This window comes from Poromitra crassiceps, assembly GCF_964638095.1.
Source record: "Poromitra crassiceps genome assembly, chromosome: 10".
NCBI lineage: Eukaryota > Metazoa > Chordata > Actinopteri > Beryciformes > Melamphaidae > Poromitra > Poromitra crassiceps.
Window position 1 is genome coordinate 7,675,425 of NC_139631.1, and position 111,547 is coordinate 7,786,971.

General features: G+C 45.8%; 2 protein-coding genes across 2 annotated transcripts; one reads left to right on the top strand and one right to left on the bottom strand.

Moving 5' to 3' along the window:
- The first annotated feature begins 20,513 nt into the window (after positions 1-20,513).
- paqr3a (progestin and adipoQ receptor family member IIIa) lies at positions 20,514-28,777 on the top strand. The gene is made up of 7 exons (XM_083643974.1): positions 20,514-20,643; positions 21,259-21,490; positions 22,797-22,959; positions 23,402-23,557; positions 26,425-26,622; positions 26,938-27,028; positions 28,331-28,777. Exons 1-7 carry the CDS (start codon positions 20,583-20,585, stop codon positions 28,471-28,473), a joined length of 1,044 nt encoding a protein of 347 aa, XP_083500100.1. The 5' UTR covers positions 20,514-20,582; the 3' UTR covers positions 28,474-28,777.
- A 3,503-nt stretch (positions 28,778-32,280) lies between these two features.
- Positions 32,281-107,026, bottom strand: bmp2k (BMP2 inducible kinase). Its single transcript, XM_083644858.1, has 16 exons — positions 105,739-107,026; positions 78,189-78,307; positions 76,780-76,885; positions 75,313-75,455; positions 67,107-67,228; positions 62,472-62,553; positions 56,970-57,102; positions 55,148-55,251; positions 54,889-54,968; positions 53,350-53,498; positions 52,986-53,164; positions 52,684-52,824; positions 50,580-50,872; positions 49,302-49,510; positions 48,313-48,525; positions 32,281-35,653 (listed from the first exon to the last, which is right to left on the bottom strand). The coding sequence occupies exons 1-16, from the start codon at positions 105,887-105,889 to the stop codon at positions 34,161-34,163; spliced, it is 3,717 nt and encodes a 1,238-aa protein (XP_083500984.1). The 5' UTR covers positions 105,890-107,026; the 3' UTR covers positions 32,281-34,160.
- Positions 107,027-111,547: the final 4,521 nt, after the last annotated feature.

Here is a 111,547-nt window from a genome sequence, read left to right on the forward strand (position 1 = left end):
GCCGATCAGATCGCAATCCGTCTCCAATCCGCTGTCGCGCCCTGACGCCGCGACAAGGCCAGGCCTCTCCCATAAAGCATCCAAAAGCCTCGGCTGCAATGACAACACGAGTGAGGGCGGGCGTGTCCGTCTCTACAGCCTGACTCCAAGTGACTACAGCACCACCTCCTCCTCTTCCTCCTCCTCTTCCTCCTCCTCCTCCTCCTCCCGCTGCAGAGAGCATCCAACACATTCATTCATTTTTCATGCCGCGCGCTCGGCTCGCCCATCCAAAACATGCAAGACGTAACGGACCGGCCATTTTGTAGCTGACACGTCCAAATGTTTGAGTTACCGTGTGACGCCGTACAGAGCGCCGCTGTCTGTGAAAAGTTTTATGGTATGGAAATATGTTAAAGAGCCTCAGCACCGTGTGTGCGAGGAGACGTTTTCTGTGCCGGTAATAACACTTAAACAAGCTCTGTTTCTTTGCAGGCAGTGTTTTATAGGGGGAGTAACGGGGTGTGCTGGGCGCTCAAAGCCTTTTTCGGGTGAGACTAATATATTAACGCGACATTCTTTCATGTGTCCATACTGTACCTGAAATGCATCTAAAGTTACTATGTCATAGATTTAACTTCCTTGCATTCTTAAAAAAAACGACTTACAGTCTTTCGCCAGGTGTTAGGACATTTATGACTGTATTCACCTTATTGAGAAGGGGAGCGTACCTATATTCCCCGGGTCCTATGTTCCCCGTTTTTGTGGGACCGGGGAACATAAAACCCTTCCTAACCTCCCCCAGACCCTAACCCAAAACCTAACCTCTCCCACCCCTCACGCCTAAACCTAAGGTCGGCATTGCGGGTGGTCGGCATAGCGGATAGACACCCCAAATGTTACGGAGAGTGTTAAAAACGGGGAACATAGGACCCGGGGAACATAGGACCCGGGGAACATAGGGATGACCCCATTGAGAAGAGACCGTCTGGAATGAGAGACTAACAGGAAGTGTAAATACAATCGGGAGTTCTGATTGTATTTACACTTCCTGTGACTCATAAACCTAGTCTGACTCATAATGTGAGTCAAACTAGGTTTGACCAGGTGAGTCAAACTAGTTTGAGCAGGTAAAACAGTCGGCGTTTTGAACAGGAAGTTGCGATGCAATGGGTCAAGTGGGCGGGGCTGCATGAGGTGAATAGGACATCTATGTCCTAATACAAAAGTTTGCGATAGCATCAAAACCGCGCAAGATGCAGTCATGAAACTTTACAGGTGTGTCGTTGACATCAGAATGAAGGCCCAGTTCAAAGATGGGCGTGTCCGAACAAGGCCCCCCCCCCCCCCCCCCCCCCCCCCCCCCCACTTTACGGCCCTGGCCCACATTCATTTTAAGTTGCGGGCATCGTGGGCTGGTGTGATCCCCTCGCAAGATGGTCTCTAGTTATTATATTATTATTAACTGTTTCACGGTGTTTGTTGATGGAAACTTTGTTGCATTTTCCAACCAAAGTTTTAGATTTGTCTATTCTTCTTCCAGATTCATTTGTGGGTGAATAAGATCATCAAACACACACACACACACACACACACGCACACACACACCACCCCCACAGGGATGATTCCTGCATTATGTCCAGACTGACATGTCAAGAGGACCTAGAGAGATTAACTGCCCCCCTCCCCTCCCCAACTTCCCCTTCTCCCCCTCCGCTCCTCCGGGGGGCGACGCTCATTTACATAAACAGATAATCCTTGATAAGAATTTCCATTAGACAAAAGGTGAAATGGATCAATTTCTGCTGCCAAGATAAATCTCGCTTTTTACAGCGACAGGGTCATTACACACGGCACATTTCAGGAATAATGTATTGGAAAAGTCCGCCGATAGCGGCCATTTTCCCGCTTTCCAATTACCTTTAAGAAAAGCTTATTCTGTGGACAATAAAGCACATTATGGCACAATATGATACAGTCCATAAAGATCACGCTGTTTGATGAGAGGTTAGCGGAAAGCTCAGCACATTTCGGTGAGGGGGGATGTCACAACCCCGTGGTTACCGCTGACACCTCGCTGTGCGCGCCATGCTAATGTGCCATTATGCCCAGTCCAAAGAGATTAAGAAGTCTGCTCGGAAATAAACACGTTCCTCTCTCTCTCTCTCTGGTGTGTGTGTGTGTGTGTGTGTGTGTGTGTGTGTGGTGTGTGTGTGTGTGTGGTGTGTGTGTGGGTGTGTGTGTGTGTGTGTGTGTTGGGGGTATAGGCAGATTGACAGGACAGTGAGGTGATGCCACCGGGCCGGGGCAGGGGGAGAATGGAAAAACTCATTAGTTGGATTCCACCCCAATTCGCCGCTCTGCCTCTGACCTTGAGACCCCCCGAGCCCCCCCCCCCCCCCCCCCTCCCTGAGTCCCCCACCCGTGAGCCTATTTTAGGTGAATCTGACTGCAGGGTGTGTGGGTGGGTGGGTGGGGGGGTGGGTGGGGGTGTAGGTGGGTGGCACCCGTTCAGCGGAAGGTGTCAAGCGCAACCCACTTATACCAGAATAAAAAAAAAATGAAGTCTGCAAACCAGGGGTTTGAAACAAAACAGCAGTTAATTTGAAAACCTCGCTGCCGCCTTTCCAATGTTAAATGCAAATAAAAGGATTTTAAAACGTTGGTTATGTTTAGGCGAGAAAAACAGCTTGGTTAAAGTTAGGATGGTTTTGGTTATAGGCTTAAATAAGCAAAGCATTAAATGTGACTTACAGTTGAAATGTAGTGTTTGAACAGCCTGCGATGCAAACTGAAGCTCAAACAGCTCCTGCAGAGAAGGTGGAGGCTGGATATGGATGCGGGGGGGAACAGAATTAGATTGTTTATTTTTGATTAATCCAATATGGACGATCTTGACATAAACACACAACATGCAGGTTCCTGCTGCAGGCATGAGCAGGAAGGCCTGCTGTGTGTCAGATCCAGCCTGGCCTCTCCTGAGGTGACGGGTTCAGGGATAACCACACCTCTCTCCCTCTCTCTCTGTGTCTCTGTCTGTGTCTCTCTGTCTGTCTGTGTCTCTCTGTGACTGTCTGTCTCTCTGGCTGTCTTGTCTGTTTATCTCTCTCTGTCTGTCTCTCTGGTGTAAGTACCGTAAATTCCGGACTATAAGCCGCGGCTTTTTTCCTGTTTTTTGGCCTTTTTTGGCCCCTGCGGCTTATATAACGGTGCGTCTTATCTATGGATTTTTTCCAAAAAAAAAAAAAATCTCTCTTTTTTAGCACTCTTTCTAACTATAAATCCACTTCTGTTTTAATTTCCTCTCTTGCCCTCTTTTAACAACATAACATAACATAACATAACACAACACAGGTAAGCAGAAAGAAAAAGACGAAGCAATCACGCCATGAATGAGGAAATGACTCACCTGCTGGAGGCTGGAGATACACGCTTGGGCTAAACTTTTACTCCGTTAAACACTATCGATTAAGTCCGACATCGCTCAGAGGTTTTGAGCAGCTTGAAAACAAGTTTGAAAACGTGCAGAAGTCCATCCACTCACTCACTAAAGAAACTAAGGCAACCGTGAACAGAGTTTATAATGCGGAAAAGCGCATCCGCGCACTGGAGGACAAAAACAACACAGTGAGTCCGAAAATGGATAAAATGCAAAATCGAAACCCTGCACACGCAGGTTGATGACTTAATCAGCAGGAGTAAAAGAAATAACATTCGCCTGATCAATGTAAAAGAGGGAGCTGAGATTGGTGACATGGACGCTTTCGTGGCAAAATCCTGTGTTACATCCTGGACCTGAAGGAAGGCGAGAAACCACCAGAGGTGGACAGGGCACACCGGGCGCCTCGGCCACGTCCAGACCCCGGCCTGCCACCGAGGGCCATCTTCATCTGCCTGCTCCGCTGGCCCGACCGTCAACTCATCCTCCAGGCTGCGGGGAAGAAGCCCCTCACCTGGGAGGGTACGCGCTTTTTCGTCCGGCAGGACCTCTCCGCGTTGGTGCAACAGAAACGCGCAACATACAACAGCATCATCGAGTCAATGGATATCGCTTTGGCGTACTGTACCCAGCGAGACTCGTCATAACCATTGATGGACAGCGGCGGAACAAGAGCTCAAAGTGAAACTGCCGAATATCTTTTGAGTTGGACTGGTCAATAGTACTGTGAGTAACTAAAATAAAAAAATAAAAAACGGAATTCTCTCTTCTTTAGCACTCTTTCTAACTATAAATCCACTTCTGTTTTAATTTCCTCTCTTGCCCTCTTTTCACCACACCGCGGACACTGTGTGCACTGTAAAAATAAACAACGGTGGTGTTGTGTTATGTTGTTTTGTTGAAATGTTACGGTAATACGGTAAATGGGAGCTTCCTCAAACAGCCATCTCTTTCCCGACAATCCCCTCTGTGCGTGACCACTTACATATGGTAATTACGGTAAGCAAACGGCCACTCGGCCAACAACTCCCTCCCCCGACTACCAGGAGAAAATCACAAACTTCGGCGAATTCACACAAAGGAAGATCACGGAATATTATAGGAGTGTGAAAACATCCACAATCACCAACGGGTTCCAAAACGCTGGACTGCTGCGGGATGAAGAGGATGACGCCGCCACAGCTGGCGCTGAGGGCCGTCAGAGGCTTCAGAGGCTGTTCGATGCCGACAGTGACGAAGAGGAGTTCGTTGGTTTTGAGTGACAATGAAGGAGAGAGGAGAGTGGTTGACGAAGCCACCCTGAACCTGTTCGTTTCCGACACTGAAGATGAGGACTTTGGTGGTTTCAGTACGCAGGAAGAAGAGGAAGACGAGGGTTAGTGACTTGACTTCTCTGGTTACAGCCGTTTGCTGCACATATAGCCTATTGTTGTGTGATTTTGTCTGGGGATTAGTGACCTGACTTTTGTTTTGTTTTGTTGAAATGTTAATAAATGGGAGCTTCCCCAAACAGCCATCTCTTTCCCGACATTCCTCTCTGTGCACGAACCCTTTCATATGGTAATTAAACATCAAAACACCCGCGGCTTATAGACCGGTGCGGCTTATAGAAGAAAAAAATAGTCACCTTTGAAGGTGCGGCTTATAGACCGGTGCGTCTTATAGTCCGGAATTTACGGTATGTATGTCTGTCTTTCCCTGGTAAAGACAGGACATCCAAGAAGTGCCTGGGTTTGTACTAGCAGGCTCCAAACCAACTCTCTCTCGCTCTTCTCTGCCTCCACCCTGAGGAGCATCCCAGCTTCTGACATGTACATTTTTGCAGCAGGTTGAGCAATGATTTCTCAAGGGCGGAATGTCCATAGGGACAGGGGGGGACATGCCCCCCTGCTTTCAAAATCCAGATTTTGTTGTCCGTCTAGTTTTGGGGAGGGAAACACTGGCAAGGACATTTCAAAGGGGTCCCTTGACCTCTCACCTCCAGATGGGTTGCATGGGTACCCACGAGTTTTCAATTTACAGACATCCCCACTTTATGCTAACCCCATGTCGTTTTTGGCTAAAAGCATGCATTTTTGCATGCAGTATAAATGTGTTATTTTCGTGTATCCTATTTGAATATTTCTGCATCCTGGGGTTCCTTAACAGTCTTGGAATTGTATAATTTGGGTACGACTGGAAAGCTGAGACTCTTGTGGATTCAATGAGCCCAACTGTCTTCATGTGTGATGATGTTAGTCCTCATAGTCGCCATTTAATTGTAGTGAGACCATTTTCCGAAATGACCTCACTGTATAAAATGACCTATTGTGACTTATAGGAGAATGGCAGCCTCATGAAACTATAACCAACAAACTAGAGTACCATAGGTTATTCAGGGGATGTATGGCCTTCCTAGGTATATTGATGACAAGGGGCCATTTTTTTTGCGGGGGGGGGGGGGGGGGACAATCTTCGTCAAATCCCGAGTGGTCAAAAATGGTTAAAATCCCCCCGCCCCCCCCCCCCTTCCCACGCACACACTCTTTTTCCCACTTCTCAAACAAAAGTTACGTCCTTGCCTGGCATGTGCAGTGGAGACACAGCATGTGCAGTGGAGACCAAGCATGTGCAGTGGAGACCAGGCATGTGCAGTGGAGACCAAGCATGTGCAGTGGAGACCAGGCATGTGCAGTGGAGAGACAGCATGTGCAGTGGAGACCAAGCATGTGCAGTGGAGACCAGGCATGTGCAGTGGAGACCAGGCATGTGCAGTGGAGACCAGGCATGTGCAGTGGAGACCAGGCATGTGCAGTGGAGACCAGGCATGTGCAGTGGAGACACGCAGGGTCGAACCCACAGAGAGGCAACAAAATAGATCAGTGGCTCTTTTGCCCCCCACACCTCCACCTCCTCCACCTCCACCCGCAGGAGATGTGAAAGCCATTATCTTGATGGGATCAGGCAGCATCCATCTTAATACTGGATATTGCTGATGATGAGGATGATGATTCTCTGAGCAACATTCCATCGGCCTCCTGTGGGAAAAAAATCCACTCACAAAGGGTCAGCTTGTATCTCAATCTGGTTTACTCCGAGGGTGAATTATTTATCAAATGAGATCTATCTGCCTATCTGTCCATCCATCCATTTTTCATCAGCCGTTGGGTCCCAAAGACTCCCGATCCTGTCATTTCCTTAATCACAACTTCAATTATTTTCCTGTTTTAATGTCCTCACTTTGAATAAATCATACACCAGTTGAAGCAGCACCCAATCGGTGTGTGCCATTTGTTACTGGCCTCACAGGGGGAAGGTGCCCCCGGTTTTGGGGTCTCCTGCTCTCATGCTGGTGCAGGGAGCTTGATGTCTTTATGGATGAGGGGGATGGAGAATCCATAGCGCCACCTGCTGCCCTCAGAGCGATCCTCCATCCTCCACACCGCAGGCTCACTGCTCTACAGCTGAACTGGGAGGCTTTTTGGTTTCACGTTCTGAGGCAGCAAATAACCACAGACCCGTTCAGCCCGCAGAGATTGATGGGATTCTGCACATTGTTGTTCGTTCAGATGCCCGGAAGCTGCTGCAAACACATTTATCCTTCCTGAGGTTCATGTTGGGTGTTTGGTGGGTTTAGTGCGATTTTATTTTATTTATTGTGATAAAAAGCACATTGATGAAGAGGGGGAAATCAAATGAAAAATGGGAAATTGGGGAAAAACATGATAAATTAAAATCATGGTACAAATTAGATACAGATAGACTTGATGTTAAAGTCCTGAAGATGTAAATTGGATATTAAGAAGTTGACTCTTATCACTCAATGGTGAGTGCTGAATTGAGACAAAGTTGAGAATTTTCCCAGTTTTTGCAAGTTTTGCAACCTTTTGCATTTCACTCTCTTTCTTCATTGTATTTTAGCACCCGCAGTTTCTATTTGAAAAGCCTGCAAAAAATATCTATATGAAATAAATTACATTTTCTCATCAAATACACATGTCCAACAGGAGACAATGCTACGAAACCATGCATGAATGCATGTTTATGACAGAGAAACACAAATTATTATTTTAATTTAAATTGTGGGATTCATTGAACAGCAAGAAATTATTTTTCTTTACCCATTTTTTTGCCAGCTATTTTATACTGAAGTGGTGCAGAATAACATTAATACATGTTCCATTTATAATCTCAATATTAATAACATGGCCAGATGAGTGTCTCATTTTCTATGACAAATTCATCCGTTAAGTGTTCCTTTCATATTCAGTGGGGGGCCTTCACTGCTCCACTACAGTAACACCCAGCGTAGATACAGAGTGACATCTACAGGAAGCCATGTGAACTGCAGCCTGTATTTAGAAACAAGAGAGACCACATAACATTTCACTCTGACCAAAATTTCACAACTTTGGATTTGGATTTAAAGGGAAAAAAAATTATATTGAGTTTTTTTAAGTTTTGGTCCCAGTGAAATGTTCTATGGTCTCTCCCGATTCTAAATATAGCTGAACCCACAACCTCCATGTGAGAGAGGCCAGTGTTTTCCTGACAGAAGAGCACCTCCTACCCTATCAGACACTTTGTGTCCTGCACACGTGTCCTCCCCCCCCCCCGTCCTTTTCTGTCCTCCATTCTTCTGTCAGACGTAATGCAGAGAGATGTGCCTCGGTGTCAGTGTGCACTTAGGCAGCGTGTAATGGAACATGAAATGAAAGTGCTCCTCCTTACTCTGGATGGGCACAGCGATGGAAAAACATGAGGTGATTTGTGTATCGGGGGTTTTATCAGTGTCAGAATATCACATTTGTGATGCTTATGGGTCAACTAGCGCAGAGATCCTAACACTGCTGTGATCCATCCAATCGAGACTATATTCTGTCATGCACGCTAACTACGCATGCACATGACTATAACTACGCACGCACATGACTATAACTACGCACGCACATGACTATAACTACGCACGCACATGACTAACTACTCACGCACATGACTATAACTACGCACGCACATGACTAACTACTCACGCACATGACTATAACTACGCACGCACATGACTATAACTACGCACGCACATGACTATAACTACGCACGCACATGACTAACTACTCACGCACATGACTATAACTACGCACGCACATGACTAACTACTCACGCACATGACTATAACTACGCACGCACATGACTATAACTACGCACGCACATGACTATAACTACGCACGCACATGACTATAACTACGCACGCACATGACTATAACTACGCACGCACATGACTATAACTACGCACGCACATGACTATAACTACGCACGCACATGACTAACTACTCACGCACATGACTATAACTACGCACGCACATGACTATAACTACGCACGCACATGACTATAACTACGCACGCACATGACTATAACTACGCACGCACATGACTATAACTACGCACGCACATGACTATAACTACGCACGCACATGACTATAACTACGCACGCACATGACTATAACTACGCACGCACATGACTATAACTACGCACGCACATGACTATAACTACGCACGCACATGACTATAACTACGCACGCACATGACTATAACTACGCACGCACATGACTATAACTACGCACGCACATGACTATAACTACGCACGCACATGACTATAACTACGCACGCACATGACTATAACTACGCACGCACATGACTATAACTATGCACACACATGACTATAACTACACACGCACATGACTATAACTATGCACGCACATGACTATAACTACGCACACACATGACTATAACTACGCACACACATGACTATAACTACGCACACACATGACTATGAAATGTGCACTAAAGTGGCACTGCATTATATCTTAATTCAGCCTTCCTATGCTGTCTTGGCAAGGGAGAGTGCCTCCTTTCCCAGCGCGGCCTGTTAGCTGGTGTAAATGGAGGCAGACAGACAGGCCCTCCGGGCTACCAGAGTCCTTTGGGACTGTCAGGGTCATCCAGTCTGCTCCGCTGAACCTCTCCGCATCACTCCCACTGTAAATACTCAGCTGAACCTCTCTGCATCACTCCCACGTTACAGTAAATACTCCGCTGAACCTCTCCGCATCACTCGCATGTTATGTTACAGTAAATACTCCGCTGAACCTCTCCGCATCACTCCCACTGTAAATACTCAGCTGAACCTCTCTGCATCACTCGCACATTACGTTACGGTAAATACTCCGCTGAACCTCTCCGCATCACTCGCACGTTATGTTACGGTAAATACTCTGCTGAACCTCTCCGCATCACTCGCACGTTGTTACAGTAAATACTCTGCTGAACCTCTCCGCATCACTCGCACGTTGCGTTACGGTAAATACTCTGCTGAACCTCTCCGCATCACTCGCACGTTACGTTACGGTAAATACTCTGCTGAACCTCTCCGCATCACTCGCACGTTACGTTACGGTAAATACTCTGCTGAACCTCTCTGCATCACTCGCACGTTACGGTAAATACTCCGCTGAACCTCTCCGCATCACTCGCACGTTATGTTATGGTAAATACTCCGCTGAACCTCTCCTCATCCCTTGCATGTTACGTTACGGTAAATACTCTGCTGAACCTCTCCGCATCCCTTGCTTGTTACGTTACGGTAAATACTCCGCTGAACCTCTCTGCAACACTCACACGTTACTTTACGGTAAATACTCTGCTGAACCTCTCCGCATCACTCGCACGTTACGTTACGGTAAATACTCCGCTGAACCTCTCCACATCACTTGCACATTATGTTACGGTAAATACTCCGCTGAACCTCTCCACATCACTTGCACATTATGTTACGGTAAATACTCTGCTGAACCTCTCCGCATCACTCGCACGTTACTTTACGGTAAATACTCTGCTGAACCTCTCCGCATCACTCGCACGTTACGTTACGGTAAATACTCCGCTGAACCTCTCCACATCACTTGCACATTATGTTACGGTAAATACTCCGCTGAACCTCTCCACATCACTTGCACATTATGTTACGGTAAATACTCTCCTGAACCTCTCCGCATCACTCGCACGTTATGTTACGGTAAATACTCCGCTGAACCTCTCCGCATCACTCGCACGTTATGTTACGGTAAATACTCCGCTGAACCTCTCCACATCACTTGCACATTATGTTACGGTAAATACTCAGCTGAACCTCTCCGCATCACTTGCACATTATGTTACGGTAAATACTCTGCTGAACCTCTCCGCATCACTTGCACATTATGTTACGGTAAATACTCCGCTGAACCTCTCCGCATCACTTGCACATTATGTTACGGTAAATACTCTGCTGAACCTCTCCGCATCACTTGCACATTATGTTACGGTAAATACTCTGCTGAACCTCTCCGCATCACTTGCACATTATGTTACGGTAAATACTCCGCTGAACCTCTCCGCATCACTCGCACATTATGTTACGGTAAATACTCTGCTGAACCTCTCCGCATCACTCGCACGTTATGTTATGGTAAATACTCCGCTGAACCTCTCTGCATCACTCGCACGTTATGTTATGGTAAATACTCCGCTGAACCTCTCCACATCACTTGCATGTTATGTTACGGTAAATACTCTGCTGAACCTCTCCGCATCACTTGCACGTTATGTTACGGCAAATACTCCGCTGAACCTCTCCGCATCACTCGCACGTTACGTTAGGGTAAATACTCCACTGAACCTCTCCGCATCCCTTGCATGTTATGTTACGGTAAATACTCCGCTGATCCTCTCCGCATCCCTTGCATGTTACATCACGGTAAATACAGACGATGTTGCTCTGCTGAACCTCTCCGCATCACTCGCACGTTACGGGAAATACAGATGATGTTACACTAGCTCTAGCTGATGTTAACCCATTGATACCTGATGCAGCATTTGTGTGTGTATCCCTTTAAGACCGCGAACCGCGTGACTTAAAGGTATACACACACAAATGAGGGATGTACACGCAAATGCTGCAGGACAGATTTAATACAGGACGACATGTTTTCCACTACATCCAATGGGATGTTTTTTTCTAGAATTCTCTCCTTCAAGCTCTCTCGTCTTCGGTGTTCCACTCTTTTAGTGAACCCCAGTTTATCCCCACTTCCCTCCCACCTGCTTCTACATCAACACTTTGCTCAAACCGGGGTGCCCAGGTGGTGTAGTGGTCTATTCCCTCACCTGCCCTGAGGGCCGCAGGTTTGTGTTGTTACCACCGGCTTGGTCAGACTAGTGTCCTCTAGTAAGAGAGTGGCGTCAGCGGAGGACCAAAATGCATGACTCATTAGCCAATGAACAGCCAGGAATGGGTCTCGCGCTACTTTTGCATGCTAAAATAAAGCTGATAATGTACAATTTGATTCAAGGGATGAAAAACCCTTTCAAAGTACAACACAAACGGTCTATTTTGCTGCAACTCGACAGTGCTGCTTTTTTTACTCAAGAATTCCACTTTCTACTTCCTGGAAAAAAAACTGGTCCATTGGAGTGAATGGAGATGTCGGAACTCTTCTATTATACGGCTCTGGGTCAGACATCCCTACAGGCACAATTGGCCATGGCTGCAGGTGGGAAGCCCGACAAGGGTCTTAGTCGCTGTGCTAGTAGTGCCTCCTCTGGTCAGTAGGGGGGCGCCTGTTCGGGCGGAGGGGAACTGGGGGGGAATAACATGTTCCTCCGCCCGCACTACATTATCCCCGATGAAACTCCTCACTGTCAGGTAGAAGCAGCTGGTGACTCCACATGCATTGGAGGAGGCATGTGAGAGTCTACACCCTCCTCACATTGGCAGAGGGGTGGAACGACCGGACCCGTTAGACAGAGGAAATTGGCTCCACGGGCGACAGGGTGGCTCAGTGGTTAGCAGCACTGTCGCCTCACATAACAGCAAGAAGGTTGCTGGTTCAAATCTCCACCCCGGTCCTTTCTGTGTGGCGTGTGCATGTCCTCCCCGTGTTTGCGTGGGTTTCCTCCCACAGTCTAAAGACATGCTGTATGTGTGGACTATCGTAACGTAATCTAGTCAAATGTGTAGTATGTGTATGATGTATGTAACCTATGTTGTGTGTAGATATATATGATGTGATGATGCTATGTAAAACCCTTTGAGACATGCCTGTGTGATATGGCGCTATAACTGAACTGAACTGGCTATTACAATTTGGGATTTTTATTTTTTATTTTTTAATCAAACCTAAACAGTCAGAGGGCAGAATCTTTCATTTCTACACAAAGCTCACGAGCGTCACTGGCTCTGTGGGGCGAGCCAAATGTTAGCCCGCCTGGCGTGCCAAGACCATCCAGGCCCTAACGCGGCCTGGTGGCGGCTAGCTCCAGCTCGTCAGCGGCCGGCTGGTCTCATTGGCTTTATTTATAGCCGGCGCTACGAGACATCTGCTGGAGACGAGACTCTGTCCTCTGCTTGTCAACGCTTTTCTCCAAGGCAACGTGTTTCTGTGAGGAGAGAGAGAGCGGTCAGAGAGCCTCCTCTGATCTGACGGGGTGTCTTCTCCCATCGCTTTCTCCACAGCTCTGATGAACCAGACCAGAAGACAGCAGGAGGCTTCTGTTTGTCTCGTCTCACAGCTCTGATGAACGAGACCAGAAGACAGCAGGAGGCTTCTGTTTGTCTCGTCTCGCGTGTTTGCTGATGTTTACTCGACCTGAGAGCTGTTGTTTGTTTGGTGTCTGGTGGGTGGAGCTAGACGACACTGACACTTGGATGCAGAGCGGCCATCATCTGATGTGATCCTTTTCTCTCTCTCTCCTCCTCCCTCTCCGTGTCACAGACCTCTCTCTCTCCTCCTCCCTCTCCGTGTCACAGACCTCTCTCTCCTCCTCCCTCTCCGTGTCACAGACCTCTCTCTCTCCTCCCTCTCCATGTCACAGACCTCTCTCTCTCCTCCTCCCTCTCCGTGTCACAGACCTCTCTCTCTCTCCTCCCTCTCCGTGTCACAGACCTCTCTCTCTCCTCCCTCTCCATGTCACAGACCTCTCTCTCTCCTCCTCCCTCTCCGTGTCACAGACCTCTCTCTCCTCCCTCTCCGTGTCACAGACCTCTCTCTCCTCCTCCCTCTCCGTGTCACAGACCATCTCTCTCTCCCCCTCCCTCTCCGTGTCACAGACCATCTCTCTCTCCTCCTCCCTCTCCGTGTCACAGACCATCTCTCTCTCCTCCTCCCTCTCCGTGTCACAGACCTCTCTCTCTCCTCCTCCCTCTCTGTGTCACAGACCTCTCTCTCCTCCTCCCTCTCTGTGTCACAGACCATCTCTCTCTCTCTCCTCCCTCTCCGTGTCACAGACCTCTCTCTCTCCTCCTCCCTCTCCGTGTCACAGACCTCTCTCTCTCCTCCCTCTCCGTGTCACAGACCTCTCTCTCCTCCTCCCTCTCCGTGTCACAGACCTCTCTCTCTCCTCCTCCCTCTCCGTGTCACAGACCTCTCTCCGTGTCACAGACCTCTCTCTCCTCCTCCCTCTCCGTGTCACAGACCTCTCTCTCCTCCTCCCTCTCCGTGTCACAGACCATCTCTCTCTCCTCCTCCCTCTCCGTGTCACAGACCTCTCTCTCTCTCCTCCCTCTCCGTGTCACAGACCATCTCTCTCTCCTCCCTCTCTGTGTCACAGACCTCTCTCTCTCCTCCCTCTCCGTGTCACAGACCATCTCTCTCTCCTCCTCCCTCTCTGTGTCACAGACCTCTCTCTCTCCTCCTCCCTCTCCATGTCACAGACCTCTCTCTCTCCTCCTCCCTCTCTGTGTCACAGACCTCTCTCTCTCCTCCTCCCTCTCCGTGTCACAGACCATCTCTCTCTCCTCCTCCCTCTCCGTGTCACAGACCTCTCTCTCCTCCTCCCTCTCCGTGTCACAGACCATCTCTCTCTCCTCCTCCCTCTCCGTGTCACAGACCTCTCTCTCCTCCTCCCTCTCCGTGTCACAGACCTCTCTCTCTCTCCTCCCTCTCCGTGTCACAGACCTCTCTCTCTCCTCCTCCCTCTCCATGTCACAGACCTCTCTCCTCCTCCCTCTCCGTGTCACAGACCATCTCTCTCTCCTCCTCCCTCTCCGTGTCACAGACCATCTCTCTCTCCTCCTCCCTCTCCGTGTCACAGACCTCTCTCTCTCCTCCTCCCTCTCTGTGTCACAGACCTCTCTCTCCTCCTCCCTCTCCGTGTCACAGACCTCTCTCTCCTCCTCCCTCTCCGTGTCACAGACCTCTCTCTCTCCTCCCTCTCCGTGTCACAGACCTCTCTCTCTCTCCTCCTCCCTCTCCGTGTCACAGACCTCTCTCTCTCCTCCTCCCTCTCCGTGTCACAGACCTCTCTCTCTCTCCTCCTCCCTCTCCGTGTCACAGACCTCTCTCTCTCTCCTCCCTCTCCGTGTCACAGACCTCTCTCTCTCCTCCTCCCTCTCCATGTCACAGACCTCTCTCTCTCCTCCTCCCTCTCCGTGTCACAGACCATCTCTCTCTCCTCCTCCCTCTCCGTGTCACAGACCATCTCTCTCTCCTCCTCCCTCTCCGTGTCACAGACCTCTCTCTCTCTCCTCCCTCTCCGTGTCACAGACCTCTCTCTCTCCTCCTCCCTCTCCATGTCACAGACCTCTCTCTCTCTCCTCCCTCTCCGTGTCACAGACCTCTCTCTCTCTCCTCCCTCTCCATGTCACAGACCTCTCTCTCTCCTCCTCCCTCTCCATGTCACAGACCTCTCTCTCTCTCCTCCCTCTCCATGTCACAGACCTCTCTCTCTCCTCCTCCCTCTCCGTGTCACAGACCTCTCTCTCTCCTCCTCCCTCTCCGTGTCACAGACCTCTCTCTCTCTCCTCCTCCCTCTCCGTGTCACAGACCTCTCTCTCTCCTCCTCCCTCTCCGTGTCACAGACCATCTCTCTCTCCTCCTCCCTCTCCGTGTCACAGACCTCTCTCTCCTCCTCCCTCTCTGTGTCACAGACCTCTCTCTTTCCTCCTCCCTCTCCGTGTCACAGACCTCTCTCTCCTCCTCCCTCTCCGTGTCACAGACCTCTCTCCTCCTCCCTCTCCGTGTCACAGACCATCTCTCTCTCCTCCTCCCTCTCCGTGTCACAGACCATCTCTCTCCTCCTCCCTCTCCGTGTCACAGACCATCTCTCCTCCTCCCTCTCTGTGTCACAGACCTCTCTCTCTCCTCCTCCCTCTCCGTGTCACAGACCATCTCTCTCTCCTCCTCCCTCTCCGTGTCACAGACCATCTCTCCTCCTCCCTCTCCGTGTCACAGACCATCTCTCTCTCCTCCTCCCTCTCCGTGTCACAGACCATCTCTCCTCCTCCCTCTCCGTGTCACAGACCATCTCTCTCTCCTCCTCCCTCTCCGTGTCACAGACCTCTCTCTCTCCTCCTCCCTCTCCGTGTCACAGACCTCTCTCTCTCCTCCTCCCTCTCCGTGTCACAGACCATCTCTCTCTCCTCCTCCCTCTCCGTGTCACAGACCTCTCTCTCTCTCTCCTCCCTCTCCGTGTCACAGACCTCTCTCTCTCCTCCTCCCTCTCCGTGTCACAGACCATCTCTCTCTCCTCCTCCCTCTCCGTGTCACAGACCTCTCTCTCTCCTCCTCCCTCTCCGTGTCACAGACCATCTCTCTCTCCTCCTCCCTCTCCGTGTCACAGACCATCTCTCCTCCTCCCTCTCCGTGTCACAGACCTCTCTCTCTCCTCCTTCCTCTCCGTGTCACAGACCATCTCTCTCTCCTCCTCCCTCTCCGTGTCACAGACCTCTCTCTCTCCTCCTCCCTCTCCGTGTCACAGACCTCTCTCTCTCCTCCTCCCTCTCTGTGTCACAGACCTCTCTCTCCTCCTCCCTCTCCGTGTCACAGACCTCTCTCTCTCCTCCTCCCTCTCCGTGTCACAGACCTCTCTCTCTCCTCCTCCCTCTCCGTGTCACAGACCTCTCTCTCCTCCTCCCTCTCTGTGTCACAGACCTCTCTCTCCTCCCTCTCCGTGTCACAGACCTCTCTCTCTCCTCCTCCCTCTCCGTGTCACAGACCATCTCTCCTCCCTCTCCGTGTCACAGACCTCTCTCTCTCCTCCTCCCTCTCCGTGTCACAGACCTCTCTCTCCTCCTCCCTCTCCGTGTCACAGACCTCTCTCTCTCCTCCTCCCTCTCCGTGTCACAGACCTCTCTCTCCTCCTCCCTCTCCGTGTCACAGACCTCTCTCTCTCCTCCTCCCTCTCCGTGTCACAGACCTCTCTCTCCTCCTCCCTCTCTGTGTCACAGACATCTCTCTCTCCTCCTCCCTCTCCGTGTCACAGACCTCTCTCTCTCCTCCCTCTCCGTGTCACAGACCTCTCTCTCCTCCTCCCTCTCTGTGTCACAGACCTCTCTCTCTCTCCTCCTCCCTCTCCGTGTCACAGACCTCTCTCTCTCTGTGTCACAGACCTCTCTCTCTCTCCTCCTCCCTCTCTGTGTCACAGACCTCTCTCTCTCTCCTCCTCCCTCTCCGTGTCACAGACCTCTCTCTCTCTCCTCCCTCTCTGTGTCACAGACCTCTCTCTCTCCTCCTCCCTCTCCGTGTCACAGACCTCTCTCTCCTCCTCCCTCTCTGTGTCACAGACCTCTCTCTCTCCTCCTCCCTCTCTGTGTCACAGACCTCTCTCTCTCTCTCCTCCCTCTCCGTGTCACAGACCTCTCTCCTCCTCCCTCTCCGTGTCACAGACCTCTCTCTCCTCCTCCCTCTCTGTGTCACAGACCTCTCTCTCTCCTCCTCCCTCTCTGTGTCACAGACCTCTCTCTCTCCTCCTCCCTCTCCGTGTCACAGACCTCTCTCTCTCCTCCCTCTCCGTGTCACAGACCTCTCTCTCTCTCCTCCTCCCTCTCCGTGTCACAGACCTCTCTCTCTCTCCTCCCTCTCCGTGTCACAGACCTCTCTCTCTCTCCTCCTCCCTCTCTGTGTCACAGACCTCTCTCTCCTCCTCCCTCTCTGTGTCACAGACCTCTCTCCTCCTCCCTCTCTGTGTCACAGACCTCTCTCTCCTCCTCCTCCCTCTCCGTGTCACAGACCTCTCTCTCTCCTCCTCCCTCTCCGTGTCACAGACCTCTCTCTCTCCTCCTCCCTCTCTGTGTCACAGACCTCTCTCTCTCCTCCTCCCTCTCTGTGTCACAGACCTCTCTCTCCTCCTCCCTCTCTGTGTCACAGACCTCTCTCTCTCTCCTCCTCCCTCTCTGTGTCACAGACCTCTCTCTCTCTCCTCCCTCTCTGTGTCACAGACCTCTCTCTCTCATAATGGTTGTGTGGGTCTCTCACATGGAGGATGTGTGGGTCTCTCTGAGGAAATTATACATTTTTATTATTATAAATCCACTAATATTGTAGGTCCAACTTTGATAAGACAAAATTGTGTTTTTTGCAACAAAATGACAGGACAGGCACACAGACCAACAATCACTTTGCTCTGCATTCAATAGTTTTCTTTCACTTATTGCAGCATCATTTGGGAAAATCCTACCACAGGAAGCAGACATGGACTGTTTTGTCATGGAGGAAGAGGTGATGCTGTTATTGGTGCTAGCACTTCTTCTTCTGTGGTGTTTTCTGGCACTTGGCATGCTTTATTATGTTGCATTACCGCCTCCTTCTGGATTCATCCATCCACTGTTTCTCTACATGGTCCTCTTCCCTCTGCCGGCACTTCTTCTTCTTCTTATGGCTTTCCGGCAGACTGGATGCACATTGCTGCCTCTCACAGGGAATATTCGTCCTCTTCTTACCCAGACACAATTGTCTGAGTTTGCTTAAATGCATCCCACAGTATACACCCTTTTCACGGGGGCCATTTTGTGTCGAAAAGGCAGGGTAAACACAGGTGCAAGCAAAACACTAATGAGGGTGTCCAAATTCCAATCATGGAAGTTGGACACCCTCATTAGTGTTTTGCTTGCACCTGTGTGTTTACCCTGCCTTTTCGACACAAAATGGCCCCCGCGAGAAGAGTCTATTTCATCCATCTTTGCTTCAGATACAATCTCTTAACAGCGTCAAGCCCGATCCCATTCCCCGTAGTCTTCCCACTCAAACCAGCAGCACACTTAAAGGGGGACTTACCCCCCAGATATGTAACAAAACGGCATGCTGCTTGATTTGAAAAAACCTATGGGAAAAACCAAGAAATGACGTCTCCTCTTGTCTCACTATACTCTTTGACTGTGCTCAGCTCAGGAATTTTTTTCCGGAAATCGACGCCATTACAGTTTTCTCACCGCCTCGAAAATAAGTTATTTGAGAGCTACAATATCTTTATAAATATCAACAACTAGCCAACGCTGGTGGCCTGTATGGAAACAGCGTTGCTCAAAATGGTTGAAAGTTATATCAATTTGGTCATTCAGCGGCGAACTAGAAATTGACTTATTTTTCTCCCATGTGTATGTATGTGGCGTCTGTAACTATCGTTAAAAGAGCCTAGTGACGCGAGCCTGGTTACCCCAGCACAGCACAATAGGACAATAGGACGCTCTCAACACGCTCATGTAATCACAATGCGAGATTTCTCCACGTTATGCCCTTGTCCAACTTGCCATATTCCCCGCCATGAAATCTCTTTTTAATTTTCGTTTCTCCCTTTTTCGTGATTCTTGTCAAAAGTTACAGTAGTGCACCTCTGATTTTTCCTCTCGAGCGCAGGGCAGCTCCCTCCTCCTCCTCCTCATACTGCTCAATCCATTCCAGTCTGTCCAAACTTAATACCGATCTAATCTCAGTATGAGATGCAGGGAAATATATTATAGTAGCCGATGTGTTTAGAGCAGCTTTGTCATGTTGTCACGTCATAGTATAGCGTTATATTTTACATGTGTGCTAAACTGCAATGAGATTTGTTTGCGGAAATGACGGCGGGGATGAAAGTCGCTGCCACACAGCAGAGGAGGAGGAGGGGAGGCTCACTTTGGTGCTGGCTCGGAGCTTCTGCAAACACACATTCTCACCCCTCCCTCCTCTCTCTCTCGGCACAATCAAGTGGTTGAGTAGTTCTCAATGTGGGGCCAGGGGACCACCAGTGGTCCTTGAGAGGATTCCAGGATTCTCTGTTATCTCTCAATCTAATATGGAATTCTGGACAAAATCATATCTAGGCTACATAAAAAAAAAAATTATGGCAATTAAGGTCATGATTTGCTTCTTGTCCACGCAGATCACGTCACTCCAACTAGTTCCTTCTCCTCCATGCATTCCCATCCTGTCTTCATTTCTTTCCCATCCCCACTTCTGAACAGCCTCAGCATAATATGATGATAACCTCTGTTCTTCTCTGATCTTGTTCACTTCCCTTTCCTTCTTCCTTCGTGGACATTGTGCTGCAGACCCTGTATCATGATTTCCATCACAGTGTAGGCACTTCTGTTCCTCCTTCTTCTTTGCAACGCACACAGTCCATCAGTCCCCTCAACTCCCGTACAGTCAGCCTTCCCCCTCCCACATCTCCTACATATCTTGCTTCTAGTACACAGCAGCCACATGCCTGTACTCCAGTCCTGACAGCAGAAGCACCTGAGAGGAGCTCTCTCTCTCTTATGTCTACACACTGGGGTGCCTAACATTCTTGGAATTGGATAAATGGGTATGACTTGGAAAGCGGAGACTCCTGTGGATTCAATGAGCCCAATTGTATTCATGTGTGAAGATGTTTAGTCCCCAGTAGCCATTTCATTTTGAAACCATTTTTCAAAACTTGGACTCACTGTATACATAATGACCTCATTCACCATTTTAAAATGTATATCTAGGAGGGGGGGAATGTGCGTCACGGAAGGGGGTGGGGGAGGTGCGTCACGACCCCATGGTCACAACAACTTAAATGTGGGTCCTGAGGCTACTACCAGTTGAGAACCAAGTGCACTTAGTGTGTTTTCATAATGCTACATATAGATCAAGAGAAAACTTGTGCAGTGCCATGTAATATTGCAATATTAAAATGCAACGCTTTTGAAACTGCCTATATAACATTATGCAAAGATTATACCGTTTTCCCGACAAGGTTTGCCCCACGTGACTGACCAGGACTTTTTTTGGTCAGGCACTTATCGGGCGCACTGATGGGGTCCAGGGGTCCATCAGCACGAATGACGTCTCTGATGATTTGGAGAGAGATCATGAAACTCGCTAAAGATTGTGTTGTTTTGTAAATTATTGTTGAAGTATTTATACAAATGTATAATAAGTATTATAAGCCCCAAAATGGCACCAACTGCACATACACCAAATTAAAGGGTAAGTCTGTTATTGATTCCTTGGCTCTAAAAGCGGCATCTGAGCTGGGCTGTGTAGCTAGCGTTAGCTAACGTGGCTAGCATGAGATTCTACAGTATTTGGGACCAGTTTGCGCTAGCTAGCTATTTGTAACTAACTTGCTAGCTACATGTACAGTAATGTTACTGTAACTGTAACGTTAGCTCATTCATTTTCTTTTGGACGTTACATTTGGGGAACAGTAAGTTTGTAGTGTTACCAAGTTGGCCTACACTTTTTGCTCAGCTGTTGACATTCTCTATAGACAGTTGACTTGAATTCAGCATATCACGACCAAATTGTCTAATATTACTGCTGGACGGGGAAGAAAAGTTTATTCCACAGTGGCTCTGGTAACGTAACATCACATTCCACATTTACTTATTTAAGAATAGGACTACCACACGAAGATTGGTTATTTTCTACAGTAGCTTACAGTGGCTAACATTTAAGTTACAAGCCACAGCCAAAATGTAACATTATTCAGGTAGTGTTAATTTCTCATATCATGGTGCTATGGTTACATGGACTCTTGAGGTAACTGCCCTGATTAGCTACATCTGATGTGAATGACTGAATCTAACTTTGTCTTTCCAGCTTCAGTTCAGACGAAGGTGAGCCCAGCTGCCTCCGCCATGCCTCAGAAGCTGCAGAAGAGCGGCCAGACGGCAAACTACATTGAGCTGGGCAGTTACCAGTACTGGCCGGTGCTGGTGCCCCGCGGGATTCGGCTGTACACGTACGAGCAGGTCCCAGTGTTTCTGAGAGACAACCCCTACATCACAGACGGCTACAGGGCCTACCTGCCCTCCAGACTCTGCATCAAGAGGTGACGATGGCTCCCATTCATCTGCTTGATATTGTGGTCATGGTTATCAGTCAGCCTCAGTGATTTTGGCAACAAAACCATTAATATTTCTAATTTGTGTGACACTTTATTATTCCCCAAAGGATAAATTGGCTTTTCTCCTTTGCCCCCTGTCAGTCAGTTCAGCAGGATAACTTCTTTGCCCCCTGTCAGTCAGTTCAGCAGGATAACTTCTTTGCTCCCTGTCAGTCAGTTCAGCAGGATAATCTTCACAAACATATAACTTTTATGCCTTTTGAAGCGTTAAAATTGTTCAAATGTTCAAAGATTTGGTTTTGTCAAGCACCAAAAGTGTATTGGTGAACTACGACAACCATAACTGGTTTTGTCTGTGATGCAGCGAATGTTGTTGTCTACATGATATGTTGGGGAGATAATTAATACCGTATGTTGGCTGTATGTTAAATTTACTTATTGGGAGTATAACAGCTGAGTGAAAGATCCATTAAAAACACAGGTAAAATATGGTCAGAGTATATTTGTATGTGTACTGTATAGATGTACACACAACTGAAAAACAACAACATTGAGCAATAAAGACATTGTAAAGACAGTGCAGCAATAAAGACCAGAGCTTGCTTTTACTTTATTTGTTTATTTGGTCAGGACAGTACACATTGATGAACAGTTACCTATACAGAGTCATCTATATCAGGGGTTCCCAACCTTTTTTGTGCCAAGTCCGGTTGTCAATTTTAATGGTTTTAGTTACATATATATTTACTCACCAGGGGGCGACAAAGGGTAAAAACAGCCTTTTGTCTTGTACTGTATGTAGCCTACAGTATTTATCTTTTTGTTTCAACTACAAACATAAATAAACATCAACTTGAAACTATGTTTTAACTACCACACACAGTCTATAATATTATAGCCTATGTTTATTTATTTTTTAAATGGACCGGGCTCGCGGCCCACTACCAAATGCGTTGCGGGCCGGTACCAGTCCGCGGCCCGGTGGTTGGGGACCACTGATCTATATGATAACAGTAAATATGTCCGATTTAGCTAAAAGCTCATTTGTATCCGTAGTCCTCAGGACATAAACACATACAAGATAAAGACAACATCAAAACAGAATACAGTAGAAAAAATGCTACTAGAAACAACAACAATGTGGCCAAATGGACATAAAACCACCACCAAAATAAACTGCCAAACTGTGTGTATAACAAGGAGTAGGTAAAGAGGTAGTTTTGGCTTTGGCTGTCATAAAGTTCAATAGTCTTTATGTTGATGTGTCCCCTCCCCCTCCCCTCCCCTCCAGCCTCTTCATCCTGTCCAATGAGACGGTGAATATCTGGAGCCATCTGCTGGGCTTCCTGCTCTTCTTCTGTCTGGGCGTGTACAACATGGCCGCCGTGCTGCCAGCCACCGGCGCCTCCAGAGAGGACTACGTCATCTACTCCATAGGCCTCTTCTGCTTCCAGGTACAGTCTCTTTCCCACAGGGTTCCCCACAGCTCGGCAGGTTACTGAAGCTGCAGCCAGGGGGCGCTGAGAAACGGCAGGTTTAGATGCCAGCTTAATGCATCGCGGCCCCTGAAATCAATTTAAAAGAGAAATCTACACGGGCGGCTGCCAAATTACCTGGGCCAATATTGAGGTTCTGTGAAACACTGACTGCAGCAGGTCTGACAGAGTTTAAACCCTTGTTCACCTGCACACATCATTTTGACCACCGACCAAAGTCCTCAAATCAAAATTTTAGAAATTCTAGATTGGAAAAAAGTCTGGAATTTTTAAATATGTTGGAATCCTCATCTTTGATCTGTAATATTTTCTGTTTGTTGTATTGCTATCTATATCACATCCCATTGAAGATCAATGATTGTGTTTACATGCACACTAATATTCTGATTGTGGTCCTCAGCTGTGCATGCTGTGCTCGGTGGGCTACCACCTGTTCTGCTGCCACCGCTCGGAGAAGACTAGCCGCCGCTGGATGGCGCTGGACTACGCCGGCGTCGCCATCGGCATCCTGGGCTGCTACGTCCCCGGGGTCTTCTACGCTTTCTACTGCAATAACGTAAGTTTCACGTCAGTTTCTCTCAGGCCTGTGGAGTGTCAACTCTGACCTTTCACTCAGGTTCTTTTTCCGCACCAATTAAGGGATTTTGATCTCTTAATTGTGTATTCCAAGCAGGAGACAAAACTAACGCGTTTACAGGCCACAGTAGCTGGTGAATCTGAAAATGTACCAGCTTCTTGCAGTGTTTTATTACTCAACTAGGTTTCTAGACAGGAACAGGCTTACTGTACATAGCACCTCAAAACGTTGCTGGGTTAACTGCCAAAGGGGCCGGGGCCAAAGCCAAAATGTGGCAGCATTTGGCTCTGGTTCACCGCCGTGATGCTCGTTATAAACCAGCGTTTGTGTTCAGGACCAAATCTGAGCTGAGGGGAAAGAGCCTGTCTGTTATAAACCAGCGTTTGTGTTCAGCACCAAACCTGAGCTGAGGGGAAAGAGCCTGTCTTTGCTTTGATCATGTGTGCTGCTGTTTGTCAGACAGTATACAGGGATTAAAGTTCACAGTCGCTATGATGGATTCAATTGGAGTCAGATATGAAATGTGAAAAGTAGACAAATTAAAGCCCCTATGTATATTATTTTATTTTAATTAGTATTGAGTTTGAATGAAAGCTTTTATTTTGAAAAATTCTGTTTGACTTTATAAAAACAACAACATTAATTGTGATTTATTATAGCCACTAATTTGCATATGTCTATGTTGGAACCTATAACATACGGATTCAGCCTGGAACACAATTCATGCAACATTACTGGGTGTTTAGGAACTTTAGAGTGAAATGAGTGTGATATGTATGTATATACATATAAGACAAATTTCCACTAAGGTGGACAATAAAGTAAATCAAATCAAATCAAATACATTGTTTTTTTTTGTACATGAAACCTATGGGAAGCGACCACATGGCGGGCGCGAAAAATGTGGAGACTTTAAAAAGCCAGAAATAGCTTTAAAAAAGGCCTGGGAAAAATATTTATTTCTTTAATCCCTGAGTATAACAGTCTGCTGCTGTTAGCCAGTATAACAGGAGCCAAGACATTTGGCAAAAATGAACAAATTCACCCAGTTAGGGAGTCGACAGAAAAAGCTTTGGTCAAATAAGTGTGTACTCTCCGGTCAGATTGCTTTGTAGTATTGCCTCTACTCACCCTAATATGCTCAATGTGCCTCTCTTCAGCTGTGTAAAAACTACTCACATTACATGAGTCAAAGTAGCAGTAGACCCTTTTCACGGGGGCCGTTTTGTGTCGAAAAGGCAGGGTAAACACAGGTGCAAGCAAGACACTAATGAGGGTTTCCAACTTCCAATCGGGTGTATACCATAATTGAAAAAAGCTTGGAAAAATCAAAGTACGGTAATAAAAGAAGTCTAAAAGTATTGGCAAAATGTAAAAAGTAAGACAGTGTTAAATGATTGAAGTATTAGAAGTATGTTAATGTTGTCAGTCTAACTGCTCCATATGCTGCATAAACTCTAACAATGCAACATATTTTATGGGCTCATCGTGTTTTGAATGTAAAATTGTATTCTGCAAAAACAAACTAGTAACTCAGCCGGCAGCTTATTTGACTGTTTGCACTCATTGAATTTCATTCTGCATAACACACTGTCAGCTAGATGCATATGACCTCTTAATATACGGTAAATGAAATCTAAAGTCAAACAGCTCGCTCACTACAGACAAAGTAGATTGGAGTTAAACAGTAATTGAATCAAAGTGAACTCCAGCAGCCCACAGTCTGGCCTTCATCACGGAGTCATTGTTCCCGGTGAATAAGCGCTACGACACCCTCGCTTGCACTCGCTGGTTTGGAACGCAGCCTTCCGTGACACAAGCGCCAGTTTCACTTCCTCATTCCAGTCGCCCACCCATTTTTTTTCCCCCTGTCCCTTTTTTCCCCTCCTTCTTTCCTAAAGTGTTTGGCGCCCCCCCCCCCCCCCCCCCGCCGCATATTGGAAGCGGTGGGTTATTTTGCCCCCAGAACGCAGCTGAAATCTGCTCCGGCCCAAACCAGATGGCTGCGTTCACGGAGCGGTCCGTCACTCCTGGTGCCCACCATATGACGCTCGCAAGTCTGGGAGCCGTATCTCGGCGAAAGCCCCCCCCCCCCCCCCCCTTCGCCTTGCCAAGACTGGGGCTCCGCGTTTAGGTGGCTACTACTACTGCTGCAGCAAGCCAAGTCCCTAAAGCAAAGCCGTTTTTATATTTAGCCAGGAAAAGTCTTGTCTTGTCAGAGTTGTTTGAGAATGCAGATTGGGAGGAGAGAACCCGCTGTCTGTCTGTTCTCTATACGGGAGGAGAGGAGAGGAGAGAGCGACAAAAACCTGGCCAATTCCAAGCCGGGCCCCTCGTTCCCGGTGCAAATTTATTCACTGTGAAATTGAGCAGGACTCGTCACAGGAGGACGTGTGACTGGACGTAGGCCTACACACACACACTGCCACTGATGCCCAGAAGGGACAAGGCTGTGTGTGGAGGCTGCTGCAACAACACAGTCGCTTATAGAAGCTGAGACATTTAACTCGTTAGGAGTGGGAACGCCCACACACTTTAGGCTTTTATTCATCATAAATGTGACCAACTGAACAAAATCTAATGTGGCTTTCCTAAGAAGCATTGACGGGTGTGATCACAGTTTCAGGGGTTTTTTTTTTGTCTGAACCACAGTGAAAAAGTAGACTTTGTGACATTTGGGTATTTGGACAGAGTTTGGCAATTTGGCAGTTAGCAAAGAATCTGTCCAATAAACAAGTTTTATGTCGAGTTTTATGTTGTGTGTTCATTCATAGACTGTAATGTTAAACTGGAAACTTTGTGTTGACTCGTGTGTGTGTGTGTGTGTGTGTGTGTGTGTCCCACAGTACTGGCGTCAGGTGTACCTGGTGACGGTTCTGGCCATGATCCTGGCCGTGTTCTTCGCTCAGATCCACCCTCACTACCTCAGCAAGCAGTGGCTTCGTCTTCGCTCGCTCATCTTCTGCTCGCTGGCCGGCCTGGGCCTCATCCCCACCCTCCACTGGGTCTGGATCACCGGGGGCATCTCCAACCAGCTGGTTCAGGTGAACCGCCTCAGAGGCTCAGAGGCCGCTCTTACCAGGGACGAGACCATATGTCCAAATTCAATATATCACGATAGAAAAATGTGACAAGACATTATGTGGGGCCAGAAAAAAATATTTGTGCTCTTGGCTCCATTTTATTCTGCTGTAGTAATCACAAATGAGACGTGTGACATCACAATTTCACACGCTCGCCATGCAAATTATATTATTTGCACTTTGTGGTGACATATTAAATTGTAATCAATTGTATTTGAATTCTAGCAAGTCATTGTCATTTCATCTCATCTGTACCATTGATGTTTGCTCCTTCAGGCGTTTGTTCCTCGGGTCCTGGGGATGTACTTCCTGGCTGCGTTAGCGTTCGTGTTCTACGTTTCAAAAGTCCCCGAGCGCTATTTCCCAGGTAAGCTCCTTTTCTTTTTGCTTCCGCTGTTGTACACTGTCAGTAGTTGGGTTTCCATCCAAAGGTATGGCAAATTTTAATCAGATTTCCAGAAAGTCGGCAAAAGAAAATGCAAGATATCGCGTGTATCCATCCACTGCTATTATGCGAATTATAGAGCTGTCAATCACTGCTCTGCTGCTAGACCCGGTAGGCTATGACCAACCTCTATTAAACACATCTACATTATTAATTTAAAGTTTCTTGATGATCTACAAAGGTACATAGACCATAAGATGCAATTTCTGGATTACCAGGTACCACTCTTCCAATGCAAGCATAACGTTATAATCCACGGAGCAATTCTAGAAGAGAGGCACATTAACACACAATGGCGAAGAAGGTCTATTTAGTGTATCTATTTAGTGTATCTATTTAGTGTATCTATTTAGTGTATCTATTTAGTGTATCTATTTAGTGTAGCTGCACCGACATGTCAACATGAAACTGCGTGTTTCTGAATGGAGAGACGACGGACGATTTGCTTCATCTGTTTCCACTGCATTTATTGCATTTTCCTTTTATCGATAAACCCAACTTTCCACCTTCCTCAAGTGTGAAAACTTTTTTTGCAATATTTGGAGGGTTTTTGCAGCATTTCCACTCAGGTTTTTTATGCGCAAATTGAAAATTCACATAAAAACAGGTGGATGGAAACCCAACTTGTGACACACTTGTTGTATTGGGAAAGGTGTTTCCCATCTTTCTAAATGTATTTTGAGGATTTCTTTCATTTAATCCAAACAGCAAATTCTAGTCAATATTTCAAGCATTTTCAGCTGGAAAAAGTGTGGGAAATTATTCAGAATAAATGTGGTAATTTCCAGGTCTTGAATATTTTTGGGAATTGCACAAAAAGTCTTGGGAAAAGTACCAAAAAAAAAGGTTTCTTCATACATATCAGACTCAAAAGTCCATGAGGTTGTAGACTAGTGTTGTAGTACATATTGCAATATGATCTGTTGTGAAGAATGATCCTGGCCTGACTGGCAGCCATGTTGCCCAGCTGCTGTCAGCAGACGACTTACGACTGAACGTTATTATAAAATGTTACCAAGATACTGAGTTCATATTAATACCGCTCATGTCTTATGTGAAGACAACTATATTGACATAGAAATATATGTTCAGTGCATTATTTAGCTTAATGACCTCAGTGGCATAACTGCTTAGGTTTCATGTCACGGTAATGGTGGGACAGTATGCAGCTGAAGTGCCTCTTGTTTGTGTCAACATTACAAGAAATGTTTTGTGTCTCTGCAGGCCAGCTGAACTATCTGGGCTCCAGCCACCAGGTGTGGCACGTGCTGCTGGTGCTCATGTTCTACTGGTGGCACCAGTCATCTGTCTTCATCATGGCCTACAGGCACAACACGCCCTGCTCCGACGTCCCCCCACACGCCTAGGACTGTTCCTGCCCTGACGTCCCCCACACGCCTAGGACTGTCCCAGCCCTGACTCCCCGCGCACGCTTAGGACTATCCCTGCTGACGTCCCCCCACACGCCTAGGACTGTCCCAGGCCTGACTCCCCCCAAACGCTTAGGACTGTCCCAGGCCTGACTCCCCCGACACGCTTAGGACTGTCCCTGCTCCAATGTCCCCCCACACGCCTAGGACTGTCCTAGTCTGGACTGTTCCAGCCCCGGCCTGCCAGCTGGTGACGGACCTGGACTGTTAGTTTTGGTCCCCAGGCCAAACCTCTCTGCTGCTGGAGTCGCTCAGCATAACATTCATCTGACATGATGACAGCTGCTGATGGATTTCAGAATTTTTAAAAGTGTTTTAAATAATACTTTTTTTTTTTAAGAATAATTGTGATTTCTGCATTTTGCCTCTATTTGGTTAGGGCGGTATGTAGACAAGAAAGGTAGAAAGAGAGAGGGGGGGGGGGATCACATGCCACAAAGGACCATGGGTCAGATTCAGAACCCGGGCCGGCCACGGGAAGGACTAAGCCTGGTGGCTCTACCAGGTGAGCCACCATACATTTTCTGTTCCTATGGTTACAGGGAGCTACAGGGTATCCCAGCATGCACTAGGTCTGGGTGGAAGGCAGGGACAGGTGTCATTCACACCTGCGAGCGGTTCAGAGTCTCCGTTCCACCTGACTGGTCCGGCATGTGTTTTGGATGTGGGAGGAAACCGGGCCGGGAATCAAACCTGTGAGGTGACGGTGTCAAGTCTCCCCACTGTTTTAACCAGGCAAGTATCATATTTTAGAATAGAACTGGACGTGTTCAGAATGTACTGGCCTGTGATTGGTGGTCACAGTTGATCACCGCCAACAAACCACTGAGGCTCTGCAGACCAAATTTAGAATGACATCAAAATATTTCAAGGCAACATTTCTGTTCATCTGTGTCCAAATCACAGCTGAGAGCTCCTCAACAAAATCCCTCAAATCATCAGTGTTGTCAGGTGCAGTGAAGTAGCAGTCCAATCCTTCATGAGAGATCCTATGTTTTTTTTTTATAAGTGCCTGTGTTTTGCACATCATGTAGCAGGTTTTAATGTAATGCCGATTTTATTAAACTCTTATCAGTAATTCTTTTATGGTTTAGAAACCAGTGGTTCTCAACCTGATCATGAAAAAAAATCTATTTGAATATACAAATGTATTCTGTTTTTAATCTTTGTAAAAAAAAATGAAAATAATGTCTTGTTCTTTGAAGACAAATTACAGCCTCGAGAATTCTTCTAATAATGAGTCAAGTAAAATGTCCTGAAAAGGGAAAAAACAAACAAACATTAGCTGTTAAAATTCACCGTTCTGCACAGTAACACACCTCGGGGGTTGTGAGCAATCAAGTTTGTTTTTGAGATGTTGCAAATTAAAGTGGTTGAGAGCCACTGTTCGACATTTTAGTCATTATATTGAAAATGTCATTAAAAGCCACTCATGGCTGCCCCATGGTAAGACTATAGGGTTATTCCAGTTTTTTCTCAAATAAGCTAAACAACATTGGACATAATTAAGGTTTCAATACAAACCAAAAATATAGATCCATAAAACTCAGAACTTTTTCTAATCACTTTTTTTTATGCCACATGTACGGTTTCTCTGTTGTTTTTGTTCTTAAGTTATTGTGTGATGTTGCTCAGAAGTCGAGCTAAGTTTAGAGTGAGATGAACTGTAACTCGACATAATCGTGTGTTTCTTTCTGTTGAGGACGTTAACATAGGTACTGCAAAGAGTCCTGAGCTGCAGTATGTGAGTACCTGGACTAACCAGACATTTATTTACGCTACTATGACGCCCTGTTTTCAGAGGACAATTGTTTTTTGGAGCCGGTCCCGTGTTTCCACCGGAACACCGTGGTGTGTTTGCACCAGAAAACGGTGGTGCTACGCTTTTTTGCCCCAGACTAACCTGGACTCTGTCTGATCCTCTTCTCTCCAGTCAGCCTGGACTCACCTTCTGTCTGTGTACAAATACTGTGCTCAGATTCATAATGCTGACTACTAGTATTTAAGAGATTCAGATTTTTCAGAGATTATTTAAAAAGGGTTCCCTCGTATTTTCATGGATACAATTTCAAACGTTTCCATGACTTTTCAAGGATCCTTAGAATGTCCATGTAATGTGAGGTGGTGACTCTGAATCAATACCAGAAATGATTACTACACTGGACAAACAGGACACCTCTTTATATTGGATTTTAGTGCTTTACAATCACTGTCACATTACATGGAAGCTATTGAAATAAAACATGAATTTTCCACACAGATATTAACATAAAATACAAGAAGCACTATAATCCAATATAAGAAGGTGTGTCTTATTTGTCCAATTACACACACAACAAGACACACAACACTCAACAAAATTCCATGACTTTTCCATAACTAAAGATTTTGCTAATTCTATGACTTTTCCAGGCCTGGAAAACGAGACGTTCGAATTCCTTGACTTTTCCAGGTTTTCAAAGACACTGGAAACCTGAATAACTGTCCTTGGCCTGAAAATTGGGTCTGTAATTTTTTGTATTTTTCAAGTCCCCCCCTTTTTTTAAATACTGCAAAAATGAAGCAGAAAAGCTGCCTCCTCATGCACTGCAGTTCATATCGCGATGGCAATATGAATTTTTCTCAGTATTGTGTGCAGTCTTATGATCTATTGTCGATTTAAAAACTGCTTTTGCTGCCTTGCCTAAGAGCATCCACAGTAACTTCTTCAGCCCGTTTAGGGTGATCATGTGCAATGGTAAAGTAATGCCAACTGTATTTTAATGGTTTCATTCCATAACGCTATGCATCCATCTTGGAAAGGGAGAGGAAGCCTGGCATATATACAGTATATATGTGTACAGTATATATATGTGTGTGTATGAGGCTGCATTCTCTTATGTCACTAATTTGTAATGGTCTTAACATGGCTAAGGACTTAAATAATGTCCCAACCTGCTTTACTGTATTCTAGCCAGCACTCCTGTCATTCGTTTAGGTGTTGATCTCATTTTGGAATGAAAGTAATTTGTGTAGTGTGCTATTTAAAGCTTGTAAGTTTTAGATGAATGAAAGTCATTTGTGTAGTGTGCTATTTAAAGCTTGCAAGTTTTAGATGAATGAAAGTCATTTGTGTAGTGTGCTATTTAAAGCTTGTAAGTTTTAGATGGAGACAAATGTTATCTGGTGTTATTATGACTTAAGATGGACTCTACTTCTTGTTGTTCTGTATTTATACTCTTCCTCGTGGAGCTGGTGTGTGTGTGAGTTATGCTTTCTAGAAACACTGTTTTTCCAATGAGCTTTGAGAGAAATGTCAGTCAAGTGGCCCAACAAGTCTCATTTTGTAGCAGCTCCGTTTCTGACAAATTTTGTATGTTGACTTTTATGACATGAGTGTTGAACTTTTAATAAAATCAACCATGTATTGTTAAAACAAGGCTAGATCTAATTTCAAAATGCTCTGAGAAGGAGCTGCGTTTCTTGCATATCCTTGTTCCAGTCACATTGCTGCATGTCGTCGTTCCTGTCCTCATTTCTGATTGGCTATACCGCACCGCCGCGTCCCACCCAAAGGCTGAAAGGCTTCCTTGGATTGGCATGCAGCAGACGTCACTCAACAGGAGTGGAACCTAAATTGGTGACCAGATCGGCATGTAAATCGGGGTGGACATAGCCAGATGTAGGCCCACGCTGTTCAGTGCCGGCTTTGGTTTTTAAATGATACTTGAGACGTTTAAAAACTGCATTGAGATGAATCTTTTTTTATTGCATCAAACAGCAGAATAGAATGATAATACAATAAAAGATTTACCCTTTTGGGGGGGGGGGGGGGTATGATGGAAAATGGTTGTATCAAATGGTTCCATTGGTGAAAACACAGCGACCTGCAGTTTTACTCCAAATGAATGTGCCAGTGGTTTGTAAATGCAGTGCTTAAGGCCATCTAGTATAGAACACAAAGAACTAGACCGAGTCTGAACATCTGACTCGGAGACAAGACAGTGGAAGAATTCAATGCTGGAAAGTGCGTTCATCCAGACACGTAACCCGATTTCAAATCACACTGATTTCTCAGAGGGTTCATCCAGACACGTGACCCGATTTCAAAACGCACTGATTTCTCAGAGGGTACTGAACAGTTTCCTTTTGAGTCCAATACTTCCCTTCCCCCTGAGAGGAAAGATTGCTGTTTTTAACAAATGCTGCAAATCTCATTCATCCATTTTGGAAATGAATGAAATCGCATGTTGAGAGACTGGAGTGCACTTAAGTTAAGTTAAGTGCACTTAAGTTGCTGAGAGAATAGCAGTACAGCTTGTAAGTGAAATGTTTTGCAGGGGTCAAAATTCTTAAAACACAAACCCTAGCTAGTGATTCAATGTGGCTTCTGCATTTTATGCCTTCCTTATTTCTAATAGAATGTGTTGAGTTATAACTTTAAAAAAAACCTAACGGTACTTTACACACAGGTTTACTGCAAAAAACAAAACATAGAAAACAGTTAAGAGCCTAAATTAAAAACTCCCAATTAACAGATCCACCTTTTTATAGGAAGTACAAAAGAAAAATTAATCCCTTCTAGTATTCCAAGTGTAATGCAACACAAATCACAGCCACATTTGCTGCCTCAAGACTACTGTAAAATTATGCATAGAGAAAGGTCCAATAAGAATGAAATAAAGTGGTTAAGAACTACTACTCCTGACACAAGGGGGCAGTGCTGAGCCGCTCGTGCCGTGGTTTCCGAGGTACTGTGCAGCAAGGCGGAGCCATGCTCAGGTAAGGCTTTATGGTGCTAACAAGAAATCGTATCGGTCGATCAGAAGGCAGAGGCCATAAACTATGAATAGCTTTTTGCAGCGAGTCAAGCAGTCAAAACATTGAGCAAGCTTATAATCACAGTACGATCGTGAGTGGATTTAATTTTCCATATCTCTCCTGGTTCAAACGTCTCTACAAGCGTTACGATGCAGCATAAGAGGCCTCTCAGCATAACGGGTACAGGCGAGAGAGATGCATACGGAGAGCCAGAGCCTGGAATGACTCACCCATCATACTCCACAGGATTTACCTTTTGTTATTCAAACCGTGTGACATATTAAAATGTTCTTAGGAAGCGTTGGGGGACTTTGTTAGCTTGTCCTTCTGTGTTTGGTTGAAAATATTACTCACTATAAGAGTACTGCAGGGATGATGTATTTTTCTGGAGGTCAATGGGGGTTTTGTACGGGGATTTTGGTTAGATGCCTGAAATACTGTAAGGTATGTGGTTAACAAATGTTTATGAAACTGAGACCTTTGTGTGTTCAGCAAGACGAGCTTCACAAATGAACACCGCTTTTATGACTTTTGAAGATCACCGAAAATCGGGAATGCCCGAAAACACTTCAAGTATCATGAAAGTGGTGTTCATCTGTGAAGATTGTCTTGCTGAACAAAAAGGTTTCAGTTTCATAAACTTGAGTTAACCACAGACCTTATTTCAGACATCTAACCAAAATCCCCAAACAAAAACCCCATTGACTTCCAGATGAGGGAACCCAGCACGATGCTAACGTCTGGGTTTTAGGAGTCATCCCTGCAGCACGATGCTTCAGCTGTGGCTGTTTTGACTGATTGACATTGAAGACGGGACGAGATGGTCACTGCTTTGAAGGGAAAGGCGCAGCTCCGAAGGGATCGAGCTCCACCTGCTGTGTGGACTGCTGCTGCTGCTGCTGCTGCTGTGGTCCGTCGTGGTCCACGAGTTCTGTGAAGGGTACCGCCCCGAAATCATCCATGTCGCCGCCTTCTCCGAGCACGCCATGAAGAGAACCTGTCCAGGACTTGCCATTGGTCGAGTTCATGTCGCTCTTGCTGTCGCCAAGGCTTTGATACTGGCTGTGGCGGCCACCGTCTGGGGGATGGAAGGGTTTGGCGCCGAAGGGGTCCAACAGGGGGTCGTCCACAGGTAGAGAAGCTCCTTTGTCTTTTCCCTCAGCCATGGTGATGTCAACACTGATGTTCTCTTTAGAGTCCGAGGTGCTGAGGAACTCGTTGCTGCTCTGCGAGTCTCTCCGCCCGACCTTCTTGTGCCTGCGAACTCGCTCTGGCGTGCGGAAGGCGGGCTTGTTGCTCTTGCGGCCCCCGGTCGGCGTACCATGGTGACGTTTGCCGTTGCTGCCCCCGGTGGCCGCCTCTTGCTTGGTTTTTCTCTGCCGTGAAGACAGCTTCTGGAGGCTGCGCTGCTTTAGCCTTTGCTGCTGCGGGCTGGCCTCCTCGAAGGGCTGCCGGAAGATGTCCTCTGCACTTCTGGAGGTGGTGGGAGGTGGTGCAGTGGGGCCCGGCTGGAATGGAGAGAAGCCGAAAATGTCGATGCCGTCGGGGGAGATCGGTGGGGTTTGGCCCATGGGAACGTCGCTGCCGCCCTTGCCCGGCTTGGAGAGGTTACGGCTGAATGGCGCTTTGGTGAAAACATCAAACTCCTCCATGGCTTGCTGCTCGTAGCTGACTTGTCTGAAAGGCGCTTTGGCGAAGATGTCCGTGCTTTCTGGAGGCCCAGTGGGGGACGTCCCCCCGAGGAAAGGGATAGCACCGAAAACATCCACAGCGTCGTCAGTCAGTGGCGCTCTCGCACCTCCGCTGGGAGAGTCAGGAGGGGTGATCAGGGTCATGTCGGAGGCCCCTCGAGGACTCCTGCAGGCAGCTGCTTTGCCACCTGCCAGTTTCTTTGAGCGACCTTTGACCCTGTTGGGGTCACAGTCGGAATCAGAGCTGTGCTTGTCATCCTCTTCCTCGGCCTCTTCTTCGGAGTCCATGAGCAGCGGCCTCTGTCCCAGGTTCTCTGGCTCGGTGTCGTCTCCGTGTTCGCTGTTCAGGCCTTCGTCCTCCTCGGGCTCCTCGTCCTCACTGCTTTTAGGGGAAGGAGGGTCAGACTCAAAGTCGCTGTCTGACTCCTCCCCCGCTCTCTTTTTGCTGGGTCTGTGCTCCTTGGAGGCCGCTGGCTGTGGCTCCTCTGAGGGGGCGGGGCTGGTGGCGGGGGCGGGGCTGGTGGCGGGGGTGTTGGGGGCGGTGGAGGGGGCGGGGGTGTTGGAGGGGGCGGGGGCAAAAACAGTAACTTCCTCATTAGTCTGGTCAGTCTTCGTCTCATTGGCGCCTGCAGAAACAAGCCATAAACACAACTGTTATAGAAATAGCACAATATGCATCTTGTAAGGGATGCACGATATATATGAGCAATCATATTGGTATCGGCCGATGTTAGTAATTTTTTAAAATAACGGTATCGGTCCGATGAGAAAAATAACAGCAATGTTAATATGGGTTATCGTATCGGCCACATTTTTCATATTGAGAGGAAACAATGCGATAAATGTATGATTTATCGCATTTTATGATAAGAAATACTTTTTCAAATTCAGTGTTTACACGTGTTTTTCAGTATGTACAAAATGTGATTATCCTAGAAACTTGTTTTTATACAGATTATATCGACATCGATTATCGGTATCGGCACATCATATCGGTATCGGTACATCCTCACTTGTAATATTCTGTGATACCTGAATCTGCATTTCAAGTTCTGATTCCAGACCACTTCAACCTCTAAGCATTTCTACATCTCAACGACTCCGGGGAAAACGCCGGCACATATGCACGAGCAGCATGGCGATAAAAAGAAAATCCCAATTCAAAGTCTGGTTAATATCAAGGGTTTAAATATATGTATTAAAAAAATGCAAGTGAAAGGAGGAGCATCGTAATGCCAGAAGTTGATTGTAAGATTGTTTTTCTTCCGTAACAACGTCTCTTAGTTCTTTTAACTTCTGTAATACAAAGATGTGGCATTAGTGAAATCTGGAATACTCGATTCATATTTGGAGAGTCCTTCATGACAAAACAGCAAAAAACAAATCCCAACAGTTTGTCCAACACTGAAGCAGAAGGAGAATCAGTAAAGTCATATGGTGCAGAAGCTGCTCTGTCTGACCCTGCAGCAAGATTAAGAGGTGGAACACATGCGATTGTTAAGAATCACTGATTTTGCTTTTAAATTCTAAATCTCCAAGTGAAAAGATTTAAGATCTCATTCATTTCCTTCAGTCTGTAAAGAAAAGTATAGCTTTGTTCAGCAAATACCACTCCTTACTATTGGATTTCTTTCAAACTCATAAGACATATTTGGCATCTGATGAAAAGGCAACATTGGCACCTCTGGCAGATTGGTATCATCGTGATTTAGAAGTGAGTCTAATTAGCAGCTGGAGAGTCTCCAATATTAATTTTAATATTTTTTTTTTTGCCATACACACTCACTGTGCTGTATGAGCCAGCTTATTAGTGGAAGCAATGCATAAGAAAGCATAGCAGAGCCCCCCTGCTGTGCACACAGAAATGGAAACCTCTCGTCTTAAAGCATCCAAACTGGCAGGACGTGAGCACACGCTCGCCAAAAGCATTGTTGATTAAAAGAAGGGCAGCGATAAAAGAGGAAGAGAGAAATTCTCCCAATACAAAATCATACTCATCATCATCGTACTCAGTATCTGTCTGATCGACCCAACGTGTAAACACATGATCACATCCACCTCCCACAACAGGCAGTTCCACTACAATGGGACATCTATAATCATACTCTCTCTCTCCCCCCACCTTTCATGTCTGCCTACTGTCCTATGTTCTCTAAACCCCAGCCTGTCTCTCCCGGTAAGTTCAGAAAATGACATCTCTTTACTGTAATGCAGCCTTTAAAACCAGGAAAACACAACACTTATGCCCTATTACGATATCCAAAATCTAAGACGATATCTCTAGTCTCATGAAAAATAGGAAACCGCACACTCTGGCTCAGATGCAAAGATTTAAAAATTCTTTGACGTTTTGGCCAGGTGGTCATGTTCACATGACTATGATTTGTTTTCTATAGTATAGAGTATCGTACTGAGTTGACCATATATTATCATTTGTGTTATTAAATTTAAAATCTTTGCATCTGAGCCAGAGTTTGCGGTTTCCTCTTTGTCATTTGATTTTTTCTCCGTCACCAGCAGCACCTCACTGAGATTCCACGGTGTGCGTTTTCTTTACTCTAACAATATCTAGTTTCATATCATGATATCCATATCCTATCCATTACTATTCATATCTCAGTTGTAGGGCCTATCCTTACTTGTTTGATTAGCCTACCTGCACTACTTAATTAAAAATGTTTTATGAAACAAGTGCTGTTTTTCCCCCCATTGTTTGGCAGACAAGAAAGAAATGGTTTAAAATCCAAACGGTAACATGTAACATGTTAGATAACATGTTAGGTAACATGTATGTTAGATTCTGACAATGTGTGCGATTAAGTTTCCAAATAATTCCCAGAAGATTGTAGCTCGGTACTTCAATTAACACCAAACCCAGACAAGTTCAATGTGCAGCATTTTATTATAATATTAATGTATACATTTATTTGTATCTATTTTTTGTTTGTTGTTTTTTGTTTGTTGTTGTTTTTTCATCCCGGTGGCTCACCTGGAAGAGAGCGTACCACAAAGGCTTAAGTCCTTCGTGCGGCCGACCCAGCAGTCGACCTGGGTTCAAATCCGACCCGTGGTCCTTTGACGCATGTCATCCCCTCTCTCTCCCCCCACCTTTCATGTCTGCCTACTGTCCTATCTATCTATCTATCTATCTATCTATCTATCTATCTATCTATCTATATCTATCCATCTAACAATGCTCTCTAAACCCCAGCCTGTCTCTCCTGCAGTGCATGCTGGTCTCTCTTTCAAACCCAGGCCCGGCGTTGGAGGCGGGCCAGACCTGCCCATTTCCTGTCTTTGCCCGGCCAGATAATGTGTATACTGTAACTGAATCAAATACATGCCATATAGGCTATTTTATGATTGACATACATTTAGACCTATCACAAATCAGGACGTGCGAGCTTTCAAGCAAGTAGATGGGTGGGCAGACTGAGCTTGAATGCAGTAATCAGCCTGATAACTGACACCTGCTGCTCAGAGAGGAACCTGCTGAATGTTTTGACACTCAGTCCTGATTGAGGAGGTGTGTTCTGGTGGGAAAGTGACCTCTGTGCATAACCCTCTATACTGCTGTGCTGCTTGTGCCACAGAATTTGTTTGTTTAAACAAAATGGACATCAGAAAGTTTTTAAAAGTCCAGGAGAAAACATCAAGCCAGCAAGGCCAGCGTCGTCAAGAAAGTGCTGCAGTTGTGGACCGTGTAGAACCTACAGACGACGCTACAGCAGCTAGCCAGGGTGAGTAGACTATTTTCATGTTACTGTATTTATCTTTTCTGCTGTTCAGAGGTCAGTTAGTGTTGTTGGACAAGCCTATAATTCTGCTGTTGTTCTCTCATGCTGTTTATCTGTGTGCCTTGCACAAAACACAGTGCTGTTGATTGATTGTGCGCCGTCACTGTGTGCCTTTTATATAATGTTGATCATCATGCTGTGTTCTTAATTTGGGCATATTTGCGCCGCTGTGCGCTTTTACTCATGTTTCATGTTGGGTTGTTGATTTGGGCATATATGCTGTGTTGTTTTGGGCATATTTTCGCGGCTGTGTGCTTTTACGCAGCAATACTGTTGATCAGTGTTGATTTGTTTTTATGCGTGCGGTGTGTGGGTTTGCAATGCTGTAATCATGCTCTTGCTTGCTGTTGTGTTTGTGCTTATTTACATGCGCCTGCAATGCTAGTGAGTGAGCTAGTCATTCAAAATGAGATATTCCCCTCTGCACCTTCCTCTCAGCTCTGGTTGATGGACATGGTCTCAGTTAGATGTATGGAGAGAGACTCAGGCTCCTGAGGACCAACTCACTGAAGAAATGTTCAACTATCATGGGACCCGTTCCTGGCCCGTTACTTATAAGACAAAAACACCAAACAACGAAATTTACCCAAAATGCCCACCCAAATTTTCTCAGTGTTTTAGGATGGATTTTTTTCCCTTGAAGTACCAGGTAGGACTGGATGGGGGCAGTATTCAGCAGATTAAAAAACAAAAGCCACCTATCACAGGTCTACCTTGAAAATGCATCCATGATGAGTTTGAGGTAATGATATACTAATCCTTCTACTTTGATTAAGCTGTCTTCCAATGAGTCGTGCAAATCTGATGACACAGCTTAGACAGAAGCAACCAGTGAGGGATGCAGTTCTAGATCATCAGACTAATTGTTTAGGTTTTCCAATCAAGCTGGGTCCTTTTTGAAAACAGCTTTTGAGTAGAAAGAAACTGTCATACTGTAGTATATAGCCAGGCAAAAATAGGTTAAAATGCATGTATGAGCTATATTATGTAAGAAAAAGCTCACAAAACCATTCATAATCATTACACAAGTTCCATTTAGTACCTTCTGGGAGTTTAAAAAAATACATTATTTAGTGCAGTAAAGATTTTCAACCAAAATCAAAATATATACTATCTCCCTCCCCAGTTGTATCACTCATTTAGACATGTAGTGTCAAAGGACATGGATGGACTTGGCATTTACATGAATGTCTTTACAATGTTGTTGAGGTGGGACAGCCATGGCCTCGCCTGCACTGTATTCCATAACAGTGTTTACTGTCTGTGTTGTTTTGGAGCTCAGTATTGATCATCTTGTCTTGTTACAGGTGCTGAAACCAAACACAAATGTCCACATTGTGGAAAGCGTTTGTAGCCGTATTCAAATCAGCGACAGTGAATTTTCAGCGTCAAACTTGTTTGCCAGCATTCGATGAAGTACCGTAACTGTTAGGACTGGAGCTGGGCGATTATAACAATATCATGATATCAAACTAGGCATCAGCTGGGATTTAGGTTTTTCGTAATATTGAGAAATAACATCAATGTTACTTCTTCCTGGTCTTAACGGCTGTGTTACAGTAAAGTGATGCAATTTTCTGAATTTATCAGCTGATTCTGGCTGAGAAAATGTAACAATGATTGACTTTACCTGCACATCACCTCCGCATCACTTATTCTTACTAATTTTCAACATTTTCCTGTGTGAACACTCATCCCCAAAATAGTGTCCAATTATTGATATCGAGGTATTCGGTCTAAAATAGTTATATTTGATTTTGGAACATCGCCCGGCCCTTGACAGGACTTTTCAGGACGGTGCAGGCACCACCTTGGTTTTGGTGAAGCACAGAGTAGCTTTAATATTCCACACTCGTGTTTGTTGAGGGTCAACATTACGCTGTGTTATGGTTTGTTTTGGTTGACTTTTGTTTGCTGAAGTGGTTTGATTGTAGCCTGGGATGTGTTCAATCTGTTCTGTGCACCGTGTTTCCTCTAAACAGTTTGCAACGGTGCAGTTTGTAGTCTCTGGTATCGTGGGCGTGTCAGAGGTTTACCCAATCAGCAGTGACGTGTATATAAACCCCACCATTAGAGGCCGTGCGCACCGTGGATCCAAGAGATGGCTGCAACACAGGGGCCCCGTTCCAATACCCATACTTCCATACTATTTAGTAGGCAAAAAAAGAATTAGTATGTCCCAATACATAGTATGTCAGATGCAGTATGCCAAGAGTACCAGGATGTTGTACTACATCAGCTCCTATTTCGGAGTATGCATCGATGCATGCTTTGTCAGCCAATCTTCCCCACAATCCTTTGCGCAGCAGGAAGTTACATCTTCTTCTTCTTCTAATGTTTTATGGCGGTTGGCAAACAACTTTTTGTGCATTACCGCCACCTACTGGAGTTACGTCGCACTGACTGAGCTGCGTGTTCATGAATGAGATAATTAACTTTAAGAAAGCCTTGAAATATGTTAAAACCAAACAAGCATAGAGTGTGTACCAAAACATGCATATCTTGATTCCTGTTTAGAACTCTGACTTAATGTCTTTGCTTTATTTATTTTATTTTGTTTATTTGATTGTCTGTTCCAATTTTGTAAATGTTTAGTCTGAATTTTTTGTATAATGTACTGTTTGTTACTGCCAGACTTTGTTTATTGAAAAAAAAAAAAAAAAAAAAATGTGGCGCTGCGAACGTCGGCGGAAGTGAGCAAGAGGTCGGAGTTCAGGAAGCTCACGTGACGACAGATGTAGTGTGTCCCAATAGTATGCATTTTGCATGCATGCTGCACACTACAATCCATACTATGTGAGGGCAGCGGCAGTACATACTACAAGAAAGAAGTACAAGTATGGGTATTGGAACGCAGCCAGGGTGTTCAAAGCACCGCCGTTTCCGTTGAAATAAACTGCTACGTGTTGGTGGGGCTGCTGAACTCAACCCTGGTCAAACCATCCTGATCACATGACCTCACATTCTGTTTTGCCCTACAACGATTTCCTGAAGTTAGAATGTAACCAGGCCAATCAAAGTTGCGACACTGATTGGCTGAAGGGGTTGTCTGTCAAGGCAGGTACTCCCGCCCACTGAAATCATCGTTCAGTGGGTGGATGGAAGTCCAGACTGAGACATGGAGCGAATCAGAATGTGAGGTCATGTCATGTGATCAGGATGCTTTGCCCAGGCCAGTGTGGTTGCAGGACAGAGAAAAGACAGAGACAGCCATATGACAACAGGAACATCTTGCTCATGTGGAGTGTTGGTGGGAGACCCTAAAGCCAGGACACACCACCTCCCCCCGCCTTTACTGCTACTTTAGAGAGCCATCAAAAAAAGAACCAAAAATGTGTATTGCTTTTGAACGTTGCTTTTATTTATCAGTAACATTCTATAAAGAAATACATTCACACTCACAGTATGATACAAGACCATTTACATAGTCTGTTGCAAAAACAGAAGATATTAGACAACTTATTCAGCTAAAGGTTGTATACTTTCTGCAGAAGTACCAGGAATTGCTGATATCTAGTACAACTAAAAACTTGTTTATGAACAGCCGTGACATTCTTCAACCGACACTTCTAATGAACATAAATTAAAAAATAAAAAAAGTTCCCAAAGATTTAGTGATGTGATGTGCAGCCTGTACTGCCTCAGAATGATATAGATTTAGTGATGTGATGTGCAGCCTGTACTGCCTCAGAATGATATAAAGCTGAGAAAATGCTTCGAGAGGGGAAACCAAACCCCAAATAACAAAAAAGAAAACAATGAACAGAGAACTTGCAAATGTAAACAACACAACATATTCAAAATCTATATTTGAAAAGCATTTAATTTACATGGTCTTGACCATCCCTGTTGGGATAATATTTCACGTTTTCTTGCACTTAAAAAAAAAAAACTTAAAGTGCAATAAATGGCTCTGGTTGTCCCTTTCACTTTTTTGTTGATTTATTTTTTTAATATATATATATATATAAGAAAAACATTGGCTTTGATGGTGCGCCTTTCCAAACTAGATCCATCCACCAATACACATGAACAAGATGTTTCTGAGTATGGCTGTCTTACTACATGAACAAGATGTTTCTGAGTATGGCTGTCTTACTACATGAACAAGATGTTTCTGAGTATGGCTGTCTTACTACATGAACAAGATGTTTCTGAGTATGGCTGTCTTACTACATGAACAAGATGTTTCTGAGTATGGCTGTCTTACTACATGAACAAGATGTTTCTGAGTATGGCTGTCTTACTACATGAACAAGATGTTTCTGAGTATGGCTGTCTTACTACATGAACAAGATGTTTCTGAGTATGGCTGTCTTACTACATGAACAAGATGTTTCTGAGTATGGCTGTCTTACTACATGAACAAGATGTTTCTGAGTATGGCTGTCTTACTACATGAAAATGAAAAGAAACAAACAAAAGTGAGATGAAGCCGTTCATAGAGTCCCAGTAAAAACAGGCAGGCGGTGGAATGAGAGGGGGGGAAATGACGTGATACAGAGCAAAATACTTTTTTCTAATATCAACTATTCATTCCAAACTTACCTTATGCAAATACACAAATCTGGTTTGACCAGTTATAGTACATCTGTACAAAAATGTGCATGTTTTCCGTCTATATGGATGACTAAGATGGATAACTGTCTCACTTGCTGTAAAAGGCATCACGACACCAGCACAGTGAGGGTTAGCGAGCATACAGCCCTGTAGGATTGTATGGTCCATGGTCCATAAAACACTTCAAAATGTGGGCCATTTTGAAGGGAATCACCTCCACGCCCTCTGATCAAGCATTCCTCCCAGTCTACATTTTGCACCATTTCCATGTTTACACTGTGTGTTGTTGACCGGGTGTGTTCAGAGTCACGTTACCATGGTTAGGAAGACCAAATGTTTATGAAACTCCTAAATTTACCAGACAATTTTTTTTTTTAATTTTCTAGAATAAAACTGGTTCCCTGCTAGCGGTCTGGCTGGTACAGCAGACTAAATCACCAGCAACAGCCAAACTTCACATCAGGGAATTGGGGAAATTATGTTCAATTCTACTCGATAACCCGTAATTTTGCAGCAAAACGTAATCGGAGCAGAAAATCAAAGTAAAAAACAAAAACAAAGAGTCCTGTCAACATTGTTGACCAGTCAAATGAAAACGCCAAACAAAGGCACTTGTATATCTAAGCAACAAATTAAATGGCAGCCTAATTACTTCCAACATAAAGGCTTGGAATGCTAAAAGAACATGTTGTTTAATTGCAATTGAAAGAACATTTAAATTAAAAAGTGCATTCAGACCGCAAACAACTACACTGTTGTCAAACGATGGTTTTGAGCCAGCTTGCTTGTTAGCTGGTTGCTAGTTGTAGCACACGTTGCCATGACACCAGACCAGACTTTTAGATCTACAAACATTTCTCAGAGGCAGAGATAATCGCCATGGTTCAGTTACACCTCAGTGGGCGGAGCCAAAGAACTACAGTTTAGTATAGTTACCCCGATCAATGGGAGCAATCGGCTTAAGGCAATAATTAATTTTATTATTATGATGTTGACATGGTTCAAAGTAACGTGATTTCTCTAATAACGTGGATTCATTTCATAATCGGTGCACCACTCACTCCACTGCTCCATGTTGTTTAATTGTCAACACAACATCCAGGTTACCATGGTGACCAACATGCAGTTTGAAACAACATCCAGGTTACCATGGTGACCAACATGCAGTTTGAAACATCCAGGTTACCATGGTGACCAACATGCAGTTTGAAACAACATCCAGGTTACCATGGTGACCAACATGCAGTTTGAAACAACATCCAGGTTACCATGGTGACCAACATGCAGTTTGAAACAACATCCAGGTTACCATGGTGACCAACATGCAGTTTGAAACATCCAGGTTACCATGGTGACCAACATGCAGTTTGAAACAACATCCAGGTTACCATGGTGACCAACATGCAGTTTGAAACATCCAGGTTACCATGGTGACCAACATGCAGTTTGAAACAACATCCAGGTTACCATGGTGACCAACATGCAGTTTGAAACAACATCCAGGTTACCATGGTGACCAACATGCAGTTTGAAACAACATCCAGGTTACCATGGTGACCAACATGCAGTTTGAAACAACATCCAGGTTACCATGGTGACCAACATGCAGTTTGAAACAACATCCAGGTTACCATGGTGACCAACATGCAGTTTGAAACAACATCCAGGTTACCATGGTGACCAACATGCAGTTTGAAACAACATCCAGGTTACCATGGTGACCAACATGCAGTTTGAAACAACATCCAGGTTACCATGGTGACCAACATGGAGTTTGAAAAGCCCACAGAAATCCAAGGAGTTGAAGTGCCCTGATGAATGGGGAAATCAAGCAGAAATCTAGATAAAGATAATCAGATAAAGATTAGATCAGAATTTCAATCACAGGTTAAGATTGAGTTAATGCATTTATATTTACCTACACTAAGATGTCACCACATCAAATTGTATATTAAAATTGTATATAAAACTTTTCAGCTAATCAACTGTAGACTAATGATAAAAAGAACAACACTAGCCATTAGGGGCTGGGTATCGTTCTGCTCATGGACATTTAACGCAACCAGTGAGAATATGTCTGCCTCTGAAAATGTTTCGTATTACCAAATCTTCACTCGATGGGCAATATCGCCCAAAATTTCAGCTGCAGCCAATCATTTTGTGCTGCCACTGGACGACATCGTCTATCGTTTCTCTGATGGTAGAAAGCCAACGGGCTTCTTTCTGCTGAAAACAGGCAGTGTGTCTGCACAGAAAGAGACGCGTAGCAACCAAACAAGTCAACTGACACACTGATGGCACAGACACAGGAAGCTAATGGGGCCGATCAAAAATTAGTTTGGAAATTTTCTCATGCCAGCCTTTTGGAATGACACCCAGACCCAACACAGAGGGGTTACCATGTTGGGCGTTACACCCAGACCCAACACAGAGGGGTTACCATGTTGGGCGTTACACCCAGACCCAACACAGAGGGGTTACCATGTTGGGCGTTACACTCGGTACAAAAGTCCTTTCCATCTGGTTGCATTTGGTTATTTTTCTCTCCTTTTTTGTTTTGGTTGTTTCTCAAATAAATTTCACTCAAATATAATCGTATACTGAGTAAGTAACAAGTGAAGACAATGAAATATTTCCACACTTACATTCAAGTGCTTTGAGGGTTATATTGCATTGTTATCTTGCCATTTTCTAAGCTCTACTGTAGCCACTGTACTTTATGTATGTGTATGTATGTATGTATGTACGGTACTGTATTACGCCTGTGTGTAAGGACACAAGAGATGGTTTCACTTTAGCAAAAAAAGCATCCTATTCTCCTTTCACGCTAAAAAATATCTACGTGTTTTAGTGTCGATACCATTTATCATTAAATATATCCTATACGTTACAAATAGCATTTCTAAACTGCCTATCAAAACAGTTACCGATTCACATTTAAGGAGCAGGAAGTACATAGGCACAAAAGCTTATTGCTGCCACCAATGTAATATACGTAGTTAAAGGAACACTCCGCCCATTTTCAACCAGATTTGTATCATTAAAACATCAGTAGTATATCAGAAAACTGTAAACTGTTTTGAAGTCTGTCATTTAATTTGACAGTTATTGAGTGTTAAAGTGTGGACCAGTGACATCACTGGTCCACACTAACTCAAATTAATAACTCATTAACTCAAATCAACTCTCAATAACTGTCAAACTATTCATCATTCATCTAGTTTGACAGTTATTGAGAGTTGATTTGAGTTAATGAGTTATTCATTTGAGTTAGTGTGGACCACACTTTAACACTCAATAACTGTCAAATTGAATGAGACTTCAAAACAGTTTACAGTTTTCTGATATACTACTGATGTTTTAATGATGCAAAGCTGGTTGAAAATGGGCAGAGTGTTCCTTTAAGAGAAATACTGCTTTCATATTCACATTTTTTATACCAAGGTTATGTCTGTGATGGGGATAAACTGCATGCATCTGATTGATTGATTGATTAATTAATCCTAGATGAGCGCTAATAAACAAGTTGATATCGGGGTGGTTGTTGAAATCGGCCTCCGTGGTAAAGTGCGCAGTCCGAGCGACGGCATCTGAGGCTCCATCACAACTAAATAAAAACACGTACGTCGTTTTTTGGAGGCATAATTTCATTGCGGTTTCATTCATGGCCAAGGGAGGACTGCGATATATCACTGTAAACAACTGGCACAAAGCCAGAGCGTTGGAAGTTTCTTTTTCAATTGCAGATTATAAGTACCATGTTTCCACCCGTCATTTGTGTCATCATGATTCCTATGCTGTTCTTGCTCTGACGGGTTTCTCATTAAGCTCTTCTTCTTCTACATATTGTTGCTATCAGCACCGACAGAACAGCAGCTTCTTCCTGCTGCTGCAGGACTCAGGACTCGGACAAGTTGGAAAGTTTTGCTCTCGTAACAGAACGCATGCCATTTGGTGCACTTTTTCCCCCCATAAAAGCACATTACCATGAGCACATACACTGTTAACATGGCTGGTCCCAGTGGGAATCAAACCCCCAACCCTGACAGTGATGGGGCCTCGCTCTACCTGTTGATCTGCATTAGGGACTGGAACCCCCAACCCCCCCTTAGTGCCTTGCTCTACCTGTTCACCGACACAGGAAACCCAAAACACACCTTCCAACTAATACATGTGAAAGTGTGGTTGATTACACTAATCAATTTTGTGGGTAAACGAGGCAGTTGGGAATAATAGGGCTGCACTATCCAGACTATCATTATCGGCCAATATCAGCTTTAAAAGGCAATATCGGGATTGGTCTAATATAATTTTTACTGCCAATATATTGAGTAATTGTGGATTTTGTTTTCTTTTTGTGTGTCAAAAAAACACACAAACGACTTGATTATCTGACGATAGGCATGTTTGAAAAGTTTACGTTGTTTTGCACCTGTATTTGTACTTTGTACTAAAATTCTTACAGAAATGCATATTGGTATATGGGTGGGAAAGTATTGGTGTCGGCCTAAGAAAACCAACGTATCGTAGTGATTCATCACTACCAGGCCCTGGACTACAAAAAAAGCCAATTCACAAAGTGTTTACCAGTTCGTCTGAGCCTCAACTCTGCACCAGCTAACTCCTCAGACAACCACATCTATCCAAGAAGATCAGTGACCTTTACTCATCTCATAACAATTCATGCCGGTAACAGAAGCACAAGAACTGGCTACCTGACCATGGAAAACAGAACTAAGCATATGAGTGACCATTGGTTTTTTTGGGCCCCACTTTGGGGGTTGTGTGGCATAGGAGTTCCTGACAGAAGTCAGCTAGGTACAGAAGAGGAGGACAGGGGGCCAAAGCGGGGGAGGGTGGGGGCCAGAGAAGGGGGAGGTGGCTCCACAGTGTTGGGTCGTCATGGGGGAGACTCCTCTAAGACTTGCCTGCGCTGGCCACGAACGGGGCGGAGCCAAACAGGTCCTCGGGTAGGAGGGGCTTGGCGGAGGCGGCCAGCGCCCGGTCCATTTCCACGCTGGCCGATCTCTCCACCGGCTTGTCTGGAAACAGAGGAGATCTCTCCACTGGCTTGTCTGGAAACAGAGGAGATCTCTCCACTGGCTTGTCTGGAAACAGAGGAGATCTCTCCACTGGCTTGTCTGGAAACAGGAGGAGGAGCCAAGACGGAAACTCATTAAACATCTGGACCCATGACAGTGACACCATCCCAAATGTTCTCATACAGAAACATCAAGCCAGGGAGCCCATTTAAAAACATGGATTCAAGGTAAATGGATTCCTCTGTTGCAGAAATCAGATTTTTTTTATCGTATCAATGGCAAGTGCTTATTTAGCATTTCTGGAAATAATTTAGTTTTGACCCATTTCCACAACTAATAGATATAAAATAATATAGATAATAATAATAAATCTGTTGACTTCTTCAGACAGCCTAAGTCAAAATATTAATCTGTTGACTTCTTCAGAGGACAGCCTAAGTCAAAATATTAATCTGTTGACTTCTTCAGAGGACAGCCTAAGACTTCTTCAGAGGAGAGCCTAAGACTTCTTCAGAGGAGAGCCTAAGACTTCTTCAGAGGAGAGCCTAAGACTTCTTCAGAGGAGAGCCTAAGACTTCTTCAGGGACAGCCTAAGACTTCTTCAGGGACAGCCTAAGACTTATTCAGGGACAGCCTAAGACTTCTTCAGGGACAGCCTAAGACTTCTTCAGGGACAGCCTAAGACTTCTTCAGGGACAGCCTAAGACTTCTTCAGGGACAGCCTAAGACTTCTTCAGGGACAGCCTAAGACTTATTCAGGGACAGCCTAAGACTTATTCAGGGACAGCCTAAGACTTATTCAGGGACAGCCTAAGTCAAAATATTCACTTTTCACTAAACGCTTCAGTGAGGAAGTAAGGAAAGCGGTCACTTGCTTGCTCTGAGCATGTCGAACTCGCGGTCGATCAGTTCCTCCTCGGTCAGCTTAGAGAAGTTGTCCTCTCCGAAGGGGTTCCAGCGCGACATGTCTGGGGGGTTGCTGACTGCACTGTTGCAGGTCTGGGAGGGCGGGGTCAACCCATCTGTGCTGAGGAGAGGGTTTCTACAGGGCAGGGTCATCCCATCTGTGCCAAGCAGAGGGTTTCTACAGTGGAGAGAGAAAGACAACACCACCCTGTCCTGGTTAGAGCGAGGCTTCAGAACACACTGTTGGCAAAGTAGTTTGGCTGCATGATTATGGATACAGTTCAAATCCAGCAAGGCAAGTCCAGGGAAAAGTCCTGTGATTTAAGGAGGTTTGTCTTAAGTGCGTATGCTCAGAAATCATAAACAAACAGAATCCAACAAGAACCTTCACACCGATCAAAAATAAGAAATCCAAGAGAGGCCAAATGATGCAAAAAGGACTGATATTTAACCCATTGATACCTGATGCAGCATTTGTGTGTGTATCCCTTTAAGACCGTGAACCGCGTGTCTTAAAGGGATACACACACAAATGAGGGATATACACGCAAATGCTGCTTCAGGTATCAATGGGTTAAAAGTGCATTTTTGAACCATCCTGTATATAAATATTCTTATTGGCTTGGTGCGGATGCCATGGGTGGATTTGAGGAGGGTCGGGGGGGAAATCCTGTATTGCATAATGAAACCTTTTCAAAAACACCACTGATTTAATGCTTGATCTGTAGGGATGTATTATATCCCGATACTAAAATTTGTATCGCGGGGCACATTTTTTAAAATGTTATCTGCATTTTATTCTGCTGTAATAATCCCAATCATAATTTCTCAAGCTCTCCATCCAAATTATTTACATTTTGTAATGACATGATTACATTTTTTAAGTTCAGTTTTTAAATTCACTTTCTTTTTTGCTGGGAACTAGCTTCTGCTATACGCTCTGTATGCATCGCATCAGATACTTTTCTGTTTTGACTTGTTGAAATGAACGAATGTGACTATGTGAACTGCATTGTCCCTGTTAAATAAATGATAAATAAAATAAAATAAATGCCAGAACGATTTGTGTCTCAGAAATAAACATAATTCTGTGTATCGTATGATCTGGTATCGATTTGACAGACGTCAAATGCATTACTCTGCATCTGCCGTCAAATGCATTACTCTGCCAGAACCTGAACAGGTTATGATGGTGGTGTGATGGCAGTGCTGGGGGGGGCGTGGAGGGGGTTGTTAGAGGACATTACCTGGGGTTAGTGAAGGGGGGGTCCACAGGAGAGGCCCCCCCCATCGGGCCACTGCTTGGCCCGGTCCCAGCCCCGGGTGTGGTGGTGTTATAGGAACCCAGGGGGACCTGGAACTCGAGAGGGGGGGTGAGATAGGGCAGAGGCTGCTGCTGCTGTGGCTGCGGATGGTGTGGATGATGCTGTTGATGCTGTTGTTGCGGTTGATGCTGTTGTTGTTGATGTTGTTGATGTTGTTGTTGTTGATGTTGTTGTTGCTGCTGCTGCTGGACAAAAGCCTGTTGGTACTGGTGCAGCTGTTAGGGAAGGAAGAGAGGCAGAAGAGGAGGAAGGGGATGAGGGAAGGACCACTGACATCATGGCACCGCACAATGACAACCAGATGATGAGATGCTGTTAAGACACCGAGTCTGGATTGGAAAGCTGGGGAGACGCTGGTGGAGGAGGGAGGGAGGGAGGGAGAGAGGGAGAGAGGGAGGGAGGGAGGGAGGAGGGAGGGAGGGAGGGAGGGAGGGAGGGAGGGAGGAGGGAGGGAGGGAGAGAGGGAGAGAGGGAGGGAGGAGGGAGGGAGGGAGAGAGGGAGGGAGGAGGGAGGGAGGGAGGAGGGAGGGAGAGAGGGAGAGAGGGAGGGAGGGAGGGAGGAGGGAGGGAGGGAGGGAGGAGGGAGGGAGGGAGGAGGGAGGGAGGGAGGGAGGGGGGAGGGAGGGAGGGAGGGAGGGAGGGGTGGAGGAGGGAGGGAGGGAGGGAGGGAGGGTGGGGATTGGGAATGCAAGTTACACAAGTTGTAATCTCTCAAGACAGATTTCCCATTTGTATGAAAATCTGTCGGCATGGTGGAAGAAAATCTGGATAATAGCGCTCCGACTACTAGCGCAAACGCTCGGTAAAATTAGCATAAAGAGGCACGGCCTCGTGCCGGCAGTGATTCGGTCTATAAACTATTGTTATTGATCGGCTTTTCACTGTGTCTGACATGTTTGTTTATGCTCTATTCCTCTTATTTCATGCTTTTAACCATGTTTTATTTTGTATTTTTCCCGTGTCTTCATTTTGCGGTCGATGATCTACCTACCAGTATTATTGCACTTTATGCATTTTGCCCCTATGTTATGGTTTGATTGTGTATCACATGTGAGGGGGATTGTATCTCCTCCTGTCCTCTTGTGTTCCGTGTGAGCTCACTAAACCAAATTCATATCAACCATGTTGAATGGCAATAAAGTATTGAAACTTGAAACTACCTTTCTCCATTTATGGCTATAATGCGTAAAGCATTTATTACACACAGTTTATATGTGGATTTTAAGCACTAAATAAAGTTGACTCGACGCCATCGGAGCACATTTCAAGTGTGCCGTTGCTCCCCGGTCGTCCTCTTTCACAGCGAGCAGCAGCTGTACGGAGGTACACTCCAAAGGGACGGGAGCTTTTCCTCGTCGAGCCTCCTGGGAGACGAGGAGTAAGTCGCTGCAAATTGCCTCATATGTCACGACGCCACGCAGACGACTTCACCCTCTGTTGCGTCCCCTCGTGGCTTCGCTCGGACCAGATTGCCTCTGAAATTAAACAGATGGTAACGTGTTCGCCGGGAAACGAGCTAAAAATGACACCGCCCTAACGCTGGGTATTTGGAGGGACCTGTGTTTGCATGTATTTCGATGCGGTACGTACTGTAGGTACGTAAACGCCGGTCTTAAGGATATTTGGACAGTGTTCATAGGAAGTTTGAGCGTCTGTTTCCAACACGGCTTGGAACAGAAGCGAGGTGACTCGCTGAAGAAGACTGGGTGCCAGTGTTTGGTACAGTAGTCTACTACTACAGGACAGTTTCAGGCTGCTTGGCACAGAAGTGAGGTGACTCTGAGTCTCTGAGACATGCTTGTGAACTAGGACGATACAAATAAACGACTTGACAGTCAATCAGGTGTGTCCAAACTTTTGACTGGTAGTATAATTATATTAAATTTGGTGGATCATTTTACAGAGCCTTACAGAACCATGAGTGTGTACGTTTTTAGCACGGCCAGGTGAACGTTGTGGTTCAGGAATCAAACTCCAACCGTGGCAACATTAGTGCCTTGCTCATACTTGCGGCGGGGGAACTGACCAGGGCTGCGTACTGAGCCTGGGCCTGAGCCTGAGCCACCTGCTGCTGGTACATGGGCTGCATCATCATCTGCTGCTGCTGCTGCTGGAGCAGCGCCTGCTGCTGCTGCAGCGCCAGGGACGCCTGCACCGCCTGCTGGTACTGAGGAAGAGGAAGAGCAGGACATGTTCCAGGGTTAAAGGTCAAGGCTCATTTATGATGCTTTGCATACCTGCTCCATCCCATTTTCTTTGCCAGGACTCAAACTACAGTACGTGTGTATTTTACAAGGGGCCACCTGTGTGTCAGAGTAGCGTTGGTACCTGGAGGTATTGTAGTTGCTGTGCGTTGATGTGTTGTTGCTGTACTGCTTGTTGCTGCTGCAGCTGTTGCAGACGCAGGTCTCCAGGCTGCAGCTGCTGCAGGACTCGGTGCTGCTGGCTGCTGGCCGGAGGCTGCGACTGCACGGCGGGCTGAGCAGAGCCGGACACTGGGGTGGGCGCTGGGAGGAGGACACACACCGATTAAATAATGTCATTTATTTTGTTTGTGTACGAAACTTGAATTTGTTTAGGAATATGCTTGTAAGGCGCGAGGCATGTGAACTAGGTGCCTTATAAGGTGTTGTGGGCTGGGTATCTTCAGTGGCATAAATGTATTAATAGCACCACACGATCAGATCTGTACCTTTCTGGCCGTTACTGACAGGTGCTGAAGGCGCGGTCATCTTAACAGGGGTGACGGTGTTGGCGATAGGCAGGACGTTGCTGTTGGCCGCCTTGGGCCTCTGTCTCGGGGCAATGGATGTCTCCGTCGGGCCCACAGAGTCTGTTATTCTGGGGAAAAAGTAGCCAAGAGTTTTGGTTTGATTTTCTTTCACCAATAACTGACTGTCCGTAATCACACCGCGCTGACACAATGTACATAGAGACTGTCTGTAATCACACTGCGCTGACACAATGTACATAGAGGGATGAATGTGTAAACTTAGAGGAGTGAGATCGTGCTATCTCTTATATGACCAAATGACACAACATTCATTCATTATATTCCTTTCATATTTATTTATATTAACATACATGTGGTGAATAAAATGATTCTGAGCACGGGAAAATCCACTGCAATCTATGTGCTGCCATTAGACTTTAGATTCTAAAGTCAATTAGACATTTCATTTTCATGTTTAACACGTTCACTGCCAATGACGTGTTAATACGTCAAAAAAATGAAAAAAAAAAATTTGACCGTGGGATGTGCATCTAACCCTTTTACATCTCTTATATAAATATTGGAGCCACCGAACGTGTACAACCCATTCCACCGACCCACTAAGTGGCGACAGTGCTCTCCCAGACTAGAAAAAGCAGAGCCAAAACTGCAGGGGAACGCGCGATGAAACCATTCTCATACTGTAGAATGGATTGGCGAAAACGCTTTCGCTGTCGCGCTGATTGCTGGCGGTGAGGGATTGCAAATTTGCATAATAGATTACGGGTGGAACACACTTTGAAACACGCAGCATAAATAAGACCAGAATCGCAAAAGCTTCATCAAAGCTCTCAACCGAAACTCCAAGAAACGAGCGAGCCCATCCAGACTTGCCCAGTGGCCGCCAGCAGTCAGGCACAGCAGCAAAGCAGTGAGCCTGGTGACGCGAGGTTACAGCAGCAACAGAAACGAGCTTGTGACACGCCCGCTGCAGCCAAGAAGAACACACACGGAGGGAGGAGTTTGAAGGAGAGGGGTGTTTCCTGCTGTTATGGAGGAAATTACTGTTCAAAACTATTGTTTAGATGTCTGACGTCTTACTGATGCCAAAAATGAATGGTTAAAGTGACTGTTCTATCGAATTTCACAAAAAGCCATTTATCTCAGAATAAATTTTCAGATGCTGAAACCATGCTGTATTCAAGTGCTAATGCCTACATAACTACTAACTCTACAAACTAACTCTTTTAGACAGAGAAAGCACACATTCTATTAGTTCTTTTTAGATATTTTGTGTTCACAAAATCTTAGCAGAAAATAATCCTCAGGTCTTGAAAGATGAGCCAGAATCCTCAAAAAACCCCTCTGGCAGAAGCTACCTACAGTAAAAAAAAAACAGCTGGCAGTGAATGTGTTAAAAGAATAATCTGCATCTTCTAAAGTTGGGACGATGCTGATTTATCTATACTAGTCCCAGGTTTGAAATGATCAAAGAGAAAAGGCGGTGTCAGCGGGTACCTGGCTTTCGTCTGACTCTTCCTAGCAGCCACCTCGCTGGCCGTTAGTGGCTCTGGGAGCGACGTGGGGAGAGGAGAGCTCTACAGAGAGAGGAGGGAGGAGACCACAAATCATGTTATCATGAGGAAACAAAGAAGTGAGCTCTACAGAGGGAGGGAGGCGACCACAAATCATGTTATCACCAGGAAACAAAGCAAACAAATTCAATCATTTAAAGATATGAGCGGACATGTTGATTTCAAAGCCCCCAGTGACTTACAAAGAGATTTGGCACTGGACAGTCTTTTCCAGCTAACTTGAAGGCAAAGTAGGACACCTGGTAGATGTCTGGTCTCTTCTCCTGGTCCGGCTCGAGCATATATCCTGGACGAGACAGAAGAAAGTCATGATGCATGGTTGGAAAAACAAGAGCTAATGTGGGTGACCTGCATCCTTTTGTTTGGCCACTTGGTGGAGCTGTTGGTCAAATAATCACAGTGGGACACATTGTACTTGTCCAAAAAGTCAGGATCCACCCCACTTTGATAAGCAGAAGGAGGCATTTGGAGAAGTGGAACCAGTTGAAAACAGTCATTCGACTGACTGCCCATGGTTGCTTCATACAGTCTGAAGTAATTTAGACACACATCATGTGTGTCATATGATATGACAGCTAAACTGTCACGGGGTTGTGAGGAACACAGCAGAAAGGACATTTTCAAAATACACAGCAAAACAGCATGTAAGGAATTACGCTTGAGGGTGTGAATTTACAGTTGACAACAGTAAATAAGACATGAAACACAACAAAAAAGAAACTGTTCTGAATCAACTCTTACAGTACTGTTTCTGCAAACCCATAGCGTAACCGTGGGCAACGTAATTAATAGCTGTAATTGGACTTACAGTCGTGCCTGAAGTCATGTTCCATCACGTGGTAAAAAATTATGTCTAACAAAAACAAACTCAGATATCACGCAGTCAACTGCTGTTTTGCTGCAGGCAATTAGTTTGCCACATGGAATCCACATCTTCTGTCTTTCATTATAGTCAGATATTAGCAGTTAAAAGGCACACTAACCAGCTCATCATGTTAACACATTGAGTGCCAGCCGTTTTTTCAATCCTGTAGGTAAGTTGTGCCAGGTTTTTTTTTGAGGATTCTGGCTCATTTTACAAGAGCCGAGGATTCTTTTCTGTTAAGACTTCGTGAACACCAATCATCTAAAAAGAACTAATAGAATGTGTGCTTTCTCTGTCTAAAAGAGTTAGTTTGCAGAGTTAGTAGTTATGTAGATATTAGCCGTTGAGTACAGCATGGTTTCAGAGATTTTCAGAGAGTTTAGAGATAAATGGATTTTTAGAACCACCTCACGTGCCTGTGATTATGGGTGCCCTTGGGCAAGTCTGTATACTGTATTGTGTGTGTGTGTGTGTGTGTGTGTGTGTGTGTGTGTGTGTGTGTGTGTGTGTGTGTGTGTGTGTGTGTGTGTGTGTGTGTGTGTGTGTGTGTGTGTGTGTGTGTGTGTGTCTCCAAACTCCTCCCTCCGTCTGTGCTGCGGAGGGAGGAGGCTCCGCGGCCGCTCTCGGGCAGTCTGGACTGTAAAACTGGCTCGTTCAAAGCTTTGAAGAAGCTTTTGCGATTCTGGTCTTATTTATGCGCAAAGGTACTCGAGTGTGTGTGTGTGCGCGCGCGCGCGCGCGTGTGTGTGTGTGTGAAATCGAAAGAGTTTTCGCCCAGCTATTTCCTTGAAAATTAGACTGGCTTTCTCCAGCGGACCCGTGGCTGTGGCTTTCTCTCTGTCTGGAGAGAACTGTCGCCACTTAGTGGTCGGTAAAATAGATTATACACATTCTCTTCCTCCAATATTGATATAGAAGACGTAAAAGGGGTTGATTGATGTCCCACCGTCAAAAAAAAAAAATGTTTATGTAAGACGAAATATCTCGTCTTTGGCACTCAACGGTTGGATTATGTAAGACGAGATATCTCGTCCATGGCACTCAACGTGTTAAAAAGGCCAACAGAATAAAATGTGAGTGTCATCTACTTACTGATTAAGCAGTGCAACTTGAAGGAGAATTTGGAGTTATCTACTTACTGATTAAGCAGTGCAACTTGAAGGAGAATCTGGAGTTATCTGGAACGATAAAGGTTCCGTCACATATGGCAACTTGACTCTCCCCAAATGGAAGTGAGAAGAAACACAGCTTGTACAACAAGCATCCAAGTGCCTGTGGGAGGAGAAGACACGCAGCAGTCAGGACAAACGGCTAAATGCAGACACGCAGCAGTCAGGACAAACGGCTAAATGCAGACACGCATCAACAGTTAGGAGAAACAGCTAAATGCAGAAACGTATCAGACGGCTGAAAAAAACCATTCACACTGAAACATTTTTAGAAAGGACATGAGATGCTGTCAACACTGTCAGGTGACAGGCTGATCTCAACCTGGACACTGTAAAAACATAGTGTATATGTACAGTATATCACGTTTCCTGTGTCAGGGCCAAAACGTTGCACTTTAACACACCACAAAGACTACAGCCGACGGTCAACTAGCACGTACGTTCTGCGCCTGTGTGAGACACTACTATAGTGATGATGTCACAATGCCTATGACATCATCAGTGATGTCACAATGCACAATTGCTCAAGTGACATCACTGATGACATCACTTCCAGTTGGGTGGCATCACTTCCGGGACAACATTTAAACAGAGAACAGAGATTGCCCACTTGCCCCTTTTATAATAGATAGATAGATCGACACACTGTACATTTTGATATCTGAGGTTAATAATTGGTCATGTTGGTTTGTGCAAATGTTTTGATGACCTGACTCAAATGTCGGCGAGGACCTTGAATCAGAGCTCCAGGCTCCTTTCCTCTCCTGCACAATTAATTTGTATTGTTTTGATCCTAACTATCGCGCAAATAAACAAAGTGAAACACAAAGAGGGACAGCATGGTGAAGTGGGAAGTGAACCCTCAACCCTGGCGGTGCGAGTGCCATGCTCCACACAGGACTGAGTGCCATGCTCCACACAGGACTGAGTGCCATGCTCCACACAGGACTGAGTGCCTTGCTCCACACAGTGCCACGCTCAACACAGGACCGCTTATGGAAGAAATCATGCTGCTCACGTCATTGGCTCAGAAGTAGCTTATTCAAACAGGCCCAGAGCCTCGTCTGTCCCCTGGCAACATGGCTGTCATAACAAAACCCACATGCAAAAGTGCTCAACTCACAAATAATATATTCAGTCTCACTCGTCTATATTTGGCTCCGGTGTGTTTTTTTTCTTTTTGCTGATGTTGCATTCTGAGATGAAAGAGACTGTGGAGTTAGCCACAGTGTTTAGCGGTTCTCTATCTGCCCCACAACACATGCAGTAGGAACCCCCAAACTCCTGGGTAAACAGCCTTAAAGTCCTGTCAGGCTCAAACCAACAACATACAGGAGCGTTTCAGACTCTCGGCTATAGATAGAATAGGAAGTCAGAATGCAGCTGGTGCTTGACGGGAAGTTGGCGTTTATTTTTTTGCGGTTGTAGTAGTGGTCTTCCTGGAAACAGACGCTCATTTAAGAAGCCTGTCTGTTAATACCGAAATACAATTGAATGCCCCGGTGCATTTATGAGGATGTACATTGTTTGTGAAACTGTCTCAGGTACACATGTACTTTACTTTGCTGATTCAACTTGCTGCAAGGATTTATATATTGTGTGAACTACAGAATGTATGACATACAATTTAAAAACCACTAAATTTTAACATTTTAACCATAATTGTTACATTTTGTTTGTTTTGTTTACGAAATTCTCAGCATGTGCGTACGTTGTGTACAAACGTTTGCATGCAAGTTTTGGGAACCCTTGGTCAGGTGACAGGTCAACACTACCAGTCAAAAGTCTGGACGGACACACGCATCTCTGTTTTCCACATTGTAAAATAATAGTAAAGACATCCAAACTATGAAATAACATCAACGGAATCCTGCAGCGATCCAAACAGTGTTAAACAAATCAAAAGTATCTGATGTTTTAGATTGTTTAAAGTAGTTTAGCCTTGATTGAAAGGAGAAGGCTTTGGAAAGAAATCTATACATAGGATCACTATTTATACTTGCATAAAAGCAAGCATTTAAAACGGAAGCCTTTCAATCAAAATGGCTTTAAGAGAAGGAAAAGCACTGACCATTCAATCAGGTGTGTCTAGCAGCACCGTCTAGACTTTTGAATGGTCGTGTATCAGGGAATGGAAATAACTTGTCCACTGGCCACAGTAGCTGGTACATTGACAGAAAAAGATGATTTTTCCGGCCAACAAGATTTCTTTACAAACTGCAGGCGATGATGGCTGGTAGAAAAGCATCCGGAGCCAAGATGTATCAGCATGTTGGCTCGTGATCTTGATATTCCACCATGACTTTGACTCTATATGAGTTAGCCAGGAGCTAGAGGCAGACAGGAAGTGAAGCAAGTAGGGACACAAGTGAAGAAGAAGAACTGAAGACTTGGCACATGAAGAAGCAGCTACAGCTGGACTGCTGTCACTGCTTTCCACTGGCATCATGATACAGCCACTCTGGGTCCTTCATGCTTTTAGCTTGTGACAACAATGTGACAACAACGTGACAACAACCTGATACCCACTTGCAGTCCAGTTGCAGTTATTCGGGTTCGAGTCGACCGATAGGCCGATATTGATTGGACTTTAGTTAAATATCTGATATGGTCCAGTCATGTCATCCAGCTCTGATGTGATGGAGCTTTAACCCTGAACACATCTTTTCAACTGACATGAAATTGGTTTAACTTTTTTTTTTTTTTTTTTTTTTTACAGGTTTTAATCAATTGTTCAATCATGTATGTTGTAATTTAATTAATTTGTTATAAGGCAGTAATGTCTCCCTGAAAACTCCATTACATTCAATTGATGTGGTCAATCAGTGCCTTAAACCACCGGGCCGTGGACCGGTGCCGGTCCACAAAGCATTTTCTGCCTCGAGGAACCAGCAGGGAGAAGAGAGAGAGGGGTAATTGCATTGAACTTGGCATGGGGTGTGTGTGTGTGTGTGTGTGTGTGTGTGTGTGTGTGTGTTGCTGCCAGCCTGCACCTTTCCTCAGCCCTGTCACGCCCACAACACACACACATAAATACACGCGAGGTCATCAGACGGTCATCATCGCCCGCTCACCAAAATTGATGTGAGAGACAGCGCGCAGCTAGCTTGATGTGCGAGACAGCGCGCAGCTAGCTTGATGTGCGAGACAGCGAGCTGCTAGCTTGATGTGCGAGACAGCGAGCAGCTAGCTTGATGTGCGAGACAGCGAGTAGCTAGCTTGATGTGCGAGACAGCGAGCAGCTAGCTTGATGTGCGAGACAGCGCGCAGCTAGCTTGAGCTAGCTTGATGTGCGAGACAGCGAGCAGCTAGCTTGATGTGCGAGACAGCGAGCAGCTAGCTTGATGTGCGAGACAGCGAGCAGCTAGCTTGACGTGCGAGACAGCGCGCAGCTAGCTTGATGTGCGAGACAGCGAGCAGCTAGCTTGATGTGCAAGACAGCGAGCTAGCTTGATGTGCGAGACAGCGCGCAGCTAGCTTGATGTGCGAGACAGCGAGCAGCTAGCTTGATGTGCGAGACAGCGAGCTAGCTTGATGTGCGAGACAGCGAGCAGCTAGCTTGAGAGTTTCTTCACAAGAGGTGGGGGAGGCGTGATTTCTAACCCCACATAGGATAAGCAATAACCACGCCCTGTGGCGCCGGGATTGGCCAGGAGCATTGAAGCTTGGGACTAAAGCACCTGGGGTTTTTCATCTTTTAAAATAAAGATGTTTAAAAAAACTATTGCTTGTTACATTTTCAGTGCTGTACCTTTTCTCTGGGTAAGAATTGAGCTTGAAATTAACGATATGATACATTATATTATATGAGCTATGAACGTGAACACAACACTGTTTATATTATTGCATGTTTTTGTAGATTGTGTAGATTACAATTATTATGCTAATTATTATTACTATGCTAAGGTAGGTGACCATAATTCATTTCAATGTCCGCTCTCAATGTCCGCTCTCCGTTCTCAAGAGCTACTGTATTCAGTTGGTTCATGAAATCGCTGGGCTGCGTGCCCTCCAGTGTTGCTCCTGGCCAATCCCGGCGCTACAGGGCGTGGTTATTGCTTATCCTATGTGGGGTTAGAAATCACGCGTGGGGGAGATCAAAGCCAACGAGACCTGACCTAACTTAGCATACGACAAAGTCTCTTGTAAATGAGGGTGGGCTCACTGGGCTGAAAGTTATGTTTGGCGTAACATCTCTGCTGGCATTCTGGATCAAAGTCCAGGCTGAATTTCATGAGATAACAAGCCACAAAAGCACTGAAAACATTGCTTCTACTGCCAACATCTCCATGTCTCCCATCACTCCGTCTTGTTGCAGGGACACACAAGTCCAGAGCTCCCACTACCCACAGTGATGGTAGTAAATAACAGTATATGTTACCAACACAATAAAATGTCATTTTTTATTGTGTAATTTTCTTTATTAAATTGTTTATGCTTATCGGCTGCGCACATACACATTTCTGGTTGGCTGAGGATTGCGTGTGGCTCCTTTGACGTCCTCGCTGTTTGACGCGCGCCTGGTGTGGTGCATCGCATCAGGGCACGTGATGTCACGCGGCACGTAGTACCCGTACCCGCCACCATCTCCATATGCCTAGGCTACTCCTGATTGGTCTATCCTCTTGTGTTACAAACAATCACACATCCCATGCCATAACGGACACATGTCACTTATAGAAGCGGCTGTTGCATCGTTACAAGTGCAGGATGGTGAAGTTTGACAATTGTTTGGTGACAGTGACACTCAGACCATTTTACTTGATGAATGAATCATTGGAGGAAGCCTGGAGGCGGCTTAATATCCATTATTTCACTACAGAAAGGCTTAAAAGATGAAAGTCATGATAACTAATTGATGAAGAAGTCATTTGTTTTTTCATTGCTCTCAGTCTCGTCATGGTGTGAAGCCCCAGGTTGACATCAAACAGCCACATCATTAGATCCGGGCTGTTACAACTCCCTGGGGCGTCCTGACTGACTGCATCAATTCACACCGCTTCTCAAAATGGCTGCCGTCCAAAAAGCCCTCGTTCCTGCCGCTCCGCATCGCACCTTCAAACCGCCCCGGGCTCATTTATTTTCACACACGCTTAAGCAAGGTCTCCAACTGGGCAGAATGAAGATCCCAAAAAGAGCGTTTCCTGTGAATCAAATGGAACGAGACTAGAAGCAGGGAGGGTTCCAGGGCCAGCTGTGTGAACCATGCTGCTGAAGGAGGGTTCCAGGCCCAGCTGTGTGAACCATGCTGCTGAAGGAGGGTTCCAGGGCCAGCTGTGTGAACCATGCTGCTGAAGGTTCTGTGGGAGAAAGGCTGTCACAGAGGCGCTGAGGGCAAACAGCCCAGAGCCCACAACCTGTTGGGGCAGAAAGACGGCCAGGAGGCCACCAGGGCAAACTGGCTCTGCAGGGTGCCTCTCTCACACACTCTCTCACACACACACACACACACACACACAGGGCGGAACTTACCCATATATCAGCCTTAGTGGTGATGGCTTTCCCTGCGTACAAGTTAATCATCTCCGGCGCGCGATATGACAGGGTCGTGTACCTGTGAGCCACAACAAGAAGCATGGGTCAATGTTCAAATCCCTAAACACACTTTTCTATCATGGCTATACACAATCTAAGTCAGGGGTGGTTGTGGGCCGCATCATGGACAGTACATAATATCGCCGCATACAGAAAAATATAAGGAGTCGCGGGCCAAACAATATTTAGCGCGGCAGTTTTCAACTTGTTTACACTGAAAGCGGGGGGGGGGGGGGGGTCATAAATATGACACGTAGTTTATTGGTGTGCTCACCTATTACAATGGGTATTTCTGAACTTTAAAACGGAGAAACGTTTTTAGCAACAAAAAAAACAAAACAAAAAACATGCTAAATTCATGGGGGGCCACTTAAAAACGGGCAGTGGGCCACAGTTGGCCCGCGGGCCGTAGTTTGGCCACCCCTGATCTAAGTGATCGATACAGAGAGGAGTCAAAGTAGCTGCTTAGTAGGGCTGAAAGACTATTACAATTGAGATTTAAACTTTTTTTCTTGCTTTCTTAACACGTTCATTGCCAACGACGTATTGATACGTCAAGCAGAATCCAACCGTTGACTGCCAGCGACGTATTGATACGTCAAAAAAATCGTTTTTTTTTTTTTGACGGTGGATCGTTGATCTGGCCCTTTTGCATCTTCTATTATACTGTTAGAGCCGCCGGGCGTGTGCAATCCATTCCGCCGACCCACTGAGTGGCGACGGTGCTCAGACTATTGAGTGTTGTTTGGCCAGAAACGCACGCATTCCAGCTGAGCTCAACCGAGGACCCAGAAGCGAACGAGCCTCATTCTCATACTGTAGGCGAAAACCTTTCACACGGGCGCACGGCGGTGGGGGGTTCCAAAGGTGGACTGGGTGGAAAGCACACTTTGAAGCGCGCAGCATAAAGCCTAGAGTCACACAAGGCTTCGTCAAAGCTCTCAACCGAAAATCCAAGAACGGATTAAGCCACATCCACGCTCGCCGACGAGGGGCCGCCAGAGAGGGAGGCTGCTGCTCACTGCTCAGACAGGCAGGAGAGACTGGCTTGTGACTGACAAACGCTGCTGAAATCCACCAGACACGCCCACGGAGGGAGGAGTTGTAAGGAGAGGGGGTGCGGGTGCTGCTATGGAGGAAATTACTGTTCAGAACTATATTGTTTATGTCTGATGTCTCACTGATGCCAAAAATAAATGGTTAAAGTGACTGTTTGATATTGAATTTCACAAAACTGCGATTATCTCAGCTTTTTGTCTCAGACGCTGAAACCATGCTGTACTCAACGGCTAATATCTACATAACTACTAACTCTACAAACTAACTCTTTTAGACAGAGAAAGCACACATTCTATTAGTACTTTTGTGAACTTTGTGTTGACAAACTCCAAGCAGAAAATTATCCTTGGCTCTTGTAAAATGAGCCAGAATCCTCAAAAAAACCCTCTGGCAAAAGCTACCTACAGTAAAAAAAAAAGGCTGGCAGTGAATGTGTTAAGAAAAGTGATTTTGTAAAAAAAAAAAAAAAAAATGTGCAGGATTGACTGAGTTCAAGCCTGATGAAAGGTTTTGACTCATGGACCAAAGATTACCTGCAGCTCCAAAACACCTATTTTAGAAATCCACTTTGGACGCTTCCGCCTCTTATTGACTCTTATTGACCATTTGGAAATTGCATAAGTTCATATATATATGTGTATGTATTATGTGTGTGTGTATATATATATATATATATATATAATTATTTTTCCCATTATTTGATTCGACTGGTCAGTTTTGGAATAGGTTAGCCATGGAAATGAATTGCAAAGCTCTCCAGATAAGTCCAGTCAGTCTGACGTCAATCAGCCTGTCTATTTGACCGCAGGCCAGAGAGCCCTGGCCCAGTGGCCTGGTGGTTTGTGTGTCATCACAGTTTATGGCCTGTCTGTCATATAGTGAGGATAAGAGCCATATGCTGTCATATAGTGAGGATAAGAGCCATATGCTGTCATATAGTGAGGATAAGAGCCATATGCTGTCATATAGTGAGGATAAGAGCCATATGCTGTCATATAGTGAGGATAAGAACCATATGCTGTCATATAGTGAGGATAAGAGCCATATGCTGTCATATAGTGAGGATAAGAGCCATATGCTGTCATATAGTGAGGATAAGAGCCATATGCTGTCATATAGTGAGGATAAGAGCCATATGCTGTCATATAGTGAGGATAAGAGCCATATGCTGTCATATAGTGAGGATAAGAGCCATATGCTGTCATATAGTGAGGATAAGAGCCATATGCTGTCATATAGTGAGGATAAGAGCCATATGCTGTCATATAGTGAGGATAAGAGCCATATGCTGTCATATAGTGAGGATAAGAGCCATATGCTGTCATATAGTGAGGATAAGAACCATATGCTGTCATATAGTGAGGATAAGAGCCATATGCTGTCATATAGTGAGGATAAGAGCCATATGCTGTCATATAGTGAGGATAAGAGCCATATGCTGTCATATAGTGAGGATAAGAGCCATATGCTGTCATATAGTGAGGATAAGAGCCATATGCTGTCATATAGTGAGGATAAGAGCCATATGCTGTCATATAGTGAGGATAAGAGCCATATGCTGTCATATAGTGAGGATAAGAGCCATATGCTGTCATATAGTGAGGATAAGAGCCATATGCTGTCATATAGTGAGGATAAGAGCCATATGCTGTCATATAGTGAGGATAAGAGCCATATGCTGTCATATAGTGAGGATAAGAGCCATATGCTGTCATATAGTGAGGATAAGAACCATATGCTGTCATATAGTGAGGATAAGAGCCATATGCTGTCATATAGTGAGGATAAGAGCCATATGCTGTCATTTACCACAGCTGTGATAGTGGGAACGCAAACAGGCTGGATCTGACTGGACTACTACTGTGATTTAGCACTCAAAAAGCAGGACGTAGTAGACACTATTTTACAGAAAGAAAATGAGATGCCAATGCTTGGTTTGTATACGTTGAGTGTTGAGTTCAGCAGGGTTTGCAGGCGGATAGGATGCGACAGCAGTTGTGGCAGTTTTTTCCCCCACTTACAGATCCTTTCCAAAAAATTTGAATATCATGGAAATACCATGGATGACCGTGGGCTTCAGCGGATTGTCAAGCAAAGACGATTCAAAAAATTTGGCAGAGATTCAGAGGGAGTGGACTGAGGCTGGAGTCAGTCATAACTGAGAAGTAACTGCTGATTTTCTTCACACTATTCTAATTTCTTGAAATAGTGTTTTGGGGGGTTTTCTGGAGCTGTAGGCCAAAATGATGAAAAATGAAACAAAGGCTAGAAATATTTCACTTTGTGTGTAATGAATCTATAATCTATGAAAGTTTCACTTTTTGAAAGGAATTATGGAAAAAAATAACTTTTCCATGATATTCAAATTTTTTGGAAAAGATCTGGGGCCGGTTGCACCAACTGGTCTTACACTGGTCTTAAGCTAAGTTGGTCGTAACTTTACGACCTAACAGCTACGCCGGTTGCACCAAGACGACTTAAGCCTTATTTTCACTAAGACCAGGCGTAACTCCTACGCCTCGTCAGGAGGAGGCGTAGAGCCTGCCTGTAACAGAGATCTCCGCGGAGACCTTTTTGACCGTCATCGTCGTAACACCGCCAGTTCGCCGTCTTTGAAAGCACGACGTTAGATTATAACTAACTAGTTAACCTAACCCGCCTTCCAAAATGTTGCCGTTAGTTTTTTAGAAGTTAATACATAGAATTGGGAACGTTACATTCAATTTCATTCAGACTGTCTTTCTGGCTCAATCGCTGCCATTTTTCCCCCGGAGCGAGGGAGGGTGGGAGGAGGGAGGGTGTTTTACAGTAGTGGCTGAGAGAGCGTAGTGGCACAGTGCTCCAAGCAGGTCGCGAGGCACATTTTTTGCAACATCATCCAATCAGGGGGCATTCCCTGGCAATTCACATGGCCGCGCATTGCTACGACCAGCATAGTTAAGACCAGACATAAGCCGTGTTGGTGCAACAGGCGTAAGTCCATGGTCTTAACTAAGACCGACGTAGGAGTTACGACCAGGCATAGTTAAGACCAGTTGGTGCAACCGGCCCCTGTACTTTAAGAAACGTACAATTTGAGAATAGAATAGACTTAAATGTAGGGGTGTCACGATACACTCAGTTCACGATACACTCAGTTCGCGATACGATACACGATATTGGGTTCACGATAACGATACGATATTTTAACAATATTTTTTTGCGATCAATTTGTAAGTTGAGGGGGCATCCTCCACGCTAATTTGAGTAATTTCACCATTTTCATCCTCCGTGTCTGTAACGTCCCTCGTCTGTTCAAACAAAGCAATGAAAAGGAGAGCGAGCATGCAATCAGATGCAGATCAGTGCCACCCTGTTCAGCTTCTTTTTCTCGCGATATGAGATTTCATCTCAACGATACATATTGTCACGTTTTGATATCGCGATATATTGTGACATCCCTACTTAAATGACTTAAGCTGGAAACATGCTACAATGTCAGCCTCATCTTGGGGGCGTTGCCGACACACGTACTTCTTGATCTCGTCCTCGACGGCGGTCACTCCGTCTTTGTGTGGCAGCAGCACTTTGTGAGTGGAGCTGCCGAAGTCACACAGCACGTAGTTCCCCTGGTCGTTCAGCAGGATGTTCTCCACCTGGCAGAGGAAGAGAGCGTTACACTTCTTCAATGAAACAAACAAGATGTTGTAGCACTCATCACAGTGACATTTTAATACACACAGTGAGGAGGTAGTAGGACACGCCCCCTCGTTACAACAACAACAACACTGCCATGAGTCTCATCAAGGCCTGTGAAACAGCAGCCAAGTTCAATAACAGGCCGGTCTGATAAGAGAGATCTGTGCGTACTATTTGTTTTTAATCAAATGCACTTCCTGTTTGGGGGGGGGAAGCATGGAGCGCAGGCAGGTTACGATGACGCTTAGCAAGAAGGCCTGCTCTTTCTGTGGGCCTTGGCTTTGGGTTCATGCTCGATTCACCAAGCCTGAGAAACAACACAAACATTAGCGAGGGAGGGGGAGAAAAACCAATGAATGAATGAATGAATGAATGAGATGAATGAATGAATGAGATGAATGAATGAATGAGATGAATGCAGGAGAAAGAACGGGAACAGAGGCAGCAAAGACAGAGACAAAGAGGGAAGAAACAAGAGGGCAAAGCAGAAAAACAAGGATGAGAAAGGGTCAACGTGACCAAAGGATGAGAGCTGAGAGAGAACTGGAGGACAGTTAGGCCATGTTCACACTAGGAGGCCAAATCCAATTTGTGAACTTTAATGACCTATTAATGATTCTATCCAGATTGGTTTTATGAGTCTGGACGCTCCAAGTCTGATTTGTGCCACTTGTCACAAACCACATTATGGAGGTAGTTTCCAATCTGCTTTCGACTGATGTGACTTCAGTGTGGACGCGCTGATCACCCAAATCAGATTTGAGAGTGTCTTTTGCAGGGGGGGCGGGGACTTGAAGAGCAGAGAGCAGACATGCAAACACACGGCCAGAAACATTGTATGTTGGCTCATTTGCTCATTGTATCTGGACACACAGATCCGACTTGAACATTTGGCCAAATCAGATTTGTGGCAGTGCAGACACACTCCCAAATCAGATTTGGGAAACCAATCAAGATAATGACTTTAGCTGCAAATCGGATTTGCCTGTAATGACAAGGAAAAGTGGGGGCAGAAGTTCCCAAAATGATGTGGAAACAGACAGAGCTCAGTACAGGACAGAGACAGACAGAGAGCTTATGGTTTTAATGTGAACATTGTTCACTGTTTTGTTGTGTGCAGTGTAATACTGCATTATATTGTTTTGTATTTTCTGTATGTTGCAGGGACCCCAGGAAGAATAGTCTGAGTAGTCAGACTAATGGGGATCCATAATAAACAATAAACAACAATATGATGGGACAGAGACAGACAGAGAGCTCAGGACGGGACAGAGACAGCGATAGACAGAAGAGCACAGGACAGGACAGGGACAGAGATGGACCGAGAGCACAGGACAGGACAGGGATAGACAGAAGAGCACAGGACAGGGACAGAGATAGACCGAGAGCACAGGACAGGACAGGGACAGAGATGGACCGAGAGCACAGGACAGGACAGGGACAGAGATGGACCGAGAGCACAGGACAGGACAGGGATAGACAGAGAGCTTAGGACGGGACAGAGACAGACAGAGAGCTTACGATGGGACAGAGACAGAGAGCTCAGGACAGGGACAGAGATGGACCGAGAGGACAGGACAGGGATAGACAGAGAGCTTACGACGGGACAGAGACAGACAGAGAGCTTACGATGGGACAGAGACAGACAGAGAGCTTACGACGGGACAGAGACAGAGAGCTTATGACGGGACAGAGACAGAGAGCTTACGACGGGACAGAGACAGACAGAGAGCTCAGGACGGGACAGAGACAGACAGAGAGCTTACGACGGGACAGAGACAGACAGAGAGCTCAGGACGGGACAGAGACAGACAGAGAGCTCAGGACAGGACAGAGACAGACAGAGAGCTCAGGACGGGACAGAGACAGACAGAGAGCTTACGACGGGACAGAGACAGACAGAGAGCTTACGACGGGACAGAGACAGAGAGCTTACGACGGGACAGAGACAGACAGAGAGCTTACGATGGGACAGAGACAGACAGCGAGCTCAGGACGGGACAGGGATAGACAGAGAGCTCAGGACGGGACAGAGACAGACAGCGAGCTCAGGACGGGACAGAGACAGACAGAGAGCTTACGACGGGACAGAGACAGACAGAGAGCTTACGATGGGACAGAGACAGACAGAGAGCTTACGATGGGACAGAGACAGACAGAGAGCTTACGATGGGACAGAGACAGACAGAGAGCTTACGATGGGACAGAGACAGACAGAGAGCTTACGATGGGACAGACAGAGAGCTTACGATGGGACAGAGACAGACAGAGAGCTTACGATGGGACAGAGACAGACAGGGAGCTTACGATGGGACAGACAGAGAGCTTACGATGGGACAGAGACAGACAGAGAGCACAGGACAGGACAGAGACAGACAGAGAGCTTACGATGGGACAGACAGAGAGCTTACGATGGGACAGAGACAGACAGAGAGCTTACAATGGGACAGAGACAGACAGGGAGCTTACGATGGGACAGACAGAGAGCTTACGATGGGACAGAGACAGACAGAGAGCTTACGATGGGACAGAGACAGAGACAGACAGAGAGCTTACGATGGGACAGAGACAGACAGAGAGCTTACGATGGGACAGAGACAGACAGAGAGCTTACGATGGGACAGAGACAGAGAGCTTACGATGGGACAGAGACAGACAGAGAGCTTACGATGGGACAGAGACAGACAGAGAGCTTACGACGGGACAGAGACAGACAGAGAGCTTACGATGGGACAGAGACAGACAGAGAGCTTACGATGGGACAGAGACAGACAGAGAGCTTACGATGGGACAGAGACAGACAGAGAGCTCAGGACGGGACAGAGACAGACAGAGAGCTTACGATGGGACAGAGACAGAGAGCTTACGATGGGACAGAGACAGACAGAGAGCTCAGGACGGGACAGACAGAGAGCTTACGACGGGACAGAGACAGACAGAGAGCTTACGATGGGACAGAGACAGACAGAGAGCTTACGATGGGACAGAGACAGACAGAGAGCTCAGGACGGGACAGACAGAGAGCTTACGACGGGACAGAGACAGACAGAGAGCTCAGGACGGGACAGAGAGCTTACGACGGGACAGAGACAGACAGAGAGCTCAGGACGGGACAGACAGAGAGCTTACGACGGGACAGAGACAGACAGAGAGCTCAGGACGGGACAGACAGAGAGCTTACGACGGGACAGAGACAGACAGCGAGCTCAGGACGGGACAGAGAGCTTACGACGGGACAGAGACAGACAGAGAGCTCAGGACGGGACAGACAGAGAGCTTACGACGGGACAGAGACAGACAGAGAGCTCAGGACGGGACAGACAGAGAGCTTACGACGGGACAGAGACAGACAGCGAGCTCAGGACGGGACAGACAGAGAGCTTACGACGGGACAGAGACAGACAGAGAGCTCAGGACGGGACAGACAGAGAGCTTACGACGGGACAGAGACAGACAGAGAGCTCAGGACGGGACAGACAGAGAGCTTACGACGGGACAGAGACAGACAGAGAGCTCAGGACGGGACAGACAGAGAGCTTACGACGGGACAGAGACAGACAGAGAGCTCAGGACGGGACAGAGACAGACAGAGAGCTTACGATGGGACAGAGACAGACAGAGAGCTTACGATGGGACAGAGACAGACAGAGAGCTTACGATGGGACAGAGACAGACAGAGAGCTTACGATGGGACAGAGACAGACAGAGAGCTCAGGATGGGACAGAGACAGACAGCGAGCTCAGGACGGGACAGAGACAGAGAGCTAAGTTACGACCCTACAGAGAGTTCTGACAGGAAGAGGAGACAGACACAAGGTCAACAGAGAAGGATTTAAGAGCGCCTGAGGAAGAAGTGAGCTACTGAACGAGAGGCCGAGCGGCTCCATACTGTTGACAGCTCAGGGTTAAGCTTCTTCTTCTTGTTTTTTGCACTCTCACTTCCCCTGGCGATGCGTGACTGGGCCTCCCTGCTCTTTTGTGTCCCTGAGATGTTACGTAAGAGATGTAGGCCGAACAGATAGACGTGGAACAGAGGAGAGCCCTGTGGAGCTGAAGGGAGCTGAAGGGAGCACTCTGTTTAGAGGCTTGTCCAACTGGACAGAGAACAGCAGCCCACTGATGGAGCTCAGGACAATTCAAGCAGGGGGGGCGGGGAGTGAACCACCGGCCACCAGGCAGCCATCAGCAGAACCAGGGGGGCGGGGAGTGAACCACCGGCCACCAGGCAGCCATCAGCAGAACCAGGGGGGCGGGGAGTGAACCACCTCCCACCAGGCAGGCATCAGCAGAACCAGGGGGGGGGGGGAGTGAACCACCTCCCACCAGGCAGCCATCAGCAGAACCAGGGGGGCGGGGAGTGAACCACCTCCCACCAGGCAGGCATCAGCAGAACCAGGGGGGGGGGGGAGTGAACCACCTCCCACCAGGCAGCCATCAGCAGAACCAGGGGGGCGGGGAGTGAACCACCTCCCACCAGGCAGGCATCAGCAGAACCAGGGGGGGGGCAGGGAGTGAACCACCGGCCACCAGGCAGCCATCAGCAGAACCAGGGGGGCGGGGAGTGAACCACCTCCCACCAGGCAGGCATCAGCAGAACCAGGGGGGGGGGGGGGAGTGAACCACCGGCCACCAGGCAGGCATCAGCAGAACCAGGGGGGGGGGGGGAGTGAACCACCGGCCACCAGGCAGGCATCAGCAGAACCGGGGGGGGGGGGGGAGTGAACCACCGGCCACCAGGCAGGCATCAGCAGAACCAGGGGGGGGGGGGGAGTGAACCACCGGCCACCAGGCAGGCATCAGCAGAACCAGGGGGGGGGGGAGTGAACCACCTCCCACCAGGCAGGCATCAGCAGAACCAGGGGGGGGGGGGGAGTGAACCACCGGCCACCAGGCAGGCATCAGCAGAACCAGGGGGGGGGGGGGGAGTGAACCACCGGCCACCAGGCAGGCATCAGCAGAACCAGGGGGGGCAGGGAGTGAACCACCGGCCACCAGGCAGCCATCAGCAGAACCAGGGGGGGCGGGGAGTGAACCACCTCCCACCAGGCAGGCATCAGCAGAACCAGGGGGGGGGGGGGAGTGAACCACCGGCCACCAGGCAGGCATCAGCAGAACCAGGGGGGGGGGGGGAGTGAACCACCTCCCACCAGGCAGGCATCAGCAGAACCAGGGGGGGGGGGGAGTGAACCACCGGCCACCAGGCAGGCATCAGCAGAACCAGGGGGGGGGGGGGGGGGGAGTGAACCACCGGCCACCAGGCAGCCATCAGCAGAACCAGGGGGGGCAGGGAGTGAACCACCGGCCACCAGGCAGCCATCAGCAGAACCGGGGGGGGGGAGTGAACCACCTCCCACCAGGCAGGCATCAGCAGAACCGGGGGGGGGGGGGGGGGATTGAACCACCGGCCACCAGGCAGGCATCAGCAGAACCAGGGGGGGGGGGGGGGTGGAGTGAACCACCGGCCACCAGGCAGCCATCAGCAGAATGACAGACGCACAGCTTTTGGGCTGTGATTAAAGTGATGGTGAACTTTGGTAGTACAGTATCTTGGTCTGTGTATCTTCCTCCATGATAAAACTCTAAAGTCTGTGCTTCTGTGATCTGTTGCTCCGGTAGATGAAACCCGATGTATTTATTTTCCCCACTTCTAGCACATAAAGGAACGCCATCATCATTCTGCTTATTTTTGTGTGAAGTCTACACATCGGGAGCATTTCTTTCAGTAATATTTTCCAAACCTATATCAGTCAATGCAACCGTGCATACCAACGGCGAAGTTTCTCTGAGCGTTATTGCGGTGTTTATTTTTTCAGACCAAGGTCGATTTTTCAGAGAAATTTGCTTCCGACGTGTACACAGCTGTTGCTGTGATTTACAGGTGGGTCAAAATTTTGCATCGCAATTTCGTGCTGTATATTCACATCGCTCTTGGTGTGTAAGTCATGTAAACCCCTTAATCAAAATATTTTATTGTTTAGAATAAGGATAATAGTCAGTTTATTGCAGTCCATGTATCCCGGGACCTTGCTGTGCGGCAACCGTGCTAACCACTGAGCCACCGTGCTGCAGACTGTGAAGTAAGAACAAAAGTGATTTCTGCCCTGAATATAGAGAGAGAGGAGGAGGAGGGAGAGGAGGAGGAGGAGGAGGAGGGAGAGGAGGAGGAGGAGCAGAGAAGGAGGGAGTGGAGGAGAGGAGGAGGAGGGAGAGGAGGAGGAGGAGCAGAGAAGGAGGGAGAGGAGGTGGATGAGCAGGGAAGGAGGGAGTGGAGGAGAGGACGAGGAGGGAGAGGAGGTGGATGAGGAGGTGGATGAGCAGAGAAGGAGGGAGTGGAGGAGGAGGGAGAGGAGGTGGATGAGGAGGTGGATGAGCAGAGAAGGAGGGAGTGGAGGAGAGGAGGAGGGAGAGGAGGAGAGGAGGAGGGAGAGGAGGAGAGGAGGAGGGAGAGGAGGATGAGCAGAGCAGGAGGGAGTGGAGGAGGAGGAGGAGGGAGAGGGAGAGGAGGAGAGGAGGAGAGGAGGAGGAGGAGGGAGAGGATGAGCAGAGCAGGAGGGAGTGGAGAAGGAGGAGGAGGGAGAGGGACAGGAGGGAGAGGAGGAGAGGAGGGAGAGGATGAGCAGAGCAGGAGGGAGTGGAGGAGGAGAGGAAATAGGAGAAGCGGCTGGGAGAGGAAGTGGGGGAGTGAGACGAGTGAGAGGAAAGGGGAAGTGAAAGTGCTCATCTGTACTCTTTCTTGTGCTGAGTGAGCACAGACTTCCAGAGATTTCCCCTCTGCCAACATAACACTGAATTACACTCATCATTGTTCAAGTGGTAAATCCCCAACTTCCCATTTTCTGTGTTTTGATGACAGCTTTAGTGCTGTGGTCTTTCTGCTCTGCCTTTCACACCAGTGTGTCCCGTACTGTCCCGTCGTTGTCCAGTGTGTCCCGTACTGTCCCGTCTTTGTCCAGTGTGTCCCGTACTGTCCCGTCGTTGTCCAGTGTGTCCCGTACTGTCACGTCTTTGTCTAGTGTGTCCCATACTGTCACGTCTTTGTCTAGTGTGTCCTGTACTGTCACGTCTATCTCCAATGTTTTATATTATATTATATTATATATTATTATATTATAATATTGTAACTTGCTACAAATCCTGAGCTTGAAAATTTGGATTGAAGGACCTCTCAGTGCAATTTTCACCCTTTGCAAAGTCATCCTGTGGGCCGGATTGGACCCTTTGGCGGGCCGGTTCTGGCCCACGGGCCGTATGTTTGACACTCCATGGTACAAGATTTGTTGGCAAAACAAACCCTTTGCTGATTTTGTTATTTTCATAGGATTTGTTGACTGTAAACAATGCTGTAAAAAAACACCAGCCCTACCCAGTTCTTCTTCTTGGGTTTATTCCAATGCACTACTGTTGCTGCTGCTGCTCGAAACAGAAAATGCATCACTGCAAGAATAATGTTTCTGGGAAAGAGCTGCCAGTCAGGATGGACAAATAAATGGACATTTATTTGTCTGAAAATTATGACTGAGAAAAGAATGCAGTACTGTACTTGGCCACAAGAACAATGAGGCAGCAGGTTGGAGTTGAGTGTTTTCCCAAAGGATACCGATAAGAAACATGGTTATTGAAGAACATATCGACTGTGTGGTTACGTGTTGAAGAACATATTGACTGTGTGGTTACGTGTTGAAGAACATATTGACTGTGTGGTTACGTGTCACACTTCCCTCAACCCCTGGGTCCTGCTGCCCTGCTGACATAAACACAAGCTGCTTATTGTGTGATAGTATATTAGCACTTTAATAGCAGGCTCTTCCACTGACTCCTCCACTAACTGCAATAGAGTTTAAAAGAGAGAGAGAGGGAGAGGGAGAGAGACAGTGGGCCAGTGTGGAGTTTTGCGAGGGGGAAAAGAAACTGTCGACATCTGTTGTGGCGCTCCAAAATCCTGTTGTAGCGGTGCGCCACAAATCTATCAATGAGTGTGCAACACTGGATTCAAGAGAAGGCTGTTTTAAAAAGGTGTGTTTTGAAGAGAGGTCTTGCTCACCTTCAGGTCTCTGTGGATGACGGGGGTCTTGCACTGGTGCAGGCGGGCGACGGCCTCACAGGTGTCACAGAAGATGTGGAGGACCTCCGGCTCAGTGAAGCCCACGTTCAGCCGCTGGTTCATCTGCTTCACCACCTGACCCGCTGGAGGAGGTGGAGGGAAGGGGGGGAGAAGGGGCGGTCATTTTCAGTCCAAGTGGGAAACAACCATGTTTCATGTCTTGCCTGCAAACTAATTGCCCCTATTAGGACAATGACAAAGTGTTGAACTGTCCTTAATCATGAGTGTGCATTTACATGCACCAACCTCAGTCCAAAACCGTTTAAGGCAAGACTCACAGACTACAGCAACTGTAAATGCCTGAGTCCAATTATTAAGGCCACAATTCATCTTAATTCCTCCGCCAATTTGGCCTCCAAGTAAACTAACTGACTGAATCAAACTCATCGGATTAGTCCATGCATGTAAACCTGGATTATCTGCGACCAATTCTGTGACTTTGCAGCATCTAATGGCTTTATCTAACCATCCGCTTAGAGCACCGTGTGCATGTGAAGTTAGCAACCAAGCACAAAATGGCCATAAAGTTTGACAGGAAATGACAAGCCAAGCCAGCAGGCTGGCATGATTGATAGAGGGGTCACACAAGGACACAGAGGCGGCAACAGGCCATAATATGCTAGCTAGCAGACATGACAGGCCCAAAAATAGAGATTTACAACTCAGACTTTTGTCCACCGGGCGGTGCCGGCGGGCACAGGTAAATGGACACTGCTTAATTATGACCGAGGCTACTGAGGTTGTTTAGTCTTCTAGCCACAATAACAGTGAATCAACCATCAGTTGGTCTCATTATATTCTAAAAAAATGCAGTTGGTGGGTAAATGTTAGACGTTAGTTTATCCTGTCAGTGGCTGGCGTTACTTTTCCTACTGTGGTGGTGAACGGTGACAGATGTCTCTTCGACGACACAACAGCATTCAGTCTCATTCCTATACATTACAAGGAACAAATCATGACATTCTCAGCTTCTGAAATTGGAAGTGGTTCTCTTGCATATTTCAGAAACTGGGAATGTCGTGATCTGTTCCTCATTTTCATTGAGTTTAGCTCTAGTTTTCGGTTTGGTAAAAACCACAAAAGACAGAAATTGCAGTTCGACTGAAGGGTAAATGAGCCAACCATAGAGTAGTACCGCAGGCTTACCCAGAAACCGCCGCCATGCTGGTTCTTAGGGGGGAAAACGCTATGGGATTTCAGTATGGGGGATTTTGGTGAAATGCATGACCTTATTTCATGCATTTAACCAAAATCCCCCATACTAAAATCCCATTGGCTTTCCCCCATACGAACCAGGAAGTGCTACTTCCAGACTCATGCCTGCGGTCCTCTATAAAGCTGGTGATAAGATAGAAGCTGGAGAAGACACTCCTGAAGCAGTGTTTGGGGAACAGAGGGAAGCCCTACCTTTACAGTACTCCATGAGGATGAGGACCTCCCAGACGCTGTCTGACACGGCGTTGATGGTGGAGTCCAGGTAGTTCACGATGTTCTTATGGCCTGAAAGCTCCTTCTACACACAGGAAGAGCAAAAACATGGTTGTGATCAGAACAGAGACACAGAAATAGAGGGGAAAGACAGGAGAAGACGGGGAAATCCCTGTTTGAAATGAGAGTTGTGTCCCCAAAACTGAAATAAGAAATTGTGTACAAAAGTCTTTCCTGTCTCTCTTCACCGATCTAATAAAAAGGCAGAAAACACCCAGAAAAGTCTCAAATAGAAATGCAATCATTCATTGGGTTGCGGTGTTTAGTGTTTGTTTGTCTTCTTGGTCACTCATGAAATGCCTGCATGAGCAGACACTGCTGTGTGTTGTGGAAACTGACACACCTAGAGCAATGTCACCACGCACAAGTGTGTCAGCGTTTCAGGTGTGTGTGTGTGTGTGTGTGTGTGTGTGTGTGTGTGTGTGTGTGTGTGTGTGTGTGTGTGTGTGTGTGTGTGTGTGTGTGTGTGTGTGTGTGTGTGTGTGTGTGTGTGTGTGTGTGTGTGTGTGTGTGTGTGCGTGCACGCGTGTGTAAGTGCGTGTCTGTGTGGTCCTTCGGGAGGGTCATTGTTCCAGTTGATCAGGCAGTGAACACACACACACACACACACCTAGCCAAACAGCTCGGAGGAGTGAGCTGTCCAGTAACAAACTGGGTCAGAAGAAGTTCAACACGAGACATCTGTCTGTTGTTCTTACTTTGAGCAAAGCCCGACACTCAACAAGAGGATATTTAGATTTTTAAATATGACACATCATAAAACCTCTTTGTCAATCATCTCCTGCTACCATTTGAGGCTCCTAACTCTTGGTCTGAAACAAAAGTGTGGAGTATTTCTCAATGGACCAGGTGTGTGTAAATACATTGTCACGCAGCCCACACGGTGCACAGCCTGTGTTCTTGTCAGATTGGAAAATTCCAGAGAACATTCCAGAGGAAGATAAACAGAGAGTCAGAGAACAGGATGGGTCAGGAAGATGAGGCGAGTCAGAGAACAGGATCGGCCTTTAAATGCACCTGTTTGAGGGCTTTTGTCTGATTGAGAACAGGGGAGTGAATGACGACATGCTTAAAATACTTCATGCAAATGCAAATTTGCAAATGCAAATAATGTGACCCATGCAGTTGAGTTGGGGGTTAGAGAGGTACTAGATACTAGATACATTTACAGTCAACTCAGACGACCCAGGTTCAATCCCCATCTCATGCAGATTTTACCAGGCAAACTGGCTATTTTTCCTGTATTCCAGAGTTGTAATCTTCGTCCTTGTTACAATGCAGCAGCAGATCACATACAGGAGGAGAAGGAGAAGAATGCTGCTGCTCACCATGATGGTGATCTCTCTCTTGTAGATGTTCAGGTCCGGCACGTTGTTGACGTACATCCTCTTAAGAGCACAGCGGACGCCGCTGTGCGTGCGAGCCAGGAACACCACCGAAAAGCCTCCTGCAAAAACACAGCATGGAAAGTTAGCATGACACCAGCATATTGACATGAAGTTAGCATGACACCAGCATATTGACATGAAGTTAGCATGACACCAGCATATTGACATGAAGTTAGCATCACACCAGCATATTGACATGAAGTTAGCATGACACCAGCATATTGACATGAAGTTAGCATGACACCAGCATATTGACATGAAGTTAGCATGACACCAGCATATTGACATGAAGTTAGCATCACACCAGCATATTGACATGAAGTTAGCATGACACCAGCATATTGACATGAAGTTAGCATGACACCAGCATATTGACATGAAGTTAGCATGACACCAGCATATTGACATGAAGTTAGCATGACACCAGCATATTGACATGAAGTTAGCATGACACCAGCATATTGACATGAAGTTAGCATGACACCAGCATATTGACATGAAGTTAGCATGACACCAGCATATTGACATGAAGTGATGTTCCAGGACTCGGACACGTACTCATTTTCAGGACTCGTGACTCGACTTAGACTTGAGCACTGATGACTCGGACCTGGACTCGAGCATTAATGCATTCGGACTCTGAAGATGGAGACGAGGACTTGGAAATTGATAAAAAAAATGATTTTTTTTATATGCCCTAATAACTTAGCATAATATATTGATAGCTATATTAATATTGTGACATTTATTCACTTCCATGCCAGGGCAGGCACGTGTGTTCCACCTAGGTACATGTGGATTCATGCTTATGGTTCAGTAACTCCGGACAGGGACTCAGGTAATGGGGACTCAACTCAGAATCGACTGGACTCACTTGGACTCAAACAACACTGGGAACTCGAGACTTGACTCGACTTATACGGACTGCGTGTGTGTGTGTGTGTGTCTGTGTCTGTGTGTGTGTCTGTGTGTGTCTGTGTGTGTCTGTGTCTGTGTGTGTTCGTGCGTATGCGTGTGCGTGTGCGTGTGTGTGTGTGTGTGTGCGTGTGTGTGTGTGTGTGTGTGTGTGTGTGTTCGTGTGTTCGTGTGTCTGGGTGAATGGACACTAGCGCTCTGATGATGGGACAGTCCTGGGTCTCATTAGGAGCTTCTCACTGACTCATTGAGTGGTGGGCATCAAAGCCCCCCAGACCGCGGGAGGAGAAAGAAACCATCGACCACAATGGTCCGCTTGTTGCCCAACAAGGTCAAAGGTCAAACATGGATTTGGATTGGGAATGAGAGGAGGAGACAATGGCCTTCATTCAAGAGCGCATCAATACCAAATCCAAAGGGCTCTGGCGACCTCTCTGTGTTGTCTTGATAACATTATGTCATGTCTTCTGTGTATGTGAGTTACTGTACATGGTGTATGCTTTGATGAGGTTGTTTGTATAGGTCTTAAATGGCTCGTGCTTCCAGTACAAAAATTGTGTTTGGTTTTCAATTCACTGTGGATTTTAAACATCTGTCAAATAAAATCAATTAATCAATCTATCCTGCAAGTGAGGTAAAGCATACATAAACAAACCGAGGCCTAGCTCTCCCTTGTGTGTCATCACAATAGTGAAAGTTACTGTAGCAGACATAATCAGATTAGGAGGAGGGGGCAGCGCTGAAGCTAACGCAGCCAGCAGCTAATGAGGTAAAAGACAACCTGTTCCAGCCAGACGCACAGCTGATAACAAACAAAGGAGGCAACGCACAGCCTGGCTGGGAAATTACCAGCAGCAGCAGCCACCAACAACAACATGCTGGTCAATCAGGACTGGTAGTGTGTGTATATATACGGTACACTTTGATACTTTTGAAAATCAAAGGCGTTTTGTGACTGCTGGATGGCGGTTCATCGATTGGCCGTGTGCTGCCCGCTAGCTGAATGGCCTCTCTGAACCCCTGGGCCCGGCTCTGATTGATTTCCTGTGAACAGGAGAGTGGAGTGCAGAGCCATCCAGAGACTCCGGGGGCAGCGCAGGGAACTTCAAGCAGAAAATTGAATCATATGACATTGTGTCTTGTGAGAGAGCTGCTTTGAAAAACAGCAGGAAACAGTGTTATTATGAGGTAGAGCGGAGCCGCACTGGCAGGACAACGTCAATAGGAGAGCCACTTTTCCAGCAAAACACCAAAAGCAACCGCAACCAAGCGTATCTGCCTACTATCTAGGGCCCTATGAAGTCAGCTTTCCAAATCATTTTTATATCTCTGAATTCTATGTTTTACTGTTTACGCTATTTTTAATCACCAGAAAAAGTATCTCATAATGTGATGAATGAACAAATAAACAAACAATAAGATATAACAGTAGATTTGTAATGGTGCAACACAATATTGCACTTTCTTTTTCAAACGCTTCAATACAGAGTCAAAACAAATAGGCTACAAGCAATACAACCACAAAGTGCTGAATAAATTCAAGTCTTGAATCTGCTGCAGTTGATTGAGTTGCCTCCTATCTGGAGGCAGGCTCTGACTGAGTGAATTAGTTTAGTACAGAGTAGTTTTTAATTACACTTTTATTTTGAAGGCAGAAAGGGGAAATGCTACATGTGAACTGATGGATTTTGACGCTGGTCTGTCTGTGAAAGTGTGAATGAATAAACTGGATGGTGTCTCGTTTCGAGTTGAAGCAGTGTTGCCAGCTTTTCCAGGGACTGTTGGCTGCTCAGAAAGTTTGTAGAAGTCGCCAGCTGACAACATATGATAAGTGACATATCAATATGCACGCTGTGGCATCGTCCGTTTTAAATATCAAGTGTTGACTCCACCCGCCTGGGCGAACGCACTAGCAAATACAAGTGCTACAGTCAGTCCCTGCTGTGTGAAGCACTCAGACCTCTCTAGGTTACAAAAGTAAGTAGAGAAAAACAGCCATCAGCCAAACCGGTTTGGTACCAATTTATTGCCAAATGCTTTGGAATTCCACACATTTATAACAGGCTTGGTCAGGAAAAAATCAACAGATCACTTTTGAGAAATAAAGTCGCCAAGCGGGCAAGATAATGCAATATTCCAACGTTGATCGTCGTTGAATGAAAGTGCCTGCGAGCCGCCAATGAAAGCTTCTCGAGCCGCAAAATGCTCGCGAGCCACGCAATGAGTAACTATAGGAAGTAGAGGGACTCTTTGCAAGCTGAAACCCACTTTATAATTCTGCCATATACAAAGAAGCCATCAGTGTATTCATCTCGTGTAAATATCCAGCTCTTTGTTCCTGCTCACACTGAGAGATGGAGGATGCAGGAGTGAAGAACAAAGATCAAAGTTGCTGAAGCGAGAGCAGAGTGCAGATGAGGGGGTAGCATGATGAGCCGGCTGGCAGATTTAACACAGTCAGTCAGGCACAGGGCCAAGAGGCTAGGAGGAGGAGCACGCTATGAAGCATGCTCCTCAAGACAAGATGCAGAACAGATCACCTTCACTGGAGCAATCAATCAATCCTTCTTAAGAGAGAGAAGAAAAGATCCAGAAAAGCTCCACTCAACAACATCCTAACATGCCAAATTAACTCCCACGTCGTTGCTTTCCAGAGTTCTTCGCACACGACGTCCCTGCAGAGCATTCCTGTCGATCCTGACTGTGATTCCGTGCCACCAGCTGTGAGCTGTCTGTCTATACAGAGAGGGACTTTTCTCACTGATCCCCTCAGCAGCCGGCGCGGTGTCTCCGGGGACCAGGTGGCTTTAGGGAAGCAGAGAGAAGAGAGAGGCCGGCCGGGGGGGCGCGGACCGGACCGGAGCGCCCCGACGCTGCGTGTCTGCCTGCTGGCCTGCCCCACCACCACTGATAGGGCTTTCACACCGGCAGGGCTCCGTGCCGGTTCCGGTTCCAGAACCCTAATCTGAACTGGCCGGCGCGTTCAGACCGAAAAAATAATTGGTTCGGAACCTGAAAAGTTGGTTCTCAGCGGAACCAAAAAATAGTTGGTTTTCCGTGACATCATCAGTGGGCGTGTCTCATTCTAGGCTGTGAAAACGAGCAGGAAGGAGAAGAAGGCAGTGACAACACAGAGAAAAATAATTTGCAGTGGTCTCCTGAGGAAACCAAATGTTTAGTGGCGATTTGGGCATCTACCGAATCTCAAGAAAAGCTAGAAAGCAGTACAAGAAAGAGCAAGTCATATGCCGAACTTGCAGAAGAGAGGGCCAAGGCTGGGTTCACTCGAACGCCAGACCAAATAATGAATAAACTTAAAAAAATAAAAATAAACTGAAGGACTACCAAATAATGTCCTCCCACTTTGGTTCCGCTTAAACTGGTGTGAACACGGGCTGGTTCGCCAGAAAGCACCAAGGTTCTGAGACTCCAGAACGTAGCCAGAGCCAGAACCAGAACCGTGTCTGTCTGAAAGCCCTATGAGGGAGACCATATGCTCCAGGATCAGGTTCTCACTCAATCACTGCCCTGGGGCTTTTGTTGACTCCCACCACCACCATGCCAACTGTTCTCACTCAATCACTGCCCTGGGGCTTTTGTTGACTCCCACCACCACCATGCCAACCGCGGAAGTGGTGAAGCTATAGAGTGTATTATTCCCCCGAGTGGCTGTGATGGGATGATTTGTTAGGGGGGCTTTGTGCTCAGCATACCAACTTCCTGGGTAAATGAGGAGGACCTAAACAACACAAAAGGCCCCCTTCACTGTACAGATTGGCTTGCGAGCAATGGGAACAACGTGGTCTGTAACTGGTTGACACTGGCTACACGGATGTAAACACGGATGAGAACGTGGTCTGTAACTGGTTGACACTGGCTACACGGATGTAAACACGGATGAGAACGTGGTCTGTAACTAGTTGACACTGGCTACACGGATGTAAAGACTGAAATAACGTCATCTGTAACTGGTTGACACTGGCTACCCGGATGTAAACACTGAAATAACGTTGTCTGTAACTGGTTGACACTGGCTACCCGGATGTAAACACTGAAATAACGTTGTCTGTAACTGGTTGACACTGGCTACCCGGATGTAAACACTGAAATAACGTTGTCTGTAACTGGTTGACACTGGCTACCCGGATGTAAACACTGAAATAACGTTGTCTGTAACTGGTTGACACTGGCTACACGGATGTAAACACTGATGAGAACGTTGTCTGTAACTGGTTGACACTGGCTACACGGATGTAAACACTGAAATAACGTTGTCTGTAACTGGTTGACACTGGCTACACGGATGTAAACACTGAAATAACGTTGTCTGTAACTGGTTGACACTGGCTACATGGATGTAACGTGGTCTGTAACTGGTTGACACTGGCTACATGGATGTAACGTGGTCTGTAACTGGTTGACACTGGCTACATGGATGTAACGTTGTCTGTAACTGGTTGACACTGGCTACATGGATGTAAACACTGAAATACTCAATGAGTTGCAGTGGGCCAACGTGTAAAGAAAGACTCCCAACAAACAGACAGACTAGACGAGGCAACAGCATGAGTGGGATTCTCATTTAACCGCAGAACTTTTCTTCTAATGAGGATGGCGAAATAGAAAGAACAAAGCAACGCCCCATACCAGGGACTTATGAAAAATTCATACACACACTTTGTGTCTCCAACAAACCATGATGAGAGCAGATCTGCTACACTCATTGATCTCGGAGATCTCTAAATGATCTCGGAGATCTCTAAATAATCTCTGAGATCATTAAATGATCTCGGAGATCTCTAAATAATCTCAGAGGACACATTTCTTCTTATGGTTTGGATTGTGTGCCCTGTATGCAACATTAATATAATGTCCTTTGCCAGTCACAGACCTGTTTAAGTGATGAACTGCACTACGTGTGGTTGTTTTTAGAGATGGTGACATACATTTTATACGCATGCTACAATTGTATGGCCTGTGCTACAAAACTATCAGTATCATGTTACCTCTGTGGCACGAGCGCTATGTGCACATACAGCCCTGATACTGGAAATACTGTAGTTTCTTCCCGCTGTAAATCATCCATCATCCATCCACAAACATCTTGCAGCTCCCTGAGTGGTCTGAACCCCCAGGTTGAGAACCACCAGTAAAAGGCAATAATACACTATGTTTTGTTTTTAGACTGTCACATAAGTTCTGCTAACAGATCCAGTCCACAAATCAAAAGTTCATTCGGTCCAAGTGTGTAAGTGACGTGAACAGAATAGCAAGGTTCCTGTGTTCCTGTGTTCCTTCAGTATGTGATAAAGCATCACTGATGGGCATGTCTAACTCCGGTACTCCGCGCCCATTAGTCACATGTCACTGTCCTTCTCCCTCTCCTCCTGCTGGTCAGATGTCTTCTCACTGTCCTTCTCCCTCTCCTCCTGCTGGTCAGATGTCTTCTCACTGTCCTTCTCCCTCTCCTCCTGCTGGTCAGATGTCTTCTCACTGTCCTTCTCCCTCTCCTCCTGCTGGTCAGATGTCTTCTCACTGTCCTTCTCCCTCTCCTCCTGCTGGTCAGATGTCTTCTTCTCACTGTCCTTCTCCCTCTCCTCCTGCTGGTCAGATGTCTTCTCACTGTCCTCCTCCCTCTCCTCCTGCTGGTCAGATGTCTTCTTCTCACTGTCCTTCTCCCTCTCATCCTGCTGGTCAGATGTCTTCTTCTCACTGTCCTTCTCCCTCTCCTCCTGCTGGTCAGATGTCTTCTTCTCACTGTCCTTCTCCCTCTCCTGCTGGTCAGATGTCTTATTCTCACTGTCCTTCTCCCTCTCATCCTGCTGGTCAGATGTCTTCTTCTCACTGTCCTTCTCCCTCTCATCCTGCTGGTCAGATGTCTTCTTCTCACTGTCCTTCTCCCTCTCCTCCTGCTGGTCAGATGTCTTCTTCTCACTGTCCTTCTCCCTCTCCTCCTGCTGGTCAGATGTCTTCTTCTCACTGTCCTTCTCCCTCTCATCCTGCTGGTCAGATGTCTTCTTCTCACTGTCCTTCTCCCTCTCCTCCTGCTGGTCAGATGTCTTCTTCTCACTGTCCTTCTCCCTCTCCTCCTGCTGGTCAGATGTCTGGCTGGCTGTGCTGCAGAGTGGGGATGGAAGCCACATGGTCAGTTGTCGGTGGCAGTTGGGAGGAAAACCCCCAGTCTGTCAAGCCAAGCAGGAAGGAGGGGGAGCTGACGTTACGGCCTGCTTCTGAGGGAGGCCTGTAATTAGTGGAGAATTTTCCCCCTGCCCCGCATCCAGCGCTCAGGACCCTGACTTCACAGCGAAGCCTCACTAACTGGGACAGTCACAGACGGCCCACGTGACAGCCTGTGGAAGGAGACTGGGACAGTCACAGACGACCCACATGTGACATGACAGCCTGTGGAAGGAGACTGGGACAGTCACAGACGGCCCACATGACAGCCTGTGGAAGGAGACTGGGACAGTCACAGATGACCCACATGTGACATGACAGCCTGTGGAAGGAGGCTGGGACAGTCACAGACGGCCCACATGTGACATGACAGCCTGTGGAAGGAGACTGGGACAGTCACAGACGGTGGAAGGAGGCTTCAAAGAGGTATTCAACAGCCTTTGCGAAAGCGATACTGGGTATGCTTTGTGATATGGGCCACAGAAAAAAACTTCAGAAGGCCTAGAGGAGTGTGTGGATGGGGGAGGATTAGAGAGGAACGTGCAGAGAACAGAGCAGATACGTTTGTGGATTCTGCACGCAGATGTTCTCCCTCTGAAGCATGATGTCATCTGTGATAACAGACCCCTCTCTTTCTGTGTATCTCTCTCTCACTGTTCATTTCTCCGTTTCTCTCCTCTCAAGTCAAGGCTTCATATTCAAGCAAGCGAGACGACGCTCTTGCTTGTTAAAAAGCTACAAACCCAGGATAGAGTTCAGTTTTTCAAAGTGCCTCCTGCAGTTGTTGTAGACCTGCTTTTAAAAAAGGGGGAGAATGCCATTTCAGGTGGAGATCGTTTGGAACAAGCAGAGAGGTATTTCCTCCTGGAGGCCCCCCTTCCCTTCCCCAACATCAACCCACAAACACTTCCCCTCCACAAGTCTCCACAGTCTGAAAGCTTGAAGATACAGTAAACTAGCCTCAAATCCTCTTCACATAACAATGACACAAAAACACAGTGAAGAACCAATCTTCTTCAATTAAGATTGTAGAGAAAGAATAAGCGTTTAAATGGCTGGTGTTTCCTCCAGAGGCTGCTTGCTCTACTCCAAGTGGCCAAGATGAGAGTCAATGTGAAACACAAGAGGTAAAGAATCGCTGTTTTCCACCGGCAGCATTTGCAGACCTTTTGTTCACCTTCTTTCCTTCTTCATCTCCCGTCGCCTGCAAATCTCCTCTTGGCGTTCTTCCCAACTTCCCCTCAACTGAGTGTTATTCCGTATGAATCAGCATGGGAAAATAATCCCCTTTTTTGGAAACTAGTCTCAACAAGGACTCCCATCCTAAAAAGGTGAAAATTAATTTGTCCATAAAACTAAAGAGGAAATATTTTTCAGCACTTTACGTTTTTCTCATTTCAATACAATGATACCCCACCATGCAATTTACAAGTCGGGAATATTATAGAGGTTCTTAGCTATCTGGGAGCCCTTTACTTAACAAACATAATCATATGTGATTGATAATTAGATAGAAGCAATAAGTATCAAGTAACAATATCCTTCATAAAATGAAATCCTTAATTTAGGCTATATTTGCAAAGGAAAAAGAAAATTTTCTTGCACTTAAAAATCCACTGTACCATGGTCACAGAAAGTCAACACACATGTCTGCCTAAGTGCCTATGAGCCGTGACACTGACACACTGATGTGACAATGAAGCAGTCAAGAAGAAAGGCTTACTTGCATTTCATCTGACAAGCCAGAACGATTTCAGAAGTTCTTGATCTCCATGGATAACGGATTATTGTGGCAGTAAAGGGGGGGGGGGAGGCATCTATGTATTTGCAACTACACACTCCAGAACCAAGACTATGGACTTGATGCAGAAAATGATCTTTAAGATTATGAGGTCAACTTCATCAGGATTACGCTGCCAAATCACTTAATTTTATGCTCAAGTTCAAAAATGTAAGCTGTTGCTATTGCTGCTTTTGTTTATGATCGGAGGTAGGGAAGTGGCAAGGGGGAAACATCATCTCCGAGCGACGCGTCGTCATCTCCAACCCATTCCAGCTTCAAGTCGCAAAACCATGGATGCTAATAGCATCAGCTATTGGACAGCTAAGAGCTAATAACAACATTAATGTTGAATTGTATGCGGATTGGTCTGAAAGCAGACTATTGTTGAAAATAGAAGCGTGCAGTGTTTTAAATTCATACAATCCTTTTTTTTCACCATATACGATGTGGGTGGCCATGTTGAAATGACGTCAAAGGACGAGCTGGGGGAAACTATGGGTTGAGAAATCATACCCAAGTTTGCAAGTAGGAACTCCGATTTAACGTGCAGTTTTATTAGATTTTTCCTAGTAGCAAGTGGGAATTTGCAACCTCCAAGTTAGTTCTAACTGAATGCAGCATAAAATGGGACGATGATGTATGACTATAGTGGAACACTATAGTTATTAATAGTTACACGTATGAAAATTCTGACTCTAATTCAGGACAAGCTAGCATGTTAACTAGCAAGCTAGCTGTTACATTCAAATTCCCCCCTATTTTGCCAAGTGAATTTCAGGCCCTGTGTATTATTTTCGTTCTTTTCCTTTCCTGTATCTGAGCCTATCCGTTTGTTTTGTTCATGTATTGTTCCAAGTAAAATTGTGAATAAAATATCGAAGGGGGAAAAAAAACTCAGTCTTACTCTTTGCCAGCTTGCAATGTTGTGCCAGCTGCTCTTGCTAATTACCAATAATGACTTTTTGATCCCCAGTGCTTTAGCAAATCCTGTGAGATTTGGTTTTATACAGGCTCATGATCCTGTGAGATTTGCTTTTATACAGGCTCATGATCCTGTGAGATTTGCTTTTATACAGGCTCGTGCAGAGAGGACGTTTGTTCCTTGGGTCTTGGATGTAGCAGCCAAACATGTCATTTCGTGACTGTGAAACTAGCTACAATAAACATGCGTAACTAAACTAGCAACAGCTACAAAAGAAAACGTATGCTTGGAATTGTAGGAGCAAGAGATTTAGGTCAATTTCATACTGTGGATGACTTTGAAGCCACGGCTACCTCTTTCTTTCGTCCGTCTCATTTCACTGCCAACCATAAACAGAGAGTATCACCTGAGATGTACCCTGTTCTTCAGGTGAGGACAGACATCACTTTGCAAACATGTAGCCCTTTAGGCTAACAACTATCTGTTAAGAACCCTGCTTAATCTGTTTCTCTGGAGTCTTCCAAAGTGACACTATAGCGATACTCTGAAACGCATCAGCGGGCATAGGTTGTCGGCCTAAAAATAGATTTGCGCTTGCTTTTTCGTGAGCATTTGAGAGATTCTGCACTTGGTGAGCTCTTCCCTGACACAACACTGCACCCACTTGTCATCTTTTTCTGGACCTTTCACAGTAGAAAACCTACCTTTGATGAAGAAATACATTTCCTTTCAGTGTAGGTACTGTAGGTCAAATCCCTTTTGTTAGGAAAATATTAAAATGTTTAATCATTTCTGTATCTGTATAAAGAGGACAGATGCTTTTAATGTGTGTAGGTCTAAAACATAAGCCTACATGGAAGCGTATACCCTGCTTGTTTAAAAGTTGTGTATTTTGTAATCCAACACCACTCCTGTCTTTCCATCACCATGCTACGCTAACCAAACTGGAAATGCTACAAACAAAACTTTTCTGTGTTTCCATTTGAAGTACTATCGCATTAGAAAAGGTTGAGAGAAAGGGCAGAATTTCTGGGGGGGAAATGTCACATACATTACTACCAAGTCAAGCATGAGCAAAGAAAGGAGATGGGAGGAGGTTGTTGCAGCAGGTCAGATATTTTTAAACCTTCAGAGGTGAGGGTGGCCCTCTGCCAAATCACAGAGGAGATAGTGAGATGCCACAAGAGCACCGCACTAAACACCAATGCAAGGGCAGAGCAACATATAGGAAGAAAAACGTGCAAGGGTTCCAACACCTGGAGGTGTAATTGGTCATAGGCTTAGGCTATAGGTTTACTGTATGAGTGCATTGCATTTCAATCCATTATCACTACTATTAGAAGGCAACTGTACAGTATTTTCTTCAAGTCTGGACAAAGATTTGGTGGTCAGTTATACTGCATGGCGGGGTCTAGGATGTCCAAACTGCAGTAGGTCAAGTGCCTTTAAGACTAATTGAAGTAATCACAAAAAAAAAAAAAAAAATCCAATATCTTTCAGCCCCAGTTTCGAGGAACCTAGAGACGTTCTGGTTTCAATCACAGGACAAACCCAGAAGAAGATGGTTTCATGAACTCTGATAGTAGTTTTGATGGACTGCTGTAAATTGCTCAAGTAATCTTTAGGGATTTTTTTTTTTTTTTTTTTACTGTACTGCTCGTCAAATTTCACTTTTAGATCTCTATCACCTTCATTCAGCTTTAATTTATCTTTTGAACTGTTTGAGAAATCACAGTTTATGTTTTATTATTTTTTCCCCAGCCTTTATAATGGGACCCTATGGAGCCAACCTGGATTGTGTCTCACTCTGTCTCACTCTCTCTGACTAAATTCACACATTTTAAATCTGCGACAGTTCACACAACTTTAACACTACATACACATGTTATACATCAGACCCTTGAGCTACTGCAGCTAACACTCACAAAGTCAAAATATAAGCAATGATTTCTAGTGATGTCTAGTTTGGCACCGCTTTTCAGCTTGATTTCATACTAGTTAACTGCTGCAGTGGGACCGGAAGTGCTTGTTTGTCGTCGTGATGTCACGCTGATTTGCCCTATTGAAGAGCCAAAATAGGAAATAAACAACTTTGAGCTTTTTGTTGTGTGCCTTGTTTGGACGAGCTGAAACTTGACTGATCCGTCCCCTTCACATCTCAATTCTGTTGTGCACAGTAACCTGCCTGGCAAGTGTGAACTGCAAACAACACCTAAACCGCTTTATGGTATGCCTCAAGAAACCGCCGTCACCCAGGATTTATCGCTCTCACTCACACGCACACGCACACACACACACACACACACACACACACACACACTAGGGCTGTCAATCTCCCTCTATAATCAAATTCGAATTTCAGTGCTTTATACATTTTAATATTCGAATTATATTCGAATATTTTAATTAATTTTTAATTGAATTTAAAAAAAAAAATCTTTTTTTTTTTTTTTGTCTGAGTGAATTGTTGTCTTCTCTTATGTTATGTTCTGATTCTAAATATAGCTGAATCTTTGGGTTTGACCAAGTAAAACTTTTTCTAAGCATTTTACCAAATGTAGATGGAAAAGTGAATGGTGGATGAATATTCAAAATAATATTAGGCTTATCACAAATAGTCCAGCAATGATGTTTATTTAAGAAAACATGTTCCTTGTACAATGTACATACATTCATTGCATTAGAAAATAGGTCAGATAACCAGAGCTTAGTTAATATTCATCAGTGATGTATTGGTGCTGTCTGAAATGCTAAAATAAAATAATTGATAATAAAAAAAGACACAGCCTTTGTTTGAGCTCCTTATCAATAAACAAATAAGTAAACTTTGCCAAAACAACAATGAGCCATGAACAAAAAAAAATCAGTCACGTATTGCACTTAAGAGCTACATGTTTACATTCAGTATAGCAGCTTCAACAGTCAACTTCAGTTAACAATGAATGAACATACATTTTAAGATCAAGCTACAGGTAGGTTTACATCAGTATAGCAGCTTCAACAGTCAACTTCAGTTAACTCATTGAATGCCAATGACGACAGCTGTCGTCAATTCAAATACTGACGTAGAGTGCCAATGACGACGGTTGTCGTCAATTGCGTTTTTTGACGGTGGGACGTGGATCAATCCCTGATACATCTCTGGTACAACTATTGTAGCTATTGGAGGTCTATAACCTATTTTACAGAACCCTTAGGTGGCGACAGTGCTCTCCACATAACAGAAAGGCAAGGAAAAAACAAAGAAGAAGTCGTTATGGAAACGGAAATCGCATCGCATCCGTATGCATCGATATGCTGAAGCACGTTACTGCAGCTGTGCCTGCAGCAGCCAATCTGCTCCCACAATTGAGCCGCTCTGTGTCGGTTGCGACAGCACATCTGCACATCCACACCGTGGAGTTATTATTCTCAACTGGAAGCATCGTTGCCGGTGACAAACACACGCGGAACGCTGTAAAAAAGCCTGGCTGTTCCGCACCCTTCACTGTGCGCACAGCAAACTCAGCAGAGAGCCACCACAGACAGGAGGAGGAGTGTGCAGTTGAGGCGAGGCGAGGCGGGGCGGGGCGGGGGGGGGGGGGAGGGGGCACGCAGAGCAGCACACACACAACACCCAGACAGACCCAGGCAGCAGGACAGGATTGACAAACGCAAGCCAGAATATCCGATACCCACCAGCAGCAAATCAAAACCAGCAAGAAGCTGCAACCAGCAGCGCACGCAGGGGCCAGCGCTGCTGGTTGTAGCTAAAAATATTATTCTGCCAAACAAAATTCCCTGGCCTAAACTGTTTTATTGAAGGAAATTATTTTTGAGGTGTGACTACATTAGAAAAGATTAGCTTCAGAGTCAGTGATGTGCTTGAAATGATTAATTTCACAAAAGGCCAATTATCTCAGCTTCTAGAAAAAAATTGCTATTTTTGGATGAATCAAGCTATCTTCTCCGGCTCATAACTAAAGAACGGAAAATGGGATCAATAAACTTTTTTTTGCAGATGATAGAATAGAGTCTCATCGTTCTTTGTGCGTGTTCAGTGTTTACATAGTAATATCACACAATATTCTGTGGGCCTCGAGAAATCACTGAAAACGCTCTGAAACTCTGGCACTGGGAGCGTCCGTTCTCCAAAAGTGGCTGGCACTCAATGAGTTAACACTCTTTTCTTCAAGTATGTTGTCAGAACTTGTCGTCACTGTTCTAGTGTTCTAAAAAAAATAAAAAAAAAATAAAAAAATAAAAAAATAAAAAATAAAAAAATAAAATATTCGTTTTTTTTTAAATTAATAATCGAATTTCGTTCATAATTATTAAATTCGAATAATATTCGAATATCAAAATTCGTTTCAACAGCCCTAACACACACACACACACACACAATGATCAGCATTAGCAGGACTGTTTTTCTTGTCGTGAATTTTTTTGAACTTTAGGATAGGCTGCTGGGGTTTTTCATGCATTTCTTACCGTCAACAAATCCTGTCAAAATAACATCATCGGCAATTAATTTTGTTGTTGTTTATTCAAACTAATCTAGTGCATGTAGCCGATGCCTATTAAGGTCTCTTAAAAGGTCTCTTAAAACAGAGGAGTTGGCTCCCCCGCAATTTTCAAATGCTTCCGTTCCGCCTACACGTCTGTACTTCAAGCTGGGAAAACTTGGTCAAAGTGGAAAAGGAAAAGTCAGGGAAAATAATGAGTGAGGGAGGATGATAGGGGGATGGCCCAGATGGCCCGCCTAAAAGCGTGTTTCTCTAATCACCTGCATCGGTTCGATCTTCCTCCAGTCTGAAGTGCCCCCCCCCCCCCCCGTTTAATTCGATTATTAAACGATTATTACGATTATTATGATTAATCACGATTTTCGATGCATCTTTTTCACCAAACAGGATTTTTTTTAAGCAAGGTATATTTGTCAGTATCCATTAATTAAAGTAAACAAACAAATGTACCTCCATTATCTTCAGTTGCGACTGAAGTCCACGCATCACATGTTACAGCCACCCTGCCTGCTTTCTTCAGTGATTCCAGTTTCCAGTACTTCGGTTTTGGTCTCGTTTTACAGTTAAGGAACTGCTTTCCGGGCGAAATACCGTATTTTTTGCAAATAAAGCAAAAAGAAAATTGCAAAAAAAAAAAAATCGATAATCGAACATTGTGAATCGATTTTAATAGTCACGTGACTCATCGCGATGCATCTAAAAAACGATTAATCGGCACACCCCTAATCAGAAGATGGACAGAATTGTAAAACGGATAGATGTCCACGCGGCACTCTGTAGTCAGGAGGACATGGGCTCAGAGCTGGAACATAGCTGTTAGCTGTGAGCTAACGTTAGCTGTGCGGCAATAAAAAACGCCACTGAATGACACAGTTTGACATAACGGTCAGCCAGTTCGAGTCATGCTCTTTCCATAAAGCCCACCAGCTTTGATATCATCTGTTGGTTAAGTTGTTGATATTTATAACAATATTGTGGCTGTAAAATAACGTTTTTTTATCGATGCGGGGAGACTGTCATGGCGGCGACTTCCGCTCCTCCATTTCCGCTCTGAGAACAGACCGTCTAACCAATCCGTCCATCCAGAAAAAGTTCAACCCGCTTGAGCTTTCGGTCCATCAAAACGTATGCAAATTAGCTGGAGACGTACGCGTCGTCAGTGCAGCTCCACGGACACAGACGCACAGCTGTCTTTGTAAATGAATGAAAGTGAACAGAGAAATGAACGCAGACGGACAGACACCACAGATCAGTGTGGCCACAGCCGAAGCCATGTAACCATAGTTACTGGCACCATTGTATTTAAAAAAGAAACGATTGAAAACATTCTCAGAGCCATGCTGCGGCTCTGGGCAGCATAGTTCATTGAGATGCACCAGGACGACCCACTTTTTCCTAAAAACAACTTAATGAGCCGACCGTAAACACATTTTCCATCTCAGGAAATAGTTATGTAGCACCGGAGATGAAGAATTTCTTCCCATTTGAATTTGATTTGGTAATAACTACAATAGCCTGATTTTTAATGGTAACAGTAACTGTAGCGATTTAAAATATTGAAACTATGTCTTTGTGAGCTGTAGTCAAAGGGGAGGGAAGGCAGTGTAGAGAGGCAGATACAGAGCAGAGGGATGGTAAAGAGGCAGATACAGAGGAGAGGGATGGTAGAGAGACAGATACAGAGGAGAGGGATGGTAGAGAGGCAGATACAGAGGAGAGGGATGGTAAAGAGAGACAGATACAGAGGAGAGGGGTGGTCGTGTAGAGAGGCAGATACAGAAGGCCTGAATGAGCAAGCACAAAGGCTTCCATGCGCATGACGGGACGGAGCACTGCATCGTACCAGCATTCTTTCTTGGGTGGCAGAGCAGGACAACAAAGGGACACAATCCGCCCTATTCATCAGCAGTACAGTATGCTAATGCTAATGCTAATGCTAATAACGTCCATGGGACGCGTTCTCACCGCGCTCTCTGGGCAAACAGGGAGGATCAAATGGGTCACACAAAGAGGAACATCAAAAGGAGGCTCTGACCTGCATCGTTGTGATTGACATACCGCCCATAATCCATAGGAAAGATAAACAAAGCATCTTAGACCTGAACTTTGATTCAATTTACTATGATGATGATCCATGTGCCCTACTGTAAGCTGTGCAAAAACACATGTTTTCCAATGAAAAGTTCAACCTGCTGCCTTAATAATAATAATAATGATAGTACAGTAATAATAAGGTTATATGTATGGTACTTTTAAAAGAAATAAAAAAAGTGCTTTACATAATAAAACCCAAAGAGGCCATGATGTAAAAGTACTACAATTAAGATAAAGAATAAATAAAAAATTGAAATATAATGTAATAAAAGTCAAGAGACTATTCTATATCCACTGTGCCAGCTGTATTAATATTAGACCTTATCTTATGTTTTGCCTGCCTGTATTTGATCAGTAATGGAGAGAACAGAGCTTCTCAGATGTACTTCATAAAGCGCTCCAGCAGCACGTGACCACACAGAAATCAACCCTAATCACGTTTGCAATGATAACCTTCTCAGAGCCTGCCTGGAGAACGAACACACACACACACACACACACACACACACACACACACACACACACACACACACACACACACACACACACACACACACACACACACACACACACACACACACACACACACACACAGCATCTCCCCAGCTTAGGAGCGGCTGAGGACAAGGTGAGAAAAGCTGTTAACTCAGCAGTTGTTTGCATGGAAACAGTGTTTGCGTTGCTCCTGTTGTTGACATGATCTGTGGCGGCTGCTCGTGCTCACAGAGTCACCAGACTGAAAGTCTTCCAGTCATCTCACCTCCTCCTCGGCCCTCTTCAGAGTTACAGAGCCTGATTATAAACAACCCCAGCGTAAAGATTGCATCTAGTCAGCACAGCAGCATGAACTTGTGTTGTTTTTCTGACTGGCATGCGTCACCCGAAACACATAGACAACACCCAGAGGAGGAGGTGGCGGCCGAGGCTCACTCACTCACTCAGGCTTGTTGTTAGAGCCCGACCGATATATCGGTCCACCGATATTATCGGCCGATAACCGATATTATCGGCCGATAACCGATATATAATCGTATCGGCCAATATGTTGGTCAATATTGCAGATATTTTTTTACTTTGTATTTTTTAAGTTATAGACAGCATGTTATGTATATTTGATCTTTTTTCTTAACTCAAGTTATATTTTATATTTGTTCTATTTGTGTGTTTTTCTATTTCTAGTTATTTATAATTATTAAATGTCCACTGAAGTTTACCGTTTCATTGCATTGATGTAATTCTGGACAATAACGTTTATTGATGAGCTGTAAAATATCCTCCCTACATTACATATCTCAAGTCATGTCAAGTCATATCTTTGTCACGTGTTTGATATTTGAGGGATCATTGCCAAAAATATATATATATAATGGGTATATATAATACTGATTAGGTATGAGTGCACTATAGTACTTTTATTGCACTATTGTACTTTATTTTATTAATTTATCTTTTACCTTTTTCCCATGTTGTATGTTATTGTATGATACATTTATGTGCTATGGACTTTTGTCTGAAATAAAGATTATACTATACTGTATTGTATTATTGGCCCATATATCGATATCGGAATATTTTTACTCCTTAACACGTTAACTGCCAACGACGTATTGATACGTCAAGCAGAATCCAACCGTTGACTGCCAGCGACGTATTGATACGTCAAAAAAAAATCGTTTTTTTTTTTTTGACGGTGGGGCGTTGATCAATCCCTTTTACGTCTCCTATACAATTATTGGAGGTATTGAATGTGTATAATCTATTTTACCAACCCACTAAGTGTTGACAGTGCTCCCCCAGACGAGCGAAATCAAAGAAAAAACTGCCGCGGGAGCAAGCCATTCAAGGAAATGGCGAGGCGATTTTACAGTAATCCAGACTTGTCTTGCCCGAGAGCGGCCGCGCAGGCAGCAGCACACAGAGAGCGGAGAGCGATTTGCAAAATAGATTATAGGTGAAACACACTTTGAAACACCTCAGAAAGGCCAGAATCAACATCTGCCCATCGCCCACGCATTCCCCGGCCCATCTTGACTCGCACAAGGAGCGTCCGCACGCAGGCAAGCAGGCAGGCAGGCACGCAGGCAGGCAGGCAGGCAGCAGCAACGCGCTTCTGACACGCCCGCTGTAGAGCCAGGAGGAAGGAGGAGAAGACACACGGAGGGAGGAGTTTGAATGAGAGGGGTGTTTCCTGCTGTTATGGAGGAAATTACTGTTCAAAACTATTGTTTAGAATGTCTGACGGTCTTACTGATGCCAAAAATGAATGGTTAAAGTGACTGTTCTATCGAATTTCACAAAAAGCCATTTATCTCTGAATAAATTTCCAGACGCTGAAACCATGCTGTACTCAACGGCTAATATCTACATAACTACTAACTCTACAAACTAACTCTTTTAGACAGAGAAAGCACACATTCTATTAGTACTTTTCTGAACTTTGTGTTCACAATGTCCAACCAGAAAATTATGCTCGGCTCTTGTAAAATGAGCCAGAATCCTCAAAAAAAGGCCTGGCAGAAGCTACCTACAGTAAAAAAAAAACGGCTGGCAGTCAATGTGTTAATATCGGTATCGGCATCGGTCTCAGAAATCCAGTATCGGTCGGGCTCTACTTGTTGTTAAGCATTCTACGTGAGGAAGGTTAAAAACAAGGCGTGCAAAACACAGGGAGCCACTCTGCAGCCAGTCTGCAGCAACGTGTCATCCACTGATGCTTAGAAGATGGAGGTGACCTTCTTCATTAGTGGAGGGAGTCATGAGTTATAGCCTGGCTGCTGTTAAGCTGCTTGTAAAAGTGCAAACAGAGGAAGTGAAACCAGCCAGCCAACGTCCTCCTGTTCATTAGAGAACAGAGCTGACATTTTCCTCTGGAGCTGCCAAACACATGTAAACAAGAAGCTGTTTGCTTTGTGACATCTGATATACTGTATAGGTACCACACATCTGATATACTGTAGGCACCACACATCTGATCTACTGTAGGCACCACACATCTGATATACTGTAGGCACCACACATCTGATATACTGTAGGCACCACACATCTGATATACTGTAGGCACCACACATCTGATCTACTGTAGGCACCACACATCTGATATACTGTAGGCACCACACATCTGATATACTGTAGGCATCACACATCTGATCTACTGTAGGCACCACACATCTGATATACTGTAGGCATCACACATCTGATCTACTGTAGGCATCACACATCTGATCTACTGTAGGCACCACACATCTGATATACTGTAGGCACCACACATCTGATATACTGTAGGCATCACACATCTGATCTACTGTAGGCATCACACATCTGATATACTGTAGGCACCACACATCTGATCTACTGTAGGCACCACACATCTGATATACTGTAGGCACCACACATCTGATATACTGTAGGCACCACACATCTGATATACTGTAGGCACCACACATCTGATATACTGTAGGCACCACACATCTGATATACTGTAGGCACCACACATCTGATATACTGTAGGCACCACAGCCACAGACGCCTTCATGTGATGCTGCTGAAGAAACTCATTTGGACTGTACTGCATGCATGAGTTTGAGAGAGACAGTCATGTGTTAAATGCTCAGTCAACAGCCTGATGGAAGATGATTTCCCCCAGGTACCTGATCAGTTTTGGAACGGCAAATATGCCTTCTTCAAAAGAGATTAACTGAGAAAGACAGAGCGTCTTCCTTCTCTGCAGCAAAATGTCTTTGTCAAAAACACAATAAATACACATGATGAACAAAATGATTCTCCTAAAGAGTCAAGATTCAAGAAAAAGTCATTCTCCATTATTGCAAGCAAAATGACAGATGAGGAGCTTTTTGTCACGAGTTTATAAGCCTGCAAGGAAGTTTACTATGACCTGCTGAGCGGAGCGGACGGTGCTGCTAACAGTCCTTTGAACTCAAAGTGAGTAGCCTACAACTAGCGTTAGATGTTTGTTTGTTCCTGTCTGTAACACCCTCCCCGGACTGTAGAAGCGCTTTGATCGATTTTATCTCCCTGAAGCATCGACGCTCTAAATATGGTATTCGGGACAGCCCTAGATATATGTATATGTGACAAAAATGCCATATATTATTTTGTCCAGTAGAAAATATGCCTGGCGGGTGGATTTCTTCCATCTACCCGACACCTGGTCGGTGAGTCAAAAAGTTCATTTCGGGCCAAGCCTGTAGGCTCCATCTTAGCGCATAGGAAGGAACCCTGTAGGATTTCTTAAGTCAAGTGCTTATTGGGGAACCCTGTAGGCTCAGCCTTAGTGCATTAGGAACCCTGTAGGCTCAGTGTTAGTGCATAGGAACCCTGTAGGCTCAGCCTTAGTGCATAGGAACCCTGTAGGCTCAGCCTTAGTGCATAGGAACCCTGTAGGCTCAGCCTTAGTGCATAGGAACCCTGTAGGCTCAGTGTTAGTGGAGCAAAGGTAACAGACACGCTGGCAGATGCATCCTGTTCCTATATCTCAACCTCATGGCCGTGTTCCTCTCTGAGTCGGCATCACACAGAGCTGAAGAGAAACCACAGAGGAGAGACTGAAGTGGAGGGAAATGACTTCAGTTCCTGCGCAACATATGAACTGTCCTACACTGCAGATATGCCACTAGAGGGGGGGGGGGGGAGATAACCATGCACTGTGTCAAGATAAAAAAAATTATATATTCCAAAGCCAAGACCTAAAAAAACAGAGGCAGTATTTGCCTCATTTTTGAACTAAGATAGTGGATGATTGAAAGGGGCAGCTTTGTGTACTTCTTTGCTTTCAGGGCATGGCATGCTTCCAGGGCATGGCATGCTTTCAGGGCATGGCATGCTTTCAGGGCATGTCATGCTTTCAGGGCATGGCATGCTTTCAGGGCATGTCATGCTTTCAGGGCATGGCATGCTTTCAGGGCATGGCATGCTTTCAGGGCATGGCATGCTTTCAGGGCATGGCATGCTTTCAGGGCATGGCATGCTTTCATGCTGCTGAGTAAGGGGCTGAATGAAGCAGGGGGAGAGGAGCCTCTGGTAAACGTCCATGATTCATTGAGTACCTAGAGAGCAGACGTACAAGTGAGCTACTGACAGTCACAAGCAGGCTGCAGCTCTGTCAGTCACAAGCAGGCTGCAGCTCTGCCTGTCAGTCACAAGCAGGCTGCAGCTCTGTCAGTCACGAGCAGGCTGCAGCTCTGTCAGTCACAAGCAGGCTGCAGCTCTGTCAGTCACAAGCAGGCTGCAGCTCTGTCAGTCACGAGCAGGCTGCAGCTCTGTCAGTCACAAGCAGGCTGCAGCTCTGCCTGTCAGTCACAAGCAGGCTGCAGCTCTGTCAGTCACAAGCAGGCTGCAGCTCTGCCTGTCAGTCACAAGCAGGCTGCAGCTCTGTCAGTCACGAGCAGGCTGCAGCTCTGTCAGTCACAAGCAGGCTGCAGCTCTGTCAGTCACGAGCAGGCTGCAGCTCTGCCTGTCAGTCACAAGCAGGCTGCAGCTCTGTCAGTCACGAGCAGGCTGCAGCTCTGCCTGTCAGTCACAAGCAGGCTGCAGCTCTGTCAGTCACGAGCAGGCTGCAGCTCTGCCTGTCAGTCACAAGCAGGCTGCAGCTCTGTCAGTCATGAGCAGGCTGCAGCTCTGCCTGTCAGTCACAAGCAGGCTGCAGCTCTGTCAGTCACGAGCAGGCTGCAGCTCTGTCAGTCACAAGCAGGCTGCAGCTCTGTCAGTCACAAGCAGGCTGCAGCTCTGTCAGTCACAAGCAGACTGCAGCTCTGTCAGTCACAAGCAGGCTGCAGCTCTGTCAGTCACAAGCAGGCTGCAGCTCTGCCTGTCAGTCACAAGCAGGCTGCAGCTCTGCCTGTCAGTCACAAGCAGGCTGCAGCTCTGCATGTGCATGTGAATGAGGCTGGCTGCCAGGCTGTCCTTGCTGAAATGACAACAGATGACAGGACGCACAGTAAACTAAGGCTGCAATCAGCTTTGCTTTGCTCCCAACCACAGTCAGTGTAGGAAATGTCAAACATATTTTGGGGGCAATCTTTGCACCCCCCCCCCCCCCCCTCCACTGTCTAAAAAATGGGTGCATTCACAAACATTTGGGGGTGCTTGAAAAGAAATAGTAATTAGTGCCTAAAAGTTGCTAAAGTGTAGTGTAAACAACAGCGCTGATTGTGTGAGTGTGTTGTTGTTCTTCGCCGTCTTCTTTTGTTGTGATGATTGGCGGTTGGCAACCAGCTTGCAGATGCTGAGTGTGTCTTAGAGCTGAGTGTGTCTTAGAGCTGAGTGTGTGTTAGAGATGGAATTGGAAATTAAATTAATTAAATTATGCCCTTGACTAATTTCCTACACTGACCACAGCGACCAAGTTCAATTTGTGAGGTTTTGGGTTTTTTTTTTTTTTTTTTTGCTCGTCTAGGTTTACATCGCCCAATCACAGGTGAACCAGGACTTGCCAATAGGTCATATGAACTCACAACAAGTGGCTTTTTTATTGGACAGAGTTTTGGTAACTTGTCATCCTGCCAGGTTACAGATGTTGGTGGTACGGGTCGGGAGTCAATTCCAGTTCCTGTAACTGCATGAATGACATGAATGGACTTGTCTGTGTCTTCTTCTCTGGTGTCCCTATATAACTTAAGAAAACATGAAGAGAAATAGCTGTATAAGGCCGGGGCAACACTGATCCATCAGAAAATGGACAGAATTACTAACATAGATTTTTGTCCATTGTTTTTTTTGGGGAAAGTCAACGCTATATATATATTTTAAATAAAAACAGCTGTGATTTGTGGTGATGAATTGTTCGTCAAGAAAAGGATCCTGTCATGTTATGTTCAGCTTTGCCAGCATGAGGAACTGTCTGCCGGCTATCATATGTCCACATCCTTATAAAAGCGTGCGTTTTCGGGTCAATTTCTGTAGTTGGTTCATATTACCTTCTCACTTTTAATGAACAGCACGTCCTTTGCTTGGAAGAGGACTGAGACCTGCATGACGTTTGGAGGACATGATGTTTTATGAGTGGCTTTACTAGACAACACAGTTGATGATAGCGATAGGAAAGGGGGGAGAGGGCTAGGGGGATTCGAACCCAGGACATCACAGTTACCGTGTGTGCAGCGCCATAGACCACTGAGCCACGAGGACACGCCCCAACCAATCTTTAAAAACTAGAGTCGGACCTCCAAATAACAGCTGCTTACCTGCCAAAGTGGTTCGGCCACAGACGGCTTAGTGGGTCCTGTGCATGATGGGACAAACACTGGCAGAGTGAAGTGCTCCACTCCCAGCATTTCCAAACTGGCCCCTATTCACTCATGACCCCTGACCCCTGCACTGTTACATTTACATAACAGGCTGCGTGTGTAGAAGAGGCACCATCACTCATAACTACCGGTATTCATCACGATAATGAGTTGTGATCATGTCAGGAACATGCTGTACTTTTGGCATCTTACTTCTGTCAGCACCGTACCTATTTTCAACCACCACACCACCACACATCAAACATTGTTCCAGTTGAATGAAATGTTTCCGTGTCGCCAATGCACAAATATACAGTTCCATAACTTCCATATGGTGAACTTGGCACTTGGCAGTGATGAGCAAAGGTCAGAATCTAACCGTGTGCTCTTAGTGGTGAAACCAGCCACAGACACGTCACATGACTACCGTAAATTCCGGACTATAAGCCGCGGCTTTTTTCCCGTTTTTTGGCCCCTGCGGCTTATATAACGGTGCGTCTTATCTATGGATTTTTTCAGAAAAAAAAAAAAAAAAAAAAAAAATCTCTCTTTTTTAGCACTCTTTCTAACTATAAATCCACTTCTGTTTTAATTTCCTCTCTTGCCCTCTTTTCACCACACCGCGGACACTGTGTGCACTGTAAAAATAAACAACGGTGGTGTTGTGTTATGTTGTTTTGTTGAAATGTTACGGTAATACGGTAAATGGGAGCTTCCTCAAACAGCCATCTCTTTCCCGACAATCCCCTCTGTGCGTGACCACTTACATATGGTAATTACGGTAAGCAAACGGCCACAAGCCCATCAACTCCCTCCCCCGACTACCAGGAGAAAATCACAAACTTCGGCGAATTCACACAAAGGAAGATCAAGGAATATTCCATCGAACCGGAGCAGATCATAAATATGGATGAAGTGCCTTTGACGTTCGACCTGCCACTCACTCGGACTGTTAACAAGAAGCGCCCTGGAGGATTCTTTCACCAAAAAAAAGCTTTGCTCGTTCTCGACAGCATGAGAACGAGCAGTAGATGATCATGAGGTGGTTTTTCAGACGTGTCGATATAGCAGTTTATCGCAAAAGTGTAATGGAAACACATTTTTCGCATTTGCACGTCATGTGACCCATATTATCCCTTGGAAAAGGAGCGGAAAATAAGTTTGGTAAGTAAGGTTCGATAGCCGTGTCAAAACCTCCGCAGCAAGTGGAAAACTTTGAAGCAACGCTACCTAGCAGAAAGACGAGTGTTGTGCAAAAGCGTAGCCGGGCAAATTAGATAATGTTTAATGGCAGAAATCGGTCCATGGTGACAGCAGGCTGCCTGTGTGCGCGCATTTGGCACAGCGGCGAGATGAGAGGATGAAAAGCACACACTGGTGCGGTGGTGCTGTCTGAAGTGAATACAGTGACTGTGAGTAGGCTAATACATTGCACACGTTTCAGGTGCAATTATAGAACCAAATCAGCCTTTTCCCCCCTCCATCTCTAAATCGGACCAGTTGTAGGCTATTAGGCTACCTTTTTTCCTCTGCCTGTCGCGCTGACTGCATTCACGCAGCCAGCAACATTTTGCGACTCATTTTCTTTTGAATTGATAATCAGGCTCGTTTATATGCATTGTAACTTCATGTTGGGATTTCCATTGACCATTGGTTGGATTTGAGCATGCAGGGGACGGGATATGGGGCAGATCCCCGTGCGTAATCACTGTGGCAGCTGCTGCAACGGGGAATCACTCAAACGCAACTTCAATGGAAACGCCTACAAGTCGCAATTGTACATTGTCGAAGTTGTAGAAATATCGCAATTCTTTTGCGAAAAACTGTAATGGAAACACAGCTATAGATGAAGAGGAGTTCGTTGGTTTTGAGTGACAATGAAGGAGAGAGGAGAGTGGTTGACGAAGCCACCCTGAACCTGTTCGTTTCCGACACTGAAGATGAGGACTTTGGTGGTTTCAGTACGCAGGAAGAAGAGGAAGACGAGCATTAGTGACTTGACTTCTCTGGTTACAGGTTTGCTGCACATATAGCCTATTGTTGTGTGATTTTGTCTGGGGATTAGTGACCTGACTTTTGTTTTGTTTTGTTGAAATGTTAATAAATGGGAGCTTCCCCAAACAGCCATCGCTTTCCCGACATTCCTCTCTGTGCACGAACCCTTTCATATGGTAATTAAACATCAAAACACCTGCGGCTTATAGACCGGTGCGGCTTATAGAAGAAAAAAATAGTCAATTTTGGTCCCGCGGCTTATACACCGGTGCGTCTTATAGTCCGGAATTTACGGTACATGATGACACGTCACATGACTACACGATGACACAGGGCTCCTGACTGCGCGTGGGAGGATTGTTTTTGTGGTACCTCGTACAATCATCTCTATTCTCTCACTACTGCGTGTTTACAATGTTGCTGTCAACGTGAAGCAGTGTTTTCCTCACACTTTAAGCATGTAGCTGGTGCTCTTTCTTCACTCACAGCGACCTACAAAGAACTGATCACAGCCAGGCAGGGCAGTATCCATAATGACATGACTGTCACTGTGTGCAGGTGTTACAGTGCCACCGACACACAAACCTAATTATTGATCATGTCCCTTCACTTGATGCGGGATTGATTTCCTGATCAAAGTCAAGTGGGGTGTAGCTCTGCACTTTACTGCATGTGACCCAGTTTCCCCTCCAGCCACCCGCCCCGCCGCCCACCTGAGATCTTCCACGTCTCAAATGCATAACGTAAACAGGCATTTGGTCATTCGGGGCTAAAACAGCAGTTACGCTGAACCATGGAGTCAAATGGCATTTGGTACGTTTCCACACTTCCTCATTGTCTCTCTCTCTCTCTCTCTCTCCGGCTGTGCATGGAGTGTCGTCTCATTTCTACATGTTGTACGCAGGGATTTGTAGAGACCACATTGGAAATTGAATGCCTCCAATAAGGCCTGTCAGCCTGCTGAAAAGCTTGATTATACAGGCAGCCATTGTAGGAGACACCCTTTATGGCTTGATCCTACAGGCCCTGCTGTCAATCTTGTTTTTAATGCTATGCAACAGAGCCAAATGAGTACATTTGACACAATAGTCTAGTGTTTCTCAAATCAGCTCGTCACAAAACCATTCTTTAGCCATTCTGACAGCTGGGAAAGAGAGCAAGACAGTTGCTCACAGCCAGACTGAGGCAACGTGCAGACTAGAGGTAGCTGAGCTGAGCATGTAGTCCAAAAGTGACTATTACAATGAATCTTTGCATACTGACATTGACAAAGGAGGAGTGACAGTCAGTTGCTGCTATCCCCGAGGGCAATCTCTCCAGTTGAGCGGTTAAAAGCAAGCATAGTCACATGTGGAAAAGTTACCGATTTTAAAAAGTTGAGCAATATCCCAAATCCCTGGTGTCCCAGTTTAATACCCGAGCATCACATGCATCAAAGAGGCAAGTGGCCTATTTCAATCACTCTGCAGATAACTGCTTGGGAAATAAGCAGATGTTTAGCTGCAACAAACCCAGGGGCTTAAAACTGTGGAGCGCAAACCAATTACTACTAACCCATAAAAAAAAGAACAGAGCTGAAGGAGTTGCTACACTGCTCTGTGTGTGTGTGTGTGTGTGTGTGTGTGTGTGTGTGTGTGTGTGTGTGTGTGTGTGTGTGTGTGTGTGTGTGTGTGTGTGTGTGTGTGTGTGTGTGTGTGTGTGTGTGTGTGTGAGTGAGAGAGAGAGAGAGAGAGATGCCTTCTCCAAACAGGGCATGCATGGGCGGGTGCGTCCCCAGTATGGTGCATAATGTGGCAGCCAGGGGGGTAGCTGTAGTGTGCAGATCAGATGATAATATCTCAATGGTGAAGATACATACCCTCTGCTATGAGCTCTTCCACGGTGACTTGATACCGGCCGACTGCAAACACTTTCCCGAAGTAGTTGCTGAGTCCGGAGTTGGAGCCCGAGCCGGACGCCCCTCCGAGCCCACCGCTCTCCGACTTTGGCATCCTGGAAAACTTCTTCATTCTTGCTTTCTGAGTCACTCCACCCAATACAAAATTAACCAACAGTCAAACGCACTAGTTGTTGTGTGTGTCCCCACGTCCCCCCCTATCGACTTCTCTGAAATCGTGTCTTCTCCTGCATGCTCCGCGGATCTGGCTCTTCTGGAGGAACTACTTTACTTGCTCTCGAATGACATGACATGAACTAAGCTAGGGCCAATGGTTCTCAAAACTGGGTCGAGGGACGGGCCACGGCGGGTCCTTCAGGGAGGGGTCCACCACAGCCAACTGATGAATTGCTCAATTTCACTATTACTTCATTTGCAAGAAGTCAACACAACTAGAGAGAGCGTAGAACGACTCTTTTGATCAATCATAGTGTCTCTGTTGTCTCTCCACCTAATAAAGTACAGACAAAATCACATCCGACAATACAAAAAATTATTCTCAGATTTAGGTTCAAGAGGCAAAATTGAATCCACTGTGGCACGGGTGTGGACTAAAGTAGGGGTCCTCCTTGAAATGGAAAACATTGAACTAGGCGAGGATCATGTTGCCTGGTGGTCTCTCTCTCTCTCCCTCTCAGTCTCAGAGCTCGTACCGTGCTGCCAGGGTGAGGCGGTGGTGACAGCATCCACTCCGACCCGGGATGGAAAAAAGACCAACCGAGGTGGTTTGGTTAGCTAAATGTGACACATCGCGCTAGCTTGGCTCCTCCAGCTGTAGTGTAGCTAGCATGCAGCCAGCAGTCTGCAACAACAACAATACGCGGAGGCAGAGAAGAGGCACCACCACCATGCATCTGGCACGGTACTCGCGGTTATATCGGCACCTTTGGCAGCGTTCTCCCCGGGCAGTGATATATCCAACTCGGTCGAGAAGAGACAGCCGCGACTTGTTCACTTCACTCGTTAGCTAACAGGCAAGGGGGTAGTTAGCCTGTTGCTAACGTTAGCCACAGTTAATCCTAACAGAAACTGCACGAGCCGCCACCCCCAAATGCAGGTGATGGGCTACAAAAGTAATAAGCGCCCAGCGTGTGAAAACTCTCCTTCAAAACTGGTTTCTTGGGTCGGTTCCTTTTTGTCATGCCCTGCCCCCGTGCGTCCTCCTCCGGGTCATTTTCGTCGTCGGGGCTATAACGTTAAACTAAAGGGAACTCTCGTGACTCCCCTCCAGCCAGCGCAGAGTAATAAGTGGGTGGTTTTGGTTTTGGAAGAAGGGTCTAGCTCCGGCCGGAGCCAGTACAGAGCACGCGCCCTACAGAGCACGCCCCCTAAGTACAGAACACGCCCATAAGCGAGAAACTGATACATAAAATAATAGCATCATTAGATAGAAGCATTACATTTTCTGCCTGTATGGCATTGGCAAAAACACAAGTAGTATTACAAATAGGCTGTCAAGGAACTACTAGCACTTTACATTACAGCTTAACATGATAATAGGGGTAATTGTGTGATAATAAATATGTAATAGCCTACTATGATATACCCCTATAAGATTTGCATTTTCCTCTCACCTGTAGTGCTATTTATCCATCTAGATCGTTTTGTGAATAGCGTATGTATTTATTTATTTTATTATTATTATGTCAAATTTTCTTGTTTGGAAAGGAGCGCTTTGGACTGTTGTTTGTTTGAGGTGCTCTTTAGATAGAGGGATTCGCCTATGGGCGTGCTCTGTACTTAGGGGGGCGTGCCCTGTAGGGGCGTGCTCTGTACTGGCCCCGGCTGGAGCTGGATAATAATTGGGTTTTGGTTTGTTGAGAATGACAACCTAACATGGCGTGGCCCCGCCCCCTTCTATTGTTTTGATTGGTGTAAGAACCTATTATTTATGTCTTATGTGTAAGAAGAGCGCAGACAGTCACCCCCCTCTCCCGGTTTGGTTGAGGAAGAACACAAAACAGGCTGGAAAGAACGCATGGGCATTGGGCACAGGGGCAGTGATTCCCAACCTACTTCATATCACGGAGGACGCCTAATTTAGAGCCCCCCCCCCCTCATTTGATGAGATTTGATTGTTTATGGGACCCCACATCTGTAAATACTTTCTAAATATTAATATTTTCTATTGCTAAATATGATTATGTCCAAACTGCTTGGACTGTATTGTAGGGAGAAGAGAGATAACAGTGCAAGTGTGTCAAGAGAGAGAGAGAGAGAGAGAGAGAGAGAGGGAGCAGCAGCAGAAGCAGACCCCCCTCCAGGAACAGGATGTGTCCAGACATGGAGCTCAGAGTCATGTGATCCTCTCTGCTCCTCTCTTATGTAATCTCCATCTCAGCCATGTGCTTCTTCTTCCCCTGTAACCAAATGACCTCAATATGCCTATAGTGTGATCGATCAATGCCTACAGTGATCAATGCCTACAATTACCAGCAGACATCAGGTCCTTCTCCTCTGCTCCAGCAACTGGCAGAGGTGGAGGGAAGCAGAGGAAGGGCTTCTGGGGTGAGGTGGTTAGGCAGTGAAGGAATGCAGTGAGTAGACCTTGTGGTTTCTCCAGCCTACACAAATGCCTTTGTTCGCAAAGCCTGCAGTTCAGAGAGCCAAGAGGCAGCTGTCACATCGCTTCCTCATAGGCCGTGTCTGGTGAAGATCAGAAGATCATGTTCTTTTCTCTGCGGATGGTCTCATCATTAGGCTACAATCAAGGCAGTGTTTGCAGTCAACCACATCATCACAAGGCCAGAGAAAGGCCAGGTAATCCCCTGATAATGAGGAAGGTGTTGCTGAACAGCCAGGACAGAGGAGCTGGAGAGGCGAGGGCTGCAAGAACTAACCATTATATTTTCATTGTTTATTCATCTGTGGATTATTTTCTTCATTAATCAATTAGCTGTAGTTGTTTGGTGTAAAATGTCAGAAAATGGTGAAAAAAATGTCAATCAGTGTTTCCCAAAGTCCAAGATGAAGTCCTCAAATGTCTTGTTTTGTCCACAACACAAAGATATTCACTACTACTGTCATAGATGAGTAAAGAAAGCAGAAAATATTCACATTTATTGTTCGCTGGCAGCCTGGCACTGGCCTGAAGTGTGTGCTGCCCCCTTTTGGTGTTTCCCTACAATGAAGCACACACACGAGGGAGACCATCCTAGTTCACCCAGACGTCCCAGAGTCAAGTTCCTGTGTTGATGAGTCTGCTGAAGTATCTTTGAGCAAAGTCCGAGAGGTGCTGCTCTAGACCTTTGACCTACGACAACTTTGACAACTACATATACTGTATAGTGCTTTAAAACTCCAAACTAGCTTGCATCAATGTACTTTACAAAATTGGAGAGGGGGGGGGTGTATTCTTTTTTTATATATACATTTATAGAATCTGTATGCAGATGCTTTTATTGAAATACAATTAAGTGAAGTGAAATTAATTGAATTGAAAACACATGACATGGTAAGGTCAAATGTATTCCTTGAGGAGAAATTCATTGGAAAGGGGGAAAGCATAGCTGCATGCTCACAATGACAATAAGACAAAAGTCACATAAATACATAGAAAAAATAATTAAAAATACAGGTTCCACTGACAAAGGTTCATGTGTCAATACTATCACTAATGCAGTCTCCATGCTCACACACAAAGCAGTCTGCACTGGAATCCTGTACTGCACACACACACACACACACACACACACACACACACACACACACACACACACACACACGAACACCAGTGAACTTGGCCTACATTTCGTGTGGTTCCTCTGGGAGTTTGGTTCCTCCAGCAGCAGGTCTGTGTGCAGCCGTGCTAACAGCATGCAGCCTCTGCTTCTGTATGGACTTCAGAGGAGAAGATCCAGAAGCAGCAGGGTTTCCCCTGGCTGGCTTTCTGGAGGGCTTAGCTGCTGTGTCGCTGCCTGGTGCTATCTCCTAAAACACTTCTATCACTACCACACATGTGTGCACACACACACACACACACACACACACACACACACACACACACACAGGATGTGACAGGGAGGACAGACTCAGTGAAGGACTCTGGGTGATTACTTGGTTTTAATGAGGAAAGTGTCTCTGCCTTCAGGCTCTCATCCACCTCAATAGGCAGTGAGCGAGAGGCTGGTCTCTCTGTGATGGAGGCAGAGACACAGGCTGGTCTCTCTGTGATGGAGGCAGACAGGCTGGTCTCTTTGTGATGGAGGCAGACAGGCTGGTCTCTCTGTGATGGAGGCAGAGACAGGCTGGTCTCTCTGTGATGGAGGCAGACAGGCTGGTCTCTCTGTGATGGAGGCAGAGACAGGCTGGTCTCTCTGTGATGGAGGCAGAGACACAGGCTGGTCTCTCTGTGATGGAGGCAGAGACACAGGCTGGTCTTTCAGTGATGTAGGCAGAGACACAGGCTGGTCTCTCTGTGATGGAGGCAGAGAGACAGGCTGGTCTCTCTGTGATGCAGGCAGAGAGACAGGCTGGTCTCTCTGTGATGGAGGCAGAGAGACAGGCTGGTCTCTCTGTGATGCAGGCAGAGAGACAGGCTGGTCTCTCTGTGATGGAGGCAGAGAGACAGGCTGGTCTCTCTGTGATGGAGGCAGAGAGACAGGCTGGTCTCTCTGTGATACAGAGACACAGGCTGGTCTCTCTGTGATGGAGGCAGAGACACAGGCTGGTCTCTCTGTGATGCAGGCAGAGACACAGGCTGGTCTCTCTGTGATGCAGGCAGAGACACAGGCTGGTCTCTCTGTGATGGAGGCAGAGACACAGGCTGGTCATTTCAGAAAATGAGTAGAGTCTATGAAGTCACACAAATAGGTATAGATATTTATTAGTCCAATTTGATAAGGGTTTTAACCGGAGTCTGAGTTAGCTACTATGTCTGTCTGTTTCTCTCCCTCTGTCTGTTTGTCCCTGTCTGTCCCTCTGTCTGTCTGTCCCTGTCTGTCTGTTTCTCTCCCTCTGTCTGTTTGTCCCTGTCTGTCCCTCTGTCTGTCTGTCTGTCTGTCTGTCTGTCTGTCCCTGTCTGTCTGTCCCTGTCTGTCTGTCTGTCCCTCTGTCTGTCTGTCTGTCTGTCTGTCCCTCTGTCTGTCTGTCCCTGTCTGTCTGTCACCACAAGGCCATTGTGCATCATTAACAGCAAGGCCTTTGCAAATGAGACATTGATTTTTGTCCTCTGCCTGTTCTTCCCTAATGGCTGCATTAGACTTGTTTCAGCCTTGTGCAATGTTTTCCCTTTACCTGTCTATTTATTACCCAGGAACCTTTATTACATCAACAGGTGTTTTTACACTTTCATCACGAGTGCCAATGTAGCCTATTTTTATTTACTTAATACAATAATAATAATAATAATAATAATAATAATAATAATAATAATAATAATAATAATAATAAATAATAATACAAACAATACAATAATAACAGACTATGCTAGTGCATGTCTCCTCCTGCAGTGATGAAATGGGGTAAGAACATTTCATCCCCATAGGCAAAGTTTCCAAAAATATGGCCTGGGGACCCCTGGGGGCCTTAAGAGGCTCCTAGTGTTTCAACAACAAAGTAAGGACAAGGGACATGAACACCTTTGTAAAGCCTGCTGTTGGGACTGTAGTGCCCCCTGCTGGGAGCTGCAATGAACAACAAGGCTGTAAGTATGTCAGTGTGTCAGAGTGAGAGGACAATGTTAAGAATGAACAGCATCACTCACCAGCAGTAATCTGGAAGTTACACTGAT

What these genes read in the sequence shown, in the direction of transcription:
- paqr3a (XM_083643974.1), top strand. Translation starts at nt 20,583, where the DNA reads ATGTATAATAAGTATTATAAGCCCCAAAATGGCACCAACTGCACATAC. An exon ending in ACGCTTTCTACTGCAATAAC is followed by an intron (nt 23,558 to 26,424) that starts GTAAGTTTCACG and finishes TGTGTCCCACAG; the next exon opens with TACTGGCGTCAGGTGTACCT. An exon ending in CCCCGAGCGCTATTTCCCAG is followed by an intron (nt 27,029 to 28,330) that starts GTAAGCTCCTTT and finishes GTGTCTCTGCAG; the next exon opens with GCCAGCTGAACTATCTGGGC.
- bmp2k (XM_083644858.1), bottom strand. Translation starts at nt 105,889, where the DNA reads ATGAAGAAGTTTTCCAGGATGCCAAAGTCGGAGAGCGGTGGGCTCGGA. An exon ending in TCATCCACAGAGACCTGAAG is followed by an intron (nt 67,229 to 75,312) that starts GTGAGCAAGACC and finishes TTCCTCTGCCAG; the next exon opens with GTGGAGAACATCCTGCTGAA. An exon ending in AAGAGTCAGACGAAAGCCAG is followed by an intron (nt 53,499 to 54,888) that starts GTACCCGCTGAC and finishes CTTTTTCCCCAG; the next exon opens with AATAACAGACTCTGTGGGCC.